The 138,367-nt window shown below is 43.9% G+C and overlaps 3 protein-coding genes across 12 annotated transcripts; all 3 read left to right on the forward strand.

Annotated features, from left to right (window-relative positions):
* Positions 1–526: 526 nt before the first annotated feature.
* On the forward strand, positions 527–70,287 carry LOC115171727 (trinucleotide repeat-containing gene 6C protein-like). Of its 10 annotated transcripts, none has more exons than XM_029728802.1 (21): positions 527–836; positions 11,547–11,649; positions 14,551–14,572; positions 32,045–32,350; positions 51,450–54,137; positions 56,394–56,594; positions 57,396–57,631; positions 57,939–57,996; positions 58,153–58,304; positions 58,668–58,841; positions 59,271–59,411; positions 59,810–59,929; positions 60,217–60,300; positions 60,696–60,936; positions 61,568–61,732; positions 62,109–62,285; positions 62,565–62,714; positions 63,481–63,591; positions 64,385–64,609; positions 69,182–69,395; positions 69,681–70,287. In XM_029728802.1, exons 2-21 carry the CDS (start codon positions 11,587–11,589, stop codon positions 70,054–70,056), a joined length of 5,904 nt encoding a protein of 1,967 aa, XP_029584662.1. In that variant the 5' UTR covers positions 527–836; positions 11,547–11,586; the 3' UTR covers positions 70,057–70,287. The 10 variants fall into 10 exon arrangements, with proteins under 10 accessions (XP_029584662.1, XP_029584663.1, XP_029584666.1 ...); XM_029728803.1 differs by having other exon boundaries at positions 527–661; XM_029728806.1 differs by having other exon boundaries at positions 69,185–69,395; positions 69,681–70,056.
* Positions 70,288–83,050: 12,763 nt separating this feature from the next.
* Positions 83,051–94,194, forward strand: LOC115171728 (sterile alpha motif domain-containing protein 9-like). The gene is made up of 3 exons (XM_029728813.1): positions 83,051–83,141; positions 84,748–84,785; positions 89,169–94,194. Exons 2-3 carry the CDS (start codon positions 84,761–84,763, stop codon positions 93,755–93,757), a joined length of 4,614 nt encoding a protein of 1,537 aa, XP_029584673.1. The 5' UTR covers positions 83,051–83,141; positions 84,748–84,760; the 3' UTR covers positions 93,758–94,194.
* An 11,668-nt stretch (positions 94,195–105,862) lies between these two features.
* Positions 105,863–115,667, forward strand: LOC115171729 (protein Njmu-R1). The gene is made up of 10 exons (XM_029728815.1): positions 105,863–106,221; positions 106,924–107,007; positions 107,603–107,728; positions 108,111–108,239; positions 108,379–108,439; positions 108,806–108,925; positions 109,758–109,822; positions 109,998–110,131; positions 113,541–113,644; positions 113,797–115,667. The coding sequence occupies exons 1-10, from the start codon at positions 106,067–106,069 to the stop codon at positions 114,007–114,009; spliced, it is 1,191 nt and encodes a 396-aa protein (XP_029584675.1). The 5' UTR covers positions 105,863–106,066; the 3' UTR covers positions 114,010–115,667.
* Positions 115,668–138,367: the final 22,700 nt, after the last annotated feature.

The raw sequence follows: 138,367 nt of genomic DNA on the forward strand, positions 1-138,367 counted from the left end.
TTTGAATTGGCCCAGTTGGAATCATCACCTTAAGCTGCTAGAGAACCCTGTGGAGTCCACTTAAACATGTATTTCATTCTTTGTTTGCAACAACAACAACAAATAATATAGAAAAAGAAGGCATGGTGTGGGGTACTGCTGGTGTGTATGTGTGTGTGTTATGCAAATAGGAATGGAATGCTGGGCTGGCACAGAGAGCACTAACATGTTTGTAAGTGCTGGTGTATGATCAACATAAGATGTGTTGAAATTGTGCCCTCTGTAGGTGAAAAGTACATATCCAGCGAAGCATAAACATTGTACTTGCTCACATAACACATTAGGAACTAAACATTCTAAATCTTCAAAAGCTACAGAACTGTGAGCTCAAACACTGTATAGCTATAACAAATGCATTGCTTTCTTAATAAGCAAGTCAGAAAGGGAGAGGAAGGAAACAAGGAGGTAGAGAGAGGTTGGCCACTGTAGTTGTCATGGAAACGGCGAGGCGGAGCATGGGGAGCCTTTTTGAGTGGGACCCGTTTGTTATTGGAGGTCACGTGGCCAGTGGCTAGGGACAGAGGCACGTCCTGTACCTCGGATTGAAGCGTCGCGAGCTGCTGCTATCACTAGTTTGAACAAAATGGCTGCAGTGGCACCACTAACGAAAGCCCACTGAACGGTAGGAATTATCATCGACGATGTTTTAATGGATATCTTGGAAATACACCCTCTCCAAATATTGGATTTTGCAAGAATTTGCTCTCTTGGATTCCTCTATTTGCGAGCATTTCACAGTCGCGTGCTGTAAAACATATTTTTTTGCACTTTAAAAATGTCAGCTCATCAAAGACAAGGTAGGTTACTGAAATTGCATATGGTGTTAATTTTTATATTTAGCTGAAAAGTTACACAAGTTGCACCGATATACTTTATCTTGCTTGACATTAGCTAGCTTGTTTGCTTAAATATCGCACTTTGCTGCCATTTTTTCCTCTTTCTGACACTTGCTCTATTTCACGTTGTTTCCGAGATAATCAACATTTGCTTTGGTTGTTTGCAAATAAATTCGAGACTAGAAAACACGTTTTGAACCTAAAACTTTGCCAAATGGTTAGGACTACAGAGAGCTAACGTTAACTGTGTTGCTTTGCTACTGTAGCTTCTTGCTGCGACCGAATTCTTGGTCTGTGATACGAGTATCAAGGACAGAACATCGATTGTCATGCAAATTACACCTCAAATTGAATTCAAATTCACTAAAGCCCACAGTAGGAAATAAGGTAAGACGTATTGTATTTTCTAATCTTTTAACATGATTTATTTAGAGAAATATTTAGAGGGGCCGGGATTCGCATCCAAGCAACCTGATATGTGGCTGCAGCTTCCGATTGATAAACAGCATCCATTTATCAAAACAGTGCCTAATGCCTTCATGTTTGAGCATTGCAACATTGTTGGCAATTTTATAAATTTGACTACCAAGGGCTTTTTATTAAGTAACTTCATTGTAATAACCATTTAAAATAAAAAAGTGTATTCATAAAATGAAACAAAACTGATCTGAAATGCAAACATATATAATGCACACTGGGAGGAAAATTATCAGTATAGTTAGAAAGATGGAACTTTGACCGTGACATTTGCATTGACCAATGAAATTCATAATGGGCTTCAACAACATCCCACATGGCATGCCGACTGGCATATGTGTTTGAAATGCTAAGCATATAGATCTGTTCTAGAGTAAGCAGGTAGGCATTCGGTACTACTGTGGTGATAAAATATACAATGTAGTCAAATACAGAAACAAAATTAGCTGGTTGGGGTCACAAGCAGGACTACTATCCAATGACCGGTACAGTAATGGGGGTGGTTAAACAAAGAGCCCGCAATTGCTTGGCTAATATCTGTGAGGTTCTACACATTTGAGATTGGTGGTTTGGAAGTCCATCTTGGATCCTTTCCCATTCTTATGGCACTTCTGGTTAACTGCTTTGGCCCTGGTCTTGTCTAGAAGGGATACAGTTTTTGTCAAAATTGACTTTTTGTTGCAGGTTAGGAGAATTAGGTTAGGAAAACAACTTTTGGTGTCAAATTTGACAAGCTGCATCCCATCTAGACACAACCTTTGGCCCTTGTGTGGTCGGAATACAGCCAATCAAATCTCTCTAGTCTAACCAAACAGACATGGCTGAAGCTGGGTCCACACTTCCAAGCTTGGTTCTCTGCTTCAGCCTGCCAGGTTTCTGTTGGTTGCTGATTTTTAAAAGGTAACGACTAGCAAGCGTTTTCTTCCTCTTGCGTCCTCTGACATGAATACACATTTATTGTTGGTGGTAACTGCCTCCTGCTCTGGGCATGCAGTCATAATGGCAGTGCTGGGCTGCCCTGGCATGAGTCTGTCTGTCTCCCAGAGAGGATGGGGCTTGCCTGGCTGGAAGATGGGCCATGTTGCCGGAGTTGGATGTGCTCCAGAGGAAGGTTGCTTTATTGTTCACAAGGCTTTGTTTATTTGGCCTGTTTATTTGAATAGAGACATACAAGCACAGGGTTATTTGAGAAAATGGATAGACCCATCAGATGTTGTAGCAGTTTAGCTTATGCTAGTCAACACCCGGCCCTAGATGTGTTTATAGGAAGAGGTCCCGTACCATTATTTCAGCGAGAGGGACTCCATGGCACAATGAGCTGTTCTTCTACAGTTGGAATCCTTTGAACTGTCAAGATGTCATAATCTCTTTTAATTGAAACACATTTTCTCTTCTTGTATCCCTGTGACATCTGTCATTACACTGTCTTCACGGTCACTTGACATCGACCACCCCACACACACACTCTTAATGCTCTGATTACTATACAGATCAGGTCTTAGGCCTGCATTCAGTTACTCTCCTCAGCTGGGCATAGACACAGTGGCTTGATAGCTAGGTTAGGTTTCTGTGGCAGCTCTGGCAGTTTGGCTTACAGGGTAGTTGTTTGCCTTTGAAATGACTAACCTTGCTCTTTGTGAAATGCTCTGATGTCAAACTGTTTCTTAGAGATAGGTTTACATGTTTTGACTTTGCATGCCACACTATTGGCTAACCAGGACAGGATCTCTGAGGTAATGGTTTTGATTGGCTCTATTTGTTACAAGTTAGCATTGTTGATAGTCCCAAATTATTCCCTGATCTGCCCCTCAGAGATTTGCCAGGCAAGGCCTAGAAGAAGAACACGCGAATATCAACAACTCAAAAACTGTCAGAAGAATCCAAAGTTGTTATTAGTCAGGTCTGAATAAGTACAAAGCGATCGAAGCACAGATCAGCATAACTAAAGCGTATCACTCTCCTAGTCCCGACTCAGCAGTTTGGTCCTCAGGCGTTCTCCAAGCAGCCAGAAAGGCAAATTCATTCTTGATAATTGAGTGCCATACAAGTGGATGTAGTAGGCTGAATATGAAATATAGTTTACGCCCAAGTGAGAAAAAGCCTTGATCCACAGCATCTTCACATGAATAATTTAATCTGATTCTGAATACCGCCAACACCCAGCAGGTTCTGTCGCTAACTAGTCATTAGCTCAATTCTATTAAACATCTTTTTGTTGATGATCTAAAGAGTGGACCTTTTCATTCTTTGTCACGTGGGTTTCATATGCTAGTGTAACTAAGCACTCAACAGCCAGTCTGTTTGATTTGACAGATATTCTTGCACTAGATTATGTCGTTTGCATTCAGCTCACACAGTGAACTGCAAATTCTAAAAGTTGTGCAGACTTGCAAGGGAAATATCACAGTTTGGGAAGGAACCACACTTGAAGATATTCTACCCACTATTAGAATCTCTGTTCTAGATTAAACATCGATCTCAGTGGGAGATATGCTAGTGATTTTATAACTGCAAATTCAAAGAGTTGTACAAGCTGGCAATGGAAATATCACAGTCTGCAAACCCCACTTTGAGATATTGTCCAAGATATCCTAGTGAATTCATAAATGGATATGGACGTCCATCCTCCTAACTAGGCTACCAGACTTGAAACGGAATGGACGCCATCTCTTTTGATAAGATGTAGACTAGACCTAGCATACCTCTGAAGCACAATCCTTCTGTTTCCTTATAAACAACTCATTCCCCTTATAATGTCATCATTGACTTTTCCCTATTACGGGCAGCACTCATTCAATGGCACCATGTTGGTAAACGTTAGGCCAGGTTTAACGAGCCATGAAGCTGGTGCTGGGGCTTTTCTCTCTGCTAAACGCATGTTCACTCCCAGAGGGGCCGAGCTCTGGGGCAGAACACTTGTCATTCTCCAAGTAGACCTAAATGAGGCAAAAGGGAGATTATTGAAAGGCCCTTGAAGTGAACAGTAGGGTTTGTCCCCCTGAGGTCTGACTGAAGGCTTGGCTTTTTTCTTCGTAGACTTCTGAAGAGAGGCCCACTTGAGGTGACCAATTTGTGAGTCATCCACTGATTCCACTCTCTATCTAACGGCCTCTCAAGCCCAGTGTCAGTACTTCAATAGACTTTATATCCTTTAGCGTTGTATGTAAAAATATTTTGTATAATATTCTTTTTTTAAATTACACTAAGAAATGCAGACTAGGCTACTTGGCCAAAGAGGGCCATTGAACATGTTAATGGGAGTTAGCTCATCAGTTGAACATTCAGCAAGTCTAGCAAGTTGTTTTATTGAATTCACACAAAGTTCTGGAGTTCTTCTTCACCCGCTTCAGTAAAAATTGTTCCTGACTCCCCAGCCCTGCACAAAGACAGCATTTATTACGTTGATCGGTCTTAATTTAGTCTTCTTGCTACGTGAGTTTCCCTTCACATACAGCCCTTTCACTATTCAGACCTGCTGGATAATGGCTTTTTATGAAGATGAATGTGGAAACGGAGCAAGTGCTACGTGATTGGAGTCTAATAAGTTATTTTGTTGGTGACGTTCTGTGATCTATTGGAGCAATAAATAGTTTGACCGGGCTGGTGAAACGGCTGCTCCGGTTACTGACGGAGAGGATGAAAGTCATCGGGAACTTCAACTGCTGGAGCCGATCCATAGATTTTATTTCTGGAGGCCTGCTAAGAGTGCCAGGAGGAGTGGAGCATCTGACAAATCTCCTGTCCTTGTGGATCAGCCCTGGCCAGAGCATTAACATGACTTCATAGAGAATAGCTTGCAGTTGTTGGAAGAGGGAGATCCTCTTCACTATGTTAGAGGAATAACTATTGCCCAGTTGTTGTTTTTTCTCTTTCCTTATACAGTACCACTCAAACGTTTGGACACCTACTCAATGCTGTTATGTAGGCAAAGAGTGGCTACTTTGAAGAATCTCAAATATAAAATATATTTTAATTTTTTATTTATTTTTTGGTTACTACATGATTCCATATATGTTATTTCATCGTTTTTATGTCTTCACTATTATTCTACAATGTAAAAAATAAAGAAAAACCCTTGAATGAGTAGGTGTGTCCAGACTTTTGACTGGTACTCTGTGTGTGTGTGTGTGTGTAGATATATTTCTCACACACACGTGTTTGTTTCATGAGCTAAAATTAAAGATCCCGGAAATGTTCCATACGCACAAAAAGCGTATTTCTCTCCAATTTTGTTTAAATCCCTGTTAGTGAGCATTTCTCCTTTGCCAAGATAATACATCATTTTTACATTTTAGTAATTTAGCAGACGCTCTTATCCAGAGCGACTTACAGTAGTGAATGCATACATTTCATACATTTAATTTCATGCATTTTTTTGTACTGGCCCCCCGTGGGAATTGAACCCACAACCCTGGCGTTGCACACACCATGCTGGCGTTGCAAACACCATGCTCTACCAACTGAGCCACAGGGAAGACCCTGTGGCTCACATGTGTGGCATATCAAGAAACTGATTTATCAGCATGATCATTACACAGGTGCACCTTGTGCTGGGTACAATAAGGCCACTCTAAAAAGTGCAATTTTGTGTCACAACAATGCCACAGATGTCTTAAGTTTAGGGAGCTTGCAATTGGCATGCTGACTGCAGGAATGTCCACCAGAGTTGTTGCCTCCAAAGTCGTTTTAGAGAATTTGTCATTATGTCCAACCGGCCTCACAACCGCAGACCACGTGTAACCGCCCAGGACCTCCACACCCGGCTTCTTCACCTGTGGGATCGTCTGAGAACAGTCACATTTAGTAATTTTAAGTCCCACCCTTCAGCTACCATCAATACCTACCATCTATCTCTGAACACCATCCAGTTTTGATTTCTATTTGCCACATTTTTCAGCTGTGATGTTTCACAATAGTTCTGAACCTTTATATTCTCATAGTTTCTACAGATTGTAAATTAAAGAAACATTTTTGTTCAGAGTATTATTATATTATTGGTGAATTGACTATGACTTTTCAAATCACCCAGCAGTGCTATTTGCAGAGTTGGCTCCAGGTAAATTCTTCAGCCGTTCCTGAACCTGCGACCAAAAACAATCTACATATTTGACAGTACCAAAACAAGTGATCTAATGATTGTCTCTTCGCAGCAAAATCTGCAGTGTTGGGATGGTTTTATCACCCATTAATATAACATTTAATTGGTTGCAAGAATTTTGTATAATTTAAATTGAAAAACGAAGTTTTGAATCTGGCGTCGTTTTGTGTATCAGTTCATAAACCATGTGCCGTGGAATCGGTACATCAAAAATCTCTTCTCAACTATTTTGCAATCTATATGGCACAGCTGTCACTTTTTTGTTGTTGTCCTGAAATGAAACTGGTATACTTTTTATCACAATTATTTTAACCAATTTTGGTTTAATGCAGGGCCGACAGAGAAGTTCCTTAAAATGGAAGTGCTTCTTCCATTTTTGTGGTAATGCTGCAATTAGTTGGTTTTAATTTTAGATTGAGCAGACATTTATGTTAGCTGCATGTGTGACAACTCAACCAGTCCTATAATTTACAAAGTAATTTATTTTCAAATTATATTTTTTTGATCAATTAGTATATTTGAGTTTAACCATTAGTATTTGTTCTGTCTTTTCTGATGGATTAAACTGAAATTGCAACCAACTTTCATATGGATTGTTTTAAAAATAGCGATGTTCATTTTCAAAGAACAGGAAGAGAGCGGTTGTAATCGGGGGAAAAAGGCCATTCTTGAACATGGGGTGAGCCATTCTTACTAAGCTGCTAGAGAACCAGTTCAAATGTAAGTGTAGTTGGATGATTGAAGCCTTTAGTGAGATGATTTAATATTCAATTGTTTATGTCCTGCAAATTAATATTCATTATAATTTTGTCTGGCTTGTCATTCCAAATTAAATATAATTAACCCATTTGTATAAGAGATTCTCCAAAATTTAAATATTCCAGGCATTTATGTATAAATTCAAGTTGTATTTTATCAAAAGCCTTTTTCAAATTCCGCTGTGAATATCAGGTCTGTTTCCCAGATTTTTAAAATGTAACTGTCTTTGTTTTGGCGGATGGATGGTGTTTTGGGATACCCGAAGGGCTCCAATATGGCACATCAGATCTCGTTTTCCAGAGCGTTTTGGGAAGTGCGGTCTGTCTTCCTAATGTATGAGCGTGCCGAGCAGAGGGGCTGCAGTCTGATTCCGCCATTGCGGCTGCTGCAGTTGCTAGCGAGCAAGCAATCCTTCTCCCGGGGGCTCAGCAGCCTCGCTCTTATTTGTCTTGCAGTGCTGGCATTCCTGGCTCTGTGCCCAGTGACTATCCTCTCGCAAGCCCCCTTCCCCCCCACCGCCACACACACACACACACACACAGCCCCTCGGTCTCATTGCGCGCGCACACACCCACCACCTCCCCCCTTCCTTTTATGTGTTCTCACATACACCAGAGTGTCTGGATATCAAAAGCAACCTGCACCACCCACCTCCCCACCCCATCATACCATTACTCTCCTTATTGTACGGTCCTTCCTCTACCCTCTCTAATTGCCTTTTGTCCGCCTTTGTTCCCAGAAGCAGTCTGGTTTAATAGACATCACCTCTCTAATCCTCTTGTTGTGTTTTAGTGGTTCTATCCTCCAGCACCATTGTTGTAAGGGGTTTACCTCACCAGCAGCATCCAGCTCAAGGCTGTACGTTTAGCTTATCAATCACTGTCTTCCTGCTCCAAACTGACTGCTGGCTGGCACTGCCTCAATGTCCATGTCAGTCATTCAACCCTCTGACAGTCAAAACAACTCATTTGTTCAATGTCTCTCTCATTTAGGTACCTTATTTGGCATTGCTTGGGGATCCATCTCCCTAGACCACGCTCGCTCTCTGGCTCGCTCTCTGGCTCGCTCTCTGGCTCGCTCTCTGGCTCGCTCTCTCTCTGGCTCGCTCTCTCTCTGGCTCGCTCTCTCTCTGGCTCGCTCTCTCTCTGGCTCGCTCTCTCTCTGTCTCGCTCTCTCTGTCTCGCTCTCTCTCTGTCTCGCTCTCTCTCTGTCTCGCTCTCTCTCTGTCTCGCTCTCTCTCGCTCTCTCTCTGTCTCGCTCTCTCTCTGTCTCGCTCTCTCTCTGTCTCGCGCTCTCTCTGTCTCGCGCTCTCTCTGTCTCGCGCTCTCTCTGTCTCGCGCTCTCTCTGTCTCGCGCTCTCTCTGTCTCGCGCTCTCTCTGTCTCGCGCTCTCTCTGTCTCGCGCTCTCTCTGTCTCGCGCTCTCTCTGTCTCGCGCTCTCTCTGTCTCGCGCTCTCTCTGTCTCTCACACACTAGGGCTGCACAATTAATCGGATTCACATTGAAATCGCAATATTGGTAAGAACAGGCAGTTAACCCACTGTTCCTAGGCCGTCATTGTAAATAATAATTTGTTCTTAACTGACTTGCCTAGTTAAATTAAGGTTAAAAAAAATGATCCGTGTCACGTGATATTTTGAAAGGCATCTCAGCCCAGTGTAACGGACGTTTTTATAGTTAGTTTTCCTCTTGCAGCGGCGCAAGCAGCACCGTTCCTCCTCCTCGCTGTTAGTTACTATATGTTTGCTGTTCTGTTGGGTCAAATGCAGTCAACTGATTTTTTTTTTTCCCAAACAAGAATGATGCTGCTTTCTACTTTCATTATTAATATAAGTCATTCTCTTTCTATGATTCCAACAGTTCATCCAAGTGATTTGATCTTTGTTCCACGTCAAATTGCAATCGTAATATTTGGTTAAAAAAAACGAAAGTCCTTGTTTCACAGTCCTTTTACCAGAGTCGTCGTCTTACACAAGGACCAACTGATCCCGAACAGAAATGATTCTGGACAGTTTCCAGTATGTGTAGCCTAGGTCTATGTTCTCCGGCTCAGCCTGTGCCTAGACAGACAGCAGTTTAGATCAGCTGGGCCATCACTCCATTCCTCTGATACTGTGTGACACTAGCACAGTGCATCAATGTTGAATGGAGACGGTGGCTATATTTAGCCAGCAGCTGTAGCTAGGCTTTATAGCTGGGCTGTGGGCCCCACAAAAATAAATATTTATGGATCTAATGGGTTAGCTGTGGTATGGAAGCACATCGGAGTTCTGAGGCAAATTTCCATCCACATAATCTCAGGTCTTCAACCCTAAAAACAGCCAGACGATAGGAGTTGCCTATTAATAGCTCTGTTCTTTCCTACTGCTGCTCTTTGGAACCAAATAGGCCAACATGGAGAACACTGCAGCGGCTTATGGCTAGTCAACAGTTTTTCACTTAATACATGGAGCTACATGCACTCAGCTCTGTTCCAAGCTAGTCTGTGGCCCATACTGTGAGGTAACTCCCGGTGAAGTGTTAAGAGGACCAAAGCCAAGATTAGCCCCCGAGATTGGCCAACCGACTGGCTGATTAGCCTATCAGTGCATGGCTACGTGGATATGTGAAATACGGCGTGTTTTGTGTGTAATTTCTTTGAGACATTCGCCAGCCTACACACATTACTATTATCAGGTCAGTTGTTTTAGCTTAGTCACTAATTGTCTGCGTGAGCAACTGAGCCTCCTTCTGTTGTATTGAAGTCTGTGGTAGACTTTCCTTATTGTGCTTCAGCCTGCTTCTTTGCCTTCTGTTTATATTGTATCCTAATGGAAGAAGGGGAGCAGACTGTTGGTTATGGTAGTTGTGTTTTTATAGGCTAGTCATGTTTCTCAAACCTTTCCCCCAGACATGTTGAATTCCAACAAAGACACACCTGATTTGGGCTCCCGAGTGGGGCGGTGGTCTAAGGCACTGCATCTCAGTGCTAGACGCGTCACTACAGACCCTGGTTCGATTCCAGGCTGCATCACAACCGTCTGTGATTGGGAGTCCCGTAGGGCGGCGCACAATTGGCCCAGTGTCGGCCCAGTGTCATCCGGGGTAGGCCGTCATTGTAAATAAGAATTTGTTCTTAACTGACTTGCCTAGTTTAAATAAATTCAACTAATCAAATTTGGTATTTCTAGAGACACTGTCAACCCTGATGCCCCGAAGACCGGTGACTAATATACAGTGCACTGTGCAGTGGTCTAAAAACCTAACTGACTCTGGATCAGTGCTTATTAAGGGCCAACATCCACCACCACCTCTCCACCTGGCTGCACACTCATCAGGCCTCGGGAGCTCTTGTTGCCAGGCGATGGCACGGCATTGCAGCACATGCTTGGCTTACATTTTTAGGTGCAATTTCTCATCTCCGGTTCAAGGAAACCGGATTCCAATTTATGTATTTTTCCATGCAGTTATAATTCTCCCATCTCTGTCCTTAAATGCCGGAGCTTTTTAAGTGAAAAGAGAAAAGGCCTAGGCTTATTAAGGCTAAATATAGGATCGGGATGCATCCCAAATGGCACCCTATTCCCTAATATAGTGCTCTGGTCTAAAGTAGTGGACAATGTAGGGAATAGTGTGCCATTTGGGACGCTGAATACCCAACTCTCCTCTGGAACAGCTTGCTGCTCGTGAAAGGATGTGGAAATGTCAGGTCGTTTATTTTTTTATTTTATGGCTTTGGGGCATGTGTGTGGAGTGGAGGCCTGGCAGGCCTTTGTCTCTGAGAGCTGGGTACCTACCAGGTAAGATGCAGGACTCTGAGGGATCTGGGGAGTGGCAGTTAGTACTGAGTGTGGCTGTGCCTCACTTTACCAGGGCCATTCAATACTGGTCATAGAGATGTCAGGCAGCCGGTCAAAAGCAATGCACTGTATTGTGAATAACGGTATCTTTTTGAGACGCAGCCTTACTCAGCCTACTGAATCTGGATTGTCTTGGTGGTGGTAGGTACTGGCTGGATGTCTGGTGATTGAAGAATGGGGCCTCATATCAAGGGTTTCAGTAACACTAAGAGGACCACAGCTCTGGCCTCCACCAGCACCACAATGCCTCCTAATAGTTTCCAGACCACACAAGTCATCCACACAAGCCAGCCTGAGCCAATACAACCCACGCCACACACACACGCAGGTCAATCTGTACATTCCCTCAGTAAAGAGCTGGAGTGAGTAGTTATAACTCTCTACATCAGAATGGAATTCATGGGACGGGGAGATTCCAGGTGTTCACGTGCAGACAGAGTCCTCACCTCGCTAGCGACCGCGTTGTAAAACATGTCTGTCTTTTGATCCTCTGTTCCAGCCGAGAGAAGAAGCAGGGAACACGAGACCAGAACCATTTGATGGAAGAAAAGAAAAAGAGAAAGCAAGAAGAAAAGAAAAAGAAGGAAGCTGCTCAGAAAAAGGTGTGACGTCATATGTTTCTTGTTGTTTGGACACACTTCTATCATACTACCTTATACAAGCACCAACTAGAGGTAGGTTCAATTAGGGCCGATTCCAAGTTTTCATAACAATCGGTAATCGGCATTTTTGGACACCGATTATGACTGATTACATTGCACTCCACGAGGGGACTGCGTGGCAGGCTGACTACCTGTTATGCGAGTGCAGCAAAGAGCCACGGTAAGGTGCTAGCTAGCATTAAACGTATCTTATAAAAAACAATCAATCTTAACATAATCACTAGTTAACTACACATGGTTGATGATATTACTAGTTTATCTAGCTTGTCCTGCGTTGCATATAATCGATGCGGTGCCTGTTAATTTATCACCGCCAAACGGGTGATTTAACAAGAGCATTCGCGAAGAAAGCACTGTCGTTGCACCAATGTGTACCTAACCATAAACATCAATGCCTTTCTTAAAGTCAATACAAGTATATATTTTTAAACCTGCATATTTAGTTAATATTGCCTGCTAACATGAATTTATTTTCACTAGGGAAATTGTGTCACTTCCCTTGTGTTCTGTGCAAGCAGAGTCGGGGTATAAGCAGCAGTTTGGGCCACCTGGCTCGTTGCGAACTGTGTGAAGACCATTTCTTCCTAACAAAGATCGTAATTAATTTGCCAGAATTGTACATAATTATGACATAACATTGAAGGTTGTGCAATGCAACAGCAATATTTAGACTAAGGGATGCCACCCGTTAGATAAAATATGGAACAGTTCCGTATTTCACTGAAAGAATAAATAGTTTCCGGATTAGACCACATTAATGACCCAAGGCTCGTATTTCTGTGTGTTTATATTATAATTAAGTCTATGATTTGATAGAGCAGTCTGTCTGAGTGGTGGTAGGCAGCAGCAGCAGGCTCGTAAGCATTCATTCAAACAGAACTTTCCTGCATTTGCCAGCAGCTCTTCGCTGTGCTTCAAGCATTGTGCTGTTTATAACTATAAGCCTATCAACTCCCGAGATTAGGCTGGCAATACTAAAGTACCTATTAGAACATACAATAGTCAAAGGTATATGAAATACAAATGGTATAGAGAGAAATAGTCCTATAATAACTACAACCTAAAACTTCTTACCTGGGAATATTGAAGACTCAGGTTAAAAGGAACCATCAGCTTTCATATGTTCTGAGCAAGGAACTTAAACGTTAGCTTTTTTTACATGGCACATATTGCACTTTTACTTCTCCAACACTTTGTTTTTGCATTATTTAAACCAAATAGAACATGTTTCATTATTTATTTGAGACTAAATTTATTTTATTGATCTATTATATTAAGTTAAAATAAGTGTTCATTCAGTATTGTTGTAATTGTCATTATTACAAATGTATAGACTTTTTTTTGGTCCTCCAATCGGTATCGGCATGAGAAATTATGATCGGTCGACCTCTAGCACCAACCCCTATTTGTATCTTACTACCTCATACAAGCACCAACCCCTGTTTTTATCTTACTACCTCATACAAGCACCAACCCCTGTTTTTATCTTATTACCTCATACAAGCACCAACCCCTGTTTTTATCTTACTACCTCATACAAGCACCAACCCCTGTTTTTATCTTACTACCTCATACAAGCACCAACCCCTGTTTTTATCTTATTACCTCATACAAGCACCAACCCCTGTTTTTATCTTACTACCTCATACAAGCACCAACCCCTGTTTTTATCTTACTACCTCATACAAGCACCAACCCCTGTTTTTATCTTACTACCTCATACAAGCACCAACCCCTGTTTTTATCTTATTACCTCATACAAGCACCAACCCCTGTTTTTATCTTACTACCTCATACAAGCACCAACCCCTGTTTTTATCTTATTACCTCATACAAGCACCAACCCCTGTTTTTATCTTACTACCTCATACAAGCACCAACCCCTGTTTTTATCTTACTACCTCATACAAGCACCAACCCCTGTTTTTATCTTACTACCTCATACAAGCACCAACCCCTGTTTTTATCTTACTACCTCATACAAGCACCAACCCCTGTTTGTATCTTATTACCTCATACAAGCACCAACCCCTGTTTTTATCTTATTACCTCATACAAGCACCAACCCCTGTTTTTAATGGTGTAGCTTTACACAAAGCAAGATGATGATATCAGCCTCTACCCTGTGCCCTGCTCTCTTCCTCTCCTCTTTCACCCTCCCTCGCTCCCTCTCTCCCTCTGCTCTGAACCGTGTCAGTAAGTGATCCCTTTCCACTCCGTTGGCTAAACAGGCTAACGTGTCATGCTGCTTCTCTTTATCACATGCAGCCTCCTGTGAGGCTGAGGAAAGCAGAGCTGAAGGGAAGAGCTGGCTAGCGTGTGTGTGTGTTCCTGCATACGCCACTGTACCTGTGTGTGTTGTCTGCCTCTTATTTCACTTTCTGGCTAACTTAACCACATGACCCACCAGGCAATAGCCCTTAAGCTCAGCCGGTGGAGGGATGAACATAAAACATGTAGCATTATAATAGGGTAATAAGAACATTCCCCTGAACATTCTGTTCCAATGGAATGGGCTGGCTTCAGTCAGAGCAAGGCTGAAGTGCAGGCAGCCAACCCAGTAGCATGCTAACGCTAGCAGGCTAACTCCGAGAGAGACCTATTGATTGTCTGTTGCTTTAAAGATTGACATAAAACACATACTTCAGTTAGGACTCCTTTCTTTATTATGTGTATTTGACAGGGACAATAGGCCTACACATCAACATTCAATAAATGTGGCAGTTTTATCCAGCCAGCTCAATTTCATCTTTAGTCCCTTGTACTTGTGTTTTTTTGCGTGAACTCTTAAAAAAAAAAAAAAAAATATTTTGCTAATATGTTCTTCCTCTTTCTTTCCAGGTCACTGAACAGAAAACCAAAGGTGCGTTCTCATCTTTTCCAACATTCTGCAACCACTCCTACCTCCTATTACCTTAGACTGACTGACTGATTGAAAAGCGAGGGGGATGGAGGGAGAACAACAGTCGGAGCAACAGAGAAAGTGAGAGTATGCACAGTGTGCGCTTAGCTGGCAGGGTTTTGAAGTGAATTGAATCCAGAGCACTGTAGATAGAACACATCCTCTCACTTCCCTCTGTGCCAAAGCTCTTAATGAGCGAGAGAGAAGGACTGGAGAGAGGGAGAGGACCTGTTATGTGGTGTGACTGGCCAGATGGGGCCGGGAGGGGCTTATGTTTTGAGGGATAGTCGCTAGGAAAGCTCATTAGGGCATCTGTTAATGGTCCTGTAACGGCCATCTAGCACTTAACAGGAGGTTGGGGAAGTGGGGAGTTTAAAGGTCAAGATGAGGAAGGGACATCTGAGTGTAATAACCCTACAGGGTATAGTAGGCTGCAGGACTGTATCTACTGGAGCCTGTCTGTGCTGCTGAGCTGCAATAATGAGCAGTAATCTGGGTTAGTTAGCTTTGTTAGCCTGTTTCCATCCAGTTAGCTTTGTTAGCCTGTTTCCGTCCTGTTAGCCTGTTTCCGTCCAGTTAGCCTGTTTCCGCCCTGTTAGCCTGTTTCCGTCCTGTTAGCCTGTTTCCGTCCTGTTAGCCTGTTTCCGCCCTGTTAGCCTGTTTCCGCCCTGTTAGCCTGTTTCCGCCCTGTTAGCCTGTTTCCGCCCTGTTAGCCTGTTTCCGCCCTGTTAGCCTGTTTCCGCCCTGTTAGCCTGTTTCCGCCCTGTTAGCCGTAATCTGGGTTACGTAGTTTTCTTGGTTAGCATGTTTCCACCAAGCCATTTTGTATGGCTGAAAAGTCCCCTGAAAGCTGGCTGTGACACATTAGAATGTGGTGTTGAGAGCAGGGTTAGTGTGAAGGTGCAGGAATACTGGTAACAACAGGCAGGGAGAGGCCACCAGCGTAATACTGCACTTTTCTACTGTGGTTGGAATGGGGAGGTCCAACCTGGTCTGATGGAGAATATATATATATATACATTTTAGTCATTTAGCAGACGCTCTTATCCAGAGCGACTTACAGTAGTGAATGCATACATTTCATATTTTTTTCTTCCCCATACTGGTCCCCCGTGGGAATCGAACCCACAACCCTGGCGTTGCAAACACCATGCTCTACCAACTGAGCCACATATGGGGGGGTGGATGGAGGAATAGAGAGATTGGGGTGAAAAAGGCAAAGGAAATTCACCTGGCTTGTCACAAACATATATTCCTGAGAAGGAAATGGCAGAAGTGAAAGTAAGGGTCTGAAGGAAAGAGACTGCAGGAACAAAGTACATGAAAGAAACAGAGGGAGTAGAGTGACAAAGTGAGCGAGAACACACTAGTTTCCTGTCTACAGTTTACACATACAGTAAGCAGTGCGCATCATCTAGATCAACATAAAAGGCACATGTGTGCACACAGTACATTCATATAAATAAGTTCCCTCTGCCTCACCGACCTCCACGGGGACTGTGTAGTATAGGCACTCATACAAACACAATTATATCAATGCATAGGTCAACAGACTTTTATGAATAAATTAGTACAATCACATGTGCATCTGTATAAACTAGGGATATTCAACAATTACCCTACGAGGTCTGTCGCCTGCTGGTTTTCTGTTCTACCTGATAATTCATTGCCCACACCTGGTGTCCCGGGTCTAAATCAGTCCCTGATTAGAGGGAAACAATGAAAAAAACGCAGTGGACCTGGCTTTGAAGTCCAGAGGTTAGTTTGAAGGGGTCTAGACTGTCACATAAAAAAGTTGACAAGTACACACACAGACCCACGTGTCCTTATGTATGGTTTCCATCAGCCAGTCCCTAGCGTGAAAGCAGCACGTATTGCCTTTGGTGATCGTCTCCTACCTCTCTACAGTGTCTTCCTGACTGTGGCCTAGTTACAGCTCATCAGCCTCTCTCCATGCAGTTCTGGTTCATAGCCATTTCTCTGTCTCTATAGAGCGAGAGGTATTCTACCACTACCATCTGGTGTTACAACACAGCCGTGTCTTAGTTTCTACCACCACTACCATCTGGTGTTACAACACAGCCGTGTCTTAGTTTCTACCACCACTACCATCTGGTGTTACAACACAGCTGTGTCTTAGTTTCTACCACCACTACCATCTGGTGTTACAACACAGCCGTGCCTTAGTTTCTACCACCACTACCATCTGGTGTTACAACACAGCCGTGTCTTAGTTTCTACCACCACTACCATCTGGTGTTACAACACAGCCGTGCCTTAGTTTCTACCACCACTACCATCTGGTGTTACAACACAGCCGTGTCTTAGTTTCTACCACCACTACCATCTGGTGTTACAACACAGCCGTGCCTAAATCTCTCCTGTCTATGGCAGGTAGCATGCCCCACCCCATCAGACACCAGTCCTCCCTGTCTACTGGACCATCACCCATGTGGAGGCATGTTCTCCCTGGCGCTGCACGATGAGGGGATAGTGTAACATAGGGATACATACCCGGTAACTCTGTTAGCATGGAGAGGTCTGCGGTAGACCTTGAAGGATGAGAGCGATGGATGGATTAAGGAGGAGTAGGAGGGAGCATACACACAGCATCCATTCCAGACGGAGCTGCAGCCACCACATTTACATAGCGGCATAAGATCACATTGTTATTCCAAATCTGCGGCGACACAACGCTGTCATTTCATAAGATTAATTTGATGTTTCACATTGACTTAATTACACCCAGCGCTTTGTGTTGCAGCAGAGCCATAAATTGCAGTGTATTCTGGAGGGAATTTATTTATTCCACGCGCTGCCATCACTGTCATGTCTCTTTAGTGGCTAAACGCTATGAGAATGAATACAGTGGAGATGGATATTAGCCAATCACTGTACAGAGGCAAGGGGGGGATTCATTCAGTTGTTTATGCTGTTTTGTCTAGGAGTATGTTTAGGTTAGAGCTGATATGTTTTGTTGGGATTGTATATAGCAGAGGAGGCTGGTGGGAGGAGCTGTAGGAGGATGGGCTCATTGTAATGGCTGGAATGGAATATTGGAACGGTATCAAACATGGAAACCATGTGTTTGACTCATTCCATTTATTCCATTCCAACCATTACAATAAGCCTGTCCTCCTACAGCTCCTCCCACCAGCCTCCTCTGGTATGTAGCTGTGTCAGATCAAAGTTTATTGGTTGCGTACACAGATTAGCAGGTGCATTTAAATGCTTATGTTACTAGCTCCAACAGTAGAGCAGAATGGCTCGCAAATCACATATGTGATGTGAATTATACAAATGACTGAGATAGGACAGTGGCTGTTTATTTTAGTCTCTATCTCTCACACACACACACTCGGGGTAGGGATTCCTATTTTCCCGTAAATATGCCAAGTTTCAATACCAGGAATAATTCCAGTTCCCACTTTAAAGCGTTTAAAACCAAGATATGGTCACTATGCCAGGGTTCTCCCCCAAAAAGAGGGGCGCTGTGCCACCTTGTCGGCTTGGCTGCGCCACTATGTAAAGATTTCAGAGCAAATGAAACTGGTTTTTATTGATGATAGTTACTCGATCTTTGATCGCCATGACATTGTTGTGAATTGCTGAACAAGTTGTTCATAAATTTTGACTGTTATGTTCCTCAATTATTTGAGCGCATTTCAGCACATCTTGACACACAGCACACCCGGATAATAGCGTTGTCCAATCATACAGACTTTGTAACGGCAGTCAAACAAGTAAAATTACCAACGTTGCTAAGCTTGCTAGATAACCTCCAACGAATGACAGAATATCTCCTGTATTTGGCTAAATGGAGTTGCTGATTTTACAGACAGCAGATCAGCTCATCAGTAACTGGGAGATGAAGAGTGGAAATAACTTGATATTTAATCTATTTTAACGGGGACCAACTCTGTTTAAAAAATATCCGCATCTACGTTTGTTGATTCTCTACAGACGCTCTCATATGGACAGCAAGTACGAGACAGCACGGAGGAGATGGGCTAGTAGTATTTTCACATGCATCGGCCACAGACTTGATTTGATAATGTAACCTATGGATTACAGAATGAAGTTAGGAATGTTCATGCTGGACAAGAGTTAGGATTTTAGGTTTCAGTGGGATTGGGACTGGATAGGAAAATAGGATAGGCTCTAGGACAGGAGAAGATATAATTTTCTCTCATGCCTCTCTGAATTGGTAAGACTTAATTTCTGTGACAGATACACCTATTTAGTGAATTGTGCATAGGCCTGTGAAATGTGTGACTGTCGAAATGACAGCACAAAGAGGCCCGTGTTATTTTGTAGGCCTACTGTAGCCTGCTGTAGAGGTTTCCTGTAGGGTTTATTAACTGTGTGCGGGCAGCGTGTGCAGCCCCCCAGTGTCAATGATGTGTGTGCTTTGAATTCATGGTGACTGTGTGTGAAGTAAATCCACTAGGCTAATGGCTTCCAGGCGACAACCTGTTTGGATAATGTGCTGTTATATGTTGTGCTAACCTGCTGCGCATGTTGTGTATTTTGGGGAATTGCATTACTGCAACGTTGGGGGGGGGAAATGTTGTAGGCTAATCTCCCAGGTCTTGTCATTTTATTTTGGGGGGAAATGTGACAGTCCCGGGATCCAGTTATTCATGTTAATACCTACTCCTGGGGTGTCCAAGCCGACACTTCCAGCGACCACTCCACAACCCACACTACCTTCAGGAAGACATGAATCTATAGCTGTGTACGTTGAGGCGAGCAGGCTGGGTGTAAGGCTTGCGCTGGCTGCTGAGGGAGTTGTGGTGGGATGATGTATGGGGTGGACAGGCAGGGTTGAGTGGGCAGGTAAAGTAGCAGTGGAGTGTAGGAAACTGGGCAGTCAGGTAGAGGAGTTGGACTAAAATGGGTTACTGGAATAGGGGACGCAGTGGGCCAGTTGGATCTCTCTCATTAGGTCAGTTATATAACATTGACACTTTGTCTCACACACTCCTACTTGTGTGTGTGACTGAGAGTTCCACCTCTGAACAGGTCTCTCTCTCCCAGCCACCAGCTGCAGCTACTCCCCAGTACATTCCACCAATGCTTTATGATGGGGAAGTGGTGTGTGTGAAAGTCTCCTGTCCTGCTAACCTGAACCAGCTCCAGTCCTTGTGCCCTCATCCTGTCTGTCTGGCCTCCATCTTGGGTGCACACAAACACTCAAAGCCTTAAAGCTGCAATATGTAACGTTTTGGGCGACCTGACCAAATTTACATAGTAATGTGTGTTATAGACATTTTTTTGACATTTTAGTCATTTAGCAGACGCTCTTATCCAGAGCGACTTACATTTCATACATTTCTTTTCTGGCCTGGATCAGTCATTCTCATTTAAATCAAGTCTAAGAAGCGGTATACTGTATCTGTTTAATGTGTGCTATTTCTATGGTTCCCGTTCTTAAGTTTTGTTTTTGCATATTTTGGTTTTGTACACCAGCTGAAAATACAATATTTTGGGTTATGGAAACTATATTTCATAGCGGTTGAATTCTGTACATTATACCTGCTTGTTTTGTCACAAACTGAAATTAGGCAAACTATTAGAATTTTAGCAACCAGGAAATGGTGAGGTGATAGCTGCATAAAATGTTTTAAGTTGTTGAATAAAAGTATAGTGCCATTTCAATATACAGTAGTCAGACCAAAGTGTTAAACACAGTTAAGTCCTCCTGCCTTTTATACCTCTATGAGTTATCAGGAGCCCTCTGAGAGCGTTCCCTCTAAACTACAGTCCTCCTGCCTCTCAGACCTCTGAGGGATCAGGAGACCTGGGAGAGAGCTGTTCCTCTAAACTACAGTCCTCCTGCCTCAGACCTCTGAGGGATCAGGAGACCTGGGAGAGAGCTGTTCCTCTAAACTACAGTCCTCCTGCCTCTCAGACCTCTGAGGGATCAGGAGACCTGGGAGAGAGCTGTTCCTCTAAACTACAGTCCTCCTGCCTCTCAGACCTCTGAGGGATCAGGAGACCTGGGAGAGAGCTGTTCCTCTAAACTACAGTCCTCCTGCCTCTCAGACCTCTGAGGGATCAGGAGACCTGGGAGAGAGCTGTTCCTCTAAACTACAGTCCTCCTGCCTCTCAGACCTCTGAGGGATCAGGAGACCTGGGAGAGAGCTGTTCCTTGAAATTACAGCCCCATATTTAAACAGGATTAATTAAGCCCTATCATCTCCACCTCCCCTCTGAGACCCTCTGCTCAGTATGGCAGCTCAGCTCATCACGCTGAGGAGGGGGAGACAGACGAGCCCCTCTGAGACCCTCTGCTCAGTATGGCAGCTCAGCTCATCACGCTGAGGAGGGGGAGACAGACGAGCCCCTCTGAGACCCTCTGCTCAGTATGGCAGCTCAGCTCATCACGCTGAGGAGGGGGAGACAGACGAGCCCCTCTGAGACCCTCTGCTCAGTATGGCAGCTCAGCTCAACATGCTGAGGAGGAGACAGACGAGCCCCTCTGAGACCCTCTGCTCAGTATGGCAGCTCAGCTCAACATGCTGAGGGGGAGACAGACGAGCCCCTCTGAGACCCTCTGCTCAGTATGGCAGCTCAGCTCATCACGCTGAGGAGGGGGAGACAGACGAGCCCCTCTGAGACCCTCTGCTCAGTATGGCAGCTCAGCTCAACACGCTGAGGAGGGGGAGACAGACGAGCCCCTCTGAGAACCTAAGGGAGACACACTCCCACACACAAACATGGACGGATACATGCGTGTAAATGCACACACAATCTCGTTCATATATGATTGGTCCATTAACCTCTCTCGGGTATGTGGGACGAAATCGTCCCACCTAGTCAACAGCCAGTGGAATCGCGTGGCGCGAAATACAAATACCTCAAAAATGCTATAACTTCAATTTCTCAAACATATGACTATTTTACACCATTTTAAAGACAAGACTCTCGTTAATCTAACCACATTGTCCGATTTCAAAAAGGCTTTACAGCGAAAGCAAAACCTTAGATTATGTTAGGAGATGACCCAGCCAGAAATAATCACACAGCCAGCTAGAATATATGTCACAAAAACCAAAACCACAGCTAAATGCAGCACTAATCTTTGATGATCTTCATCAGATGACACTCCTAGGACATTATGTTATACAATACATGCATGTTTTGTTCAATCAAGTTCATATTTATCAAAAAACAGCCTTTTACATTAGCATGTGACGTTCAGAACTAGCATACACACCGAAAACTTGCGGCGAATTTACTAAATTACTGTTGATAAACGCTTACAAAATACATAACAATTATTTAAAGAATTATAGATACAGAACTCCTTTTATGCAATCGCTATGTCCGATTTTAAAATAGCTTTTCGGCAAAAGCACATTTTGCAATATTCTGAGTAGATAGCTCGGCCATCAAGGCTAGTTAAACTCGCCAACATCGAGGCTCAGTAAACTCAGAATTACTAGTAGAAAAATTGGATTACCTTTGCTGTTCTTCGTAAGAATGCACTCCCAGGACTTCTACGTCAACCACAAATGTTGTTTTGGTTCAAAATAATCCATAGTTATGTTCAAATATCCTCCGTTTTGTTCGTGCGTTCAGGTCCCTATCCGAAGGGTGACGCGCGGACGCATGTCGTGAATTTTTTTTCAAAATATTCCATTGCCGTACTTAGAAGCATGTCAAACGCTGTTTAAAATCAATTTTTATGCAATTTTTCTTGTAAAATAGCGATAATATTCCAACCCGGCGGCGTTGTTTTCGTTCAAAGGCTGAAAGAAAAACATGGCCACTTCTCGGGGCCGCGTATCTCCTGTCTCTAAGCCACCAGCCTGACCACTCACAAACAGCGCTCCTGTACCTAGCCCAGAGACAGCAGAGATCTCATTCCACTTTCTGGCGCCTTCAGAGAGCCTATGGGAGCCTTAGAAATTGTCACGTTACAGCAGAGATGCTGTATTTTCGACAGAGATGCCACAGAAGTACAAGAAATGGTCAGAGGGCACTTCCTATATGGAATCTTCTCAGGTTTTGGCCTGCCATTTGAGTTCTGTTATACTCACAGACACCATTCAAACAGTTTTATAAACTTTAGGGTGTTTTCTATCCAAATCTACCAATTATATGCATATTCTCGTTTCTGGAAAAGAGTAGTAACTAGTTTAAATCGGGTACGTTTTTTTTTTATCCGGCCGTGAAAATACTGCCCCCTAGCCCTAAGAAGTTAACCTCAGTCTCTCATCTGATCTTATTTTCAGATCAGTATCTATATACAGTATTCTTCTGTGATTAATCGACTAGCTGATCTGGTTCTGATTAGGCCTGGTATCTATATGACTGAAGTTACCTGTAAGCAACAGATGTTTTTTGTTGTTGCCGACATTGACTGTCATTCATTGATCTGCATTGTGAAGCTATTCAATGTATTCAGCTCTATTGCACGCTGCCATCTTGGTAAGGCCATGACACATCCCATCCTTTTCTTGGCTGCATTCTATTTTTACATCCATAGCTTCCCTGAACCCAATATGCCACAGTATTAAAGTCAACACTTGTAGTGACTTGCTTTCCAAGACCCGCCACTGCTGTGAAATGGAGTTGAACACTTTCCCTCCTGAACGCAGCCCATTATAACAGAGAAGACCTAGTAATTCATCTCCCCGATCTACCCATGTGTTTCCCCCCCAAACATTGGGCAATAGTAGCCTGTTTAGAGCAGTGTGAGCTGTTGTCGAGGCCCCGGGTATGAAAGCTCTCCATTAAATTCCTCTCTCTGGCCCGATTTTAAAGACGTAAGCTATGGAAAAGCCTATAATTGTGTGTGTGTGGCCCGATTTGATGAGTGGAGAGCAGTCTGCATGGTGCGAACACACGCAGACACTGAGACAGACAGATTAAAGGCACCTCAAACTTCAGACATTTGCCCTCCTTTTTTTACTTGTGTGGCTACGAGCCAAATAGCTTTGCACTTCTGTCATCTGATGAAGGTGAAGCTACTTTCTGCTGAATGTGTTGCACTAATGTCTTTTCCGTGAAGGAAAACTATAGCTGCACCCCCGATCACTATTGAAGCAAAAAACACTGACTTTCAAAATAAAATGCAGGTGAAATGGTTTGAAACACAGAATGTTTCTTTCTTTATATTTTTTTGATTGTTTTGAAAATGCAGATTTTTGAACTCTAACGTGACCCCTGGTGTGTGTGTGTGTGAGATCGTCAGAAAATTAAGGGCTCTTTTAAAGTGTAAAATGGGATCCCATTGTCTTCCTTTGCGTGAGGCTGTAGGGTCTCAGGGCCGTAGTTTGATGTGCATCTTTGATGAACTGGGAATCCACACAACGCTCTCCAGCTGAGAATAGTGCTCTAATTGTAAGTGGATTAGAGGGAGGGCTGGATTCAGAGAGACACAGACAGACACGGGGGTGGTGGGACTGTGACGCACACTATTCTCTGCACCATGTTGTGATTGGTGTAGCCAGAGAACAGACCGCTTGCCCCGCCTCTTCGCTCCCTCCATCCGTCCCCAGTACTTCTAGAAGCCTCTACGTCAGAGAGACCGCCATCACTCTAATACTGTTCTATTTAAAGGCGGGATGTAGAATACTCCGTTTTAACAGGAAAATCCCCTCTGAATCAGCAGCAGGGAGAATAAGCCAGCGTAATTTATATGCCTTCCATCTGCTTGGCCTAATGTAGCCATCTTTGGCGAAAACAATGGGGAGGGGTAGGGAGTAGAGTAGAGGTAGAGGGCGAGAAGTCTGAAGCGAGGCGCGCTCGAGCTTTCCTGCCTGGTTCCTATGCTGCAGGCAGGCTGAGGTAGAGCTGGAGCTGGTCAGGGGGCTGGTGGCAACAGCTGTAGCCCACAATGAGGCTCTGCTGCTGGGGCAGAGGGAGAACCAGGGGGGAAATCAAATAAAAAAAATCTAATCAAATATTATTAGTCACATGCGTCAAATACAACAGGTATTTCACCTTACAGTGAAATGCTCTCTTACAAGCCCCGAACCAACAATGCAGTACAAATATGAATAAGAAATAAAAGTAACAGGTAATTAAAGAGCAGCAGTAAAATAATAGCACGACTATATACAGGGGGTACCGGTAGATAGTCAATGTGCACCGGTTAGTTGAGGTAATATGTACATGTATGTAGAGTTATTAAAGTGACTATGCATACATAACTACAGAGAGTAGCAACGGTGTAAAGAGGGGAGGGGCAATGCAAATAGTCTGTGAAGCCATTTGATTAGATGTTCAGGAGTCTTATGACTTGGGGATAGAAGCTGTTTAGAAGCCTCTTGGACCTAGATTTGGGGCTCCGGTACCGCTTGCCGTGCGGTAGCAGAGAGAACAGTCTATGACTAGGGTGGCTGGAGTCTTTGACAATTTTTAGGGCCTTCCTCTGACACAGCCTGGATGGCAGGAAGCTTTGCCCCAGTTGATGTACTGGGCCGTACGCACTACCCTCTGTAGTGTCTTGCTGTAGGAGGCCGAGCTGTTGCCGTACCAGGCAGTGATGCAACCAGTCAGGATGCTCTCGATGGTGCAGCTGTAGAACCTTGTGAGGATCTGACCCACTACAGCCCTGTCGATGAGAATGGCGGGTGTGCTCGGTCCTCTTTTTCCTTTAGTCCACAATCATCTCCTTTTGTCTTGATCATGTTGAGGGAGAGGTTGTTTTCCTGGCCATGTCTCTGACCTCCTTCCTCTAGGCTGTCTCATCGTTGTTGGTGATCAGGCCTACCACTGTTGTCATCGGAAAACTTAATGATGGTGTTGGAGTCGTGCCTGGCCATGCAGTCATGAGTGAACAGGGAGTATAGGAGTGGACTGAGCACGCACCCCTGAGGGGCCCCTGTGTTGAGGATCAGCGTGGTGGATGTGCTGCTACCTGCCCTTACCACCTGGGGTTGGCCCGTCAGGAAGTCCAGGATCCAGTTGCAGAGGGATATGTTTAGTCCCAGGGTCCTTAGCTTATTGATGAGCTTTGAGGCTACTATGGTGTTAAACGCTGAGCTGAAGTCAATGAACAACATTCTCACATGGGTGTTCCTTTTGTCCAGGTGGGAAAGGGCAGTGTGGAGTGCAATAGAGATTGCATCTTCTGTGGATCTGTTAGGGCGGTATGCAAATTGGAGTGGGTCTAGGGTTTCTGGGATACTGGTGTTGATGTGAGCAGCCTTTCGAAGCACTTCATGGCTACAGACATGAGTGCTACGGGTTGGTAGTCCTTTAGGCAGGTTACCTTAGTCCCTGTGCCCAAGAACACTATGGTGGTCTGTTTGAAACATGTTGGTATTGGACTCGGACAGGGAGACATTGAAAATATCATTGAAGGCACTTGCCAGTTGGTCAGTGCATGCTCGCAGCAAACATCCTGGTAATCCGTTTGGCTAAGTGACCTTGTGAATGTTTACCTATTTAAAGGTCTTACTCAGGTCGACTGCGGAGAGTGTGATCACACAGTCGTCCGGAACAGCTGGTGCTCTCATCCATGTTTCTGTGTTATTTGCCTCGAAGCAAGCATAGAAGTAATTTGGCTCATCTGGTAGGCTTGTGTAACTGGGCAGCTCTCGGCTGTGCTTCGTTTTGTGGTCTGTAATGGTTTGCATGCCCTGCCACATCCGTCGATGTTCGGAGCCTGTGTGGTACGATTCGATCTTAGTCCTGTATTTACCCTTTGCCTGTTTGATGGTTCATCAGAGGGTATAGCGGGATTTCTTCTAAGCTTCCTGGTTAGAGTCCCGCTCCTTGAAAGTGGCAGCTCTAGCCTTTAGCTCAGGGAGGATGTTGCCTGTAATCCATGGCTTCTGGTTGGGGTATGTACGTACGGTCACTGTGGGGATGACGTCATCGATGCACTTATTGATGAAGTCAATGACTGTGGTGTACTCCTCAATGAAATCGGAGGAATCCAGGAACATATTCCAGTCTGCTAGGAAAACAGTCCTGTAGCTTAGGATCTGCTTTGTCTGACCACTTTTTTTTTCTTTTTTTTTCTTTTTTTAATTGATCGAGTCACTGGTGCTCCCTGCTTTAATTTTTGCTTGTATGCAGGAATTGGGAGGATAGAATTATGGTCAGATTTTCCAAATGGAGGGAGAGCTTTGTATGCGTCTCTGTGTGTGGAGTAAAGGTGGTCCAGAGTGTATGTATTTTATTGAATTTTTTTTATTTATTTTTTTCCTCTGGTTGCACATTTAACATGCCGATTAAAAATGAGGTAAAACTGATTTAAGTTTCCTTGCATTAAAGTCCCCGGCCACTAGAAGCGCCTTCTCTGGGTAAGCGTTTTCCTGTTTGCTTATGGCGGAATACACCTCATTGAGTGCGGTCTTAGTGCCAGCCTCAGTCTGGGGTGGTATGTAGACAGCTATGAAAAATACAGATAAACTCTCTAGGTAGATGGTGTGCTCTACAGCTTATCATGAGATACTCTACCTCAGGCGAGGAAAAACCTCAAGACTTCCTTAGATATCGTGCACCAGCTGTTATTTAGAGAAATAAACTCAGCAAAAAAATTCAAAATATTCCATTACCGTATGTCAAACGCTGTTTAAATCAATTTTTATGCTATTTTTCTCGTAAAATAGCGATAATATTCCAACCGGGCGACGTTGTATTCATTCAAAGGCTGAAAGAAAAAAATGGGGTAGTCTCGGACGCGCATCTCCAGTGTCACTGTTCTCAGCCTGACCACTCACAAACAGAGCTGCTGTACTTAGCCCAAAGACTGCAGACACCCCATTACACTTTCTGGCGCCTTCTGAGAGCCAATGGAAACCTTAGAAAATGTCACGTTACAGCACAGATGCTGTATTTTTGATAGAGATGCTACAGAAGGACAATAAATTGTCAGACAGGGCACATCCTGTATGGAATCTTCTCAGGTTTTGGCCTGCCATATGAGTTCTTTTATACTCACAGACACCATTCAAACAGTTTTAGAAACTTAAGGGTGTTTTCTATCCAAATCTACTAATTATATGCATATTCTAGTTTCTGGGCAGGAGTAGTAACCAGATTAAATCGGGTACGTTTTTTATCCGGCCGTGAAAATACTGCCCCCTATCCCAAAGAAGTTAAACACTTTACAATGAAGATCTGTGAAGTTATTTGGATTTGAATGAATTATCTTTGAAAGACAGTGTCCTGATAAAGTGACGTTTCTTTTTTTTTGCTGAGTTTACATAGTCCGCCACCCCTTGTCTTACCAGACGCCGCTGTTCTATCCTGCCATTACAGCATATAACCAGCCAGCTGTATGTTGATACATTTAAGCATCTGTACCTCGGATGGTGTCCACATTGATTGTGTCCATGTTTATAAGTATCTGGGCATCTTGATAGCTCTCTTTAATAAACACACAGAAGGCCTCCTGAGTGGCACAGTGGTCTAAGGCACTGCATCGCAGTGCTTGTGGCGTCACTACAGACCCGGATTCGATCCTAGGATGTCACAACCGTCTGCGACCTGGAGTCCCATAGGGCTGCGCACAATTGGCCCAGTGTTGTCCGGGTTAGGGGAGGGTTTGGGCAGGGGGGTTGGCTTTACTTGGCTCATTGCGCTCTAGCGACTCCTTGTGGCAGGCTGGGTGCCTGCAGGTTGACTGCGGTTGTCAGTTGAACAGTGTTTCCTCCAACACTGGTGAAGCTGGCTTCCAGGTTAAGCAGGCGGATATCAATAAGTGTGGTTTGGCGGGTCATGTTTCGGAGGATGCATGACTCGACCTTCGCTTCTCCCGAGCGATGAGACAAGATCATAATAGGATTGCAATTGGGGGTAAAATATTAAGAAGTTGCGAATAAAAATGGGCTTCTACTGAAATTAGATCATGCCTAATAGTATCACCGTGCACTACACTTTATTACACGGCTACAGGTTCAGTACACATCACTGCATTCTTAATCAGAAATTAGGCCTAGTTTGGCCCTCCGAAGTCTCCTAGATCAGTGGTATTCGGAGTCGCTAGTGCTGTCACGTGGGAGTTTCAGTGGGGTCACCCCAAAAAAACTGTGTTTGGGGGTGGGGGTGATAACTAATTAAGAGTGGAGATTATTGTATGGGACAAATATAAAAAGGTTGCAAATTTCGGTTAATTTTGCTGCCGCCTAACTGACCCTCCATTAACCGGTCAACAAATGGTTAATTTTTTTCCAAACCATACAATTGACGTGACCAACAGAAAATACTATCAGAGATCTGTATATAATGATGAAATGCTTATGTTTCCACCCTAACAATGGGAGTTGTCCCAAGACAGAAAGGCAGGCGACAAGTTTAGGTCCAAAACAAGCCCATAAAAACGCAGTGGACTTATTTTGGACAGATTTTGGCGAGAGTGAAACGTCTCGCTTTGCCTCTTCCTCTGATACCATGCATGCATACAAGGACCGGACATTTTTCATTAAGAGCTTAATGGAAACATGCAACAATAGCAAGCCTATCGTCTTACAGTCAAAAGGCTATAGCCTGTTATTAAACATGCAACTCATATAATGAAGCAGCTAATAAAACGTCATTTTCAAACATTTACCCAAATGCAATTAGCGGGAAACGCCGTTCTCAACAGAGCACCTAATGTGAGCAGTTCCAGTTCCAGAGATGAACATCTCTTTTAGAAACGTAGAAAGAGGGGGAATCTAATAGCAGCTACTATGATGGGTTGCTAATGACTAGGATAATGCATCTGGCTTCTGGACAACAAAAGAAAGTTGATATGAAAACCAATAAAATAATTGCCTCCACGTTTCTATGGATGGATTTTCGCAAGGCTACTTTGACGCAAGGTAAGACATGCCTGATTTATTTGACGTAAAGTGAAAATGTTCAGGTTTCAAGCTCACATTGCAAAGTGGTGGGAGATGTGCTGATAGTCAACGGTAGACAGCCTATAAGCCTATGCAGCTGAATTCACTCCAGTAGCCTACACAGGCTTTTTGAGGAGCTACTCTTGTGCTGTCTGACAGATGGTAGGCTATTCCGCTCTTCAAACTAGGCTGTGTATGCTGTGCGCGTGTGATAAATTAAAATGCATGAAGACTAACAAATACACACGAGCCAATTTTTAATTCCACAAAGTTATGCAAATGTACTCTATAGACCGATAAGCAAGACCGGTGAAATGTGTTTTTGGGGGCTAACTGATTAACCGGTAACATCCCTAATGCAAACCTATTTGAGAAAGATAATTAGAAAAATACAATATCATTGAGTAAATGTATTTATTGGTGCTTTGATAAGATATTTCAATTGAAGGTTATTTGTGGATGTGAATCGAAATGTACTTACTTCTTTATTTTAAGGTTGTTTTGATTTGGGGTGGGGTGGGGTCACCAGAAATTCTGGCCAACAAAATGGGGTTACACCGGTCTCAGGGATGGCTAACTCTGGAACTTCCTTTGTCTCTACAGAGTTAGGTAAATCTGCTTTTAGTTTTTTTGCACCTTACTTGTGAACAAAATGTCTGTTTGTTTTCTATGACTGTTTTGTATCTCTGCTTCTCATGTTGTATTAATGTGTATATTTTTGTAATTACAGGCCTCTTCTTTATAAGAGATCTTGGTCTCAGTATGACTCCCTGCTAAAATAAAGGTTAAATAACTGTTTTTGTATGACACCATTCTGTCCTCTTCCCCCTTACTGTGGGCCTCCCGGTTACATAACAGTGTGTGTGAGCTGTTCACCGTTCACTGCACAAACATTGGGCTGCGGTCAATGGAGCAGCACCGTTCCCATACAGCGTCGTACCCAGAACCCACACATGATTTTCTGTGGGTTACTTAATCAATAAGGCCTGGGGGGGGGTGTGGTATATGGGCAATATACCACGGCTAAGGGCTGTTCTTGGGCACGACGCAATACCACAACCCCCCGAGGTGCCTTATTGCTATTATAAACTGGTTACCAATGTAATTACAGCAGTAAAAAAGTGTCATACCGTGGTACTCTATACGTTCTGATATACCACTGCTGTCAGCCAATCAGCATTCAGGGCTCAAACCACCCAGTTTATAATGAGCTTTTTACTATGAGAATATTTAGCCACAGGATTGTTGCCTGTCTCGCACATTGATTCTCTCATACTGTAAAACACATCACAATCTCATGCTGGTTTGTTTAGCTTCTGGTCTGTGTTGCTGGATCCTGCTGATGTTTTTACTAGTGTTGCCATGCCAGATCTTTCTCTCTTGCTCCCTCTGGCTGTGTGATTTAGCAGGCATGTCTTTGTTTAGACTGCATCCCACTACTGTCTGTGTCTGTGAGCATTCATCTGTTCCCAAGTTATTTAAATCACAATTTTGTTGAATTCTTTTTGGGGGAAGCGGAACAAAAAACAATGAATCAATAAGCTGTTTCTAAGGAATTTGTCAGAGCGGTATAGTCAGCTTCTTTTGCTGTGTTTTTAATCCTTTGTCTTTTACCCTCACCATGTTTTTTACTCAATACACTTACACATACATTAACATATTGGTAATTGAGCAGATGCTCTTATCCAGAGCGACTTACAAGCCTCTCTTTTACTTGGTATAATAGGTTAGCGCTCTGCCCCATGCTTGTGTCCATTTCCGGTGGACCTTTGTAGTGCCCGAAAATAAAATTATGATAATTTACTAGCATGGTAAAAATGATCATGCATTTAATGTATTAAATTGCAGAGTGGCAGTAGGCTCTTTGCTGACTATCACATTTATTATGTAAGCACCAGTACAGAGATCATGACCAGAATACATCTCTTTTCCATAATGCACCTGATGCCTGTCGTTCCAATCTGATCCTCTTGCTACTTGGCCTCTCCTCATACGGATTGAGCACTTCCCCTCTGTTGCTAATACTTAAGGTGCTAGCAAACTGCTAATATTGAGCCCGGAAATTAATGAGTACAGTACTTAGCATGCTAGGCTGCTAAGAAGCTAAAACAGTTGCGGCAATACATGAATATAGTACTTAGCTAGCATGCTTAATGGTGCTTGCTAGCTATTACTGAGCTGAGGAAATGAATGAGTTGAGTAATTAGCTAGCATACCATGCTAAACAGTGTTAGCTGGCTTATGCTAGACTGAGGAAGTGGGTGAGTGGAGCTTGTCATAGGGGCTGGAAGCGTAGACATAATAGACGGTCAGGGTGGAATGTGAGAAGAAGTCACGGCTAGGTCAGTAGGATGGGTGGGGGGGTTACAGAGGGAAGAGTAGCTCTAAAACTAGCCTCTTTTTCCAGGGTTAGGATGTGATTGTCCTTATAAACACTGATCTAAGATCAGTTAGTTGGCTTTGCCTTAAGCCTACTAATGCTTAAGATTGAGGGATGGTGAACTGATGATGCCTCGGTATCATCAATAGACTGCTAAGTGTGTGTGTGTGTGTGTGTGTGTGTGTGTGTGTTGAACAAATCAAAATCAGCTTCTGCCTGGTGCCCTAACCTCCTGCCTCCTCTCTCTTCCCTCCACAGTGCCAGACTCAGCCAAGCCCGGCCCCACCCCTCCTCCTCCCCCCGCCAACCCCAGTGCAACCCCGTCTGTGCCCCCCACCAGTGGAAGTAATGGCAAGCGCGCCCCCTCCAGTGCCCAGCAGCAGTCCCAGCCCTCGCCCGCCCAACAGCGTTACCCGCCAAGAGAGATCCCTCCGCGCTTCCGCCAGCAGGAGCACAAGCAGCTGCTGAAGAGGGGTCAGCCGCTGCCCCCTGGGACCCTTCCAACTGTACCAGGACGCCCCGAACCTGACTCGAGTCAGAAATCCTCTGGTGCATCGCACACAGGTTAGCACTTTACTTTGAGCTTTTTCCTTTGTGACATTTTTGACCTCTGGGAATGTTCCACAACCCTGAACTTGACCACAGTCGACAGTCCAACTTGTTTTCTCTGTGATTATGTGTTGTACATTTATTTAGTGGAGCTTTTCCGGGATTCCTATCTTATATTGATGATAGTTCAAGTGTTTTCCTTGTATTTTGTTTAGTTTGCCACTTTAAAAGGAGAATGCAGATATGTATAGTGTATGCCGTTGTTGTTTCCTTGCCTGTTTCCTTGGGTCTGCTGTGTACCACACTGTGCTTCAGACTGCAGTCTAGTTCACCTGCAGGGCTGTGTGCACCGCTGTGTGGGAGGATCTGTTGTTGTGATCCTTGTTTGTTTTGAATGTGGTCTACCTGGCCTGGGATTCTAAATAGAGTAAATTACAGCAGGCAGCCACTGTGGAGGGGCGGAGAGTAAACACAGCTGGCGTGTGTGTGAGAGATTTGATCTGATTTAAACAACCTGAAGACCAGTCTAAAGATTTCAACTCAGTCATTCTTAGTTTCTATAAGTAAAATTTGTCTGCAGGGTTTTTTTCTGCATAGAAAAGTATTGGGCGGGCTGCCTAATAGTGTTGGATGGTATACCGACCCTTCTGTACTTTTTCAATACTAGAACATGAAAAATGGTTTGGTACTGAAATGTATTTTACTTCGGGTACTTCTGTCAAATGTGTCTCATTGATCAAGTCTGTCTACCAGCGCAGCCAATGTCCACCTTATAGTGCGAGTGCACCGTGCCTTCTCCACTTAGCCTGTACTGGGCGTCTGGGCCGCATCATGTTAGCTCCACTTAGCCTGTACTGGGCGTCTGGGCCGCATCATGTTAGCTCCACTTAGCCTGTACTGGGTGTCTGGGCTGCATCATGTTAGCTCCACTTAGCCTGTACTGGGTGTCTGGGCCGCATCATGTTAGCTCCACTTAGCCTGTACTGGGTGTCTGGGCCGCATCATGTTAGCTCCACTTAGCCTGTACTGGGCGTCTGGGCCGCATCATGTTAGCTCCACTTAGCCTGTACTGGGTGTCTGGGCTGCATCATGTTAGCTCCCCACTCATGTTGTACAGGGAGTCTGGGCTGCATCATGTTAGCTCCCCACTCATGCTGTACAGGGAGTCTGGGCTGCATCATGTTAGCTCCCCACTCATGTTGTACAGGGAGTCTGGGCCGCATCATGTTAGCTCCCCACTCATGTTGTACAGGGAGTCTGGGCTGCATCATGTTAGCTCCCCACTCATGTTGTAGTGGGAGTCTGGGCTGCATCATGTTAGCTCCCCACTCATGTTGTACAGGGAGTCTGGGCTGCATCATGTCAGCTCCCCACTCATGCTGTACAGGGAGTCTGGGCTGCATCATGTCAGCTCCCCACTCATGTTGAACAGGGAGTCTGGGCTGCATCATGTCAGCTCCCCACTCATGTTGTACAGGGAGTCTGGGCTGCATCATGTTAGCTCCCCACTCATGCTGTACAGGGAGTCTGGGCTGCATCATGTTAGCTCCCCACTCATGCTGTACAGGGAGTCTGGGCTGCATCATGTTAGCTCCCCACTCATGTTGTACAGGGAGTCTGGGCTGCATCATGTTAGCTCCCCACTCATGTTGTAGTGGGAGTCTGGGCTGCATCATGTTAGCTCCCCACTCATGTTGTACAGGGAGTCTGGGCTGCATCATGTTAGCTCCCCACTCATGTTGTACAGGGAGTGTGGGCTGCATCATGTTAGCTCCCCACTCATGCTGTACAGGGAGTCTGGGCTGCATCATGTTAGCTCCCCACTCATGTTGTACAGGGAGTCTGGGCTGCATCATGTTAGCTCCCCACTCATGTTGTAGTGGGAGTCTGGGCTGCATCATGTCAGCTCCCCACTCATGTTGTACAGGGAGTCTGGGCTGCATCATGTTAGCTCCCCACTCATGTTGTAGTGGGAGTCTGGGCTGCATCATGTTAGCTCCCCACTCATGCTGTACAGGGAGTCTGGGCTGCATCATGTCAGCTCCCCACTCATGCTGTACAGGGAGTCTGAGCTGCATCATGTCAGCTCCCCACTCATGCTGTAGTGGGAGTCTGGGCTGCATCATGTCAGCTCCCCACTCATGCTGTAGTGGGAGTCTGGGCTGCATCATGTTAGCTCCCCACTCATGCTGTACAGGGAGTCTGGGCTGCATCATGTTAGCTCTTCATGCTGCACAGAAGTTAACACACTTGAATGATGCAGCACTTTACAATGAAAGTAGATACCAGTTGCTTCCAGCTTTGTAGGCTAACGTTTCTTGCTAGCTTACATCTGAAGCTACAGTGGTTCCTGCTTTAAAAGTTGTGTCAGACTGCAGCATATCTTGCAGGCTGATGCAGAATTCTATGCCAAGTTATTTAATTGTCAGCCAGTTTTACCATTAATGCAAGTTAGTGCTAGTTTGACCACCAGATGGCATCTTTGAGAAGCATTTGATAGTCTTCAATATTGGCATTACTAGAGAATTTAAAACCTTTTCCTTAAGAGCATAGTATATGGGATTGATTTTAAGAAATTTAGCATAATTAATTTGATTAATATTACGGTGTTTCTATTCCAAGAAAAATGGAACCCTCAGGGTTTCCGTGAGGATGGAAAGGAAAATATGGCGCTGTACAACATGACAGTCAGGAGAAGGCTACAGTAATAAAAGGATTGAAGGGTTTTACATTAACTTTTTGAGGCTAGTGGGACGCAGCGTCCCACCCACCGTGCACACTATTCAACAGCCAGTGAAATATCAGAGCGCCAAATTAAAAAAAAAAAGAGTCATAATTCAAATTTCTCAAACATACAACTATTTTACACCATTTTATAGATAAACATGTCCTTAATCCAACCACGTTGTCCTATTTCAAAAAGGCTTTACGGCGAAAGCATAAAGTTAGATTATGTTGGGACAGTACATAGACAAAAAATTACACAGCCATTTTCAATGCAAGGACAAGCGTCACCAAAAGCAGAAAACCAGCTAAAATTATGCTCTAACCTTTGACAATCTTCATCAGATGACACTCCTAGGACATTATGTTAGACAATACGTTAATTTTTTGTTCTATCAAGTTCATATTTATATCCAAAAACCCATTTCTTTACATTGGCGCGTGACGTTCAGAAAATGTATTTCCCCCAAAACTGTCGGTGAATCAGCACAACAATTTACAAAAATACTAATTATAAACGGTAATAAAATATTAAACTGTTATTCAAATAATTATAGATTAACATCTCCTGAATGCAACCGCATTGACAGATTTCAAAATAACTTTATTGCAAAGTGTGCTTTCCCAGTAATCTGAGTACTGCGCTCAGAAAAATACATCAGGCAATTACAGATACCCGCCATTTTGGAGTCATCTAAATGCATAAATAGCATTAGAAATATTCACTTACCTTTAATAATCTTCATCAGAAGGCACTTCTAGGCATCCCAGGTCCACAATAAATGTTGTTTTGTTCGATAAAGTTCATCATTTATGTCCAAATAACTCCATGTTCTTTGCGCGTTGAGTAAGCTACTCAAAATGTAGGAAAATTACGCGCGAGGAAAATGTCAGGACGAAAAGTTTTAAAAAAAGTGTATTTACGTTCGTTCAAACATGTCAAACGTTGTATAGCATCAATCTTTAGAGCCATTTTAACGTGAAACTTCAGTAACATTGTCCGATTTCAAAAAGGCTTTACAGCGAAAACAAAACATTAGATTGTCAGGAGAGTACCCTGCCAAAAATAAGCACACAGCCATTTTCAAAGCAAGCATATATGTCACAAAAACCCAAACCACAGCTAAATGCAGCACTAACCTTTGAAGATCTTCAAAGCACATTTTGCAATATTCTGAGTATATAGCCCGGCCATCATGGCTAGCTAATTTGACACCCACCAAGTTTGGCCCTCACCAAACTCTGATTTACTATAAGAAAAATTGGATTACCTTTGCTGTTCTTTGTCAGAATGCACTCCCAGGACTTCTACTTCAACAACAAATGTTGTTTTGGTTCCAAATAATCCATAGTTATATTGAAATAGCTCCGTTTTGTTCGTGCGTTGAGGTCACTATCCGAAGGGTGACGCGCGAGCGCATTTCGTGACAAATTTAAAAAATATATTTCATTACCGTACTTCGAAGCATGTCAAACGCTGTTTAAAATCAATTTTTATGCTATTTTTCTCGTAAAATAGCGATAATATTCCAACCGGGCGACGTTGTATTCATTCAAAGGCTGAAAGAAAAAAATGGAGTAGTCTCGTGACTGCGCATCTCCAGTCTCACTGTCCCCCAGGCTGACCACTTACAAATTCTGCTGCTGTTCTTTGCCCAGAGACAGCAGACACCCCTTCCACTTTCTGGCGGTTTTAGAGAGCCAATGGGAGCCTTAGAAAATGTCACGTTACAGCACAGATGCTGTATTTTCGATAGAGATGCAACAGAAGGACAAGAAATTGTCAGACAGGGCACTTCCTGTATGGAATCTTCTCCGGTTTTGGCCTGCCATATGAGTTTTGTGATACACAGACACCATTCAAACAGTTTTAGAAACTTTAGAGTGTTTTCTATCCAAATCTACTAATTATATGCATATTCTAGTTTCTGGGCAGGAGTAGTAACCAGATTAATCGGGTACGTTTTTTATCCGGCCGTGAAAATACTGCCAAATACTTATTTTCCACCATAATTTGCAAATAATTCATAAAAAATCCTACAATGTGATCTTCTGGATTTTTTTTTCTCATTTTGTCTGTCATAGTTGAAGTGTACCTATGATGAAAATTACAGGCCTCTCATCTTTTTAAGTGGGAGAACTTGCCCAATTGGTGGCTGACTAAATACTTTTTTGCCCCACTGTATCTGTGAGAATATCCAAGGGGCTTTTATATCATTCTAAATGAATCATAATAATCATTATCGCTTTGTTTTAAAGAAAATATTTTGTTTTAAAATAATGTAAAATGAGGGGGGGCGGGGGCCATTCTTGAAAATTGGGTGAGACATTGTTACCTATTTGTAAATAAAGCCAGTTTGTTATTTAGAGTTATTTATTTATGTTTTTAGAGGGAGAGAAACCAAAAACCTACAGTCATCTCAAGGATCTCCCAGTCGAGGCTGGCACGGGTATTGAACCAGCAGCCATAGCAACACAGCTTGCACTGCGCTGCAGTGTCTTGTACAACATGACTGGTCGGGAGTAAGCTACAGTACTACAGAGACACAGTAGCGCCTTGGGACCCAAACACGTAATCAGTGCTCTAACTTCCCCTTGCGCTGGTCTGGAGCAATGAAGTAGTGATGTAGGGTACCGTACTAAACCACAAATAACCTCTAAGTCCCACAGCATAATCACAAAACTTTTAGTGGAGCAACTACTGTAACATCTATTCACTACCCTAGTTCTTTGTTTGTGATAATATGCAAACTATAACGCAAAATATGCTGATTGCGAAGATGATTGCCAACAAAACTTTATTAATTCACTTAATCGGTCTCTCCAAAAGATTCTTTTGCCTCTGCGAACTGACTGTGTATGTGAATATGGCTTCGACTGCCCCCCCCCTGCGCCTCATGGATGATGTCATTACTGGTTAAAAAGAGAGCGCACACTTTTATAAAATAACTTACTTCTATGCAAATGTTGTTGCTCAGTACAAGAAAATAAGGCCCAAATAGAAGTGAAACTGATAATTTGTCTTCTGTAGCCCCATGAAAATCAGCCAACATGCTAAATAGTGCATGCAAACACTCCTATTGAATATGCATTCCCTTTTATTGTGAATAGGACTGGGCCACATCATGATTTACCCAGATTATCAATAGAGATACAAAAATAAAAACTTGCACCCCTTGGGGTACCGAGGACCGCGTTTGGGAAACGCTGGATTATGCATACATGGCTGTCTCTGAAAAATATTGACCTCAAAAGATGCCCAACAGAGCAGTAGCTGAGTTTATCTGTCTGGATCAAGTGTCATTCTGGGACTTTGGCTAACATGCCTTCTTTTTTTGATGTGGTATTGTGATGGAATTGAGTATTGTCATACTAAACCTGGTATCGGTATTAAAGTCAAAATTCTGGTATCGTGACAACACTACCGCCTAAGTTTTTCTTCTTCGTACCGCCTGTGTCCAAACGAGAAAAAAATTATAATGTTCGGAATGGAAAAACCTTTTCAGTGTGAACTAAAACAAAATCGAAGGTATACCCAAAAGATAATGGACCTATGGAGAAAATAAATGCTACTCAGTCAGGGAGAATCTAAAATGTAAAAATGAGTATTTTTGTTATGGCATGAGGCCCACCATTGATTTAGTTATAATGTTGAGTCACTCCGATTAGCGTAAACCATGGCAAAATGTGTAGAATTGCAGGAAATGTGCTTTAAAATTGCACATTTGTCTCTCAGCGTCATGGCTAAATGTGTAGAATTGCAGAAGATTAGCGTTAACTGCTAAATCGTATCTCCGACACCTGGCTAAATGTTTAGAATTGCAGGAAATTGGCATTAAAACGGTTACATTTTGTCACTGCGGCCAACAGGAGGGCCTCTAAATGTTTTCTTTGGCCACGCCCACCACCTATGCCCCATTTTTGATCCGGAAAAAACTGGTCTATTTGTAGTGTTTCAAACGTTCAGTGATTCAGCAGGTCAGATATTTGATAGTTTGTAGTCTAGATACATTTCCTGTTAAGATTTCATGTTTGTCCTTCATTTCCTTTTTCTGAAATGTAACATTTTTGCCACTTGTTTGTCTTGTTTGCTGGTTAGAGGGAGTCTCTGAAAGAGTTCTGTTGTGTGTTAGTACTGTCTGAAGAGCTTTGAGTTGTGCTGACCAGAGCTATTTCCTGTAATGGTGGAGCTATGAAGACCTGGCAGGGCCTGAGTGGGACTGATCTGGCACAGATAAAGAGGGGGAGAAGGAAAGAGGGAGAGAAGGGGAAATAATTGGTGAGAGGGAAGAATAGAGGGAGAGAGTGCAGGTCAGAGAGGTGTTTTTATTTATTTTTAGTGGTATTGTGTGTTGTCCTGTAAACTCTTGCAACGTTATGCCTCTCGGCCAGGTCGTTATTGTAATTGACAATTGTTTCTCAATTGACTTATCTGGTTAAATAAAGAAGTAATAGAGAGCGAAGTGGGGGGGAGGGGGTGGCGAGCAAGGAAATCTGAGTGAAATGAGAGGGCGAGAGGCCCAGGTCTGTGAGCTGGGTGACTCATGACTTATGGTAAAAGCTCATGATTCACTTCACTCCTTTGGCAGACTTCTCTGCTCACTCGCACTCTGTCTCTCTTTCTCAGGGCTGCTGGGATAGGCCAGGGAGACACTGTAGGCCGCAAGATGGTGCTGGACCAGCATACAGCTCTACATTTAACATTACATTTAAGTCATTTAGCAGACGCTCTTATCCAGAGCGACTTACAACTAGCTCCTCTGACACACTACAGTACAGACACGTAGCATACAGAGTCGTACAGCTCATACGCATGCTCCCTCCCACCCGCTCTCTCTTTAACCTTTCTGGCGCAGGCGTTCGGCTAGCGACCCACCTCGACAACATCCGGTGAAATTGCAGAGCGCCAAATTCAAAATACAGAAATAGTCATAATAAACATTCATAAAAAATACAAGTGTTATACATCGGCTTAAAGATGAACTTCTTGTTAATCCAACCACTTTGTCAGATTTCAAAAAGGCTTTACGGCAAAAGCATACCATGCGATTATCTGAGGACAGCGCCTCGCTTACAAAAGCATACAAACAAGTATTTTACAATCAAGTAAAGGAATTACAAAAGTCAGAAATGGCGATAAAATGAATAACTTACCTTTGAAGATCTTCATATGGTTGCAGTCACAAGAGTCCCAGCTACACAATAAATGTTTGTTTTGTTCGATAAAGTCCCTCTTTATATCCCAAAAACTCTGTTTTTGTTGGCGCGTTTTGTTCAGTAATCCACTGGCTCCAAGGCGGTCAAAACATGCAGACGAATACATCCTAATATTACCGGTAAAGTTCGTCGAAACATGTCAAACGATGTTTCTAATTAATCCTCAGGTTGTCAATTGTCTAAATAATCGATAATATTTCAACCGGACAATAGCGTATTTAATAGAAATGAAAAACAACGAAGGGGGGGCGCAATCGGTCACGCCTTGCATTCTTCCTCAGTCCACTGACAAAAAGGTCTCATTCTTCTTCATTTTTCAGAAAACAAGCCTGAAACAATGTCTAAAGACTGTTGACATCTAGTGGAAGCCATAGGAACTGCAATCTGGGTCCTAACCCATTAGACACTGTTTAGGCATTCAATTGAAAATACCCCATCAAAAAAATCCCACTTCCTGGATGGATTTTCGTCAGGTTTTCACCTGCCATATCAGTTCTGTTATACTCAGAGACGTTATTGTAACGGTTTTGGAAACTTTCTATCCAAATTTCTACTTTCTATCCAAATCTACCAATTATATGCATATCCTAGCTTCTGGGCCTGAGTAACAGGCAGTTTACTTTGGGCACGCTTCTCATCCAGACGTCGTAATACTGCCCCCAAGCCATAAGTTAACACATACATACATATAGCCATGCATATTGTCACCTGTTGCATGTGTTTATGATGGTACTGAGGATGACCACTGGCTACTGGCCTTCTACTGAGGTCCCCTATTTCCCATGTCTCTCTGTCTGCCGTAGCCCTTTACACTCATAGACATTGGAATGCAGTGGCATGTACAGTAACATGCTATACATGGTTGTTCCACTGGATATCATAAGGTGAATGCACCAATTTGTAAGTCGCTCTGAATAAGAGCGTCTGCTAAATGACTTAAATGTAAATGACGTCAGACCTCAGGGTCTCCGCTTCACAGTTCTAGGGGATTTCACTGACAGACGTTCTGAACTTGAGCACCGCGCATGACAAGAAGTTTCCCCCATCCCTCCCGCATTTTTTATTGTCTGAGTAAATTAAGAGGACTCGATGTACAGTATTTTTGAAACATGAGACATTAAGGATTATAATAAATACCGCTTTGATGTCATACAAGCAGCCAAACACCCGGGAGTCCAAATGTGCACTTCACATTTCCATATCATAAAAGGAATGGAATATACAGTGTCAACACATTTCCATGTCCTACAACTAACGGTATACAGTGTCAACATTTATGATCGCTGTATTTGATGTACAGTTAGTTACAAGATGACATGGCGTTATACCCTGGGTTGTCCTGAACACAATGAGCCTGTTTGTTGTATTGTGGAGAACATTTGCCACAGACCACGCATCTGAATGCACTTATGTTCACCAACATTACGATCTGCTTCTCTGAACTGCCTTGGATCACGTAAACAACAACTGTAATTGTGTGATGGCGGGGATGCAGGCCTGTATTCCAAACAAAACACCAAGTGTGCTTGTCCTAGTTCCTCAACAGCACAGCTAGGAGAGCTAAAAAAATGCACCTTTTTGTTGAAGACTCTTCTTTCAGTCATAAAAGTGCATTGAAATGACTTACTGTGCAGACCTTGGAGATGTGTGGGCTCTTGGAGACACTAGTTTGACCTCTCACTCAAACCTTGTCATTTTTTTGTCTTATGTTGCACTTACCCCAAATTATCAACAAATGCAGCAAAAAGAACAGTCAATGTAAAGTACACATAAATAGGGCTGTGAGGGTAATTGATTAACCCTGTAACTGACCGTTATGGATGAAGCCCGTCATGAAAATCAATTAACCATCAGAACCATTTAAATAGGCCTACAATAAGTTTTGGGGAAAAACTATTTCAGAATAACTTTAAGGTAGATCAACTTGGCTTAATAGTGGGAGTAGTTACTAATGACTATAAACAATTGTTTTGCTAACTTAGTCTTTAAACTGTCTAGGTCTCCTCTTTCCAACGGTTGTTTTTAGCTCCAGCAGCTAAACCTCTAGATGCACAGGGGTGTAGAAGCGCTAGTGTTCTTCTAGCCTACACTGCACGTTTTCATTCCTTGCTAGTAGATAAATAAATCTGTTTTCTTTTTAAAAAGGTTGGGTGTGTCTGACCTATTTATTCATTATTCAACAGCAGTCGACAAGGTTGTTCTGGCTCTGAGGCCTATAATGCGCTAGTGTTGTGTCAAATGGACAATGTGCCAGTCCTCTCCAACCTGGCATGGTATAATTTGATACGGAATCATTTCTTCATTTTCTAGACTAATCAACGCTGATAAATAGGCTATGGACATGTTGCGTGTATTTGTTTCTATTTTAATGATAGTATGACATTGACAATCACAGCTGTTTCTCCTCTTCATACTTTCCTTGCCAATTCATTATCTTATAGCCTACTTTCAGAAAGCCTATGGTAGGCCTAGGTTTTTAATGTGTTTTAAGGAAGGGAGAAATATTTGCTCTTGACTGACATACTGGTGGCTTTGATTGATGGGTCCTTTTACAGGGTGTGTGTGTGAGTTCGCTGATTCTCTCTGCTGGCCTATATGTCCATTCAGAAAGTTTGCTGAAGTAGCCTGTCTGGAATCCATCTAATAATAATCAAATGCTCCTGTCATGATGTACTCTTGTAAAAGGCCTATTTTCAGTAGCTTAGGCTACATTATTTCTCTCATTGTGGGAGTCTTCTCTTAATATTTATAAGTAATAACCTAATTAATAATAATGAAATGCCATGATAATAATGAAGTGTATTGGCTTGTTCCAAATATGTTTATTAATTAAGAAGCATATCCATGGACAAACAGAATTGTGACCTCCCCTTTTTACATAGGGCTTTTAAGGCCTAAGACAACAATAACATTGGAACAAAATGGACACACAAACCAGTAACGTGGTGTATCAAAACACTGAAATTGCACATTTCTTTTGAGTCTGATTGCCTGCGTGTTAAATTGTCACATTTTGGTATTGACAATCTGACATTTCTTAATTGGAATACTAGACTTATATTTAGAGGTAATAATAACGTGATTAATAATAAAGGAAATGCTATTGATGATAGTGTAATAGTGAAGTTGCAGAGAAAATTGTTTTTTTAAATTTAAATATTTTTTTTGCCCTATCCATACAGGCCAATTCCCACAAGTGTACAGGGTTAAAGATCCCCTCTTGAGGCAGTGTGTCACCCACTCGATGTATTGATTTGACAGTATTACCCCTCACCCTATAGGGCAGCACATGCGCCAGGCTGTGTGTGTGCAGGATGTTACTTAACGACCCATACGGAGTGCTACGCGGTCCCGTAACCAGATCCCATCCAGCTTCTGTTACTCTCTCTCACACGCTCTCTACCTATCGCTCTTTCACGCTACCTACTGTGGGGATGTTTTTCAGCGGTTCACCTTCCAACAGGACAACAACCCTAAGCACACAACCAAGACAATGCAGGAGTGGCTTTCGGACAAGTCTCTGAATGTCCTTGAGTGGCCCAGCCACAGCCTGGACTTGAACCCAATCGAACATCTCGGGAGAGACCTAAAAATAGCTGTGCAGCAACACTCCCCATCCAACCTGACAGAGCTCTGCAGAGAAGAATGGGAGAAACTCACCAAATACCTGTGTGCCAAGCTTGTAGCGTCTTACCCAAGAAGACTCAAGGCTGTAATCGCTGCCAAAGGTGCTTCAACAAAGTACTGAGTAAAGGGTCTGAATACTTACAGTACCGTTCAAAAGTTTGGGGTCACTTAGAAATATCCTTGTTTTCCATGAATACATACATACATGAATAGGAAATATAGTCAAGCCGTTGACAAGGTTATAAATAATGATTTTTAATTGATGTAATAATTGTGTCCTTCAAACTTTGCTTTCGTCAAAGAATCCTCCATTTGTAGAAATTACAGCCTTGTATTCTAGTTGTAAATTTGTGAAGGTATTCTGAAGAGATTTCACCCCATGCTTCCTGAAGCACCTCCCAGAAGTTGGATTGGCTTGATGGGCACTTCTACATACCATACGGTCAAGCTGCTCCCACAACAGCTCAATAGGGTTGAGATCCGGTGACTGTGCTGGCCACTCCATTATAAACAGAATACCAGCTGAATGCTTCTTCCCTAAATAGTACTTGCATAGTTTGGAGCTGTGCTTTGGGTCATTGTCCTGTTGTGGGAGGAAATTGTCTCCAATGAAGCGCTGTCCACAGGGTATGGCACGGCGTTGCAAAATGAAGTGATAGCCTTCCTTCTTCAAGATCCCTTTTACCCTGTACAAATCTCCCACTTTATCACCACCAAAGCACCCCCAGACCATCACATTGCCTCCACCACATGCTTGACGGATGGCGTCAAGAACTCCTCCAGCATCTTTACATTTTTTCCTCCTCTCACGAATGTTCTCCTTTGTGATCCAAACACTTCAAACTTAGATTTGTCTGTCCATAACTTTTTCCCCCAATCTTCCTCTGTCCAGTGTCTGTGTTCTTTTGCACATCTTAATCTTTTCTTTTTATGGCTTTTTCTTTTCATCTCTGCCTAGAAGGCCAGCATCCCAGCGTCCCCTCTTCACTGACGTTGAGACTGGTGTTTTGCGGGTACTATTTAATGAAGCTGACAGTTGAGGACATGTGAGGCATCTGTTTCTCAAACTAGACACTCTAATCTACTTGTCCTCTTGCTCAGTTGTGGACCATGGCCTCCCACTCCTCTTTCTATTCTGGTTAGAGCCAGTTTGCGCTGTTCTGTGAAGGGAGTAGTACACAGCGTTGTACGAGATCTTCAGTTTCTTGGCAATTTCTCGCATGGAATAGCCTTCATTTTTCAGAACAAGTTTCAGAAGAAAGGTCTTTGTTTCTAGCCATTTTGAGCCTGTAATCGAACCCACAAATTCTGATGCTCCAGATTCTCAACTAGTCTAAAGAAGGCCAGTTGTATTGCTTCTTTAATCAGCACAACAGTTTTCAGCAGTGCTAACTTAATTTCAAAAATGTTTTCTAATGATCAATTAGCCTTTTAAACTGATAAACTTGGATTAGCTAACACAACGTGCCATTGGAACATAGGAGTGATGTTTGCTGATAATGGGCCTCTGTATGCCCATGTGGATATTCCATTAAAAATCAGTTTCCGGCAACAATGGTCATTTACAACTTTAACAATGTCTGCACTGTATTTCTGATCAATTTGATGTGATTTTAATTGACAAATTAGATTTTCTTTCAAAAACAAGGACATTTCTAAGTGACCCCAAACTTTTGAACAGTAGTGTATGTGAATGTGATATTTCAGTTTTGAACTTTTTTATAAATTAGCAAAAAAATTTAAATAAAATACGTTTTTGCTTGGTCATTATGGGGTATTGTCTGTAGATTGATGAGGAAAAAAACTATTTATTCAATTTTAGAATAAGGCTGAATGTAATAAAATCGGGATCTTAATTTGAGCATGTTTGTTACAGCAGGAAAATAGTCCTGCGTTAACAGAAAATGTGGATTATAATTAATGCACATTTTCGTAGAGGTTGATCCATTTTTCGTAAGGGAAATTTCTGTGGAAATTACAAACTTCTGAAGCCTTTTTAAACCTCAAACAATACACGTTTGAAATTTCACAGGGTGATCGAATTAAGATCCTACATCTGTAGATGGCTTTTATGACGGCGTTTTGCATTGCTTTTTAAAGTATGGCTGTGTCCTCATAACAGCACTCATAGAAGTGTTACCTTTACATATTTTAGCTGTAGGGTTGTTGTGCATTAACGCCTCTGCACTAAGCTCCATCCCAATGATACTAGATACAATTCTACAGTGTAGGAGTCATCTACCAGAATCTTATTTTATCCAGAGCAAGCTGAAAGCACTGCATAACACTGGAAGCTGTAGGACCCCAGCGATAGACTGCAATCCTAGTGTCTGTCTGTCTGTCTGTTGTCTCCCTCTCTCGTTGAGCTGAGGACCCAGCCTGTCTTCTCTGTGGCCCATTGCCCGCCAGTGGTGTCGCCAGATTGTGTCCTGTCGCATTTACGTCACGTCGTCACACGCAGCAGGAGAACAGGGACACAGTGGAGGTTGTTGTGTAAGACCTTCTCTGTCTACCCTCACACTGCCCCCTCCCCTCTGCCCGTCTAAACGTTTTGTAACCGTACAGTGACGGGCTCCACACACACACACACACACACACACACACACACTACTTGCACGGCGGGTACTGTATTATTAGACGACCTGTGCCACCTGGGGCTTAGTCAATAGAAATCTGAAGTTCTGAGACAAATGACTATCTATAAATTGCACTCCACTGAATCTATTAGAACATGTATGGTCAATAATACAAGACTCGGTGGCCTTGAACAAGCTGAGACAAACATCCAGCTATCTCTACTTCATAGTAGTCAAAGCAATACAAGGACGTCCCTGCTGTATGTAATGCTACCTTTTTCTGCAATCAGTTGTTTACCCAAATTACAGTTTGTTGTTATGGTAATCTCCGTGTTTGCATGGCCTGCTTTGCTTTGTTTTCGTCTCAGACCCAATGTTTGTTGCTCTTCTATAATCAAGATGATGTTGAATAAAGTCTGCCACTCGAAGTTGCAGCTTTTCTGGGTATCATCTGCTAGTAGCATACTGGGCTTGTGCCTTACTCAGGGTGAGTGTGTCGACAGGACAGCACACAATTGAGTTGAGCATATTTTCATCTAATATTGTTTCTCTATGGGCCAATAGTCATGAGACTGTAGGCTAGACTAATCATGGAAATGGTAGAGGAGGTTTGATGGTGGGGGTGCAGCAGTGTGTGTGTGTGTGTGTGTGTGTGTGTGTGTGTGTGTGTGTGTGTGTGTGTGGTAAGTAATAGTGCGTGTCGTTTGTCTTGTTGGAAGGATTGAAAGAGCAGCGGGGCTTTCTCTCTACAAGCCTCTCCTCTCCTGCCCCCGGGGGACTTCATTATGCCTGGACCAACCCAGCTGAGACCTGACAAACACATCCATCTCTTCCTCACTCTCTTCCTCTCCTTCACTTTTTCTCATTCTCTGTGCTGACTGGGACTAGCCAGCGCTCCTCCTGCTCTCACTCTCCCTCTCCTTATCTCCCTCACTTTCACACGCTCTCCCTCTCCTTATCTCCCTCACTTTCACACTCTCACCCAACAAATCCAACTTGTTGAAACAAAACGAAAGGAAAAAAATACTAAACAAAAACCTTAACAGCAATGTCTTGGCTGAGATTGCAATTCACCATCCGTCCGCGTTTCTGGGAAACAGCAGCGAGGTAGTGGATTGGAGGTTTGGGTAAGTGCCATCCAGACAGTTTGTATGAAGGGCATTATTTATACACAAAGCACCAATCAGTGGGGCTTTGATGACCTCACTGCACGTTGACACACACATCACACACACGGTGGAAAAGGCTGGGGCCTGGGTTTCCACATAAGGAACCTCTGTTCTTCTGGTGGGACTTTGATGTATTGTGTGTTGGAGCAGTAGAGGCTCGTTTGTAAACAATACCCACCTTCAGTTAGCTTAGGAGCTGCTGCTGTTACTGCTTCTCTTTTGCAAGCCTCTAGCTAGCGCCCGATAGCAGTCTGCCTCTAGCTAGCGCCCGATAGCGGCCTGCCTCTAGCTAGCGCCCGATAGCGGCCTGCCTCTAGCTAGCGCCCGATAGCGGCCTGCCTCTAGCTAGCGCCCGATAGCGGCCTGCCTCTAGCTAGCGCCCGATAGCGGCCTGCCTCTAGCTAGCGCCCGATAGCGGCCTGCCTCTAGCTAGCGCCCGATAGCGGCCTGCCTCTAGCTAGCGCCCGATAGCGGCCTGCCCCTCCTCCTCTGTTTAGCTCTCTTTTTCTCTAACCCCTCCTCTCTGCTGTCTCCACCTAATTTTCTCTCTTCTTCTCCTTGTCTTTGCCACGCTTTCCCTTTCCTCCCCTCCCTCCCTCACTCTCTCTCTCCCTCGCTCCGTCACTCCAGACCACACTGTGTAAAGACAGACGTTTAGCTCTTCTTGGCCTCCTGCCCACAGCCATGTGAGCTTCATTTCATGTGTTTATGCTGTTTTCCATGCAGCCAGTGAAGTGGTGGTGTTTCTCCTGGCCAAACTGGGGCTGTTTTGTGTTCCAGGGAGCTGCTCTGGTATGTGCTGTGTAGTCCCGCTGCAGACTAGTCTGTCTCTGCTTGGAACGTCACACAACAGCAGTTTTTGTGTCAACTGCCAGCATACTATAGGAAATCATTTTGAAGCAGGAGGGGGAGGGTTGTGTGTGTGTGTGTACGTGCATATGATATGTGCACATGCATCTGGATGAATATGTGCATAGAATGTGTCTGCTTACCTGCACGTGTCTGGATGCGTGTTTATTGTCTGAGTGTGCGGGTGAACGTGTGTATGTGAGTGCACATTTGAGTGTCATTCCTAAACACTCAACGATGCAGCAAAAGCTCTGCTTTTGTCCATGTCCTGCTGCTGTTCTGCTTTTGCAGAGGCTCTCATTGTGGCCAGGCTGTGCTCAATGTAAATGGAGTGGTCCTGGCTAAATATTTAGTGACGACTCCAAAAGAATGAAAGCGGGAGGGAGGGAGCAAAAAGGAATCTCCCTTTTGTTTAGTGCACAATGAAATGCTCTCGGCTTTAAGCATAACCCTCTACGTCTGCCCCTACTGTCTCTGATAGAGAGGATATCCTCTCTCCATGGATAGGAATAGAGCCGAGTTATAAATAAAGCCAGAGAGAAAGAGAGAGAGGCAGGATGGCTCTAGCCAGGCCAAAGCAGGCTGGAACAGAGCAGAGGGGGGAGGGTGTGTGTATCTCTCATGCCGCGAGAGCTCGCAGCTTCTTGGCAGTATTTCAAAAATGAGCCTCTGAAAGCCCTGGCGAGCCGAGCAGACATATTGAGACTAGAGACAAACGGGGATGGCTGCCTCCGCCGCCACCGCTTCGCTCCAAACGTAGCGCTCGCTCACCATGGTCGGAAGGTACCTCTCCTCAGGTATTGTTCCTGCTTTTCGCCCGTGATCCCCCCCCTCTTTCTCTTTATTCGCTGGGCGTCTTTCACTGCGTTGTGCATTGTAGTGCACGATTGCCTTTTAAATGCATGCAAGTACTAAGATAAGTGCGATTTTGCAACGGAAAACATCCAGCAGCGACAGATGGCATTCTGATGAATATCTTCATGAGGATAGTTTGTGTGTTTTTTCAGAGGAGCGAGCGTGCTGCAGGAAGCGAGAGAGAGAGAAACAGACTGTAGCTCTGAGCCTTTTTGGCTCTGGTTCAGATTTGATAAAATGGCGTCCTGTACTACACCACAGAAACCACACCGCTGTGTCTGAGACACTGCCCGTTTCTCCCTCCCCCTCTCTCTCTCCGTTTCTCCCTCCCCCTCTCTCTCCCCGTTTCTCCTATTCTTTTAGAATCATTGGAAGAAGCCTAAGCTCTGCAGAGAGAGAGTGAGAGACAGCCAAAGCTTGCACACACACGACACCTCTCCCCATTTAAAGATCAGAAAAAAGCAGATGCTGTGTCTGTGCAGAGATCCGCTCCGCTCACACATGCATGTGGAGGCACACCAAAAACAACGAGAGGAAACTGCCGCGGCGGCAGAGTGATTACCACGGCAGCGCATCTAGAGCAGCTGCTGCTTTTGGACTGACTCACTTCTTATGCACCAAGCTGCTTCAGGGGATAGTTCTAGAACTGTTGTTAACCAAGCCTCTCTCAGCAGTGGGGTTTCTTTATTGGAAGAGAGAAATCCTACTGTTTGGGTTTGAGGAGTAGAGGCAGTAGCGATTTGAGGGGACTGGGAGGCAATCTTCTGTACAGCAGGGGTGCAACGTTACAAAACATTCAGATATAAATGTTGTATTGTTGTAGATTAGGTACTTGTGTTTGTCATGTAGAACTGTGAGTCATGTCAGCTGTACACATTACATTTGTACCGGCATCATTGTGAAGTGTTTCACCTAATTGAATACACTCCAGGGCAGAGTGGTTATCAGTCAAGCCAAATGTTTGTGAACCTGGTGTCAGGACCAGACTGAGGCTGAACTGCAGGATTCAGGGGTCAAGGGTTAGGACTGAGGATGGGCGTCTTCGGATCTGCCAGTGGACTCCACCTAGGCTCCCACTTTATTCCAAGATGGCTGCAACTAGGGTAAAGCTGTTGTGATTACTAGGCTTGGGCGATATACCGGGGTATTTCGAAATATACAGAATAAACAAAACTCCAACGGCAGTCAATTTCAACTAGGGTTGGATGGTAGACAGATTATCATACGTCATACTGTACCATACCGGGGTTTACTGTATTACCGGAAGTGCACACAAGGGGGAGCTATTTAGTTATCAAAATAATTTAGGCAACAGGGTTCTTCATCCAGGAGGGGTTTGAATGTCTCTGCTGTAACCAAGAAGCTTGATCTTAACATCGAGCCACTTAGCTAGCAAGTTAGCAAACCAAATGACATCTTCTAGTTAGTTATAAGCAGTGGCGTATTCGTACCACTGTGAACCTGAAATGAATACAGAAAACCAATAAAAACACTAGCCTATGCCTACACTGAGTTGTATGCCATCGCCTCGTGAGTAAATTTGAGCTGAATAAACATTGTTGGCTATTAAAACAAGTACAGCCTATGTGCACGTTGTAATCACAATTCTAATCTTAACTGTCTGATTTCAAGCTATCCTTTTGTGAGGCGCAGCCGGGAACTGTGTAGACGGGGACTGGTGGGATCCATAAGCCAGAATTAAAGGATCCTCCATCATCGGTTAAATCTCCAGTTTGGGAACATTTTGGCATGTACACTACCGGTCAAACGTTTTCGAACACTTACTCATTCAAGGGTTTTTCTTTATTTTGACTAATTTCTACATTGTAAAATAATAGTGAAGACATCAAAACTATGAAATAACACATATGGAATCATGTAGCAACCAAAAAAGTGTTAAACAAATATATGTTAAATTTGAGATTCTTCAAAGTAGCCACCCTTTGCCTTGATGACAGCTTTGCACACTCTTGGCATATGTTTAGATGCCAACTGTTGTCATGTTATCTTCTAGGTATGATGACATGGTAACCGTTTCCCTTTCTCCCTTTCTCTCCCTCCATCCTCTCTTTCTCTCCATCCTCTCTCATCCAACAGAGCTGCCCCCACAGAGTGGCCCGGGAGCCCATTATGAGAATCCCCACTGGGGACACCAGCCAGCCAATCGGAGTGCCACTTCCGCCTCAACGTCGGCCAATCACAGTGGCTGGGATACAGTGATCATCGACGAGAGCGACACCGAGGCCTGGCCCTCCATTTCCCGCAGCAGCCAGAGCCAGGGCCCTGCAGGAGGATGCCCCTCGGACACTGACCCTGTTGGTCCGGCCAGCAGCAGCAGCAGTATGAGCATGGCCACGGGGGCCAACGGCCAGACAGGCCACTTTCCTGCCAACTACCCCAGCAGCAAAGGAGCCAGCTCTGGGCCCGGCAGCTCAGCCAATCACCCCGGGGCTGGCATGGTCGGCATGGCCTCCAGCCAAGGAGCAGCCAATCGGGGCTGGGGATCTGGTCCCGGTCCTTCCCCCCACGGCCCTCCTCAGTCCTCCTCTGTCGTGGGTGGGGAGGGGAAGAGTGATGGCACAATGGGAGGAGGAGGAGGCAGGGGTTGGGGCTCCTCTTCCTCCACCAACTTTAACTTGAACCTGAACCCCAATGCCAACCCCTCGGCCTGGCCCGTTCTGGGGCACGACGGGGGCGGAGGAGCGGGGGGAAGCAGCTCAGGGGGAGCCAACCCCAATCAACCCCCTTCTTCTCAACCCCCTCCAAACCTCTGCAACCCGCCAGGCACCTCTCCCGCCCAGGGGAACAGCAACAGAGGAGGAACCATGGTGGGCGGCACCAACGGCAACCTCCCGGTAGGGGGAGGCAACACCTGGGGAGAATCATCTGAGCCCCACCCATCCTCGTCCACGAATGTGTCTTTTAGCTCAGAACCTCAGAACCTTAACACTGACGGACCAAATCATACTAGCAAGCAACAGGAGCCCCCTATCCACAGCGTGTCCGGCTGGAGTGGCCCCTCCGGAGGCATGGGCTCCCAGGGCCAGCCTCCTCCTGGAGCTTCCCAGCTGGTCAACGGAGAGGATGGCAGCTCCGTCTGGGGCAACAATGGAGATTCCAAGTCAGTCGCCTCCTCCGCGGAGCCTTCGGGCTGGGACTCTGGGGCTGGGGGCTGGGGGAGCCATGGAAGCAGTGGTGGTGGAACCTCTGGAGGCTGGGGAGGTCAGAGCAGCGGAGATGCCTGGGGGAAGCAGCATTCTGGCGAGGGCCAGGGAGGCTGGGACGCCCCCAGCTCTACTCCCCAGCAGGCCAGCTCCTGGAGCACCCGAGCCCCTAGCACCACGGCGGCCAGCGAGGGCAGCAGCGAGGGCATGGAGGGAGCGGGACACTCCCGCCGACAGGACCGGTCGTCCAGGGATGAGCCTGCCCCCCTGCTCCCAGCCCCTGACCTGGACCCCAGGGTGCTGTGCAACACAGGCTGGGGCCAAACCCCCGTCCGCCAGCACACGTCCTGGGACATGGAGGAGGCGGCACGCACCCAACGAAAGGCAGATGCTGCCGGGGCGGACTCTTGGGGAGGCTCCGGCCCCAACACTCCCACCGAGCCAGCCCAAGGGCCCTCCAACCCCAGCCATGGCCCCCCTCATCGGGCTGACCTTAAGAGCGAGGGTCCCGGGCCTGGTCCTCAGGCTGCCCCTGGCTGGGGTGGTTCCATGCCTCCAGCCAGCCAACCCGGCTCTGGCTGGGGCGAGCCACCGAGCAGCAAGAATCCCCCCAACGGTCCCGGGGGCTGGGGGAACCCCCCACCGGGAGGCCCCGGGCCAGGCCCCAACATGCCCAAAGCTGGGAACCAGTCCTGGGGAGCTCCAGAGGAGAAGTCCCCAAGCTGGGATGATCCCCACGGCAAGGCCCCCAAGCCCCAGGGCTGGGGAGATGGGCCCAAGCTGCCCCACAGCGGCTGGGGCAACAGCGCTGGAGGAGGGGGCAATGGAGGAGGAGGAGGAGACTGGAGAGAGCCTGCAGATGGCAAGAAGAACAGTCCCACCACCAACCCTCCCTGGGAGGGAGAAGGGGCAGGAGGCTGGAAAGAGAGCAACCGAGGCTGGGGAAAACCTGGTCCGGGGATGGGGGGAAATGTTGGAGGAGGTGGAGGCTGGGGAGAGCCAGCGATGGCCCAACAGCGCCCAAGTGGCCCTGCCCAAGGATGGGGCGGCAAGCCCCAGGAGAGCTCCAACGGCAACAGCGGAGGAGTTAGAGGAGGGAGCATGGGCGGGGCAGGAGGTGGAGAAGGGAGCATGGGATCCTGGGGAGGCCCTGGCCCCGTGAAGCCCAGTGTATCAGGCCGGGAGGGCAATGGGGGAGGAGGAGGGAGCAAGCAGGACCCCTCAGGAGGAGAGCCCACAGGGTGGGAGGAGCCTTCCCCACCCTCCATCCGACGCAAGATGGAGATTGACGACGGCACCTCGGCTTGGGGCGACCCGGGCGCCTACAACAAGACGGTCAACCTCTGGGACAAGAACAACCCTGGGGGAGGAGGGCCACCCCAAGGTAGACCCCCAGGGAACGTTCCAGGGAGCGCCCCCGCATGCCCCCCTGGAAACAACAACAACCACCCCCACCCACCACATCACCATCCTCACACCTACCACGGCCCCCCACCACCCCTCCAGAGCCATGGGGGCCACAACCCCCAGGGCCCAGGCCAGAACAGTGGGCCCATGGACCCAGCCATGCCACACCAGACTGCGCCTCCACCACACAGCAGACCACCCCTCATGGGTCCAGGTGAGAAGACATACTCTATGAATGGATGGCTTATAGTGTTACTGTGATTGTGTTTTGACAATGCCATCTAGCTTTTAGATCAGGAGTCTTATGAAGTTGTGAAGCGTCTTGCAATGTTGGGTTTATGTTTTGTACATGTAGTCATGGGAGGAGAACAGTGTTGGGTTTACGTTTTGTACATGTAGTCATGGGAGGAGAACAGTGTTGTGTTTACGTTTTGTACATGCAGTCATGGGAGGAGAACAGTGTTGGGTTTACGTTTTGTACATGCAGTCATGGGAGGAGAACAATGTTGGGTTTACGTTTTGTACATGTAGTCATGGGAGGAGAACAGTGTTGTGTTTACGTTTTGTACATGCAGTCATGGGAGGAGAACAGTGTTGGGTTTACGTTTTGTACATGCAGTCATGGGAGGAGAACAATGTTGGGTTTACGTTTTGTACATGTAGTCATGGGAGGAGAACAGTGTTGGGTTTACGTTTTGTACATGCAGTCATGGGAGGAGAACAGTGTTGTGGGTTTTACTCAAACCTAACAGGCAGAATGAATTCACTGTGCCAGGCCTGATAAAGATTAGTCGTCTTGTTAAAAAGCGGCAGCTTAAAACCGTTGTCGCAGTTCAATCAACTGTTATTATACTGTGAACACACAAGAACAAGGAAATAGTTGTGTGTTCTACCTATGACTTATCACAAGATCCTGTTAGGTGGCGCACAGCGAGCACATGCTTGCCTCCAAAACGTTGATCCGTTTAAAGGTAAAATCTCGCCTCTTAGATTTCCATCTAAATGAAGAACCAAATTGGCGAAGGCGATGTCAGCCCACCCTGGCTCCACCCCCTTTACTTCTCTGAATCTCGCTCTTCTCTGGTTTCACAACAACAACACGGGTGCCCCCATCTGTGTGCGTAACTGTGGCAACCTCACGTGGGCACACGTGGCGGAGGAAGCCCAAGAATGCTGTTTACTAACCCGGCTTGTGAAAATAGCAATTGGAGCCACAAAACGTTTGAGCTGTGGAGGAAGTGTGTGATTATAGGAGTAACCACCATCTGTTAGTAGTTAGAGGAGGAGAGAGAGAGCGTGAGGAGGAGGAGGAGGAGGAGGAGGAGGAGGAGGAGGGGGGAGAGAGGGAGAGTTTAGACCCCCTGCTGGTTCTGGCTAGTCACTGCCCCATATGCTGCTCTTTTATGCACCACAATCAACCATGCAACACGAAATAATACAGTACAAGTTTTGTGTCCATACAGTATACACTGAAATATGTCTTTAGTTTCCTTCACTCCTTTCCCACATAACCCTGATACTTAAAATGACAAGCTATTGATTTCTTTAACGTCAGTGGTCATGAAGGAAAGGAAATGAGGAGATAATCATAACTCATAGAGTGAAATCTGATCCAGGAAGTAGACCTCTTGGCGCGATAGACAAACTGGCACAGGCAGAGATGGGGCTGCCTGACTCTCAGCCAGGCCAACTGGTTACTACAGAGAGGGCCAAGAGTTAAACTGCCGCCTCTGTCCTAGCCTGGCCAAGGTCTAACCTGTCCTGCTTAAAGGGGCATTGTAGAAACCAGGAAAGAAAGGTTAGGAATGGTACATTTTAGCAATATGATTTTCTTCGATTTGTTTTGTTACATTGTGACTGTTTAAACTTAGATTTAGAACAAGGATGCACACAATGTTGACATTGACAATACATGCATTTTGTTGTGTATGAATGGCAGTGCAGGGGTTTCTCCTGTAGGATAAAATATTTTTCACATGAACACATGTGTAGGTAGACCTTACCATGAAATGCTTACTTACAAGCCCTTAACCAACAATGCAGTTTTAAGAAAATAAGTTTAGTTAATTTAGTAAATATTTTCTTAAGAAAAATAAAAAAGTAACAATAACAAGGCTATATACAGCGGGTACCGATACCGAGTCACTGTGTGGGAGTACGGGGTAATTTAGGTAATATGTACATGTAGGTAGGGGCAATTGAGGTAATATGTACATGTAGGTAGGGCCAATTGAGGTAATATGCACATGTAGGTAGGGGTAAAGTGACTATGCATAGATAATCAACAGGGGGATGAATTGTTCAGCTGTCTTGTGGCTTGTGGGTAGAAGCTGATAAGGAAACTTTTGGACCTATAGCATGTGAACAGAGTTGACCTAAGGTTCCAGAGCAAGAGTTTGTTTTGGGCCCGTTGTTCTCTGTACTGTTATCCAATCCATGTGTGCCCTTATCAAAGTCATCCTGTTCCTAGGCTGGGGGGAGCCTTCTAGTACCCACCCCAAACTAGAGCCCTCCTGGGGGGAGCCTGCTCCCCCTCCGGTCAGCGTGGACAACGGGACCTCCGCCTGGGGGAAACCCACCGGGAGCCATGGGGGCTGGGGTGTGGGTGACAACAGCCCCGAACCCTACAGACGGGGCAATCCACCCCTTGGATCTGCACCTTGCAAACCAGGTGAGAAGAACTCTAGTACTTTTTAGAGATTAGATCAGATTTTTCCTGATTAATCGGAATTGCTGATGTTTTTACTAGGGCTGGGACCTCATGATATTACAATGTTTTACATTTTAGTCATTTAGCAGACGCTCTTATCCAGAGCAACTTACAGTAACAATTAGGTTTAAGTGCCTTGATCAAGGGCACATCAACAGATTTTGCACCTAGTCGGCTCAAGGATTCAAGCCAACGACCTTTCGTTTACTTGGCCCAACGCTCTTAACCGCTACGCTACCTGCTGGCTACCTTGCGTGCTGATAGATTCATGAGAATCGCAATACATATCCTATGTGTAATACGATTTGATACTGTGATTTTTATTGCGTTTCGATGTTCCAAACATATTGCTCATCATATGTCTGCTGCAGAGGGACAAGAAAGCCATGAGAACACGTTTTGAGAAGTCATGGAAATATAATTGCTGAAAACAAATTGACTCCCTATTTAGTATGCAGCTACACTGACCTCTGGTGGCAGACTGAATACACAATGTATTCTCCAATAGTCTTTCTATACCGAACTCTGTAATTTACCAGTGCATGGCTGTGCTATACTAAAATAAGTCTAAATCAACTGACAATTCAAATGCCCCACGGTCAGAACCAACACAAATGCCCCACGGTCAGAACCAACACAAATCAGAAATACAAATATATTATGTCATAATCAGTGGCAGCTGGTGACTTAAAACGTTGCGGAGGATGATGGATAGAAATGAATTTGAAAAGATGGTAACACAACACTTCTCTCCCTCTGCAGCCCCCAAATCTATGCAAGACGGCTGGGGTGGCGGTGGGGGGGAGGACATGGGTTTGTCTGGGGGCCAGTGGGACCCTGACGACGGGGACATGTGGAGCAGCCAGGCCTCCCAGGAGAGCAACTCCTGGGGCAACAGACCCAGGAAGGGCCCACCTAAGGGGAAGATTCTGGGCAAGCAGGAGGAAGCCTGGATCATGAATCGCCTGATCAAGCAGCTGACAGACATGGGCTTCCCTGTGAGTGCTGCTACCTGCTACTACCTCTGGGGTCAAACTGATGTAATCTGTATACATAGAAATCTGATAATAATATCACATGCCATTTAGCAGACACTTTAATGCAACAGTGAATGCATACATGTTGGTAGCCCCCGTGGGAATCAAACCCACCTTCCTGGTGTAGCTAGCTCCATGTTCCTACCAACTGAGCCACACATGACCACACATACACATGCATGTTTGTGAGATATTTCTGCTGACAGCCGTTCCTTTGTGTGTGTGTGTGTGTGTGTGTGTGTGTGTGTGTGTGTGTGTGTGTGTCCAGAGAGATCCAGCCGAGGAGGCTCTGAAGAGGAACAACATGAACCTGGACCAGGCCATGAGTAAGTCTCTTCTCCCAGTCCTCAATACACTCTGTTAACTCCTTGTTCTTGATGCACTCCATATCACTGTCACTGACTGTATCAGTGTTGGTAATATCCCTGTGTTCTCTCGCTGCTCTCTTTTTCTCACTACTCTCGCTACTCTGTCTCTCTCAGGTGCTCTGTTGGAGAAGAAGACAGAGCTGGACAGGCGGGGGATGGGCATGTCCGACTACAACAACTGTCTGATCAACAAGGGGCCAATGGGCTGCCGGCCTCCCCTCCACTCCAAAGAGTCCTCCTCAGATCGCTCCCCTTTCCTCGACAAGGTAATGACCCCTGACCCCCTCCCCAACATCACACACTCCTATATTGTCCATGGGTTCTTCAATGAGAAGATGCTGTATAGCCAGGGCAGACAGTGTTCTGGGGAACCATGGAAAATAACTTATCAAGGAATCAGGAAAAAAAATAAAGATTTTTAAAAAGCCTAAAATATTTAAAAAATGAACAGTATAATACTGTACATCACACTGTTCTGTAACTCACTCAATAGTGTGTTTGTTCCATTCTTCGCTAGTTATGAGGGGACAGTTTCTGTTCTGTACAGGGCAAGGTTCAGTTTCTATGTATCTACCCATTGAGAGTGTGATGGTGACGCTCTCCCTCTGTGGCTGTCTGTGTGGGCGCAGGACGGTGTTGGTAGCCTGGTGGAGGACGTCCACACCTCCTCACCGTTTATGCCTTGTTCCCCCGGCCCCCTCGGCCTGAAACTCCCCTCCCTGCCCAGCACTGCCCTGCCTCTATCCAGCCAGGGCCTGGGCGGCCCACAGGGCCTAGCCATGCAAAACTTGAACAACAGACAGGTAGGCAGCACACTGTCTACGGCTATGTGGGGTTTAGACAGCAGAAAGGCAACAGACAGGTGCCATAAGCAGAATTGGGGGTAATGTGGAGTTGAATGACAGACCGCTAGGAAAGATAGGAGTCTGAGAAGAGAAAGGACTGGTTGGCATACTGATAGGCAGAGATGGAGATGGACGGACGGACTGGCAGGGGACAGACAGAGCTAGAGGGAGCCTGTATTTAGGTTTGGATTTTTCACTGGGGTTTTGTCTAGCCTGTTAAATCTTGTTGGACTTTTTATGAATCTAAATCAAAGTTTATTCGTCACGTGCAATGGCTGTAAACGGTTCAGAGACATGCAGACTTGCAGTTCTTCCTCAACAGTGCAGAATAGTGGGTCCCCATCATCATGCTGTTCCACACTCGTTTCCACCTCTCCTCCCTCCCAGATGCAGAGTGGAATGTTGGGTAGTAGCGGTGCAGCACAAGCCCGGGCCATGCAGCAGCCTCCTCCTCAGCCGTCAGTGCCGCCTCTCGGCTCCTCCCAGCCTAGTCTACGCGCTCAAGTGCCTCAGTTTCTCTCCCCTCAGGTACACACACACACACACACAACATGGACCAGGGTTGTATTCATTATGGGAAAACTGTGTAAAACGGTTTTCAACGGACAGCGAAAGTGAGAGGTTGTTATTAGACAAGTCCAGGTAGGGAGGGATCCTTGTTTGGATTCATTGTCTTGTATTTAGTGCCTAATGAATACGACCTGGGGAATACCACACACCTCTCAGCCCCCTCCAAGTATCTCCCCTCACTCATTCACACACACACAAACACACTTGCACTCATATATAGAATCATACACACACATTTTTCAGCGACCCTCAGCATAGTTTACGTGCATAAGCGCCTCAGTCCTGTCCACCGTTTTTTTCTCGTACTTTAGTTTATGGTTTCTAAAACCGTATCTTTTGGTCTCTCTCTTGTCTAGGTTCAAGCACAGCTCTTACAGTTTGCAGCAAAAAACATTGGTCTGAATCCTGCACTTTTAACCTCACCAATAAACCCTCAACATATGACCCTTTTGAACCAACTATACCAGCTGCAACTGGTGAGTCCTCTTCTGGTCTCCTCTCAGTTTACTTTAGGACTCCTCCATATAAACACTATGCAGATACACTCTGTACACGCTTATATCATACACTTCTCCACTGCCTCGTTGCCTTAGAGATGTGAAAAACCCTTGGGTTTTGACTGATCGCATTCTGTAGCAACTAGAAAATGGTGTGTGTGCAGTTGTGTGTGTGTGTGTGTGCAGTTGTGTGTGTGTGTGTGTGCACGTGTATATTTATGTACATGTGTCTGTGGATTTGTGTGTAAACATGTATTCCTCTGCAGGCGTACCAGCGTTTACAAATTCAGCAGCAGATGTTGCAGGCGCAGCGTAACGTTTCAGCTCCCATCCGACAGCAAGAGCAGCATGTGAGTGTCCCTCTGTCCCCCTCTGTGTCCCTCTGTGTCCCTCCCTCTCAAATACAGCCCACTAGTTTCACCCATCTCTGCCTTTCATATCTACTGATCCTGAACCCGGCCAGGCCTCATACTGGGGTAAAACCCTAATGTTTTACACCCCCTCTGCTGTAGTAGAATGGTATGTGCTTTGCAGACATACCTGGGTTCCTAGTCTGGTGAATGTGAGAGAACCTGGGTGGTTAATCCTTAGTAGAAGCAGATGTTATATGTATAAGGGGCTATACTTGCCATTCTCTCCAGCAACTGTCCCATTGAAAATGTCCCTGTGGTCTTCTGCTGGCTCACAGAGAAACTTACCACCAGCTTTGTGTCTCTCTCTCTGATGTCACTTCCTCTTCCTGCAGGTTGCACGTACAATCAATAACATGCAGCAGCAGATCCAACAGCACCAGAGACAGCTGGCCCAGGCCCTGCTGATGAAGCAGCAGCAGACCCTCGGCTCCCTCTCCTCCTCCGGCCTGCACCACGGCCAAGGCAAATCAGCCCTGGACTTGTTCCCAGGCCACCCCCAGGCTCCGGGCCTACCCGACCTGCAGACCAAAGAGCAGCAGTCGTCCCCCAACTCCTACAGCCCCTACCCTCTCTGTGAGTGGGAACTCTGTTCCACAATGTGCACAACACATTGTAGTTCCACTGTGCTTCTGTTTGCTCTTTGGGCTCTTGTCAATTTGGGACAGTTGTTGACGTCACAGGGGCTTTATAAATACATTTGATTGATTGATAGCAGGACTGGGAATGTCATCATTGTTACAGGTCCCAGACCTGTGTGTGTCCTTTCTGTGCTAAACAGATCGTCTTTCTGGTCAATATCTGTCTGTGTTCAAGTACAGCTGTTGGGACTTGCTCAGTGTCTAACAGATAGGCATTACGATTGATTGGATTTATATAAAGAACCATATCAACAAAGTGCAAAACAAGAAACGAGTGATTCATCCTTAATGCTTTATTGACTTGTCTTGTCTGGTGTTACATCCCTCCCTCCCTGCCTGTCTCCCTCCCTCTCTGCCTGTCTCCCTCCCTCTCTGCCTGTCTCCCTCCCTCTCTGCCTGTCTCCCTCCCTCTCTGCCTGTCTCCCTCCCTCTCTGCCTGACTCCCTCCCCCGCTGCCTCTCCCCCCGCTTCACTCTCTGCCTGACTCCCTCTCCCCCCACTTCACTCTCTGCCTGACTCCCTCCCCCGCTGCCACTCCCCCCCGCCTCTCTCTCCCCATCTCCCAGCTGGACTGAATCCTAACATGAATGTAACCGGCATGGAGGTGGGAGGCCTGTCCATGAAGGAGCTTCCCCAGCCCCAGTCTCGCCTCTCCCAGTGGACACACCCCAACTCCATGGACAGCCTCTCTGGAGGCTCATCCTCTCTGGAGCCCAACCTGAACAAGCACGGTACAAACTGTTGACACCATTGTCCAATGTTGGGACAATAAAGATTTATTGAACTCTACTGAGCTGGACTGAGTAGAACTGGGGAATATGGAAGGACCATGGTGTATGACACTCAGTTGGCAGCTTCAGAACGTAGTTTTGGGTTTTTCAAGTGGAACCTTGTAATTTCCATCTCAATGCTACTATATGTTCCAGTAAAGGGAAAGGGGGATACCTGGTCAGTTGTACAACTGAATACATTCAACTGAAATGTGTCTTCCGCATTTAACCCAACCCCTCTATTGGTTTCTATTAAACTTGACTAAATATTCCATTCTCTAGTTCTAATTTCTATTGTACTTAACCAACTTCCTGGTTCCCCTATTGTCTCTGCCAGGTTCCAACCTGGGCCCCCCCGGGAAGCCCCCCCAAATGGAGGATGGGTACAGCCCCTACGGCATGATGCCTGGCTCCGAGTCCCCCACTAACCCCCTGGTGACCCCAGACAGCTGGAGCCAGGGCAAGAGCCCCAACGACAAGATGGTCAACGGCACCAACATCACCTGGCCTCCAGGTCAGTTAGATGGCTAGTTAGACTGGGATGGTGGAAAACACTCCTGGACAGCTACAGTGACTGCTTACTGTCCAGCCAAAAACCAATTCACCTAATATGATGATCATGGGACTGATGTGGCCAAATTAGTTCTGTTTTCAAGTGAATTTATCAGAAGGGTTTAGTTTCATTGCAAGCACCACATTTTGTATTTTGTACATTACTAAACCGGGTAATCATGTAAATGAATGAGAGGAATGACAACTGTAATACTTCCTGTACCATCACTTCCTCCTCCAGAGTTCTGCCCGGGCGTGCCCTGGAAGGGCCTGCAGAACATCGACCCGGAGAACGACCCCAACATGACCCCGGGGAGCGTTCCCAGCGGCCCCACCATCAACACCAACATCCAGGACGTCAACCGCTACCTGCAGAGAGACCGCAGCGGAGGTGAGGACGAGGGAAGCAGAAAGGGAGGGTGAGGGAGATGAGGGGGGAGAAGGGAGGGAGAGAGGAACAGGGGAGAGACGGGTGGAGAGGGACAGGGGTGGAGAGGGGACAGGGGTGGAGAGGGGACAGGGGTGGAGAGGGGACAGGGGTGGAGAGGGGACAGGGGTGGAGAGGGACAGGGGAGGTGAGGTGAGGACAGGGACAGGGAAGGTGAGGGAGGGAGGGGAGAAGGACAGGTGAGAGAGGGACAGGGGAGCTATGGGTGGAGAGGGACAGGGGAGGAGAGGAGAGGGAGGGAGGGGAGTGTTCATGTTGTAAGTAGTCCTATACATACATAATGATGGTGCTCTCTCTCTGGTAGACTTGGTCTTGAGAGAGGAGAGGAGAGCTGGGGGTCTGAGATGACCTGAATCATTCAAAGAAAACTGCTGCAGGCCAAATCAGATACTGTGCCTGCAATGTATCCCAGTGGGTTGGGGAGACTGAATATCTGTAACAGTTAGGTCACTGGAGGGAGCCTGCTTTTTTTCCTTCTGGTCCTGCTGCTTCTTCACTTAACTGCATGTACAATCCGACACTCGTATATCTACACTACTAGATCATCTTATTCCCAACACTTTGAACTCTCCCATATCACACAGCCACAGAGCACCACAGCTATTCAGTCATCCACTTTCATTTATTCTGTTTCTTTATTAGATTTTCTCTCTCTCTTCCATTCCCTTCTTCTTCTGTTTTTGTTTTGCTGGATGCGATGCCCCCATAGGCTCCTCCCCCACCTCATCTCAGAACGAGGCCCTGCCCCCCTCCACCGATTGGCCAGTCAGTGCCTACTCTAGTTCGTTCAGTCTGTCGTCCCCGGAAACGGACGACCCAGGTACACAGTTTGTCGGAGTGGGCGGAAGTCGCCTCTAACCACTGATACAGGGTCAAATCTTATATCCTACCATATTCCCAGTGGTTATGTTTAGGATCAGGTGATATGATAATCTGGTCCTAGATCTGTGGGTAGGGGTGACTTCCGCTTTGAGCTAGTTTGTCCCCCTGCCCCCCATCAGTGTTGCTGCTTGTCCCAACCCTACCCTTTCCTCCTCCCTGCCCGGTCTCTGGTGGCTCAGTATCTGGTCCAGAGGAGGACCCCATCCTTACCATCGCATCCGTTTTGTGTGCCCTTCCCTCTTTAGTTGCACCCCTCATACATCTTCCCTCTGGTGTTGATGTATCCACACCCCTGTGTGTAGCATGGGGGGAGAGAAGAGAATAGGGGGGAGGAGGGTATATATACTATATCTTACTATAGTTCTAGTAAAAGGTCTATCTGTGTTCCTGGCCTGATCTGTCCCATACTGTGAGGCATGGACTGAGACTGACCCTGTGCTGTACTCCTTACTGTGCGGTCTGGGACTGTGTGTGTTATTCTGACTAGTGTTTTGGGTTGTTTAGTTGTGTGTGTGAAGTCTAGCTGTGTTTAGTCTGTTTTTGGTTCAACACATACAGGAAAAGCAGAATGAATGCTCTGCTCTACCGTCAACAACCCCTCTACCAGGGTATTATTCTGACTAGTGTTTTGGGTTGTTTAGTTCCCTATGTGTTGTTGATAGAAGAATGCCAAGTATCTCCAATTGTTGCCAAGCAATCAATGTGTTTTTTTTCTCTTATCTCTCTTTCAGGTAAATTGTCAGACATGAAGTCCACCTGGTCCCCGGGGCCCATCTCCCACCCCTCCCAGGTCTCTCTGTCCCATGAGTTGTGGAAGGTCCCCCAGGGGCCCCGCAGTAACACAGCCGCCCCCACACGGCCCCCTCCGGGCCTCACCAACCCCACCAAGCACTCCTCCACCTGGGGAGGCAACTCCCTGGGCCTGGCCCAAGGCTGGAGCAGCTCCTACTCCTCAGGTACATCAAATTGTATTTGTCAAATGCGCCGAATACAACAGGGCTGTATACAAATAGAGCTGACCTTACTGTGAAATGCTTAACCAACAATGCAGTTTTAAGAAAATGGAGTTAAGAAAATATTTTCTAAATAAACTAAAGTAAAAAATATACTTTAAAAGTAACACAATAAAATAACAATAATGAGGCTATGTACAGGGGGAACCGGTACCGAGTCAAGATAATTTGTACATGTAGGTAGGGGTAGAGTGACTATGCATGATAATAAACAGCGAGTAGCAGCAGTGTAAAAACAAAGGGGGGTCTATTTGATTAGCTGTTAAGTAACTGGATGGGGACTGACTGGATAAATGATAAATGAATACTCTGAATGGGTTTGGTCCAACCAGTGCATCTGCAGTTGATGAGTTATGAAGTTCATGTAACATCTGTCTTACTCTCCAAAAAATGTAGTGTATTTGTTGTGCTTGTCATAAAAACTGTAGCCCTCATAAATGTTCAGTTAGAGTAGAAGATGACTGAAGGCCAGGTTCTAGAGGTGATACAGACTAAAGGCCAGGTTCTAGAGGTGATACAGACTAAAGGCCAGGTTCTAGAGGTGTTGTGATACGATAGACTGAAGGTCAGGTTCTAGAGGTGTTGCGATACGATAGACTGAAGGCCAGGTTCTAGAGGTGTTGCGATACGATAGACTGAAGGCCAGGTTCTAGAGGTGTTGCGATACGATAGACTGAAGGCCAGATTCTAGAGGTGTTGCGATACGATAGACTGAAGGCCAGGTTCTAGAGGTGATGTGATACGATAGACTGAAGGCCAGGTTCTAGAGGTGATGTGATACGATAGACTGAAGGCCAGGTTCTAGAGGTGTTGAGATACAGACTGAAGGCCAGGTTCTAGAGGTGATACGATAGACTGAAGGCCAGGTTCTAGAGGTGTTGTGATACGATAGACTGAAGGTCAGGTTCTAGAGGTGTTGCGATACGATAGACTGAAGGCCAGGTTCTAGAGGTGTTGTGATACGATAGACTGAAGGCCAGGTTCTAGAGGTGTTGTGATACGATAGACTGAAGGCCAGGTTCTAGCGGTGTTGCGATACGATAGACTGAAGGCCAGGTTCTAGAGGTGTTGCGATACGATAGACTGAAGGCCAGGTTCTAGAGGTGATGTGATACGATAGACTGAAGGCCAGGTTCTAGAGGTGTTGTGATACGATAGACTAAAGGCCAGGTTCTAGAGGTCTTGAGACACAGACTAAAGGCCAGGTTCTAGAGGTGTTGAGATACAGACTGAAGGCCAGGTTCTAGAGGTGTTGTGATACGATAGACTGAAGGCCAGGTTCTAGAGGTGTTGCGATACGATAGACTGAAGGCCAGGTTCTAGAGGTGTTGAGATACAGACTAAAGGCCAGGTTCTAGAGGTGTTGTGATACGATAGACTGAAGGTCAGGTTCTAGAGGTGTTGCGATACGATAGACTGAAGGCCAGGTTCTAGAGGTGTTGCGATACGATAGACTGAAGGCCAGATTCTAGAGGTGTTGCGATACGATAGACTGAAGGCCAGGTTCTAGAGGTGATGTGATACGATAGACTGAAGGCCAGGTTCTAGAGGTGATGTGATACGATAGACTGAAGGCCAGGTTCTAGAGGTGTTGAGATACAGACTGAAGGCCAGGTTCTAGAGGTGATACGATAGACTGAAGGCCAGGTTCTAGAGGTGTTGTGATACGATAGACTGAAGGTCAGGTTCTAGAGGTGTTGCGATACGATAGACTGAAGGCCAGGTTCTAGAGGTGTTGTGATACGATAGACTGAAGGCCAGGTTCTAGAGGTGTTGTGATACGATAGACTGAAGGCCAGGTTCTAGCGGTGTTGCGATACGATAGACTGAAGGCCAGGTTCTAGAGGTGTTGCGATACGATAGACTGAAGGCCAGGTTCTAGAGGTGATGTGATACGATAGACTGAAGGCCAGGTTCTAGAGGTGTTGTGATACGATAGACTAAAGGCCAGGTTCTAGAGGTCTTGAGACACAGACTAAAGGCCAGGTTCTAGAGGTGTTGAGATACAGACTGAAGGCCAGGTTCTAGAGGTGTTGTGATACGATAGACTGAAGGCCAGGTTCTAGAGGTGTTGCGATACGATAGACTGAAGGCCAGGTTCTAGAGGTGTTGAGATACAGACTAAAGGCCAGGTTCTAGAGGTGTTGAGATACAGACTGAAGGCCAGGTTCTAGAGGTGTTGAGATACAGACTGAAGGCCAGGTTCTAGAGGTGTTGTGATACGATAGACTGAAGGCCAGGTTCTAGAGGTGTTGCGATACGATAGACTGAAGGCCAGGTTCTAGAGGTGATGCGATAGACTGAAGGCCAGGTTCTAGAGGTGTTGTGATACGATAGACTGAAGGCCAGGTTCTAGAGGTGTTGTGATACGATAGACTGAAGGCCAGGTTCTAGAGGTGTTGAGACACAGACTAAAGGCCAGGTTCTAGAGGTGATGTGATACAGACTAAAGGCCAGGTTCTAGAGGTGTTGAGACACAGACTAAAGGCCAGGTTCTAGAGGTGTTGAGACACAGACTAAAGGCCAGGTTCTAGAGGTGATGTGATACAGACTAAAGGCCAGGTTCTAGAGGTGTTGAGATACAGACTGAAGGCCAGGTTCTAGAGGTGTTGTGATACTATAGACTGAAGGCCAGGTTCTAGAGGTGTTGCGATACGATAGACTGAAGGCCAGGTTCTAGAGGTGTTGCGATACGATAGACTGAAGGCCAGGTTCTAGAGGTGTTGCGATACGATAGACTGAAGGCCAGGTTCTAGAGGTGATGTGATACGATAGACTAAAGGCCAGGTTCTAGAGGTCTTGAGACACAGACTAAAGGCCAGGTTCTAGAGGTGTTGAGATACAGACTGAAGGCCAGGTTCTAGAGGTGTTGTGATACGATAGACTGAAGGCCAGGTTCTAGAGGTGTTGCGATACGATAGACTGAAGGCCAGGTTCTAGAGGTGATGCGATAGACTGAAGGCCAGGTTCTAGAGGTGTTGTGATACGATAGACTGAAGGTCAGGTTCTAGAGGTGTTGCGATACGATAGACTGAAGGCCAGGTTCTAGAGGTGTTGTGATACGATAGACTGAAGGCCAGGTTCTAGAGGTGTTGTGATACGATAGACTGAAGGCCAGGTTCTAGAGGTGTTGAGACACAGACTAAAGGCCAGGTTCTAGAGGTGATGTGATACAGACTAAAGGCCAGGTTCTAGAGGTGTTGAGATACAGACTGAAGGCCAGGTTCTAGAGGTGTTGTGATACTATAGACTGAAGGCCAGGTTCTAGAGGTGTTGCGATACGATAGACTGAAGGCCAGGTTCTAGAGGTGTTGCGATACGATAGACTGAAGGCCAGGTTCTAGAGGTGTTGTGATACGATAGACTGAAGGCCAGGTTCTAGAGGTGTTGAGATACAGACTGAAGGCCAGGTTCTAGAGGTGATACGATAGACTGAAGGCCAGGTTCTAGAGGTGTTGCGATACGATAGACTGAAGGCCAGGTTCTAGAGGTGTTGTGATACGATAGACTGAAGGCCAGGTTCTAGAGGTGTTGTGATACGATAGACTGAAGGCCAGGTTCTAGAGGTGTTGTGATACGATAGACTGAAGGCCAGGTTCTAGAGGTGATGTGATACAGACTAAAGGCCAGGTTCTAGAGGTGTTGAGATACAGACTGAAGGCCAGGTTCTAGAGGTGTTGTGATACTATAGACTGAAGGCCAGGTTCTAGAGGTGTTGCGATACGATAGACTGAAGGCCAGGTTCTAGAGGTGTTGCGATACGATAGACTGAAGGCCAGGTTCTAGAGGTGTTGTGATACGATAGACTGAAGGCCAGGTTCTAGAGGTGTTGTGATACGATAGACTGAAGGCCAGGTTCTAGAGGTGTTGTGATACGATAGACTGAAGGCCAGGTTCTAGAGGTGTTGTGATACGATAGACTGAAGGCCAGGTTCTAGAGGTGTTGTAATACGATAGACTGAAGGCCAGGTTCTAGAGGTGTTGTAATACGATAGACTGAAGGCCAGGTTCTAGAGGTGTTGTGATACGATAGACTGAAGGCCAGGTTCTAGAGGTGTTGAGATACAGACTGAAGGCCAGGTTCTAGAGGTGATACGATAGACTGAAGGCCAGGTTCTAGAGGTGTTGTGATACGATAGACTGAAGGCCAGGTTCTCGAGGTGATACAGACTAAAGGCCAGGTTCTAGAGGTGTATGTTGTAGCCTGGCAGGCAGACACTTGGTGCCCTTTTGGTGCAGCCAAGGCGGTCTAGACAACGCCCAGAGAATGCCTTGTTGTGGTTGAACGCACCTCTCTTGATCAACTGACACTGTGGTTTACCTAAACTACAGAGCTTGCTGCTTAGAATACACCACCCATCTTACTGACTTTCCTAGCTCCTTGGAGAATCCACTTCTGACATTGTGACATCATGGTGTTAGATATAGCGCAATTCTGCATTTTAGATTTATTTAGCTCTTTCCGCCCTCTTTATCCCCCTCTTCTCTCCTCCTCCTCCCCCTCTATCCTTATAGCAGCTACCACATGGAGTACAGACAGTTCCAACAGGACCAGTAGCTGGTTGGTCCTGAGGAACCTCACTCCCCAGATAGACGGGTCCACCCTGCGGACGCTATGCATGCAGCATGGCCCCCTCATCACATTCCACCTCAACCTGACCCAGGGCAACGCATTGGTGCGCTACAGCTCCAAGGAGGAGGCCGCCAAGGCCCAGAAGTCCCTGCACATGTACGGAGATGTTGTTGGCAGTTTTCCTGCCCCTCTCACTGCTCGTAGGCAGAAGCACTTATGTCATGTCAACTGTCAGGTGTGAAAGAACTTAGAACTGGGAGAACTTGGAAAGCTTAGAATTTGGAAAAATGTGAACTTAGAGAGATCTTTTAGTGTGTGCCCGGCCTGCTTCCACAAAGGGTAAAATACAGTATCTATAGCATCACACGTGGTGTATGAGAATGGCCACTTCAACGAGGCTAACTAAATAACACACCTCTATTTGTCTCTCTTCCTGTCCAGGTGCGTTCTGGGTAACACCACCATCCTGGCAGAGTTTGCTGGGGAGGAAGAGGTCCAGCGCTTCTTTGCACAGGGCCAGCAGCTAGCCTCAACCACCAGCTGGCAGGCTGACCCAGGCGTCAATCAGATGCGGATGGGCAGTTCCGGGCCCAGATCCTCGCACCCCATTGGCCACCCCCACTGGAATTCTGGCGGCAGCAGTGGTGGCATGGGAGGAGGTGGAGCCAAGACGGGCGGAGACCTGCTGTGGGGGGGCGTGCCCCAGTACTCCAGCCTATGGGGACCGCCCAGCGGAGAGGAGGGGCGGGTCATGGGGAGTCCTACTCCAATCAACACGCTGCTTCCTGGGGACCTGCTGAGCGGGGAGTCCATGTAGGACCACGTCACAGAGCTCCATGCTAGAAAAAGGAGGAATGGAATACTACACAGGAATACTACACAGTACTACACATATACAGACAGAAGAGCAAAAACCAAGCAAATCAATGTGGTGATAATCAGTGTGGGTGGGATGATCGAGGGACAGACTTGAGGAGTACAAGGTGGCTCTTCTGTGTCCACGCTGCTCACCCTCTTCCAATTTTTCTGTTTAAAAAAAAATAAAAAATCCTTTTAGATTTGTTCGGCGAGAGGCTCAGTGTTTTAAGTTTGGACTTTCGGAAAAGCACGAGTATGCCTTTGACTCAACCAACAAAGGAAGAGAAACATTTGAACTTTACTCTGAGAACTTTTTGTCATGTGAAATGTGTATTTTAGACTAACTGCTTCAAACAACGAGCTGCCATCTTCAAAACTCCCATAATCCCTTGCTGCCTGGCAGCAGTCAATCCACACCTCAGAGAAACCATAGATGCACGTCATTCCCAAAGCCCATCCCCTTCCTGTTGGGAAGGTTCCAGAACTTTCTACCAGTCCAGAATTTCTCTTGTTTGTTTTTTCTCAGCACTAATTACTAGCCTTAACCTCCCTCCTGGCCTGGTTCCCCTCCTTTATTCACTGATTCTCACTCACTCTGTACTTACTGAAGAAAACGTACTGAGAATTGCACACTCATTTCTGAGCCAGCGAAACCCGAGGGGAGAGGATGTGCTTGTAAGAGACTGAGGCCACAGCAGCTCTCAACTGGAAGCCTCGGCGGTCACAAGCATATTATTCAGTCTCCACCACTCTTAAAGGGATTGATGATGCAAACGCAAAAGATCTTCGCCTTGTTCATTTTAAAGCCATTTTTGTCATGGAGTTTTGTTTCCCCGAAACATTCGCAAAATAAGCGAAGAGAAATATAACTCCAGTGTGTCAATATTTCCGGGGGCGTGTGTTTACATGTGTGTATGACCGTCTTGTTGAAGTCTAGTAACCACTGCTCTATGGAACTGTAAGAAAACACTTCTTTTGAAATGCACCTCAACTCGTTTAAGGACGAACTTGTGGTCTGGTTCCCCCCTTTCTGTGACTGCGGAAGACCTCAGTCTTTTCCATGGTCTCCTTTACACCAACACACCATTTCAAGTGACGTGCAATATAAGCCACAGACTACTCTCTACTACCGTCCACCCCAAGTACTCAAAGGGTTTCTCTCACAAACCTCTTTCAAGAGCAGAGACAAAATCAAAAACAGCAAGGACTCTCTGTATCCACACCCCCCGGGTGTGTGAGCTGGCTGGACCCACTTATCCGTGAAACACAAGGATATACAACAAGCACTTGTTATTCAGTCTCGGACTAGGTCTTTTCTAATCCAGCCTCACACAACAGTGACAGACTAGAGGGGGTACAGGGGTAAGGAAGGGGGTGTATGGGGCATTATACCAAAACGAGACTTGTTCCTTATCTACCCACAAGACGAAACAATGCATTTTTTTCTTTCCATTGTTGTATTTGGTACAAAAAAGTATGGGACAAATATATAACTGGTTTATAAGAAGAGGTGGTTTATCATAGCACTTAGCAAAGAGCGTCAAGCTCCTTCACTTCAATGCCAACGAATCAGAAGAGGAGAAGCGTGTGACACTGAAACTCGAGAAAAAAAGAAAAAAACAAGCAATCTACTACAACGTGGCTTCTCCGTAACTCTTTATGAACTGTAACACAGATGTGAAACTATTTTCAGTTTTCATATTGTTTTTTTATTTTAAACCTTCCCTTTCTCGCGGTCTGTGTGTGGTACCAGGAAAGTTTCTGACATGGTAGCAAAATGAAGGAAAGGAAAGAATGAAAGACTGGGCACTATCGGGTGTGAGACCCCGAAGCACTCGCCCGTTTTCCCTTTCACTCTATAAATATCACTGTTACATGACTGAAAATCTTTAGCCTTGTTCTCTGGAGACGCAACTAGATGCTGCGGCAATGTTCTGTGGATGGATTCTGCAGGGGGATCGTCATTTACTCTCTATCTCTCAACCTTTTTCACAAGCCCTGCCAACCTGTATGATCGTGTGGCCATTGAGTGCCTGCCTGCTGCGGAGGGGGAGGACTTCATAGAAGCTCCACACCAGGCCTCTGCAGCAGCTCTCACCCCACCTTCCCCTCTCCCTCCCTGGGGAGCCTCACAGACTGGTTCCCCCAGGGACCTCCGGGGCCTCTGGTGCCCAAGAGCAGCTGTCAGAACTGTCCGATTCGTATTAATTACTACTACTGCGCCAGCTTCTGTTGTTCATCACCTCCACTCTATCCCTCTCTCCATCCCTCTCTTCTGTTGTTCATCACCTCCACTCTATCCCTCTCTCCATCCCTCTCTCTTCTGTTGTTCATCACCTCCACTCTATCCCTCTCTCTCTATCCCTCTCTCTTCTGTTGTTCATCACCTCCACTCTATCCCTCTCTCTCTATCCCTCTCTCTTCTGTTGTTCATCACCTCCACTCTATCCCTCTCTCTCCATCCCTCTCTCTTCTGTTGTTCATCACCTCCACTCTATCCCTCTCTCTCTATCCCTCTCTCTTCTGTTGTTCATCACCTCCACTCTATCCCTCTCTCTCTATCCCTCTCTCTTCTGTTGTTCATCACCTCCACTCTATCCCTCTCTCCATCCCTCTCTCTTCTGTTGTTCATCACCTCCACTCTATCCCTCTCTCTCTATCCCTCTCTCTTCTGTTGTTCATCACCTCCACTCTATCCCTCTCTCTTCTGTTGTTCATCACCTCCACTCTATCCCTCTCTCTCTATCCCTCTTTCTTCTGTTGTTCATCACCTCCACTCTATCCCGCTCTCTATCCCTCTCTCTTCTGTTGTTCATCACCTCCACTCTATCCCTCCCTCTATCTCTGTCTCTCATGCAAGGATCACTTTAGCCAGAGATGAAGAGGTTTTTGAATTGTGTTAAGTTTTCTTTGGTTTAATTTTTTTGGTTTATTATTTTCATTTCTGGAAAAATCGCCAGAGTTGTTGTTTTAGTTTTTGTCAAACTTGCTGTTGTTTGTTTTATGATGATTTTTACGGATGTTTTTTCGACAGCTCCATGCCGTGTTCAGCTGCTCTCTTGTCCCCTGCTCTTACTGCTCGTAAGCAGAAACTAAAATACTCCTGGTTCGACGCGCACCTCAGCAAACGCAGCCCACCACAGGAATGTTATGGATACGGACACTGCAGTTCTCAGTGGGGGTGGTTCATTTGGTGTGGTTGTTAGACAGTCAGTGTTTTGGTTCAGGAGCGGGCCTGATGGTTCTAATGTATAGTCAGATCAGGTGTGAGATTCAGAGGCTGCTCCCCCTCTCTCACAGCCTCTACTGCCCAGCCCAGCCCACCCTCTCTCCCATCCCCATGTTGTCCTCTCCACACACACATCCTCCACTCCATCAGGCCTCACTCACACTGGTGCTTTATTTTCCATAGGCTGTCGAGGAGCTTTCTGGCAGAATGAAAAGACAGACTCCTATACCACTATCCCTCTCCGTCAGCCTGAATACCATATAAACTGACGCAGTACTCGATTTCTATGCAAAGACAGAGGTTCGCGCTCAGAACCATCAACCATCAGTCCACCAACCATCTGCCAATTGTCTAGCCCCCTCCTTTCCAGCCCCCTGGCATTTTTCATACCTGCCAGCACTAGGCAGACTCCAAACTACCCTTCCCACTGCCCCATCACTGTGGTGTCTTTGTAATTCAGTCTCACTGATATCCCTCATACATACACAGCTCAGGAGGAGGACCACTGAGTAGACTCTGCTTTCCCCTGTTGGCGCTCTAGCTTTGTGTAAGGTACATCTGTAAAGTACAGTTGTTCATTGTGATGATTTCAAGAGCTTTTAGATAACACTAATAACCTGCTGAGTGGTGGGGATGGGGGTTTCTGGGAGTCCTTCCTCATGTGTCATGTGCCAACTGGACTAAAATATATACTTCAGCCCTGCCATTTACCATTGAGTTGTCTCTGCTGTCAAATGAGCCTTCAATTCCCATGATTCAGTAGTTTTGAGACTACATTTCCTCCTGAATCCTAGACTTAAAGGCACATGGTCATGGAGGAATGTTGGCTGGGAGGAGGGGGTAATATTTGGGCCAGGACATATGAGGCAGTACCTTGTCCCAGCTATCAAAAGAAAACAGGCAGTCTGGGTGTACTGTTGATGGGTCACATCGGGTACCCCTTTTATAAAACCAAAAACATGGTTTCTTTTTTTGGGGGGGGGGGGGGGGGGGGGGGGGTTGGGGAGGTTTGACAAAAAGTAGAAACTAAAGTACAAAAAAAAGTGTTTAAAAAAAGTTCTAAAGTATGTTTTTTGCTGTGCACTCCTTGGCTGAGAGGCCTCGTTCTGTCTCTGCAAGCCTTTTTCCCCCAACTGTGGCACTCTGACTGGGGCTACCTTCTGGAACGCTGTATCGCTGGTGTTCATTTCTGACTTTCAGCCTCGAGTGCACCACCCACAGAACAGAACATTGCCACAGATCTGGGATTTTAAGGTTAGGGTCCAGGTGGGGACCACCGCATCAGCAGGGCCAGGACACACCTCACAGTTTTGTTGTTCGGTACCAAGTCTTAAAAGGGGGAAGGCCCTCTAGCAAGAGTTGTTTTTCGTACTCGTGTGACATTAGCAACAATCACTAATTGCCTGTTTCTGAAAAACCTGAATTGTTTTGCTCCACGCTGGGCTCCCGAGGCTACAGACTGGAATAGGGTCACAAAAAAGGGATTGGGGGGTCAAGCCTCAGAGGCGTCCCAGGATTCTCTGTGCAGCACCAGCACTGAGAGACCCCCTGTCACTCTACCCCCCCCACCCCTACCCCACCTTATTGACACACCAATATACACCATGGATGACTGGTGTAGGAAGTCAAGAGAATCTCCCTTTTTCAATCACTCAAAGGCAACTGGAGTTTAAGCAAAGTTTGCTTCTCTATCATGGACCAGAGTAGGTTCTGGGGTAGGGACCCCATTTTCAAGAGGAAAACAAAAAAGCAAATATTTCTCAAGGGCCTGGGTTGAATATGCACATGCTAGTTTATATACATATATACATCCAAGTGTGTGTGTGTGTGTGTGTATATATGTATACAGCTAGGTTTCTCTTTCCACTTTACCCTAAGCCCGCTCTCTCTGCCCCAGGTCCAACCTTGCCCCTATGTATTCTCCTTCTCTGTATATTTCCCAGAAGATAAATATAATATTAACATATCAGAGTAATACAAAAATAAAGAATACAAATACTTGAATCAAAAGAAGCGCCAATATTGTAATGTGAACACTTTGTAATAATTTTGTCTCATTCATACACTTCCTAGATATTTGAGAACATCTGTTCCGAGTGAACTACATTTGAAAAATGAGGATTGTTAAAAACAAAGATTGGTAAGAAAAAAAAAGGCTAAATGACATCTGTTGTATCTGAGTGTTTGCACAAGGTTGCCTGTACTGTATGGTTCATGGATGGATGGATGTGTCTGTTTGACAGACAGTATGTATGAGGTTTCAAACGATTGTGAGCCTGTGATTTACAGCGGGATTGTCTCCGCTTTTTCATTTTATTTCTATTCAGTATATTAGTTTTACGTTTTATTTTTGGCTTATCAAAAGTATATTCTGATGTTTATTGTTATTAGACTCTAGCGTTGCACTGAGTGTCAGCCCTCCCCTCAAGCTAATCGAACAACGCCAGATAAAGTACTGGGGGCAGACGGCGACTTCACGTGTAAATGTTTACTCAAGGACTTAAGAAAATAAGTGTGTTTAATCTGTAATATGTTTATCTACCTTGTAGTGGCTTTCATTGTGGAATAATCCAAGAAAAAAATATGGATTATTAATTATAATTATTGCACCATTTTTTTCAGATTATAAACATAAAGTATAGAAAAGCAACAAAAAAAATCTAATATTGAAAAAAGTTACAAAAAAAGTATTTTTGAAGACCTGTGGCCATAGAGTTTGGGTAGAGAGACTTGTAGCTCTCCCTGTCTATTCAGGGAGAAACCGAAAGACAAGACATCAGAAGGAGGGTTGGTTACAAGGCTCACTTCAGAGGTGCCTACCTTTTTGGTTTGTTAGCTTTCGTTCAGTTTCATTTTTGTTCAAATCTCATGTGTTATGTTTGCTTGTTTTCTGCAAGGCCACTGACGGTTTACAACCTTTTTTGTTCTTCTGAAGTTCGAGGAAAAGGAATTACCTGTATGAAAATGTTGGAAAAACAAAAGAAAAGGACAAATACTTCCATTTTAAAAAGAATAACAAAAACACTTTACAGAATGAAGATTTTAATATTGTGCTACTTTCAGAACTCTGGGATCCAACAGTGTTGTCGTGTTATATTTGACCTTTGGCATCTTTGTTCTATGTTGATTTCATGGACTATCTAAAGCCTGTGCGTTTTTATTGATTACATTTTTCCTTTTGTAAAAAAAAATACATAATTGCTCACTATCTTGCACACATAAAGTGGATCTTGTCTCAGGAAGGCCAGGGTTCCAGAGTTCCAACTCCACTCCATTTTAATGTACGGGGGGAAAAAATGATTAAAAAAATGAAGCACTGAAATTTATGGATTTCAGAAAGAGAGAAAATATCCTTTGTTTCTAAATCCGTAGCAGTTTACAGTGCCTTCAGAAAGTATTCACACCCCTTGACTTTTACCAAATTTTGTTGTTACAGCCTGAATTTAAAATGTATTAAAGTATTAGATTTTTTTGGTCACTGGCCTACACACAATACCCCATAATGTCAAAGTGGAATTATGATTTTCTAAATTTGACAAATTTTATAAAAAATGAAAAGCTGAAATGTCTTGAGTCAATAAGTATTCAACCCCTTTGTTATGGTAAACCTAAATATGTTCAGGAGTAAACATGTACTTAACAAGTCACATAAGTTGCATGGACTCTGTGTGCAGTAATAGTGTTTAACATGATTTTTGAATGACTACCTCATTGTTCCCCATACATACAATTATCTTTAAGGACTCTTTGTCGAGCAGTGAATTTCAAACAGATTCAACTATAAAGACCAGGGAGGTTTTCCAATTCCTCGCAAAGAAGGCCACCTTTTGGTAGATGGGTAAAAAAAAAAAAAAACAGGCATTGAATATCCCTTTGAGCATGGTGGTTATTAATTACAATTTGGATGGTGTATCAATGCACCCAGTCACTACAGAGATACAGGCCTCCTTCCTAACTCTGTTGCCGGAGAGAAAGGAAACTGCTCAGGGATTTCACCATGAGGCCAATGGAGACTTTAAAACAGTTACAGAGTTTAATGGCTGTGATAGGAGAAAACTGAGGATGGATCAACAACATTGTAGTTACTTCACAATACTAACCTAATTGACAGAGTGAAAAGAAGGAAGCCTGTACAGAATAAAAATATTCTGAAACATGTATCCTGTTTGCCACAAGGCACTAAAGTAATACTTCAAAAATGTGGCAAAGCAATTAACTTTTTGTCCTGAATACAAAGTGTTATGGTTGAGAGTACCACCCTCCATATTTTCAAGCATAGTGGTGGCTACATCTTGTTATGGGTATGCTTGTAATTGTTAAAATCCTATAGGAAAACCTTGTTCAGTCTGCTTTCCACTAACTAGACACTGGAAGAGTAATTCACCTTTCAGCAGGGCAATAACCTAAAACACAAGGCCGAATCTATGCTGGAGTTGCTTACCAAGAAGGCCGTGAATGTTCCAGAGTGGCCGAGTTAGTTTTTACTTAAATCTGCTTGAATGGCAAGACCTAAAAATGGTTGTCTAACATTGATCAACAAACAATTTGACAGAGCTTGAAGGATTCTGAAAAGAATAAATGGACAAATGTTGCACAATCCAGGTGTGGAAAGAGACTTGGACTCTCATGCGATTCTAACATGTATTGACTCGGGGGTTGAATACTTATCTATCTTATCTGATCAAGATATATTCGTATTTTATTTTTCATGAATTTTGTACAAATATTATTCTTTTTCTTACACTTTGAGATTAGACAATTGTGTGTAGATCATTGCTAAAAAAATTACAATTAAATCCATTTGAATCCCATTAAGTAACAACAAAATGTGGAAAAAGTCAAGGTGTGAATACTTTATGAAGGAACTGTACGTATTAACCAAATAATGGACTTTAAATGAACTTTAAAAAAAAGAGTGCTTTATATACATCTTATTAAAATTACTTTACATTTAAAAACAAAATTATTTGATTTTGATTGTTACAAAAAATGACCGTGAAAGAACATGCAAATTCTGTATGTTTTGAATCTTTATTGTATTTTCTTAGAGGTCCTGTCCTGACTGAATAAGGACCATTGTGCATTACTCTGTCTTTCCTCTGTCATTCTCTCTTATGGCGGGTATTAAAGAACAGGGGAAAAAACTGACGTCGCATTTATTTGGGGGATGTTTTTAAAACTAGCTGGTTGTAAAGGATCATGATCTATGCACAAGTTTGGGGGGTGGTGGGGGGGACTTTGATGGGTACAAGGCACATTTTATGCAGGGGTTTTGGGATCCACTGTTTTTATTTGGTTGGGTAGGCCTACCCCCCCACCCCAAGACTCCAACATCCGGCTTCCTTAATTCAGATTGACATTGCACTACATGGCTACGCTGTTTTCAGATTGACCTCGCGCTACATGGCTATGCTGTGTATTCAGATTGACCTTGTGCTACATGGCTACGCTGTGTATTCAGATTGACCTACCGCTACATGGCTATGTTGTGTATTCAGATTGACCTTGTGCTACATGGCTACGCTGTGTATTCAGATTGACCTACCGCTACATGGCTATACTGTGTATTCAGATTGACCTCGCGCTACATGGCTATACTGTGTATTCCTAAACCAATGAGCGTCTTACTCTTTAGCACTGTGCCCGTCACCCCCAAGGCTAAGTATGTTCTGTCGTTTCATTCAGTTAGTTATTTAGTTTTTGTTGGGATGATGGGTGGGACGGGGATTTGGGGTTAGGGCTGCTTTTTGACTTTTTTGTTTTTGAAATATTAAGAAAAAATGTCTGTACTGAGATTTAAAGAAAAGTCAGTGGCTTGTAATGATTTATTTTCTCAATGTATCTCTTTCTCCTCATAGAATGTGATTGTTAAATGACATGCACCGAAAACAATGTTTTCATGAACTATGGAGCTTCTTTCAAACTATTAATAAAATTGCAGTTTTTTCTTGGCTGTTAAAGAGTGTTGGGGTCAGTTCTTGATGTTAGTGTTTGTCAATTAGTTTACAGATTGGAGTTTTCCCTATTAGATCCTGTTCTGAGGGCAGCTGTGCGTTAAGGGCATCACCACTAGTACACCTATACAGGCACAGTGACCTATGTACTAGCTCTGTAAGTCTTCCATTCTCATCCTGTAGGTGGGTTTGTTGAGCAACCATAGTTGGGTGACTCCTTGACACTGTTGAAAAGAGAGGTGAGGTGGGACCAATAGTTGACCATTGCTTACGATCTTGCACACACTTGAAAAAGCAATGACATCAGATCCGGTAGAGTCAGAAACTCTTTCCCACCACCTGTCAGAGTGGGTTAGAACATATCTCCATCTGAAACTCCTGTACTCTTATTTTTGCCATCAGTGTCCACTCCCCTTTTAAAAAACATTAGGGGGGCATGTCACGCACCCTCAGCGTGGTTCGCTCAGGGCTTCAGAGTGATCTGTCGGTGGCTGGCGTAGTGGTTCTCCTGTGCTTGTCTGGCCTGGGGGTTGGCGTACACAGGGGACTCTGTTTCTTCCAGGGGTGTAGGCACAGGATGGTTATTTTGAGCACTTCCAGCTCCTTGACACCCACTGTGCATTTCCTCATAGATGGGGGCTTGTGTTATGACGTTTTCTCAGCTTAGCTTGAAACGGATATGAGGCATACTTTTATACTGACAAATGTACTCATGACTTTATACCTGACTAAAATTAGATGTGGAAACAATGTTCATCATGTGTCTGGAAATAAACTGAAGTAATTCCGAGAGTGACAGTGAGGACTGCCCCTTCCTTTAGATTTCGACATTAACATGTAAGTCGCTCTGGATAAGAGCGTCTGCTAAATGACTTAAATGTAATGTAAATGTAAACATGCTTGGTTGTGGTATGGTGGTAAGGTTCAGGTTGATTAGGCTACTTACACACTCCGCTGCACACAGCCAGATGAGGACGAGGAGAAGCAGGCCAGCTGCTGCAGAGATGGCGTAGATCAGTGGGGGGTAGCTGGAGCACTGACACACACACTGCACAATCAATACACACACACTTTTATCCAAATACATAGTAAACGTAAATCTGGGACACTCCAATCAGTATGATATGTTTGGTATGGTATGTAATCATTTGTGGATGTCCATTATCCATTTCGTATGTTACGAATTACAATTTGGTGTGGCTAACGTTAGCTAGGCTATGGTTTAGGGGTTAAGGTTAGCTGACATGGGTTAGCTAACATGCTAAGTAGTTGCAAAGTAGTAAGTAGTTGTAAAGTTGCTAATTAGCTAAACAAATGTAAGTTGTCCGTGAAGGGATTCGAGACTGCATTCACGGTAAACGCTGCATATGTCGGCTCAATCGGAAATGACTTTTACCTTTATTTCGCGGAATCTGTAACACTTCAGCTTTACACATTGAATAAAGCCCTAAATCAAGGTCAGAATACGGAGTATCTGTAGACACATCTTCGCCACACCTTCATTTCATTGATCTCCACCCCAACGAAAAGCGGGGTGAATAGCATTCTTTTCTCATGCTTGAATTTAAGGTCAGAATACGTGGAGATAACAGTGCATAAAAAGGGAATTACATTCCATTTACTTGCGTTTAACTCGGGTCGGAATTCCCCCCAATGAGAATGAGGACACAGGATGAACAGGGCTTAAAGCCTGCACCCTCAGTAACTCTCCAGGTCCATGGTTGGTGACCACTGATAGTTCCTGCTCAGTGGTACAGCCAAGTCATGATCACGTACCTGTCCCTTCAACAAACAGGAAGAATTCCAGACTGCCGGAGACTGTTCGGTCAGAGGGGTCAGCTGTGTAGACAAACTCACATATGTACAGGCCTGTGTCTGTGCGCTGTAGATGGGCTATGGTCACGTTGAGCAGGTCAGAGTTCAATCCGCCTGTGACCTTCAGGCGATCTTTGTACAGCCGGTTAACCCTCACCGTCCCGGGATTCCGGTCCTTGGCCATGAACAGCACCTCCCTCTCAGGCCGGACACACCTGTGGGTCAGGTAGAGACTGACAGGGGTTCTACCTGTCTGTTCAGGTGTACAGGAGAGATCCACTGACTGCCCCTCTGACCTCTTTATGTACATCACCTCCTGACGGTCTGGAGAGATGGTTGTGGGTTAGTGAGGGTAATGGATTAAAACTCATGCAAGTTACTCATAACCTCCATTGTGTATTAATGATAACCTTTTGGTATTTGCAGACGATATGATTGAATGGATAAATGAACAATATATTTTCTTTTCCAACAAAGCCAAGCACAACTTTTATTCTGTTCCTAAAAAACGTAGTTTTAATCTCAGTCCCCGGAGGAAAACCCTCAATGGAAGTGCTGCAGCAGAAATTCACCACTTACCAATGCTGATCATCAGTGTGAGAATGAATATCCAAATCAAATACGAGCTGGTCCTCATGATCCACTTTACCTGCTCTAGCATATCATCCTAATGTTGAAGCATGTGAGGAGGACTGTTTCCTGTAGGGTACTAAACTGTGAAGCTCTGCAGTCATGCATTGTGTACATGTATAGTTCTCCCACTTGAAAGCCCCAACTATCAACAATCTAAATGAATACATTCTGAAAGTGCAGTGTGGTATAACTTTTATGTGCAAATTGAATTCCAGCCTAAATATTGATATTTGGGTAACACTTTACACTTTAAATAACACCCACTCATAACACCTTTATGACAGTTTCAATATCATGCATAACAACCTTTATAACACATGTATTCAACATCATTTATAAGGAGTTTTCAAAATGAAACTCCCTTTAAATAAAATTGTATTAATCCGTTGTAAAATTGAAATGTGTATCTTTACTGTCACAGTACCAAAACTCCTTACACACTATTCAAGCAACAGGCTGGGAGCAGCACAGAGCCACAATGGCAGTAGGGGAGGGCAGCAGCCCCGGATTTAGCATATTTCAAATACAAGACATAGCTGTGCTTGATTGAGCTTGCCTGGCGCGCTCTAGTCTTGTTTATATTGTGGGGGGCAACCCGTCTGCCTAGGGAGACTAGGCGAGCTCCATTGACTAATCAAATGGAATAGCCCCAAAAGTGCAGACCCCACATGCCCAAGATTTGAAATACTATCTGATCCCAGGTCTGGAAGGCACCTGAGTAATTGTTTACCATTGTAATGTGTTACCATTGTAATCTATAGCTGCGACCTGAAGACTAGCTCCACAAATTAATGCCTATCTCAGCAGGCTAACACAATGTTGTGGTGTGCAGGAGACCTGGGCTTCAACCCATCCTCTTAGTAACACCAGTAACCATCTGGTTACTGCCACCAGATTTTTCTACTAAAATAACCTTTTGTACTTTAATGAAAAGGGACTTCTTTTGAAGAGCCCTTATAGGCCTAATGCAATTGAAGAATGACCCAATTGTTTCTTTAAGTTTCTATTTCCTGAAGTTTCGATTTCCTGCTCAGCACAACCCCCATAGTTTCAGTGTTGTAACATTTAGCTGTTGAAACAGAATTAACTCATTAAGTACCATATCTGATTGGAGAAAAATACTTTATGACAATATGTATCAAACAGTTAAATATGTGTATGCACCAAGGATAAGATAGTTATGTTCATTATTATTCAATACATTGTCAGCCCCATAACATCACACTTACTCTTTAAAAGTTAAAAAGGATGGACTTTATTCAAACGCGTGGGGGGCATTAGGACAAAGTGCATGCCTGTGTGGACTGCCCTTGCAGAAGACACACCTTGTTGCTATGCCCAGAAAATAAAAGCAACCACACTGTCAGGTAGTCACTTCATATGGTGAATACCACTTCAGCCGTCAGTTTCAAGGTGAGCAGTATGAAATGTACTTAAACATTGTGGAACATTTGTATTTTGTAAGAAGCTAATTGAATTCCATAATAATCATAAAGGCTTTTAAAAGTGCAATGTGTGTATGTTTAGTTGTGGATTCAAAAGTGTATAATTACTAAGGGCATAAGATTATCACAATCTACGAAGTTACCATTAAACATTGCCATTTCATCTCTAGAATCTCTGTATAAATTATTCAGCTATTAAGTATGATATCTACATGAACTTTTAGTGAATAACATTTTATTACGATTGCACAGAATTTAAGGTATTTATATATAAAATTTAGAAACAAGAACTGGAATTGAATTGTTTATGTTTTGGAATCTGGACTCCCTGCAGGAATTATAGGGTGAGAAACACATGCAGTTACATGTGTTTCAAACTTTTAAATTAAGTTCATATACTTCCAACTAATGAAAGTTAAACATAGAAAATTGTATTTTAAAGAGGAAGATCTGAGGTCTATAGGTGTAGTAGACCTTACAGTGAAATGCTTACTTACAAGTTCATGTATGAGGGTGGATAAACACCCATCTGAATCCCCGTTTACACCTTGTGCTAACATGTGGTTGTTGTGTTCCTATCAAGGTGACCCAATCACTTTCTGATCAAGGTTTCTTGTTTCTACACATGTATTTTATATGTTTATTAACCAGCCACCTTGTTTACAGTGTGACTTGATTTCCTGATCCCTCCCTATATGCAAATTATTTAAAACAAATTGTTTCAAAATAATGATTATTTTATGTTAATACAAATAATGATGCCTTAGGTCAAAGGTGCCACCTGTCAATGATTTTAGAGGGGGGTATAATGAAATGTATTTATATAGCCCTTCTTACATCAGCTGATATCTCAAAGTGCTGTACAGAAACCCAGCCTAAAACCCCAAACAGCAAGCAATGCAGGTGTAGAAGCACGGTGGCTAGGAAAAACTCCCTAGAAAGGCCAAAACCTAGGAAGAAACCTAGAGAGGAACCAGGCTATGAGGGGTGGCCAGTCCTCTTCTGGCTGTGCCGGGTGGAGATTATAACAGCACATGGCCAAGATGTTCAAATGTTCATAAATGACCAGCATGGTCAAATAATAATAATCATAGTAGTTGTCGAGGGTGCAACAAGTCAGTAACACAAGAGTAAGTGTCAGTTGGCTTTTTCATAGCCGATCTTTGAGAGTATCTCTACCGCTCCTGCTGTCTCTAGAGAGTTGAAAACAGCAGGTCTGGGACAGGTAGCACGTCCGGTGAACAGGTCAGGGTTCCAGCAGGTCTGGGACAGCAGGATGATCAAATGGTTTGATCATCCAGTAAGATATCCAGATACAATACCTCTAACTACCTCCTAAGGAGGACAGGAAGATCAGATCACAATCAGTTATTTTAACCATCTACACCTGTCTAAAAATCTAAATGCAGACAAGATCAGGACACACGATGCATGTTAGCACCAGGTATAAACAGGGCTTGAATGATTTCATTGTAGGTCATTTGTCAAGGTAAAAAAATAAGGCATATTGAGATCAACGATTCATTTTTCACTTTTGCCTTGATAACCCTTCCTTTTATTTTCATCTCTCAAAGATGCCGAAATGAAATGACATGCAGTGTCTACAATATGGGTAAGTCAGATAAATCAAACTGTCAAATACTTTTATACTGTGTAGTTTTACAGAACATTGAATGAATATCTATCAGTGAAATTTGGATTCTGTTTCTGATCAATTCTATACTATAAGTAGAGATTGCCTAGATATGTTTAGCTCCAAGTTTCATCCATTTTAAATAATTGGCCAAAGTTTTATAATGACCTGGAATAAGAAAATAAAAAATGTGATGTGTCACAGTTCTTAAGCCTAGTCATAACATGTAATCAGAGAGGAATGGCTATTATCCATCATCTGATGAATGTTTAAATATAAATATGGTCATTCTTGAAATGAGGTGGCTTTTGCATCCCTCACTTTTGCCACCATGAAAAACACGTACACATTTCAAATAGATGCACATCGTATATGTTTTTGTTTATATTGAACAGTTTATCAGTGATAAAACATAATGCAAGTGCTTGTATGCATTGTTTAAAGTACTATAGGGCAAGCAAATTAGCTTGAGCCAGCAGTGATGAGTAGAGTTGTAGTGACATGGTTTGGGGATTTAGAGATATCTATTGATTTTGGATATACATTACCAGTCAAAAGTTTGGACACACCTACTCATTCAAGGGTTTTTCTTTATTTTTACTATTTTCTATATTGTAGAATAATAGTGAAGACATCAAAACTATGAAATAACACATATGGAATCATGTAGTAACCAAAACAGTGTTAAACAAATCAACGTATATTTTAGATTTTAGATTCTTCAAAGTAGCCACCCTTTGCCTTGATTACAGCTTTGCACACGCTTGGCATTCTCTCAACCAGCTTCATGAGGAATGCTTTTCCAACGGTCTTGAAGGAGTTCCCACATATGCTGAGCACTTGTTGGGTGCTTTTCCTTCACTCTGCGGTCCAACTCATCCCAAACCATCACAATTGGATTAATGTCGGGTGGTTGTGGAGGCCAGGTCATCTGATGCAGCAAACCATCACTCTCCTTCTTGGTCAAATAGCCCTTAAAACAGCCTGGAGGTGTGATTTGGGTCATTGTCCTGTTGAAAAACAAATGATAGTCCCACAAAGAGCAAACCAGATGGGATGGTGTATCGCTGCAGAATGCTGTGGTAGCCATGCTGGTTAAGTGTGCCTTGAATTCTAAATAAATCACTGACAAATCAGTGTCATGACGTTGCCCTCTTTGGGTACAGCGAGCACTATTCCCTCTCCCTCTGCACCATCCCCCTCTCTCTGTTACACTCAGGCTGCTGTGGTCAGAAAGGTCGTAAATCCCTGGAGGAGAATCCTGCCTCAGGGCCAGACAGTATAGAGAGAGTGAGTTTTCATAGAGAGAACAAAGGAATTTCTTCCACCTCACAGAACTGGAGGTCCAAACAATATTTATGTTCTGGAGAATGTATAAAAGATCAGTGAAAAATCCAGCTACGAACTGGTCCCTTTGGTACAATTTTGTGAAACTCATGAGAGACAATACATTACCATAACGCTGTTTATACAATAGCCTCAGTTATGAGGCTTACATCTAATTGTTGTATAAAATGAATGAGTAAAGATGATACTATTTGTGAAATGATGTGATGCTATGTAATGATGTTAATGTGAGAGAATTGTATTTCTGTTTAAAGTTTCACTAAGTCATTGGCACGCCCCCAGGGGCACAGACAGGACCTGGCATCATGAGACAGCCCTTTTCTATGTTCCGAATAAAACCCCCACCTGGGTTTTCTATCACCAGACCAGCTTACCTCAATTTCGAGGGGGTTAAGGGTTGAGACGAGACCAGTACCTCTATCATAGAGGGAAATAAGGTTTAAGTAGATTGCTGAATCTTTTAACCATACCACGTGTTTAAACTCTTAGACTATTGATACCGACAGAATAAGAACAAGTCTTTGATATTAATTACTAGTCTGCAGCTAGGAATTCGGTATCATTGAACGCGAAGACCGACAACCGCCGAAACATCTATTCTATAACGACATGAATAAATGTCACTCTAAACTATCCATTCTAACCACGACACACAGACAGAGAGACAGAGAGACAGAGAGAGAGACAGAGAGACAGAGCGAGAGAGAGAGAGAGAGAGCGGACAAACTCTCCAACAGAAACAAACTTTTCAACAGAGATCCCGACGACACACTGAGCGTAAATATATATATTGATTGCAATTATTCCCAAATGAGTGAGCGTTCATGTGCAAAGGATTATCATTTCAATTGTTATAATTATCAACTTTGTAGTGTCTCTTATCTTTTGCGCACTTATCAGTCCCTTTGTCTAACAAGCCGGTTTAGCCCACTAGGGCACATTCCCCTATCATTTCTTTGTAACCATATCTACTTTGTTTGTTTGTGTTATGCATTTCTGTGAATTACTTAGTTAGTAAATAAATGATTTTAAGACAATTGATGTATGGATGACTCATAGTGAAGACTGGGTTCGTGCAGATAACCAACAATTTACGACGTTTGGAATGAGACTACCGTGAGGTAAAGAATAATTCATTAATCAGAAGACTAAGTGATCAGATATTAAAATATCTGAAAGTTATATTAGGAAAATTATAACTTTGTAATCTGAATATTTTCCTTGGTGCCCCGACTTCCTAGTTAATTACAGTTACATGATTAAGTAGTTTAATCACGTAATAATAATTACAGAGGATTTTTGATAAAGATTAATCTTCAGTTTAATGATGCCAAAGACACGACACCAGCAAAGCACCCTCACACCATCACACCTCCTCCTTCATGCTTCACAGTGGGAACCACACATGCGGAGATCACCTACTCTGCGTCTCACAAAGACACGGTGGTTGGAACCAAAAATCTCAAATTTGGACTCATCAGACCAAAGGACAGATTTCTACCGGTCTAATGTCAATTTCTCTTGTTTCTTGGCTCTAGCAAATCTCTTTTAGTAGTGGTTTCTTTGCAGCAATTTGACCATGAAGGCCTGATTCACGCAGTCTCCTCTGAACACTTGATGTTGAGATGTGTCTGTTACTTGAACTCTGTGAAGCATTTATTTGGGCTGCAATTTCTGAGGTACAGTTAACTTTAATGAACTTATCCTCTGCAGCAGAGGTAACTCTGCGTCTTCCTTTCCTGTGGCGGTCCTCATGAGAGTCAGTTTCATCATAGTGCTTTATGGTTTTTGAAATTTTCCTGATTGACTGACCATCATGTCTTACAGTAATGATGGACTGTCGTTTCTCTTTGCTTATTTGAGCTGTTCTTGCCATAATATGGACTTGGTCTTTTACCAAATAGGGCCATCTTCTGTATACCACCCCTACCTTGTCACAACACAACTGATTGGCTCAAACGCACTAAGAAGGAAAGAAATTCCACAAATTAACTTTTAACAAGACACACCTGTTAATTGAAATGCATTCCAGGTGACTACCTCATGAAGCTGTTTGAGAGAATGCCAAGTGTGTGCAAAGCTGTCATCAAGGCAAAGGGTGGCTACTTTGAAGAATCTCAAGTATAAAATATATTTTGATTTGTTTAACACTTTTTTGGTGTTATGATTCCATATGTGTATTTCAATAGTTTAGATGTCTTCACTATTATTCTACAATATAGAAAATAGTCAAAATAAAGAAAAACCCTTGAATGAGTAGGTGTGTCCAAACTTTTGACCAGTACTTTACACTACCGGTCAAAAGTTTTAGAACACCTACTCATTCAAGGGTTGGAACCAAATATTTGGACTCCAGACCAAAAGACACATTTCCAACAGTCCAGTGTCCAAGGAAAATGATTAGCTAATCACACCATTTGAGAATGATTTAGTCTGTCTGAAAATAAGTGTTATTGGTTAATCATATCACTATAACAAATTATTAAGTTAATGACCTTAGATTTGAGCATCTCTGGCCTCCATTTAAGAAAATCCTCAGTTACCTAAAATGTGTCATTGGTGTTACCGTCATGGGTGTTACGACTCCTACTGATGGTATAATGTTATCATAATGGTAAAAAAAATCATTTTAAAGGCATCAAGCTGCCATATTAGTTGATTTAGAATGGGAAGATGTGCCCAAACACATTTAAACACATGTTTCCAAAATTCCATGTCCAAAGCCACCACAATTCTAGAATGACCCATGTACAATATGTACAACATTCCTTGGATAAAATGAATGCCTGATGGGAAATCTCAATCGAAAATGGTTATTAGTCTATGCTCAGGGTTGGGGTACATTCTAAAATCAGACATTAGGCAGTGAATTGAAATTCAATTAATTATTTTCAATTAATTTATTGGATTTTAACTTCCTGAAATGACAAAATTTTCAATATGATTCACTCCAACCCAGGTGCAAATATTGATATACCATGAAGTCTTACATGGGGAGTATTCTTTTTTTTACAGAGTGGAACGAATTGCCATGTGGCAAATGGACAGAATCCCATGTGAGCTCCTGGTTAAAATCCATTGGAGTAAAAGAGAAGTACATTCTGAAACTGTACGAAGAGGAGGTAACAGGACCTTCACTAATGAGGCTGCAAAGAGAATATCTACGTGACACAATTGAAATGAAAGGTGGCCAAATTGAACTTCTGCTATCTAATCGTAATGATCTATTGAAGCCAAGACCACAGAAACTAAAAGCAGGCAGTAGCACACAGAGAGATACCAGAAATGATGAATCCAGTGCTGCATCCTCACAAGAGTCAAAAGACAAAGTTGAGAGGACCAGTGAAACAAGTGAAATAGGACCCATTTCCACAAGTGAAAATGAACAATCAGATGGCTCATCTTCTTCTCTAAGTAACTTCCGTGCATTTGATGAACATGACAAAGACTTCCGATATGTCAAGCACAGAGTTCTTCCACCAGAGACTGGAATTGAAAACATGATTGTTCCATGCCATGAATACAAGTCACTGGAAATTGCCCACAAATTAGAACCACTGAAGCTTAGAGTCAAAGTCGCAAGTGAGGTAATCAGATTTGCTTGTGGGTGCATGAACATGCGAACCAATGGCACAATACACTTTGGGGTCATGGATAAGATTAAAGGCAGCTACAAGCATGGTGAAATCATCGGAATACCAGTTGAAAACCAAAGTGACTTTGTGGATGCATTGGACTACATTGAAAACTGCTTCAAGGATTTAAACCACCATTCTGATGCCAGGAAATGCATAAAGAATCCAAAGTTTATTGAGGTAATTGACAAGGGGAGCAGTGGAGGAAACTGGATCATTGAATTTGACATTGTCCCAAAGGCAAGAGTGGTGAAAAACCAACTCTATAGTGTTACCATTCCAAAGTTCAGCGAGAAAACCAACAGAGTAATCTATGAGGAGAAAGCACCATACCACAGAGTAGGGGCCAATACACCCCGCATACCTGGTGAAGACTTAGTTAATTTCATTCAAGGACTGAAAGAGAAAGATCTACAGAGGGAAGAGGCAGAGTCTTCTACCAGTCAAACAGCTGCAGACACTAGAGAGGATCTTGGGAGAAAATTGTCAATTCTCTTGACCTGTGGAAAAAAGTACATGGATGACACCTTGTCATTCATCATTGTGACAAATAAGTTTCAAGAAGAACATCTGAAGACTATCAACTTCTTAGTGCACATGAAAATCTTCTGTGTTTTTGACTTTGATCCGGACTCCAAAACATCTGGACTTTGTGGACAATATCGTGAGCACCATGCTGCTAACCTCCACTTTTTGCATGACTTTGCTATTGATCCTGGTCTAAGCACCACTGACTTCAAGAAGAGCTTACAGCTATTTGATAGGACAAGCTGGATATTCTGCAATGGGCGGAATGATTACCTTGGTGGAGAAGATCCTTGTGATGAAAAGACCTGGATCAGAACAAAGAAAAAACAACTGAAAAGGACTGTCTCTGTCATCTGCAATGAAATCCTTCCTAAAGGTTCATTTGTGGTGCTTTTCTTGCTCATGTCTCAGGTTGAACAGCCACTTGTTGATACATTTCACGAATTCTATGCAGAAATGAATGGCCATGAGGATTTGGCTATCATTTCAGAGTCCATAGAGAACTACAACAAGTGGTCAAGTCACGCTCAAACATCTTGTGATTTGGAATCACTGGAACGAATCAGCATTGTTGGCATGCCAATGAGTCATGTAGATGCTACAATTCAAAGCATTCAGCTTTCCAATAAACAACTGATTCGATGCTTACCTGTGTTCAACAAAGGTCTGTGCTTCCTGAAGCCTATAGATGAAGACACAATGCTTTCTCTGGACATAGTCAGTGCTGATCAGTGTGAAGAAACAAACTTGGATGTAATGGGCAATGACCAAGTTAGTAACATTGAGAAGTATTTCTATCAAGGAGGGAAGATCAGCTGGATGCACTTGTGGCTTGCAGAAAATGTGAAGTGTGAAGAGGTCATTCAGAGAGACGCATACAAAGAAACAACCAAGATTTTAGAGGCCATTTTACAGGGTGATACAACAAATAGGTCCATTCAGAGTGTCAACATATGTCACCAACCTGGCAGTGGTGGAAGTACAGTCGCACAGCAGATCCTCTGGAACTGTAGAACCAAACTCCGGTGTGCAGTGGTTAAGCAATCATACCTAATTGAAACTGTTTGTCAGCATTCAGTACGCCTCCGAGAATATGAAGAGAAAGACAAAAACAGTTGTCTCCCGGTGCTCTTGCTGCTGGATGACTGTAATGCAGAGTATGTAGATGAGCTCAGGCGAGAATTAGGTAATGCAATTGCAACCATGAAGATCAATGCTTCGGCATTATGTTTCATCCTTCTTATCTGCAAAAGATGCCACAACCCAGAAAAGATGACCAGAAATTCCCAGACAGTATCAGTGACACACAATCTGTCTAAACAGGAGAAGATTCTATTCAAAAAGAAACGGCAAGAACTGATGTCTGAACCTATTGAGTCCATTCTAGCTTTTGTACTCATGAGTGAGGGATTTCAGAAGAGTTACATTGAGGGCTTTGTGAAGAACCTACTGGAGGATATTGACCACTCATCTCTCACCACTCGCCTTATCCGATTTGTGGCCTTGCTGAACTGTCATGTTCAGAACTCCTACATATCTGTGTCACACTGTGAGGCCTCCCTGGGCTTAGGCATCCAAATAGATCGCTTCCGTTACCATACATTTGTGAATTCTCTAAGTGAACAGGCCAGACTTGTTTTCATACAACTGAGAGAAAGTACAACACACATTTCATCCATTAAAATGCACCCTCTCGTAGCAAGGGAAATTCTGGAACAGCTGTCTGCCATTCAGCCTCAAAGCTCCATCGCAAAGGATCTTCTCCTTGACAAGGTTCTGATGGATCATAGGTTTGGCAGGGATGAATTTCTGAAGTTCCTCCGAGATCTGCTCATCAGACGCAACAAAATAAGCAGAGGTGATCCTGATGACAGTTCGTTCTCTCCTTTGATTGAGCATGTCTGTAGAGAGAAGCCTGATGGCCTTCAAAAAGCAACTGGACTTTTAGAAGCAGCATATACCTGCTTTGGAAAGGATGCATTTGTTGCCCAGCAGCTAGCACGACTGCTTTATACGAACAAAAGTTTCATTGAGGCCCAGCGTTGGGCAGAGGAAGCAAAAGCGCGCTGTCCACATGATACTTTCATCCTTGACACGGAGGGGCAGGTATACAAAAAGTGGTTTTATGAACAACATGATGCTCTGGGGAAAGCTGAGAAACCACCTGAAGAGGTATGTGAAATCATTGGTACAGCTCTGAAAGGAATTGCTGCCTTTCGTGCCTCTGAAAAAGCTCCCAAATCAGAGACAGTCAGTCTGAACAGCTCCTACTTTGGGGAAGTAGATGTTGGATGTCGGCTCCTTCAGCTCATATCCTCAGTGAATGTTTTTTCTACAAAAGATGGAAAATCTGAGCTTATGAGATACTTACTGACTGACGATATACCAGAAGCTGTTAGTAAACCCTGGAAGAAGTTTCATGGCCAGTTAAAAGGACTGCAAAAGAGTATTGAAAATGCTCTCGAGTGCATTTCTGAAGACCTAAGTTACTTTCGCACTGACATAAGTGAGGAAGAAGAGGAACTTGACACACGAGAACCTGAACAGGTAAACAATCCAAGGAAATGGCTTACAAGGAAAAGCGCTGTGTACGCTGGCTTTTTCTGTAATGTTGTTTCGCATGTAGACAGTCCAATGCCTGACTGTGCTGAAGATGTAATGGTCACTCCGTTCAAAAAACAAATGAAAATTTACGAGTTAGGAGGTGGGAATGTCACAACCATCCTCTCCCTGCTCTCTGACCACAAGACTGGGAGATGTGGCAAGAAGCTAGAGGAAATCATTTCCATGTATCCAGAGAACCCCAAAATGAAAGAACTTGACCAGACAGACCTGGTCAACTACATTTTCTCTCAGATAGCTCTTGCTTGTGCTATACCAGGTTCTCCAAAGCTAGTTGCGCTTACAAAACTTCAAGATCTCAGCATGAGATTTTACAGGGAAGGCAGCAAGTCAGCAAGTGCCTTCTTTTTGCTTTCAATCTTATTCTGGCCAGAGGACAATGAACCTAGCTCTGCAAAAAACAAAAAAGTCTTTATGTCAGCCATTGAGGACCTTCAAAGACTACGTCGGCTTAAAATTAAACCAAAAAAGAGCAGAATAGTGACTCACTTCTTTCTTGGAAAGGCAAGGGGTCTGAACAGGATTGTTCATAGGAGTGCTATTGAAAAGCAGATTAAGGGAAATCTCACGGAGAGAAGGCTCAAGTGGCTCGGTGGGGAAGTGTGGAAAACCCCACAGGTTGTCCAAATGCTGAAACGTGTTGAAGGATGGACAGAAAACGAGCATCTGTTTGTTCAAGGCAAAACCAAGGGAAGCAAGATCCGAGTCATCCCCTTGTATTCTGCCTCGTTACCAAATGCAAATGAAAACGTCACTTTTTACCTAGGATTCTCGTTCGATGGGGTGGTTGCTTTTGACATTAAAGTTCAGGAAGAGTAAGATATACTTCAACTTCATGTCCATATAAGCACAAAATGTGCTCCCAAAAGGTTTCTACTACATAGCGAAATGAGAGTAACCAAATTAATGTGATTTACATTTTCACTACTGTGATTGGTTAGCAGCTGATTAGGAACACTTCAGTAAATAATGTATTTGCAACATTTGAGAACTTGACAAGAAATACAAAGAGCAACATGTAAATACAATGGGAACCCTGGAACACAAACAGAGGGTAGATGGTCCTGTTAGAATAAGCTGCATTATGTAAATAGTGAATAACGTTGTATGTATAATGATGATGTCGTAAATAAATACCTTTTAATTGTCTTCTTGTCCATATACATATATAAATGATGTCTTAAAATCCAGTATTCAATGCATAATACCCATATGTATTGTAATTGAAGTTAGTCAAATAAAACTATGTAATTTGTTAAAAGCCTGTCAGGTGAAGTATTTTTGTTACCAGTGCAAAGGACTTGTTGATCCTAAAACCTACTCATTTAGTCAAATGCAGTATGTTCGTTTCGCACACCTAATATAATGCTGAATAAACTAAAAGTAAAAGATACATATTATATTTTATGTAAAAGACACTGCAGATTAACAAAATGGACGCACCATGTTTGATAAAATCGGATTTGTCCCAACAAAATCTACATTTGTCATAAAGTACTATACAGTAGTCTTTCTTTGACTTAGTTGTGTATTCTAGGTAGGTCTGTGAACAATTAGGCCTACTATGCTAATTAACAAATAACATAAATATTGTGGCTAATAATGAGTGCCAATAACTTAAAACAACAGGCTCAGGGGTAATTAAATCAATAATTCACTGTACAGTACTGTAGCATCTTCTTGTTGCTATTTGACTAACACAACTACAAAAGTATACTTAAGAAAATATCATGCTAGCTAACATTTGTAAGGCTGCGTTTACACAGGCAGCCCAATTCTGATATTGTTTTTCACTTATTGGTCTTTTGACCAATCACATCAGATCTTTTCATACCAGATCTTTTTCAGAGCTGATCTGATTGGTCAAAAGACCAATAAGTGAAAAAAAATATCAGAGTTGGGCTGCCTGTGTAGCCAAACTAGGTATGGAATTTAAATGATGTATAATTACCGTAAAACTTCAATGAATAGCCTGGGCGTTAATTTGTTTCAATCACTGACCACAACCAACACTTAGTAGAGAATGGCTTCTATTTGAACTAGGCATCTATTTTCTTCCTAACCTTTTTCCTCCCCCAACCTTGCAGTCTCGCCCTCTTCTGATCCACCTCAGACAAACGTTGAAGTTCGACCCTTTGACTTCGCCATTCTCTCGCTCATTTTGTATCAATTCCAAAATGCCTGGCTGTTGCCACGCCCACATGTTTTGATCTGTGAATTTGATATCCTGTTTTCTTTTTGGTAGCGCTATGTTTAGCAACAATGACAGAATAAAGAAACAATTATAATAATATTCACATGACCGTTGGAATATCAGAGCTGTGTACATTGTAACCTTGAAACAATTCATTTAGACCCATTGTTTTTATTTTCTGAAATGTGTGCCGATGCCCAGATTTGAGACTCTGCGTTTAATTGAAGTTTTACGGTAAGTGAATGTCAGCTGGCTTCTTTTTACCAGAAGCAACTGGTACTACTGCACAACCATATTAAAATCCCCAAGGCCTAAGATTGATATTGCAGTGGCCAAATTGTCCACTATAATTGTCCCAATACAATTTCCATTCTAATCGTTTATCCACAATGAAGAGTAGTGAAATGTTAGTCTTGACACATACAAATCCAATGTCCAGAGTTTGATTCAAGTTGAAAAAGAATAATACATTTATTTGTCGCTCTTCTGGATACAAAAATGTCTACCAAAAATGATTCTGATTATTAAATTAAAAAACAAACAGCATGGTAAATATGGTCTGGTTTGGTCAAAAGACTGTGCTGCCATTCCAGTCACTCCCAGCAGGCCTTGGAGCATGTCTGCCTTTTAACTGTATTCTCCATTGGCCTTTAGAGGGGGAACACACACTTGACAGGGAATTAATGGCAAACACACATACAACAGAAATGCATCATGAATTGGAAACATGCAAGTATACAATATGACCTATTTGGCTCCTACAGATATAATAAAGATTAAAACATAAATAGAGTAATATTTGTAAGCAAGAGTGTACAGATATCCGTTGCACTGGACTGAAAAGTAAAGTTTCGTCAGCTTTAGCTTGAAATAAATAATGAGAATTGTCAGGCCATGCACAGGTTTTATCAATAGCACCACACTGACCAGACTTCAGCTAATGCTTATCATGGATGTGTTTACCAGTCCTTTTTCATTCATTGTATTAAATGTGAACAGACACTGAAGTCTTTCACTCCCTGCTAATGCTGCAGGGGGAGTAGTGGCTCCTTTGATGTCTCCTTGATAACAGCTTCGTCATGAAGCTAATCAAACCATGTTATAAACTTTAGCTGAAAAACAACAATATCCCCTAGTGTAAAATAGAGGGGAGAAATGTTCAGGGAAGAGTCTGCACTCAAGGAGGAGCTATGGCGCTTGAAGCTATAGTGGATTTCTGCAGTCTTGTACAGGTGTGTCTTAACCTGACAGCCCTTAACGGGTGGCATTCCTGGCATCAACAGGGGCGTCCCTGGTCCTGGCGGCATCATCAGGGGTGTCGTGACGTTGTATTAGTTAATGTGACGACTGTTGCTCATCGAATGATTAACGGTTTATAATTGCGTGATTAAATGAATCAAGCAATTATTAACTCATTAACCTGGGGCACCATGGGAAAATTAGTTTTATTGAGTTTCTATTTCCCTAATTAATTCAAAGAATATCAGAATATCGATTTTACAACAGTCGCTAATTAATCAAATTCCTCTACAGTCTCATTCTGAACGTCGCATAATCCGGGAATCTGCACGGACCCGGGTCCCACCAATGAATTCGTACCACACCAATCTTAGTTGATTATTTATTTACTAGAAAGCTAAAATGATGATAAAAGATACACATACACAAAAACACAGTCTAGGCTATTGATTAGAACTTAGTATAACGGCCAACACACTATGGCGCGTGTTACCCAAAATGGGGATTTAAAAGAGAGAGAAAAAGAGTAAGTACACGAGAGAAATATACATTTGGGTGCATTTGTCAGCTATGCTTATTTTAACCCTAGCCTTGCCCCGAACTGCCGCTCTTATGGGTCAGAATATAATGATGTAATTACGTGTTGGTCTCAGATGGGAAGCTCCGCGTGGGTCGTTTAGGCTTCTCAATGACGCACTTCTCCGGCGCAACTCTCTGGTTGTCCTCACGATGTCAGTGTCCTTTTTGGCTTAGTGGTCTGATACCTCGCCCTTGCTCTGAAAGGGGTCTTCTGAGGACAGACAGCTCTGTAGCTCAGAGCTCACAGCGTAGGAATGAAACAGTGTAGATACCACGATTCAATGGAGAGTGGAGGCTAGGTGGTTCGGCTTGAATTCACCCGCTTAGACTCAGCTACTCATCCGTAGCTTGGGTAGAAAAAGATTTCTTTGTCTTCAACCTTGTGTTGTGTTTTGGGGTTCGTTGACCTTTTAGACCTCGGCTGCAGCTTGGGTCACTTAGTCTGATCAGTTCATTCTTAACCCCCATGTCTTATACCCTCGGGTCAGAAGTGGGCGTAACCGCCTTTAGGGCAATTCTCTGGGCGTACCAAGTTAAGAGGCAAGGTCTAGATTTAACTCCAATCCAATTTTAGACAACTAACTTCACATTTCATCTTTACCAAAACATTCTCTTTGATTTGGATATTTCCCACACAACGTACAATGTATAAACATCAGGCATATACTGGGAAAACTCTTAAAGGTACAATGTTTTCATAATAACGTCATCTCTTAACCTTTAATAACAACACAAAAATTACATTCATTTTCACATTCCATCTATCGTCATGACCACCATTGTGGCTGACGGAAACCATTGTTCCAAAGTCCCTTTATTGCATGTTTAATGTTCTGAGGCTGGTTTTCCATAGTGAGAGGAATTTTGTCTGTGGCCTAAGATTTATCATGGGCGTGAGGGGTCATAAAACCCCCACATCTTCAGACCCCTAGATCTCTCCTCCTCTGTTGGGGGTGAGAGATACTCTGTAGGGTTGTGGTCTCCTGTAACCTGACCTGATCAGGACAGTCATGACAGGGGCATCCCTGGTCCTGGAGGCATCATCCCACCCATGGGCGTCATACTGAAGACCGAATGGAGAGAAAACACATAAAAACAAGAGTTCCTAGTAAAATGACTATTACATGACTGTTTATTAGACCTAAAGAACGTCCAAATAAACTTACCAGGTGCTGTATTGAGCAAACAAAAGTAGTCATACAATCAGCAATTATCAGTCATTGTCTCTTTATAAGCTTTATAAATAATGAAGTAATTAATCTAGATAAGTCCTAGTAATAACCCGTGTCAGCTCCCCTGGAAGCATCCCCAGTGCTGTGGGGAAAGGGGGCATCCCTGGCTGGGTCATTGGGGGAATGTAGCCTGCAGCCTGGGGCTGGGCAGCTGGTGTCAGGAAGGACAATCGGGGCTCCTTGTCCTCCTCATACTCATCAGAGTTATCCTGGTTGTTCAGCTTCATCTGCTGACTCTCTGTCAACTAACAAACAACTAACTAAAAGGCACAATCAACCCCTTAGACTGGTCAAGAAAAATATCATGATCGTTGACAGAAAATGTGTTGCATAAGGTAGAAGAATGAATAATTCTGGTTCATGTTAATGGTTAGTTAATAGTCCCTCACAACTGTATGCAAGTGTCATGACGTGGCCCTTTCTGGGTGTAGATCATGGCTTCCCCCTCTCTCACTCTCTCCTACACCCACGTTCTGTTATCTCAGGTCGTAAATTCCTGGCGGATACTCTCTTCCCCTTTTCATGCAGAGAGAGAGACCACAGAGTGAACAAAGGATTTCACGTGGCCGAACTCCTAAATCCCCAAAATGGGAAAATTAAACTATATGTCCACTTGTGAGAATGTGGGAAGGGTCCGTGGACACTTAAGAGACAGTTATGTTGAGTGTGTTTCATTTGGTGACCTCACGAAGGACAGGAAACACACATAACTATATCTCTGAATGTGTACATTCCTCAACTATGATGTTTGCATCTAATTATTGTATAAAATTAATGAAACTATTTGTGAAATGATGTAATGTGATGTTAACCTTTAATTTTGAGAGAATTGTATTCCCTGTAAAGTTAAACTAGTCAGCGGCCACGTCCCCGTGAGCACAGACATGATCTGGTGTCATGGAACCACCTTTTCTATTGTTACGAATAAAACCCCCTCCTGAGGAAATCCTTTTCAGACCACACATACCTCAGTGTAAGCTGAGGTGGCACAGGTTTGAGTACCAAAACTAGAAAACTATACCACGTGGAGCATTGGCTACACGGCTGGAAATGGTTCAACTCAGACTATCGATCCCTACAGAATAAGAGTAAATCTTAGATACTAATTACTAGTCTGCAGCTAGAAATTATGTAAACCTGGGATGCGAATACCGACAACTGCCGAAACATCTACTCTAAGAACAATGCACGCCTGACATATCCATTACAACAGACACTATCAGGAGCTGCCGATAGAGCAACCACCATGAGTAACCAGAGACTCTCTGATGAATTGACTCTCCCGCAGACGGACCGACGATTCCAACAGAGAAGACAACAACTACATAATGGCGTAAATGTATTGATTGCAGTTATTCCCGAATGAGCGAGCGTTCATATACAAAGGATTAGCATTTCAATGAATATAATTATCCAATGTTTGTAATGATCCATTTTGTCTTTCCCGCTCTCTCAGTCCACACCCCCTTCCCTTTGTCCACCAAGCCATCATATCAGTTTAGCCCACTAGGGGATCTTCCCTAGCATTGTTAGTAACCAATATCTACTGTTTGTTTGTTTATGCATTTCTGTCATTATTTAGTTAGTTAGTAAATAAATGATTAAGCCAATTGGTGTATGAATGACTTATAGTAAAGTTGGGTTCGTGCAGATAACCAACAATTTACGACGTTCAGATGAGACTGACATGAGGTAAAGAATAATTCATTAATAGAAGACTAATTGATCAGATATTTACATTTACATTTACATTTAAGTCATTTAGCAGACGCTCTTATCCAGAGCGACTTACAAATCGGTGCATTCACCTTATGATATCCAGTGGAACAACCACTTTACAATAGGCATCTAAATCTTTTGGGGGGGGGGTTAGAAGGATTACTTTATCCTATCCCAGGTATTCCTTAAAGAGGTGGGGTTTCAGGTGTCTCCGGAAGGTGGTGATTGACTCCGCTGTCCTGGCGTCGTGAGGGAGCTTGTTCCACCATTGGGGTGCCAGAGCAGCGAACAGTTTTGACTGGGCTGAGCGGGAACTGTGCTTCCTCAGAGGTAGGGAGGCGAGCAGGCCAGAGGTGGATGAACGCAGTGCCCTTGTTTGGGTGTAGGGCCTGATCAGAGCCTGAAGGTACAGAGGTGCCGTTCCCCTCACAGCTCCGTAGGCAAGCACCATGGACTTGTAGCGGATGCGAGCTTCAACTGGAAGCCAGTGGAGAGAGCGGAGGAGCGGGGTGACGTGAGAGAACTTGGGAAGGTTGAACACCAGACGGGCTGTGGCGTTCTGGATGAGTTGTAGGGGTTTAATGGCACAGGCAGGGAGCCCAGCCAACAGCGAGTTGCAGTAATCCAGACGGGAGATGACAAGTGCCTGGACTAGGACCTGCGCCGCTTCCTGTGTGAGGCAGGGTCGTACTCTGTGAATGTTATAGAGCATGAACCTACAGGATCGGGTCACCGCCTTGATGTTAGTGGAGAACGACAGGGTGTTGTCCAGGGTCACGCCAAGGTTCTTAGCACTCTGGGAGGAGGACACAAGGGAGTTGTCAACCGTGATGGTGAGATCATGGAACGGCAGTCCTTCCCCGGGAGGAAGAGCAGCTCCGTCTTGCCGAGGTTCAGCTTGAGGTGGTGAGCCGTCATCCACACTGATATGTCTGCCAGACATGCAGAGATGCGATTCGCCACCTGGTTATCAGAAGGGGGAAAGGAGAAGATGAATTGTGTGTCGTCTGCGTAGCAATGATAGGAGAGACCATGTGAGGATATGACCGAGCCAAGTGACTTGGTGTATAGTGAGAATAGGAGAGGGCCTAGAACAGAGTCCTGGGGGACACCAGTGGTGAGAGCACGTGGTGCGGAGACAGATTCTCGCCACGCCACTTGGTAGGAGCGACCTGTCAGGTAGGACGCAATCCAAGCGTGGGCCGCGCCGGAGATGCCCAGCTCGGAGAGGGTGGAGAGGAGGATCTGATGGTTCACAGTATCAAAGGCAGCAGATAGGTCTAGAAGGATGAGAGCAGAGGAGAGAGAGTTAGCTTTAGCAGTGCGGAGAGCCTCCGTGACACAGAGAAGAGCAGTCTCAGTTGAATGCCCAGTCTTGAAACCTGACTGATTAGGATCAAGAAGGTCATTCTGAGAGAGATAGCAGGAGAGCTGGCCAAGGACGGCACGTTCAAGAGTTTTGGAGAGAAAAGAAAGAAGGGATACTGGTCTGTAGTTGTTGACATCGGAGGGATCGAGTGTAGGTTTTTTCAGAAGGGGTGCAACTCTCGCTCTCTTGAAGACGGAAGGGACATAGCCAGCGGTCAAGGATGAGTTGATGAGCGAGGTGAGGTAGGGGAGAAGGTCTCCGGAAATGGTCTGGAGAAGAGAGGAGGGGATAGGGTCAAGTGGGCAGGTTGTTGGGCGGCCGGCCATCACGAGACGCGAGATTTCATCTGGAGAGAGAGGGGAGAAAGAGGTCAAAGCACAGGGTAGGGCAGTGTGAGCAGGACCAGCGGTGTCGTTTGGCTTAGCAAACGAGGATCGGATGTCATCAGCCTTCTTTTCAAAATGGTTGACGAAGTCATCCGCAGAGAGAGAGGAGGGGGGGAGGGGGAGGAGGATTCAGGAGGGAGGAGAAGGTAGCAAAGAGCTTCCTAGGGTTAGAGGCAGATGCTTGGAATTTAGAGTGGTAGAAAGTGGCTTTAGCAGCAGAGACAGAAGAGGAAAATGTAGAGAGGAGGGCGTGAAAGGATGCCAGGTCCGCAGGGAGGCGAGTTTTCCTCCATTTCCGCTCGGCTGCCCGGAGCCCTGTTCTATTAAATTATCTGAAGAGTTATATTCTGAAAATTATAACTTTGAAATCTGAAGATTTTTCGTGGTGCCCCGACTTCCTAGTTAATTAAATGTACATGATTAGTTTAATCACGTAATAATAATTACAGAGAATTTATTTGATAAAATAACAGTCTTCACCTTTAATGATACCAAAGACACAACACAAGCATTCCAGCTGCTGTCATCATACCTGCTTGCGGATGAGAATTTTTTTACATGGTAAGCAAGTTGAGAACAAGTTCTCATTTACAATTGCGACCTGGCCAAGATAAAGCAAAGCAGTTCGACAACATACAACAACACAGAGTTACACATGGAGTAAAACAAACATACAGTCAATAATACAGTAGAAAAATAAGTCTATATACAATGTGAGCAAATGAGGTGAGATAAGGGAGGTAAAGGCAAAAAAGGCCATGGTGGCAAAGTAAATACAATATAGCAAGTAAAAACAGGTTTTTACTTGGTAGATTGTAGATTTGGTAGATTTCTAGTAGAAGAAAGTGAAAAGTAGAAATAGAAATAATGGTGTGCAAAGGAGCAAAATAAATAAATAAATAAATACAGTAGGGGAAGAGGTAGTTGTTTGGGCTAAATTATAGATGGGCTATGTACAGGTGCAGTGATCTGTGAGCTGCTCTGACAGCTGGTGCTTAAAGCTAGTGAGGGAGATAAGTGTTTGTAGTTTCAGAGATTTTTGTAGTTCGTTCCAGTCATGGGCAGCAGAGAACTGGAAGGAGAGACGGCCAAAGGAGGAATTGGCTTTGGGGGTGACCAGAGAGATATACCTGCTGGAGCGCGTGCTACAGGTGGGTGGCTGCTATGGTGACCAGTGAGCGGAGATAAGGGGGGACTTTACCTAGCAGGGTCTTGTAGATGACCTGGAGCCAGTGGGTTTGGTGACGATTATGAATCGAAGGCCAGCCAGAATGATCGTGTCACAATTATTAAAAAACATTAATCATACCTTGTGTTTTCTGTTTAAGCACTCTTCTTCTCTTCTCTATGTCTCCTTCCAGGTATTGCATTTGGGATCCCATCAATGGTTTCTTTGTCTATGTAAATGCTGGATATACGCAGCACTGTGGGATACTGCATTTAATGAGCATTGGATATACTGAATATAATTCAGTGTATTTGCTACTTCTAGTTAGGTTGTAACGAAAGCATGCCTACAATTACAAAAGTGAAAACACTGCATATCTTTCTGAAAGCAAAATCAGTCACTTCAACAAACTAGTGCTGTGACCCCATGTCCTTACCTGCATACAGTGGATGGTCAATCCCGGCCCCGTGTACAGTTTATTGTGACATATGTGACTTTTGAAGTATTTGACCTTCTGGTGCTGAATGACAATTTTTTGTATCGTCTAAATCTCTGCAGCAGGTACCTGGTCGTCACTAGCTTCCACATCCACAAAGTCAAAATGATGGTTAAACCCTGTCCATTTGTAAAATGTATATTTTTTTATTTGTATTTAATGACAGACTCAATAGCCTTGGTTTCTCAAACGGAGGGCCTGTTGTCCGGACCTCTGGCAGTCTCTATGGGGGTGCCACAGGGTTCAATTCTCAGGCCAATGCTTTTCTCTGTATAAATCAATGATGTCGCTCTTGCTGCTGGTGATTCTCTGATCCACCTCTACGCAGACAACACCATTCTGTATACATCTGGCCCTTCTTTGGACACTGTGTTAACAAACCTCCAAACGAGCTTCAATGCCATACAACACTCCTTCCGTGGCTTCCAACTGCTTTTAAATGCTAGTAAAACTAAATGCATGCTCTTCAAACGATCGCTGCCCGCATCTGCCCGCCTGCCTAGTATCACTACTCTGGACGGTTCTGACTTAGAATATGTGGACAACTACAAATACCTAGGTGTCTGGTTAGACTGTAAACTCTCCTTCCAGACTCACATTAAGCATCTCCAATCCAAAATGAAATCTAGAATCGGCTTCCATTTTCGCAACAAAGCATCCTTCACTCATGCTGCCAAACACACCCTCGTAAAACTGACCATCCTACCGATCCTCGACTTCGGTGATGTCATTTACAAAATAGCCTCCAATACTCTACTCAGCAAACGGGATGTAGTCTATCACAGTGCCATCCGTTGTGTCACCAAAGCCCAATATACTACCCACCACTGCGACCTGTACGCTCTCGTTGGCTGGCCCTCGCTTCATACTCGTCTCCAAACCCACTGGCTCCAGGTCATCTACGAGACCATGCTAGGTAAAGTCCCCCCTTATCTCCGCTCACTGGTCACCATAGCATCCACCCACCTGTAGCACGCGCTCCAGCAGGTATATCTCTCTGGTCACCCCCAAAGCCAATTCCTCCTTTGGCCGTCTCTCCTTCCACTTCTCTGCTGCCAATGACTGGAACGAACTTCAAAAATCTCTGAAACTGGAAACACTTATCTCCCTCACTAGCTTTAAGTACCAGCTGTCAGAGCATGCCACAGATCACTGCACCTGTATGTAACCGATGTGAAATGGCTAGTTAGTTAGCGGTGGTGCGCGCTAATAGCGTTTCAGTCGGTGACGTCACTCGCTCTGAGACTTGAAGTAGGGTTTCCCCTTGCGTTGCAAGGGCCGTGGTCTTTGTGGCGCGATGGGTAACGATGCTTCGTGGGGTGTCAGTTGTTGATGTGTGCAAGGGTCCCTGGTTCGAGCCCGGGTTGGGGTGAAGAGAGGGACGGAACCTACACTGTTACATTGATGCTGTTGACCCGGATCATTGGTTGCTGCGGAAAAGGAGGAGGTCAAAGGGGGGGTGAGTGTAACCGATTTGAAATGGCTAGTTAGTTAGCGGTGGTGCGCGCTAATAGCGTTTCAGTCGGTGACGTCACTCGCTCTGAGACTTGAAGTAGGGTTTCCCCTTGCGTTGCAAGGGCCGTGGCTTTTGTGGCGCGATGGGTAACGATGCTTCGTGGGGTGTCAGTTGTTGATGTATGCACGGGTCCCTGGTTCGAGCCCAGGTTGAGGCGAAGAGAGGGACGGAACCTACACTGTTACATGTACATAGCCCATCTATAATTTAGCCCAAACAACTACCTCTTCCCCTACTGTATTTATTTATTTTGCTCCTTTGCACCCCATTATTTCTATTTCTACTTTGCACTTTCTTCCACTGCAAATCTACCATTCCACATTCCAGTGTTTTACTTGCTATATTGTATTTACTTCGCCACCATGGCCTTTTTTGCCTTTACCTCCCTTATCTCACCTCATTTGCTCACACTGTATATAGACTTATTTTTCTACTGTATTATTGACTGTATGTTTGTTTTACTCCATGTGTAACTCTATGTTGTTGTATGTGTCGAACTGCTTTGCTTTTTCTTGGCCAGGTCGCAATTGTAAATGAGAACTTGTTCTCAACTTGCCTAGCTGGTTAAATAAAGGTGAAATAAAAAATAAAAAAATAAAACACCTAACCCCAACTTTAATCCTAATCTTAACCACACAGATAACCTTATGTCTAACCTTAAATTAAGACCAAAACGCATGTTTTCCTTACATACATTTTTACTATATAGACAATTTTGACTTTGTGGCTGTGGAATCTAGATATAAAACAGTCCATATGTCATCGGATAGTAAACCTTCAAAAGACCGGTAAACAGTGACCACTAGCGGCTGTTCAGGCTAATGAACGTCAATATCCCAGAAATTATTATGCCATTGTTTGTATATTCAGAAACATGAACTTAATTTTACCCATTGATACGTGGCTATAAGTGTGCAACGACCTCTGATAATTTCGGCATAATTTAGCTATTTTGATAACTGATCAGTTTATTTCCTGGACCAAATCATGTCATAGCAAATTTTACACGGACCTTAAACAACGACGGAATCATGGAATTACACTCCGCATGCGTGAGTCAGATCGTGGATCTTTAGAAATAATGTTAGACTCGTCTCTTCAGTAAAGGAATTTGTTAGTCTATTCACATGCCTAGTATTGTTATTATGTGTTATCCAGTTCAACCTGCATCCTAAATAACTGAACGTCATTTCTCGGTATCTGTCATCTGTTGTTACGTGCGAAGCAATCATGTTTACCTCGCAAACTTCCATGCAAACGTCCTCCTTCCAAGATTCAATTGACGTGGAAGAAAAGGATACGGATTATGATAACGAAGAGATGGGATATAATCAGAAAATACAGTTGAACTGTTACTATACCATTTATCTCTACCAAGGCACCAGGTAATATTCTCCATCTGAATGTTCTGTTTGAGTCTATCTAACATTACATCAATCAATTTGTTTTGACAGTACACAATGACCGGCATTATCACTACGGCATTATCTGGTATGCAAATATCTGCAGATGACGTGAATGTTTACTTGCCTTAGCTACTAGGCTATAGAGAATCTATGGACCTCGGTCCCTCACCCTTCTCCATAGGGATGAATGGAAATACATTACCAATCACACCAATGTCTGACTTTGTTGATATTATTAGACTCATTGGAGGTTGGAGGTTCTCACAATGTACAGTATTCATGCTCTGACAATCTGTATACATACGCTGTCATTAGAGGAACTATGGGAGGATGGGCTCATTGTAATGGCTGGAATGGAACCAATGGAACGGTATGAAACAACACGTTGGACCCTGTTCCATTTATTCCATCCAGTCATTACAATGAGCCCATCCTCCTATAGATCCACCCACCAGCCTCCACTGACTGTGATAACGTCATCAAGCTAGTCCAGCTGCATATTGAGGCCAATTTCTCTGTCACTGTATAACCACTTTCTCCCAAAATCACTGGTTCTCTGTGGACATCAACTGTGGATCCTGCTGCTGACTTACTGTACTGTCAGTTCAGACTTGCTGTTCTGTTCTCCACTAACTAACCACCACGTCATGAGTATAGTAACTACCTACAGTACCTGTCTAGATCTGAGGCAGCTGCAGAGGGCAACGTGGCATGGAGCCAGAGAAGAACAGATTCCACAGCCAGTACCAGTCAGGAAGACTTTAGGTAACCAAGGTCTCCCCGTGACCCGTCCGTTTCTCTAGTGATTCTATTTCTGTGGCTTTCAGTGTTGTTCTTCTCTGTCGTATCCATGGGCCTGCTGCTGGAAACCTATCAACCTGGAATCAACACTGTTTCTTTCCTGTCATGATGTCATCAGTGTGCTTCCGGCTATCTGGGATATGGAGTCACAAAGCCTAGTACCTATCTACCTCCTTCTGTACACACTGTTCACCCTACTTCTTTTGGGATGTCGTCTTTCTGGGACGTCAAGTTGTTTCAGCCTCAGATTATATAATGATGATGATATGATATTGTTATGTTATTAAAACGTGATATTTCAGTGTCACATCATGCATCTTACATAGTGACCGTAAGGAAAGAGAAGTGGGAAGGAAGGATTTAAATAGGCTCTGTGACTCACATGGAAACTGGAAGATTCTGTTTCACTATATCTGTATCTAGCCTTCATGTTGTGTTGATGTGGCTTTTGTTCGTCGGCTTCCTTCTTCATCTCCTCTTTGGCTGTCCACTTTCTCATCAGATCTGATTGGTTGCCTGTCACTGTTTCCATGGTAACCGACTCTTGCCCCACCAACAGCCTCACCCTAGTGGACAGCAGCCTGCCGGTAGAGGCGGAGCCTGAGCTACGATGCTACATCTCCCGGAGGCTGAGCAAAGGAGCTCTGCTGGGGGGCATGGGAAACATTGCCGCCGTGGAGCTCAGGTGACCTTAACTAACTTAAACTAAGGGCCTCATTCCAAACCAACCCATCTCTCCTTTCCTTAAGAACTTGTTGAACCTAATTTCAAACCAATCCAGCTTTAATATCCTTAGGGACCTGTTGAGCCCATCTCACAGATCTGATTGGATTGCTTAGGTATGGTATCAGCAATATAGTAACTATATACAGGCCTGTGTATATAGGCCTGTGTGTCTCTGGCTCTATCTAGCTAAGCAAGGTATTGATTTGGAATCAGACCTAAGTATTCTCTCCTTATGTATACATCTGAAGCAATGTGGCACCAATTAGCCTGCACACTTCTAAAGCAGTGTAAACCCAGTGTTTTACATTCATAATAAATATGTGTTTGTTGTCCCATCCCAGTGTCCCAGAGGCGGCGGTGGGCTGTTACTGCTGTCTCCTGGAGCAGGAGAGATCCCCAGAGCAGCCCGACGCAGACGGCAATGGCTATGTGATCTGCCTCATGGGAGGCTCTGAGAAAGGCCTCAACCTATATCCTTTACAGGCTAACGCAGCTCTTTCTGAATCATAATTATGTAGAGTCTGTCTAGACTTGTATTGTGTAGATGGGTACTGAAACTCATAAACCATTCATCATTCAACCATAAACCATTTCCTTAATCGACCGTACGTTTAGACTTGAACTGGACAAGTACGTGCAAGGCCTGCAGAGCAGTCTACAGACTCCTGAGGTAAGCTGGAAGTGGAATCACCAAAATAATATAATTGTACTGGATTCTATTATCTCTTGGACAGGGCTCCTTTGTAATAAACACATGTATATCTGAAGGGGACTCATCTAGGTTGTCTTCAGTAGGGGAAAAAAAACGTTTTGAAACAGGGAGGTACTACCTGACGTTGTCAAATGAGAACACAGATTTTTCTTCTCCATTGTGAAATGTTTTGCTATCAGTGTGACCTACTTAACTATAAATATAAAATGACTACACAAATAGGTAGTCCCATGCCCCTGTGTAGGGTTATAACAGTGTTATCTCTCTCTCTGTCCTCCGTGCGTGCGTGCGTGCGTGCGTGCGTGCGTGTGTGTGTGTGTGTAGCTGGTGAACCTAGAGACTGAGATCAGGCCCTACCTGAGCATGTGGTACGAGGAGTCGGTGATGCACATCCACAGAGTGGTGCAGATGGTCCAGGGGAGCATCAGCTTCCTGCTACATGCTGTGAGTCACCTTTGACCCATTATTTGATCGTTACCATAGTGATTAATTCCCCCTGTACCAGTGATTCCCCCTCATTCTTTCAATACATTTACTTCCCCTCCATGCTTCACTATGTCATTTTTTTGCTTGTCCATATACCCACTCACTTTACTTACTTGGGCTGTGTCCACTAGCTAAAGATATAATTTAGTCTTTACTGACTAGTAGCAATCTTGCTTGACAAAACAAATGGGAAGTGGAAACATAAAAATGCAAAATGAGATATTCTCAGCGTATTGTATTGTCACAAAACATCTTCACATTTGTTGGCGTCAGTCACGCAATTGCATAGTTCAAAATGCATAATTTTCTTTGATGGCCATCAATGTTGCCACTTAGAGCAGAAATAAAGTTCCAAGAATAATTTTGACTGGTTGTCATTGTCGGATAATGCTTTAAAAAAAATCTGTAACGCTGATCAGGCCCATGTCATTGTAGAATAAAGTTTTGTTTAAAATGCAGCGCTGATCAGGCCCATGTCATTGTAGAATAAAGCTTTGTTGAAAATGCAGCGCTGATCAGGCCCATGTCATTGTAGAATAAAGTTTTGTTTAAAATGCAGCGCTGATCAGGCCCATGTCATTGTAGAATAAAGTTTTGTTTAAAATGCAGTGCTGATCAGGCCCATGTCATTGTAGAATAAAGTTTTGTTTAAAATGCAGTGCTGATCAGGCCCATGTCATTGTAGAATAAAGTTTTGTTTAAAATGCAGCGCTGATCAGGCCCATGTCATTGTAGAATAAAGTTTTGTTGAAAATGCAGCGCTGATCAGGCCCATGTCATTGTTTTGAAGGCTCTGAGTCACATACATGTGGAGGTCACCAATGCAGATGACAGGACCAAGGCTGATGTTGCTAGGTGAGTTACTTTAAAGGTCCAGTCCAAATTGGGTTTTCGGTCAAATTCTGTTTAATAAATGAGTATCACTTCTGAAAATAATCTGAAAACGCCTAGTCTTTATTTCTGTGGTTAAACTATAAGAATATACAGTATGTGCTGTGAATATGAATGAATATGGTTCATGTGTGTGTAGGTTCATTAAGGCAGCCAGTCTGCAGGGCCTGGTCCAGGAGGACACTACCACAGCCTCTCTGTATAAGGCCTCAGAGGCTCTTACTGACCTGGTCATAGACTGCTCCACCAGCCCTCCTACACTCTCCAACACAGGTCTGTGTGACTGCTCTAATCTGTGGATATATACACACACAGGTCTGTGTGACTGCTCTAATCTGTGGATATATACACACACAGGTCTGTGTGACTGCTCTAACCTGTGGACATACACACACACACAGGTCTGTGTGACTGCTCTAACCTGTGGACATACACACACACAGGTCTGTGTGACTGCTCTAACCTGTGGACATACACACACACAGGTCTATGTGACTGCTCTAACCTGTGGACATACACACACACACACACACACACACACACACAGGTCTGTGTGACTGCTCTAATCTGTGGATATACACACTCACACACACACACACACACACACACACACACACACACACACACACACACACACACACACACACACACACACACACACACACACACACACACACACACAGTTCTGTGTGACTGCTCTAACCTGTGGACATACACACACACAGGTCTGTGTGACTGCTCTAACCTGTGGACATACACACACAGGTCTGTGTGACTGCTCTAACCTGTGGACATACACACACACAGGTCTATGTGACTGCTCTAACCTGTGGACATACACACACACAGGTCTGTGTGACTGCTCTAACCTGTGGACATACACACACACACACATACACACACACACACACACAGGTCTATGTGACTGCTCTAACCTGTGGACACACACACACACACACACACACACACACACACACACACACACACACACAGGTCTGTGTGACTGCTCTAACCTGTGGACATACACACACACAGGTCTGTGTGACTGCTCTAACCTGTGGACATACACACACAGGTCTGTGTGACTGCTCTAACCTGTGGACATATACACACACAGGTCTGTGTGACTGCTCTAACCTGTGGACATACACACACACACAGGTCTGTGTGACTGCTCTAACCTGTGGACATACACACACACACACAGGTCTGTGTGACTGCTCTAACCTGTGGACATACACACACACACACAGGTATATGTGACTGCTCTAACCTGTGGACATACACACACACAGGTCTGTGTGACTGCTCTAACCTGTGGACATACACACACACACACACACATACACACACACACACACAGGTCTATGTGACTGCTCTAACCTGTGGACATACACACACACACACACAGGTCTATGTGACTGCTCTAACCTGTGGACACACACACACACAGGTCTGTGTGACTGCCCTAACCTGTGGACATACACACACAGGTCTGTGTGACTGCTCTAACCTGTGGACATACACACACACACAGGTCTGTGTGACTGCTCTAACCTGTGGACAAACACACACAGGTCTGTGTGACTGCTCTAACCTGTGGACATACACACACACACACACACACACACACACACACACACACAGGTCTGTGTGACTGCTCTAACCTGTGGACATACACACACACAGGTCTGTGTGACTGCTCTAACCTGTGGACATACACACACAGGTCTGTGTGACTGCTCTAACCTGTGGACATACACACACACAGGTCTATGTGACTGCTCTAACCTGTGGACATACACACACACACAGGTCTGTGTGACTGCTCTAACCTGTGGACATACACACACACACACACAGGTCTGTGTGACTGCTCTAACCTGTGGACATACACACACACACAGGTATATGTGACTGCTCTAACCTGTGGACATACACACACACAGGTCTGTGTGACTGCTCTAACCTGTGGACATACACACACACACAGGTCTGTGTGACTGCCCTAACCTGTGGACATACACACACAGGTCTGTGTGACTGCTCTAACCTGTGGACAAACACACACAGGTCTGTGTGACTGCTCTAACCTGTGGACAAACACACACAGGTCTGTGTGACTGCTCTAACCTGTGGACATACACACACAGGTCTGTGTGACTGCTCTAACCTGTGTACATATACACACACAGGTCTATTGGAATGACTCTAACAAACAGACACTTTCCCACAGTCACAAATACAGATCTGTGTTACAGCTGTAGCTACACTACTCTACAAAACAGGTCTTTGTACAGTGCATTTGGAAAGTATTCAGACCCCTTGACTTTTTCCACATTTTGTTACGTTACAACCTTATTCAAAAATGTATTACATCTTTCTTTTTCTCTCATCAATCTACACACAATACTTCTTAATGACAAACCAAAAACTTTTTTTAGAAATTTCTGCAAATCTATAAAGCTGAAATATCACATTTACATAAGTATTCAGATCCTTTACTCAGTACTTTGTTGAAGCATCTTTGGCAGCGATTACAGCCTCAAGTCTTCTTGGGTATGACGCTACAAGCTTGGCACACCTGTATTTGGGGAGTTTCTCCCATTCTTCTCTGCAGATCCTCTCAAGCTTTGTCAGGTTGGATGGAGCACAATGCTGCACAGCTATTTTTAGGTCTCTCCAGAGATTTTCAATCTGGTTCAAGTCCGGTCTCTGGCTGGGCCACTCAAGGACATTCAGAGACTTGTCCTGAAGCCACTCTTGCGTTGTCTTGGCTGTGTGCTTAGGGTCGTGGGTGTCAGTTGTTGATGTGTGCAAGGGTCCCTGGTTCGAGCCCAGGTTGGGGCGAAGAGAGGGACGGAACCTACACTGTTACACAGAGATGGTTGTCCTTCTGGAAGGTTCTCCCATTTCCACAGAGGAACTCTAAAGATCTGTCATCAGGTTCTTGGTCACCTACCTGACCAAGGCTCTTCTCCCGTGATTGCTCAGTTTGGCCATGCGGCCAGCTGTAGGAAGAGTCTTGGTGGTTCCAAATTTCCTCCATTTAAGAATGATGGAGGCCACTGTATTCTTGGAGACCTTCAATGCTGCAGACATTTGTTGGTACCCTTCCCCAGATCTGTGCCTCGACACAATCCTGTCTCGGAGCTCTACAGACAATTCCTTTGACCTCATGGCTTGGTTTTTGCTCTGACATACACTGTCAACTGTGAGACCTTATATAGACAGGTGTGTGCCTTTCCAAATCATGTCCAATCAATTGAATTTACCACAGGTGGACTCCAATTAAGATGTAGAAACATCTCAAGGATAATCAATGGAAACAGGATGCACCTGAGCTCAATTTCGAGTCTCATAGCAAAGAGTATGAATACTTATGTAAATAAGGTATTTCTGTTTTTTATTTTTTATAATACATTTGCAAAAATTTACAAAAACCTGTTTTCACTTCATCATTATGGGCTATTGTGTGTAGATTGCTGAGGTAAAATAATTATTGAATCCATTTTAGAATAAGGCTGTAACGTGGCAAAACGTCAAGGGGTCTGAATACTTTCTGAAGGCACTGTACATGTTCACACAGACATAGAATCACCAATACATTTTCCATGAATGATCGTCACAGACTACACACTGGCTAATCACTCCGTCATCCCTCTCACACCTTTTTCCACAGTTAGTAACCGTTTCTGTGATGACTGGATCCAGGCATTCCTGAACGCAGCAGAGCGCTGTAACCCTTTCCTCCTCAGACAGATCCTGGAGAACTTCAAACTCAAGGTGGGCAAACACACAGCACACAGACAAGTGGATCACTTTAAAACATGATATAAATACTGTATTTCCAGGCCATGTTTAAAATGGCTTACTGTTTTCTCATCCATGCTCTTTCTCTCTCCCCCTCTCTCCTTCTCCTCCCCCTGTCTTTCCAGGCCATCCAGGACATGAACAGTCTGAAGCGGTTCATCCGCCAGGCTGAGTCGAGTCACTACGCTCTGTTCCGCTGCTGCCAGTTCCTGCAGGGCTGTGGGAATGGGGACGTGCTGCTCCAGAACGCCCACGCCGAGCACCGGGACCTTCCTGAGGCCTGCAGCATCATCCGCGTGCTGGACGAGTTCCTCAGCGAACAGCAGGCCCAGGGATAAGGATAGGGATGAGGGACACACCGCAGCCACCAGGTCGGCGATAGTTCAACTCAAATTGACAGTGACACCTCGAGGGCGGCGATAGTTCAACACTAACCCACCCAGTCTCAACACCATGGCCTGTATTTATAAATTATCCTTTATAAGTCAGAACTCCTATTCTGAGATGTGGATTTGTGAAAACAGGCCCAGACCTGTGTGAAATAGGGGTGCGCTTGATTTGAGTTGGCCACTTTTGGGTCCATTTCTTTTGTTAAATTGTTGTACCAGACTAACTAAATCAAGCACAGCACAAGGATTTGGAAGTATTTGACCCAGGTCTCCTCACACTGGAACTCTTCCATGCTAGATGTCAGTGTGTATCTGTTTTTGGCACTTTTCCTTTACCGTTGGTGCTTTACAGTGGTCACTGTCTTCCATTTGCGGTGTGATTGAATAGCATTTACCCAGAAGAAACAGACCAAGTATGTTGTATCTGGATCAGAATTAACTCTAAAAACAAAAATATCCAAAGTCATGTTAACACTATTGCTTTCTTTGCTGGTATTAAAACACGCAGTACTATAAACTAATGGAAACACTATCAGTATGTTTAACACATCCTATAAATCGAAATAATTTGTTTCGCTTGTCTTACATCATGTCCAGATGTTGTATTTCTTTTAAATGATTAGTCTTGCTTGCCTTTTGTCTGCATGTCAGTATGCTATCTACATACTACAGTACAATCTTGCTTTTCTGCATAGTGGAACAATGCACAAATCACTTTAATCAGCTTTTGTTACTTACTCGATTTCACCAGTAAAAAAATAGCTACACACTGATATTCCCATGTAGCTCAGTTGGTAGAGCACGGCGCTTGCAACGCCAGGGTTGTGGGTTCGATTCCCACAGGGGACCAGTACGAAAATGTATGCACTCGCTACTGTAAGTCACTCTGGATAAGAGCTTCTGCTAAATGACTAAATTCATGTGCTGCTTGTTTTTGTATTTCTGTTGCTGACTGCAGTCTTCGTCTTATCTAAAGATACTCGTTAATGTGGTTAATCCTTACATTCCTCAGTAGGGAATATTAGTGTTGTAGAGGCCAACATGTTGTATATCTACTTCACAGGAGGCTGCTGAGGGGAGGACGGCTCATCATAATAGCCAGAACGGAGTGAATGGAATCAAACGCATGGAAACCATGTGTTTGATACCATTCCACCCTTTCCTCTCCAGCCATTACCATGAGCCCATCCTCCCAAATTAAGGCGCCACCAACCTCCTGTGATCTACCGTCACTGTGTGTTAAGTTACAAAAATGACCTTCACAACTCTTCACCAGCCCTGTTGTAATGATGGTATGTTCAGGGCTAAATAACCCACATGATTTATTGTGCCTGTATGACAGCAACTACGTAGGTTCTGTTTTCCTATCAATGTGTCTACGTCTCTAAAAGTATATCATGGTGAAAATGAAGCAATATTGTCTGTGAAGGTGTGTCCTTTAAACTGTGAACCAAGTGACATGTTAGTCGGTGAGCTATTGTAGTGGACAATGACTGATCATACAACCTTTTAACTGTGCATTTAAAGCTCCTGTACAATTTAATGTCTATTAATGTGGAGTCTATCATGTTGATCTGTGGTTTGACTTGTATAAATAGTCATGTGAATCCTCTGTGTGGACTGAATCATGAATATGTGATCTGATTTGACCATATGAAACAATAGGGTGTCACGACTGTTTGAAGAAGCGGACCAAGATGCAGCGTGTTCGTAGTTCCACATATTTATTAAGTGAAACTGAATGCAAAACAAACTATGACGCAGAGGACAACACACTACTCAAAAGACAATAACCCACAAACAATGAGAAAAACCCCTACATAAATATGATCTCTAATCAGAGGCAATGAGGATCAGCTGCCTCCAATTAGAGATCAACCCCAAACAATCCCAACATAGAAATAGACAAACTAGAACCTAAAATAGAAAACAGATTAGCCCAAAACACCCCCTGTCAAACTCTAGAAAATGACATCTTACTAGGGTTCGGATCAGGACGTGACAGTACCCCCCCCCCCCCCAAAAGGTGCAGACTCCGAATGCACACAGACAAAAGCAATAAAAAAACACAAAACACAAAGGGAGGGTAGGGTGGGTGACTAATGTCTGTGGAGGCTCCGGGCTATGGAGGTGCACTGGAGGGAGAGTGCGAGGAGCAGGAATCGGTCTCACCGGACTGGGGAGATGCACTAAGGGCCGAGTGCTCACAGCAGGCACTGGCTGTACCGGGTTATGGATGCGCACTGGAGGAAGAGTGCGAGGAGCAGGAACAGGACACCCCGGACTGGACAGGCGCACTGGAGGCCGGGTACGTGGCGCAGGCACAGGATATACTGGGCCGTGGAGGCTCACTGGAGATCTCGAGTGTAGAGCTGGCATAACCAGTTCTGGCTGGATGCTCAACCTAGCTCGACTAATGCAGGGCGCGGGCACAGATTGCACCGGCCTGTGAATGCTCACTGGCGATACAGTGCGCATCACCGCATAGCTCGGTGCTTGCCTCGTCACCCGCTCCCCACGGTAAGCACGGGGAGTTGGCTCAGGTCTCCACACTGACTCTGCCAAACTTCCAATGTGCCCCCCCCAAAACAATTTGGGGAATGCCTCTCGCACTTGCCTCGTGGCTTGTACAGCGCCTCATAGTAACGCCGCTCTGCCTTCGCTGCCTCCAGTTCCTCCTCCGGTCGGCGATACTCCCCAGCCTGACTCCAGGGTCCTTCCCCATCCAAAATCTCCTCCCAAGTCCATTTCACCTGCTGCGCCATTCCACGCTGCTTGGTCCTTTTATGGTGGGTTATTCTGTCACGGCTGTTTGAAGGAGCGGACCAAGATGCAGCATGTTCGTAGTTACACATATTTATTAAAAGTGAAACTGAATGTAAAACAAACTATGACGCAGAGGACAACACACTACTCAAAAGACAATAACCCACAAACAATGAGAAAAACCCCTACTTAAATATGATCTCTAATCAGAGGCAATGAGGATCAGCTGCCTCCAATTAGAGATCAACCCCAAACAATCCCAACATAGAAATAGACAAACTAGAACCTAAACATAGAAATAGAAAACATAGATTGGCCCAAAACACCCCATGTCACGCCCTGCCCTACTCTACTATAGAAAATGACATCTTACTAGGGTCAGGACGTGACACAGGGTCCCAGTTTACCTATGTAATTATGGGACTGCCTACACCTAACGATTTTTGTTTTTTAAATCATATGAGCAAAACATATTCCACTTTATTTGGAGTGTCTAGCCAGACAAAGTTAAACCAGTCTATTTATATAATGAATATGAATTTGGACGGGCAAAAGTGATTAAATATTAAAGCATTAGACCTCACTAAAGGCTTCAATCGTACAACAACTATACTTAAATCCGAACTGGTTCTATAGTACAGTGGTTCCCAAGCTTTTTATAGTCCCGTACCCCTTCACACATTCAACCTCCAGCTGCGTACCCCCTCCAGGGTCAGCACACTTTTTTGCCATCATTGTAAGCCTGCCACACACACACACTATACAATACATTTATTAAGGATAAGAATGAGTGTGAGTTTTTGTCACAACCCGGCTCATGGGAAGTGACAAATCACTCTTATAGGACCAGGGAACAAATAATAATAATCAATCATTTTGCTCTTTATTTAGCCATCTTACATATAAAACCTTATTTGTTCATCGAAATTTGTGAATAACTCACCACAGGTTAATGAGAAGGGTGTGCTTGAAGGGATGCACATAACTCTGCAATGTTGGTTTGTGGAGAAAGTCTCAGTCTTAAATCATTTTCCACACACAGTCTGTTCCTGTATTTAGTTTTCATGCTTGTGAGGGCCGAGAATCCACTCTCACATAGGTACGTGGTTGAAAAGGGCTTCAGTGTCTTAACAGCTTGATTTGCCAAGGCAGGATACTCTGAGCGCAACCCAATCCAGAAATCTGGCAGTGGCTTCTGATTAAACTACATTTTCACAGAACCGCTTGTTGCAATTTTGATGAGGCTCTCTTGTTCAGATATCGGTAAGTGGACTGGAGGCAGGGCAATGAAAGGGATAACGAATCCAGTTGTTTGAGTCATCCGTTTCGGGAAAGTACCAACGTAATTGTGCACCCAACTCACTCAGGTGCTTTGCAATTTCACATTTGACATTGCCAGTAAGCTTGAGTTCATTTGCACACAAAAAAATCATACAATGATGGAAAGACCTGTGTGTTGTCCTTGTTAATGCAGACAGAGAAGAGCTCCAACTTCTTAATAATAGCCTCACACATTGATTATAGTTGTGGAGAGTCCCTGTAATCCTAGATTCAGATCATTCAGGTGAGAAAAAACATCACCCAGATAGGCCAGTCGTGTGAGAAACTTGTCATTATGCAAGCAGTCAGACAAGTGAAACTTATGGTTAGTAAAGAAAACTTTAAGCTCGTCTCTCAATTCAAAAAAACATGTCAATACTTTGCCCCTTGATAAACAGCAGACTTCTGTATGTTGTAAAAACGTTACATGGTCGCTGCCCATATCATTGCATAGTGCAGAAAATACACAAGAGTTCAGGGGCCTTGCTTTTAACAAAGTTAACCAGTTTCACTGTAGTGTCCAAAACGTCTTTCAAGCTGTCAGGCATTCCCTTGGCAGCAAGAGCCTCTCGGTGGATGCTGCAGTGTACCCAAGTGGCGTCGGGAGCAACTCCTTGCACACGCGTTATCACTCCACTATGTCTCCCTGTGATGGCTTTTGCACCATCAGTACAGATACCAACACATCTTGACCACCAAAGTCCATTTGATGTCACAAAGCTGTCCAATACCTTAAAAATATCCTCTCCGGTTGTCCTGGTTTCCAGAAGAGGATGTCTTCCTTAGTTGACCCCCCATAAATGTAACAGACATATACCAGGAGCTGTGCCAGGCCTGCCACGTCTGTTGACTCATCCAGCTGTAACGCATAGAATTCACTGGCTTGTATGCGAAACAGTAATTGTTTCAAAACATCTCCTGCCATGTCACTGATGCATCGTGAAACATTGTTGTTTGATGAAGATATTGTATGTATAGTTTTTCCACCCAGCATTGTCCCATTAAGTCCTCCACAATAGCTTTTATACATGTCTTACTACTCAAAAGTCATCTTAATTCTCAGACAAAAAACTCCTGTGGCTTATTTTTCAAATTGGCATGTTTTGTTTCTAAATGTCTGTGCAAGAGTGAAGGTTTCATTGAGTTGTTAGATAGTACTTTTGTACATATAACACACTGTGGCTAAGGAAAGGCACTACTCCCAATTTAAGTGAACCCCAAAACAACATAGTTCTCATCATATTTTCACCTCTTCGATGATCCAACATCCCTGTCTGTTGTTCTGTGCTTTCCCGGGTAAGGGGCAGTAGCTCTTCGGCTGCATCAGATTCACAACTGTCAGTGTCCATGCTAGCTGGGCTAACCACAAACGTAGAATTACTGATGCTAGCATTGGATGTGCTCGTGGAAGCAGAACAACTTGTGTCGTCGACAGGTGTAGTACTGCTGGTAGTAACTGGTGGTATGTGTCTCTATGGACGCGGGCCTTACTAAATGGACTGTTTGAAAATGTGAATAAAAAATTTAATAAAAAATAGTAATTATAATAAAAAAATGTTTTACAAAATGATGTGAATCACATTTTTATTTGGCGTACCCCCGACGGCATTGCGCGTTGTACCCCAGTTTGAGAATACCTGGTCTAGTAGATTAGTAAGAGTGAATCACCCCGTCTTCAAGAATGGCCTTTTTCCCTTCATTCAGATTACAACCTCTCACTTTCGGTTATTTGAAAAGGAAATAATCTCCAAAATATCGCTATTTTTAAAACAAGCAATAGAAAGCTGGTTGCAATTTCAGTTTAATCCACCAGAAAAAATATTATGGTTGAAATCAAATATACTAATTGATTAAAAAAAAAGACAATATAATCTTTGTAAATTATATCAGAAATAGGACTGGTGGAGTTATTTCATACATGCAGTTATCAAAAATATATGGAAATGTCTGCTCTATCCAAAATTACAACCAACTGATTGCAGCATTACTGCAAAAATGGAGGAGGCAAGTGGAAAGGGGAGAAGGTAAGGAACTTGTCTGTCGGCCTTGCATTAAATACCACCATTTTTCTAAAGAAAATTTTGAAAAATAACAAAGTATACCAGTTTCATTTAAGGACCAAAAAACGACGCCGGAGTTTTTCCATTTAAAATATTCTATAACATTCTTGCAACCAACAGAATGTTATATATATGGGGCTACAACCATCCCAGCTTTGCAGATTTTGCTGCAAAGAGACAGAATAATTGGATCATTTGTTTTGGTGCTGTCCATATGTAGCTTGTTTTTGGTTGCAGGTTCAGAAATGGCAGAAAAATTGCTACATTTACTTGGAGCGAACTCTGCAAATAGCTCTGCTGGGTGATTTGAAAAGTCATAGTCGATCGATCAATAGTATAATAATACTCTTAGCAAAGGTGTTTATCTTTAATTTACAATCTGTAGAAACTATGAGAATAGAAAGGTTCAGAACTTCTGTGAAACATCACAGCACAGTTGAAAAATATATGGCAGCCAGAAATGTATTGTATTACTGTATTATTGATTGTATGTTTGTTTATTACATGCATAACTCTGTGTTGTTGTTTGCTTTATCTTGACCAGGTCACAGTTGCAAATGAGAACTTGTTCTCAACTAGCCTACCTGGTTAAATATACATATATATTTTTTAAATCGGTCGGTCTTTGGATGGTCTTCAGAGATAGATGGGAGGGGTTGAGGGTAGCTAAAGGCTGGGACTAAAAACAAACAGAAGATAACTAATGTAAAATATATTTTCCGCTAAAATGTATGTAGTATGTATAACCTGGAAGTGGAAGCCTAAGAATTGTTGGGTAAGGGGAAAATAATAAAGAAGGAAAATATATTTAATTTGTTTACTCCAAGTAAGGAAGGGGTGGTAGGGTTAGGGGAAAATAATAAAGAAGCAAAATATATTTAAAAAATATATATATTTAAAATAATATATTGTATATATTTACAAAAAAAATACATGGGGGATTGGAAATGATGCAGACAATTACTGTCACGGTAGTCGAAGGGTTGAGACCAAAACGCAGCGGGTATATGTACACTCATCTTTTATTAGGACAAAGAAGGGAAACCAAAACAAACACGTATACAAAAATGCAACGACGATAAACAGTCCTGTAAGGCATAAAGCTAAACATGGAAATAACCTCCCACAAAGTGACAGGTGAAAACAGGCTCCCTAAGTATGACTCTCAATCAACAACAACGATGTACAGCTATTCCTGATTGAGAGTCATACCAGGCCAAACCAGAAATACAAAACTAGAACAGCCCCTTAGAAATACAAACACAAGAACATACCCAACACCCCGGAACACATAAATCGTTTCCGGACTGTAGGCCGTCTCACTCGGTTCCGGACTGCACACTGTTGCCGGATATTCTGGACGGGGTACCGTTGCCGGATACTCTGGACGGGGTACCGTCGTCGGACACTCTGGACGGGGCACTGTCGTCGGACACTCTGGACGGGGCACTGTCGTCGGACACTCTGGACGGGGCACTGTCGTCGGACACTCTGGACGGGGCACTGTCGTCGGACACTCTGGACGGGGCACTGTCGTCGGACACTCTGGACGGGGCACTGTCTTCAGAAGCTCGAGACTGGGCTGACGCACTGGAAGCCTGATGCGTGGGGCTGGTAGTGGAGGTACCAGCCTGGAGACACGCACCTCAGGGCTAATGCGGGGAGCAGGAACAGGCCGAGTTGGACTGGGCTGACGCGCTGGAGGCCTGGTGCGTGGTGTGGGTACTGGACGTGCCAGACTAGGGATTCGCACCTCAGGGCCAGCACGAGAAGCAGGAACTGGATACATTGGGCCATGGGTAAGCAATGGAGGTCTGGAGCGCACCTCTTGCACAACCCGTCCTGGCTGGATGGTAATAGCAGCCCTGCACGAGCAGAGTGCTGGTACAGGGCGAACTGGGCTGTGCAGAGGCCTGATGGTTGCCGTGCGTAGAGCAGGCGTAGGGTAGCCTGGGCCTAGGAGGCGCACTGGTGGCCAGATGCGCTGTGCAGGCATCCTCCTTCCAGGCTGGATGCCTACTCTAGCATGGCACTTGCGAGGGGCTGGGATCGCTCGCACCGGACTGTGCGTGCGCATGGGCGAGATCGTGTGCACTACAGCATACTCCGGCGCTCTCCGCTCCAAATGCTTCCCGTAATAAGCACGGGAGCTGGCTTAGGGCTCACCCTTGGCCCAGCCAAACTACCCGTGTGCCCCCCCCCAAAAAAAAATGATTGGGGGTGCCTCTCGTGCTTCCCCATCGGCGCGTACAAGGCCTCATATCGGCGCCGCTCCGCCTTGGCTGCCTCTATCTCCTCCAGTGGGCGGCGGTATTCCCCAGCCTGATGCCAAGGTCCAGCCCCGTCCAGAATTTCCTCCCATGTCCACGATTCTACTGAGTACTGCTGCTGCTCCATCCTCCGCTGCTTGGTCCGTTTTTGGTGGGAGGTTCTGTCACAATAGTCGAAGGGATTAGACCAAGGCGCAGCGGGTATATGTACACTCATCTTCTTTTATTAGGACAAAGAAGGGAAACCAAAACAAACACATATACAAAAACACGACGACGATAAACAGTCCTGTAAGGCATAAAGCTAAACACGGAAATAACCTCCCACAAAGTGGCAGGTGAAAACAGGCTCCCTAAGTATGACTCTCAATCAACAACAACGATGTACAGCTATTCCTGATTGAGAGTCATACCAGGCCAAACCAGAAATACAAAACTAGAACAGCCCCTTAGAAATACAAACACAAGAACATACCCAACACCCCGGAACACATAAATCAAATACCCCTCTACAATACACACACACCCCGAACCACCTAAATCAACTACCCCCTCTACATCGACACTTAAACCAATAAACCCCAGAAACACTCTACACAAAATATCCCTCTATCTAAACACATACACAAAACCATGAAAACAAATACCCTCTGCCACGTCCTGACCAAACTACAATAACAAATAGACCCCTTTACTGGTCAGGACGTGACAATTACATTGATAGAAGCCACAATCTATCTGCAATATTAAAGCTGATCTACCTCCTAAAAAAGAAGTATAGGGTCTGCCTGAATACTATAGTACCTCTCTCCTGACATTATATACTAAGTGGAACACTTTGACAGTATAAAGTTAGTTATTTAATATGGTATTTCATTGACAGTAGATTGTATTAAAAGAGAAGTCAATAGAATAGAATATCATGACAAATTAGATTTTTTTCAATAAATGTAAACATATTTAAATCTCTAACAGAATGTGTCAAGCTTTATAGAACAATTTGAATGAGGAAAACTCATTCAGTCTCTATTCTCCAGAGTCTATACTATATGCCAGTCCTAAGAGCCATGATGAGCCAGCCCGTAGGGCTCCACAGAGCCAGTAGTGGCACCTGTTATCCAGCCCACCGTCCCTCCACCCAGACTGGCCATCATGTCATCCAGGAGGCCCCTGTCCTCCACCAGTATCTCACCTCCAGGGTAAGGCTCTGCTATGAGAGTGAGGGATAAAGATGTGCGTGTTTTTGTTACTACTGATGATGTGTCTGGTTAGGATTTGCTTGGGGTAGATAGGGGGGAAATAGTGTCTACTTTGCTTCTGGTTCTACACATTCCTTTAAATAAAAGTATACCATTCTCAGGATATGTTAGGGCTCTATTCAATCCGTATCGCGGAAGTTCAGCCTTACAGCGTGATTTACATTTAAAGACAATGTTTCTTTCTTAGCGGAGACTGCATTCACGGTAAACGCTGCATATGTCTGCTCAATTGTCTAAGGCACTGCATCTCAGTGCAAGAGGCGTCACTGAAGTCCTTGGTTCGAATCCAGGCTGCATCACATCCGGCTGTGATTGGGAGTCCCATAGGGCGGCGTACAATTGGCCCAGTGTCGTCTAGGTTTGGCCGGGGTAGGCCGTCATGGTAAATAAGAATTTGTTCTTAACTGACTTGCCTAGTTAAATAAAGAATAAATGAAAAATAAATAAAATCGTAAATGACCTTTACATCGTGCTATTCAAGGATATAGATTGAAAGGGCCCTTACATTTGTGTGTCTATAAAATTAGCAGCAAACAGAAATGTATGAAAAGGGAATTAGAACTAGAACACTGCTGTCACACTCACCAAGTGTGTGTTCAGACATTTTCCTCATTAGGGAACTGGGGACGTCATAGATGCTCTCTGTCATCTAACTATAATCTGAGATAGAACATGAAAATAAACCAAAATACACTTTAATTTGTGGATAAACAAATGAAAAATATTGAATTAATTTAAAATCCAATACATTGAAAAATAAACATTTTCATAATCTCACCTTGGCGGTCACTTGCCCTCCTATTGGACAGTGGGAAGTTGTTAAAGGAATTTTATATCTTGATGATAATAATCAATAATCAATTCGCCTTGACTAATGCCCAAGGTTTGTAAGACCATGGGTTAAAATAATTAGGCAAGGACTCAGCTTTCTGCAAAAGGTTTCTGTAGCTTTATTCATGAGAACGTTCTGGCGTCAGGATAACAAAACAGTCATTATATAGTTCTTGCTTACTTACGCACATGCATTTACACACAAACTGTTGGTGACCTGCATCCCCCATTCCCACACTTTATCACTACCTAGCTCGGTCTGTTCCTTTTCCTCAAGGTTAGGAACCCTTTGAAGTTTTACTCCCTTTCCCATCTGTCCCCTGCTCTCTATGCTAATTGCATACACACATTTCTTTCCCTCTCCAGTGGTTCCTGGACTTTCTGGAACTAATCAGACCAATCGATCACTACAATAATCATTACATTGATTATTCATTAACCATGCTGTATGACTAATAATTCATCATGGTTTATTGATTCATTTACCTTTAATAGATAATTCTCTTATAAATTCCACCCTTAAATGATTAAATAATTCACCATGATGATCAGATGCTATATGAGAACCCTACTAATCACCTGTTATATGTAATCACACATAATCATACGCTATATGGAATTACACCTAATCACACGCTATATGGAAACACAAATAATCACACGCTATATGGAATTACACCTAATCACACGCTATATGGAATTACACCTAATCACACGCTATATGGAATTACACCTAATCACACGCTATATGGAATTACACCTAATCACACGCTATATGGAATTACACCTAATCCCACGCTATATGGAAACACAGATAATCACACGCTATATGGAAACACAGATAATCATACGCTATATGGAAACACAGATAATCACACGCTGTATGGAATTACACCTAATCACACGCTATATGGAAACACAGATAATCACACGCTATATGGAAACACAGATAATCACACGCTATATGGAAACACAGATAATCACACGCTATATGGAAACACAAATAATCACACGCTATATGGAAACACAGATAATCACACGCTATATGCAATTACACCTAAACACACGCTATATGGAAACACAAATAATCACACGCTATATGTAATCACACGCTATATGGAATTACACCTAATCACATGCTATATGGAAACACAAATAATCACACGCTATATGTAATCACACATAATCACACGCTATATGGAAACACAAATAATCACACACTATAAGTAAACACAATTGTGATATAAGGATTAAACAAAACTAATACATAATTATTCCTCCTATACCCATCAATGACAGTCCTAGGCCTCTTTCCAATTATGACACTTCGATTCAGGCTTTTCATCATCATTTTCATTAAAGGAACAGTCTATCAAAACGTTAAAATTCAATCAAAACGTTGAAAATTGTTTCATCAAACATTGGCTCCTCGTGATTAAAAGAAATGGAGCCATCTTCCTGGCCTGGAAGCCCGCATTCGCCATCCCACTGATCGGAGCTCGGAATCGGTCCATATCTCACCAACTGCTGCGTCATCGATCTCTCTAGAGTCCTGGTGATTAAACCTCTCACACATGGGACGAGACAACATCCACACAACACAAACACACTCATACAGGTGAAAGCAGCCCATAATACAGTTCTTTCAACACTTTTTCATTTCCCAAACATGGGCTGTGTTATCAGGAATGTACGTGTAGCGCTGAACCTAATCATTCTACCTACACTGCCCTCTTCTGCCAATAACATATCGAGTCAGTCTATTTTACCAGGTCATGAGGGAGGTGGCGGATAATTGGTCAGAGAACCTCTTTACCGCATCCCCGTTTTCATTCATGAATCTCTGTTGATTATAAAAGATGTCATTAATCCCATCCATATTTTTATTTATTGTCAACCACCAAAATAATGTAGTGTTAAAGCCTTCACATATTTGATTCATAGCTTTGTATTCATCTGGAACTTCCCTGAGGATGCCAATAGCATCCATCTTGTAAAGCTACTCCCATCCTGGTCAAAACTCCTCCTGTGCCTACTTTAGCCTCCTATAACTGGCCTCTGATGACTAACTCGAACTGGTTGGACCAATAACCCCAGGGCGCAAGTTCCTAACAACCCTTTGTGGTAATTTCTGTCGTATGCGTCCTTTACTGGTACTGGCCCACCCTACATCAGTTATAGGTGCTATGAGGTTAAACATTTTCTCCTGTGCTTTCAAACCTAAGTCAGTCACATTAAGGATTACCTTTCAGCCATTAAAATCATCTAAGTTCTCGGTGAAATTCTTGTATCTATAACACTGGTATTCATCCGGAATTTAGGTGAACCGAGGTGGGTTGGCTAAGTACTTCAATCTGGCCAACCCCAATTCCTGTACAGTTGTCTGCTTCCCCAGGAAATTGTTTAATGTTTACCTTAAATTCTACCTCTTGATCTTCTTTGATTCCTTATTCTGTATGTCACTCATCAGTGTATTATATAGTTTATCTTCTACTTCTTCTCAATGACAACGGTATCCTATGATTAGTACCGGAAGATGGTGGATCTGAATGTATCAGAAAGGTTACCAAAACTATGATGCAGCTCAGAGTCTCTACTCTTCCCAAAAACCGCCAACCCTCTCCTGCCCTTAGTCGTTCTGCTAGGTACCACCCCATACTCACACCTCTAGGAGCACACACAGTGATGAACGGTCGGGATAGGAAATCTTTGTTAAGGAGGTAACCCCCGGACCCTGTTGGTACTCGGTTCTTCTCCTAACTTTGTGTGTGATCAGCAGTGCTCATATGTGTACATACCTTCTTGCAGTGGATAACGTGGACCCAAGTGACTCTCAGCTTTTCTAATGGCAAAGGCAATGGTTTAACAGAACCTGGTATGGGCCTTCCCCATGGGGCTGCTTCCAGTTTTTCTCCTCAGGGACTGGATCCACAACCAGTCTCCTGGTTGGATTGAGTGAATCACCTTCTCCTGTAATTCACCTGTTGGACACAAAATCTTGTACATACGGGTTTGGTTAACAAACAGTCTTCTCATGTGTTCTGCTAGTATTTCTTCAATTTCTATGTCTACCTGTTCTGGTGTCTCTAACTCTGGCATTCTATTTATTCAACCCGATTAGCTAAACTGTCATCCATCATTTAAAGAGATAGCTCCTAGTAAATCAACTCTAGGGATAATATCTTGACTTAATATTTTAGCTACCGTAATCATGTCCACCAAGTAAGTTGGGAACGCTTCTACCCATTTGCTATACTTATCTATTCTTGTTAAACACCCCTTCTTCCCCTCATTTCGGAATATCTCAATAAGGTAAATTTCCAACTGTTGGAATGGATATCTTACAAAAACATTTGTTTAAGTAATTATCCTCTAGGCCATCACTCTTTCCTAACTACTCTACTATACTTCCCTCCCCTTGATACATTGCTTAGCCTATGTATCAATATTGCTGCGCATCCATACAATGTCTTTGGTAGGATAAGTAAATTATCCTTATGTCAGACCTTCTCTTGTAGGATGCCCCATTTCATTTTCCACATGTCCAATTCTCCCTGGGGCCTTCATCCTCGGCTATTCTGTAACAATTCTCTGTCAAGTGTTTTATCTTCTTTAAGATTTATCTGTGCTGTTTTGTATGGTTTTAAATGTCTATGTGCTTGTCTGTGTAAATAGTAACTTTTCTCTCCTTTCTTATTTCACCGGTTCTAGTCAATGCTACTATTTCGGCCTACTGTGCAGAATAGTGTCTGGGCAATGGTTCAGTGTCTAACACCTGAAACCAACTAAGCTTTCATTGCCCTTTTAGTTAGGGTAACAATTACTTTTAACAAAATTATCATATCTCCTCCTAGCGAATTTACCAAACATAAACTTAAAATCAAAACTAAAATACATGCCTTTCAACGGAGCCGATAGTCTCTCCATGAATTAATATCTTAAAGCTAAGTGAACCAAATTCTCTTCCTATCTACTCCTGCTGGCCCCCTTCCTTTCTTCCTGCTACTCCCCAACCCTCAAGGTTTCAGCAGTGCAGGGGAGGATCTCTCCGTCTGCCCTTCTATCTGTCTCCAGCTTTTTGTCATAACAGAAAGTATCAAATCTGGGTTGTTTTCAAATATTGACTAAATGTCTCATTGTCTCCTTGGTTGCACTCCTGAACTTTAGAAAAATCAACCTGTCTAGTTATTGCATATCTACTTAAATTTATCTCGATACCCTCAATAATCCTGGATCACCTACAGATGTCATATATCCCTGTCCTGTTGACATAAGTCTACCATTATTAAACGTATTCACAACAAAATATAGTAATACTATTATATCAATTCCACAGCCTTGTTGTGTTAAATCTCTTACACTGAATTCAACAACAGCTGACTTCCTAAGGGAAAATAAACTTATCTAGATCATGTAAAAAATACCCCTGCTACTGGTCAAAATATTTTCAAATCACATAATCAGATCAAAATGACTAATCTGATTTAATCCACCAAGAAAAATTATTTTACCCTTATTGTTCTAGGAAAATAGACAACCTGTTGAGGCCAGGGGGCAGGATCTTATCCCGGTATTGGGATTCATTGTCATGTGACCATGGCGGGGAATTCAAAACTGCAAGAGTAATCATTTCAAATAATCAAATAATCAACTATTTTCCTCCATTTGAAAGATATATCTCCTAAATCTAACCACGCTGTCCGATTTTCAGAGGCTTTACGGAGAATGCATAAAGTTAGGTTATGTGAGGAGAGTACATTGACAATAGCTGCGTGTAATGTTTAGCCAATTCAAAGAAGGGCATCAACAGACAGAAAACTAGCTAGAATTATGCACTTACCTTTGACAATCTGCATCAGATGACACTCATAGGACATTATGTTAGACAATACATGCATTTTTAGTTCCATCAAGTTCATATTTATATCCAAAAACAGCATTTACAGTCACGGTGAAATTCAGAATTTTTTTCGGCTCGAATGCTCCCAGTGAATCCAGCATTACAAATCACGGAATTACTATTCGAAAACATTGGTAAATTATAATATTGTCATTCAAAGAATAATATATTATCATCTCGTAATTGCTACCGAATGGCCAGATCTCAAAATAACTTTACTGGGAAATCACATTTTGCTATAAACTGGGTACTATGCTAACAACATAAGCTAAGCTATAAGCTAAGCTAAGCTATACCGTTAGCATTAGCATAATCTATTATCGATAATAACATTCTAAATATCCCCTTACCTTTGATTATCTCCATCAGAAGGCGCTGCCAGCGATCCCAGGTCCAGAACAAATGTGGTTTCTTTTGACAAAGTTCATAATTTATGTCGAAATAGTTAGCGTTCAGTAGGCTCCCACAAAATGAGGTGGGCAGTGTAAAGTCACGCCGAAAAGCTAAAAAAAACCTAGTAAATAATCTATTTATGTTTGTTCAAACATGTCAAACGTTGTTTAGCATTAATCTTTTGGTCCATTTTTAACGTGAAACATCAGTAAACATCGGTAATATTTTCACACAACCTATCAAGTGTCTAGAATAAACGATTATGACAAAGACACTCTTCTCAGATTCATGCGCAGGCACAAAAAATGAAGTGATGACGTGTCAACTTGTAAGCATTCTAATTCGGTCTGTATTCATGACAGATGCTTCCAACAACTTTCTAAAGATCGTTGACATCTAGTGGAAGCAGTAGGAGTTGCGAACTGAATCCTTTCTCACTGTGGTATCTATAAAACAATGACACTAAATAGTACAGTCACAAAATTCTCATTTTTTTAAATCTATTTTTCACAGGTTTTTGCCTGCAATATGAGTTTTGTTATACTTACAGACACCATTCAAACTGTTTTAGAAAATTCAGAGTGTTTTCTATCCAAACCTGAACAATAATATGCATATTCTAGCTTCTGAGTTGGTGTAGGAGGCAGTTAAAAATGCGCACATATTTTTTTCCAAAATTCTCAATACTGCCCCCTGGCCTCTTAAAGAAGCCTACCCTTAGTCTAAGGCTTTGCCCTTTTAGTCTTCTCATTGGTTCAAATTATCAATTGTGTCTAAGAACTTTAACTCCATCATAATTATCAGTTCTCCAAATTCCCTTAAAATCAATATCACCAATGACCTTAAATTCACCATCCAAATGGCTTTTCAATGTGGCTGATCAGACCACACAGGAAAAGTCACCAGAGGGGTCAAAAGTCATACCACCCTTTCAGAACCGTGTTTCTTACTACATTAAACAAATTAAAGCTAATAACTTTATCTACATTTTGTATCCCAGGTTCCCAGAACATTCCCTATCAAAAGAATTTCATGTGTTTATTAAAACTCAGAAAACAAGACACACCCCAGTATCACACAGAAATGTGATTCTCTCTCCCATTACTGTTAGTGTCAAATAGGGTTTCTGTTCTTGTTGTAATGCCAAATCAATTGTAGCCAATTCAAAAACTTCACAATCGCTGTTTATAACTAAATTCTGAAAATCGTCCTTCCCCTCACTAGTGTCTGCTCCCCCGCTCTCCATAGTTAGTCATGCCCCATCCTCCTCCTCCTCTGAGTCTGGCTGTGGGCGCCTGACCTTCTTCTCTTTGTATCTGTCTCTACTCCCTCTCTGGCCTTGCTTGTCTCTGTTTTTGTTACAATCTTTACGAGAATGGTTTCCCTCCTTGCAGTGGTTACACAGTGCTTTACACTGTCTAGCAAGGTGTCCTAGCTTGTGACAATTGAAACACTGCTTCTCTCCTTTCCTGCTATTCTGTTCTCTTTTGTCACCTCTACCATTCCCTGCAATCTCTCCTAGAGTGGCCATCAAATACTCTGCTCCTTTCCTTTCCTTCTTCTCTTTCTCACATTTGCCATGCTGCTCATAGTGTACTGCATATCTCTTTATATTGCAGTTGTAGCACTTTCTGTCCTCGGGTTCTATCCACTTTCTACATAAGTTTGTTAAAACCTGTTCTCCTTTCTGTGTCTCTTCCTCTCTACCTCCCTCGGCTCCCTGAGGACCAGCATATGGGGGAGGGGGTATCGGTACGGGCGGCACTTGATGTGGTTGCATCCGTCTCACTACCACCACCTCGCTATCTGGGTTCTCTCGCCACCCCTGGTCAGCCAGGGAGGGGTATAATTTGGGTTTAGATGGTGTCTCTGTGGGAGCCGTGGGAGTCCTCTCTGTCTGCTCCTGGCTACCCAAATCATTGTTAGTAATGCCCTTATCCCTGGCCCCCTCCGCTCTCTTTCTAGCTTCTGCCAACCAAACACGAGCGGTGTCAAGGCCTTCTGTGCGCTGCTTTTCTGTCTTATCCCCACAGACCCTATGTATTTGTTTTACCATTAATTCCAATCTTTCAACATTTAAACATCCATCAAAATCGTATTTCTTTCTCCATTTCAGTCCAAAATAAATGTTCCTCTTATCTTTTCCCAGCATAAAACGTTCATCTCCCGTCAATACCGGGATCTCCTTAGAGGATTTACTACCCATGTTGTTAAAGTACACTCGTATTTATTCTGCTTCTTCTCCCAATCTAGAATTTTAGAAGGATTATTCGTAAGAACCTTAAACTATCTTTTATTCTATGTGCTTTAATTTATAAAACTCTGATTCAATTACAATCTGTGTACTTGCTATTGATCTCTATGTGTGTGCTGTATTTTCCTTTGTCCATGTCCTACTTGTAATTTCCTCTAGGATCCCAGAATAATTTCTTTCATGACTTTTGATAGATCCATTATCCATCTCACACGCAATTATCCTCTTACCCCTGTGGAAACTTCCCAATGTGTCTATGTGTTGTACAATCTATGTGTATCTCTTTCTTGAAACTTTATCTATAGCGGTGACTTTTGATCGGACATTAGGTCGCATACGTATGCAACTATAAACTATTTTCCAGGGGTCGTAAAGCCCTAGTTAACAGGCTATTTATCTGTTGCTTCATGTAACTTTTGACAATAATATCTGTATCTCACTCCTCCATATTAGGTTTCCCTTCTTCAATGGATAATCAGACCTAGGTTGCGCCTCCGGAACATCTGACCATTCCCTCCTAGACGTATTTAGACAGGCGACCTATATTAATGTAATCATGTCTCTGTCCTCCTCCCTCATAATTATATTACTATATTTCGCCTTCCAATTTACGTTTCCGGCCAATGTCTTTCCACCAATTTTGCGTTTTAGGTACTCAACATTTAGCTAGTTTATATTGGTAGTGGCCACAGATACCATGGAGTCATTTCGGACCCCTCCTCCTCCTGTTTGAACTTATACCCGATTCCTATCTTCCATTTGCACAGAATACTTGGTTCCCTTTAAAACCAATTTTTCTCCACGCAAACTTATAAAGACAGGTCACCAGATACAAACTCCCTTCCGGATAGTTCCAGCGTCTAACACCCAGAGTACATTAAAATCCTCTACTTGCTCCCGCCTTTCACTCTCACATCAATCGCTTTTGACTTTCACTCTCACATCAATCGCTTTTGCCTTTCACTCTCACATCAATCGTTTCCTCATTTAATGCCAACACCCAATTGTGTCCCTTATTCCATCACGCAATGCAGACATACCGGTGTATTCCTCATTTCATCATGTAATGCAGACTTACAGGTGTATCACTCATCATGCAACGCAGACACACAGGTGTACCACTCATTCCTTATTTAATGTAATCATACAGGTGCTATTCCCCAAAACAATGAATAAAGCTTACTAACCTTGTTATTTGTAGCTGAGTTTTTCAATGTTCGTTGAATCTCGTCACCACCTCTGTCGCGTACCAGTTTGCCACCGGCCTGTAAAGAACCCACAGTAAAGGGCCAGGTCTTTGATTTACGGATTTTTCATCCGCCCGTGCACGGTTTCGGTGTCTCCTTGGAACGACAGCGGCAGTTTTTGAGATCCCGGTCGAAGGACCAATTGTTAAAGGAATTTTATATCTTGATGATAATAATCAATAATCAATTCGCCTTGACTAATGCCCAAGGTTTGTAAGACAATGGGTTAAAATAATTAGGCAAGGACTCAGCTTTCTGCAAAAGGTTTCTGTAGCTTTATTCATGAGAACGTTCTGGCGTCAGGATAACAAAACAGTCATTATATAGTTCTTGCTTACTTACGCACATGCATTTGCACACAAACTGTTGGTGACCTGCATCCCCCATTCCCACACTTTATCACTACCTAGCTCGGTCTGTTCCTTTCCCTCAAGGTTAGGAACCCTTTGAAGTTTTACTCCCTTTCCCATCTGTCCCCTGCTCTCTATACTAATTGCATACACACATTTCTTTCCCTCTCCAGTGGTTCCTGGACTTTCTGGAACTAATCAGACCAATCGATCACTACAATAATAATTACATTGATTATTCATTCACCATGCTGTATGACTAATAATTCATCATGGTTTATTGATTAATTTACCTTTAATAAATAATTATCTTATCAGAAGTCATAGAGGTCCTCTCCATCAGTCAAGTCTTCATCTTTTTTTATTTATTTTATTTTATTTTATTTCACCTTTATTTAACCAGGTAGGCTAGTTGAGAACAAGTTCTCATTTACAATTGCGACCTGGCCAAGATAAAGCAAAGCAGTTCGACAACATACAAAAACACAGAGTTACACATGGAGTAAAACAACATACAATCAATGATGCAGTAGAAAAAAATAAGACTATATACAATGTGAGCAAATGATGTGAGATAATGGAGGTAAAGGCAAAAAAATGCCATGGTGGCAAAGTAAATAAAGTATGGCAAGAAAAACACTGGAATGGTAGATTTGTAGTTTGAAGAAAGTTAAAAGTTAAAATATAAATAATATGGTGCAAAGGAGCAAAATAAATAAAATAAATAAATACAGTAGGGGAAGAGGTAGTAGTTTGGGCTAAATTAAAGATGGGCTATGTACAGGTGCAGAGATCTGTGAGCTGCTCTGACAGCTGGTGCTTAAAGCTAGTGAGGGAGATAAGAGTTTCCAGTTTTAGAGATTTTTGTAGTTCGTTCCAGTCATTGGCAGCTGAGAACTGGAAGGAGAGACGACCAAAGGAGGAGTTGGCTTTAGGGGTGACCAGAGAGATATACCTGCTGGAGCGCGTGCTACAGGTGGGTGCTGCTATGGTGACCAGTGAGCGGAGATAAGGGGGGACTTTACCTAGCAGGGTCTTGTAGATGACCTGGAGCCAATGTGTTTGGCGACGATTATGAAGTGAGGGCCAGCCAACGAGAGCATACAGGTCGCAGTGGTGGGTTGTATATGGGGCTTTGGTGACAAAACGGATGGCACTGTGATAGACTGCATCCAGCTTGTTGAGTAGGGTATTGGAGGCTATTTTGTAAATGACATCGTCGAAGTCGAGGATTGGTAGGATGGTCAGTTTTACGAGGGTATGTTTGGCAGCATGAGTGAAGGATGCTTTGTTGCGAAATAGGAAGCCAATTCTAGATTTCACTTTGGATTGGAGATGATTGATGTGAGTCTGGAAGGAGAGTTTACAGTCTAACCAGACACCTAGGTATTTGTAGTTGTCCACAAATTCTAAGTTAGAACCGTCCAGAGAAGTTATGCTGGATGGGCGGGCAGGTGCAGGCAGCGAGCGGTTGAAGAGCATGCATTTAGTTTTACTTGTGTTTAGGAGCAGTTGGAGACCACGGAAGGAGAGTTGAATGGCATTGAAGCTCGTCTGGAGGGTTGTTAACACAGTGTCCAAAGAAGGGCCAGAAGTATACAGAATGGTGTCGTCTGCGTAGAGGTGGATCAGAGATTCACCAGCAGCAAGAGCGACATCATTTATGTATACAGAGAAAAGAGTTGGCCCAAGAATTGAACCCTGTGGTACCCCCATAGAGACTGCCAGAGGTCCAGACAGTAGGCCCTCCGATTTGACACACTGAACTCTGTCAGAGAAGTAGTTGGTGAACCAGGCGACGCAATCGTTTGAGAAACCAAGGCTACTAAGTCTGCCGATGAGGATGTGGTGATTAACAGAGTCAAAAGCTTTGGCCAGGTCAATGAATACGGCAGCACAGTATTGTTTCTTATCGATGGCGGTTACGATGTCGTTTAGGACCTTGAGCGTGGCTGAGGTGCACCCATGACCAGCTCTGAAACCAGATTGCATAGCGGAGAGGGTGCGGTGGGATTCGAAATAGTCGGTAATCTGTTTGTTGACTTGGCTTTCGAAGACCTTAGAAAGGCAGGGTAGGATGGATATAGGTCTGTAACAATTTGGGTCAAGAGTGTCACCTCCTTTGAAGAGGGGGATGACAGCAGCTGCTTTCCAATCTATGGGAATCTCAGACGACACGAAAGAGAGGTTGAACAGGCTAGTAATAGGGGTTGCAATAATTTCGGCAGATAATTTTAGAAAGAAAGGGTCCAGATTGTCAAGCCCAGCTGATTTGTAGGGGTCCAGATTTTGCAGCTCTTTCAGAACATCAGCTGAATGGATTTGGGAGAAGGAGAAATGGGGGAGGCTTGGGCGAGTAGCTGTGGGGGGTGCAGTGCTGTTGAATGCAGTAGGGGTAGTTAGGTGGAAAGCATGGCCAGCCGTAGAAAAATGCTTATTGAAATTCTCAATTATAGTGGGCTTATCGGTGGTGACAGAGTTTCCTATCCTCAGTGCAGTGGGCAGTTGGGAGGAGGTGTTCTTATTCTCCATGGACTTTACAATGTCCCAGAACTTTTTAGAGTTGGTTGGTTGATGTGATACTCAGCTACAGAGGAAATAGCAGGTAGGTTTTTGGTCATTTATCAAACAGACAATTAACATAAGTCATTAACATGTAATATGATATCTACTGGTATTTTGTATCATATACAGTGGTCTCCATAATGGAAGAATTTATGACATTTATGATTGGTAATTTATTGATTTATGACATATAATGACACACTGATGTGACCATGAGGGTAGTACTCACAGTTCCGGGGAGCTGGTAGAATGTCATACAGATCCTCTTCCTCCTTACACTCTTCCTCCTCTTCTTCATCTCTCTCCTCCTCACATTTCCTTCTAAATCTATGGACACTGTCCTCATCCTGCTCTCCAGCTGAAATTACAGTGAAAAGATGTTGCCGTATTTCAGAGCTGAAGATACAGCTTGGCTCCCCACCTCACCACCAAAGCATTAAATGCCACAAGGTGCCCATTTCCTCTTTCCACTAGACAACTAAACCGTTGATCCCCTCCAACTGCTTGGCACAGCAAATGTGAATGAAAAAACAAACATATTTCCACACTTAAGTTTTGCTGAGTTTACAGAGGATTTAGCACCCCATTGATGCTCGACTTACAATGTGAGATGGTGTTCTGGCATATGGCTTCCTCACTACTGAGCTCGTCAGTGAGGGAGAGAGAGAGGGTAGCCCTGACCAGATTTTGGTCAGGGGTGAGGGGGCCTGAGAAGCAGTGGGTACTCCTGTCCCCCTGGTCTAGGTCTTGGTCAGGGGTGAGGGGGCCAGAGAGGCAGTGGGTACTCCTGTCCCCCTGGTCTAGGTCTTGGTCAGGGGTGAGGGGGCCAGAGAGGCAGTGGGTACTCCTGTCCCCCTGGTCTAGGTCTTGGTCAGGGGTGAGGGGGCCAGAGAGGTAGTGGGTACTCCTGTCCCCCTGGTCTAATGCCCTTCAAAGCACTAAAATTCTCACCAGGGATACATAAAGCATTATCTTAGACAGCTGTTGCTTAGGCTCTGTCTGCCACTGGAGGCTGCTGAGGGGAGGACGGCTCATAATAATGGCTGGAACGGCGCTCATGGAATGGCATCAAACACATAGAAACAATGTGTTTGATACCATTCCACTCCGGCCATTACCACAAGCCCGTCCTCCACAATGAAGGTGGCACCAACCTCCTGTGCTGTCTGCATAGCCAATCCTCCCATATCTATATAGTAGTTTCAGGCTTCAAATACACCTGCACAGATTTCATCTATTCTAGCACTGTGATTGTTACAAACAGTTATTTTTGGAGGTTTATCTTACGATGCTCATAGGTTATTTAGCCTCATTTGAATTAACTTTTTGGAAGTCATTCTAGATATGAGCTCCTGATAAATGACTACAGTGTAATGTAATGACAAACAGTGCAGTAGTGTTTCAATAATCCTGAGCTTCCTGTTACCGTATGCAGCCTGGGTCTGTGCCCCCTGGGCCTGAGAGATGCATGGCCCTCCACAGCTGGCCAATCCACTCCCTCCTCAGATCAGCTGTCTCTGCAGCCTACAGACACATGGTCAGGGGGTAGCAGGGATGCATTTAGTACATTGTTACAGTCTGAGTTAAAAAGATCATCCATAGTTGTTGGAGGAAGTGTTAAATTACTTTAAGCAATCCAAGTACTGTAGCACACAGCTGGGCAGCAGTTAGCCTAGTGGTTAAGAGCGTTGGGTCAATAACCAAAAGGTCTCTGGTTCTATTCCCCAAGCTGACTAGGTGCAAAACCTAGGTGCAAAGCACCAAACCCTAATGGCTCTGGATAAGAATGTCTGCTAAATGACTAAAATGTAAACAGCTGATAAAAGATTTGAATACAGTTGAATTGATCTTTCTGAACAATAGACAGCTTCTTCACCTGGTACTTTCACTTGGGAAATTCCCATCAGTCAGTATGAAGTGACAGTGACAGACCACATCCTGAAACCACATGTTAAACCTACACAGGCATCGGCGCCCACACGGTTCTGTAGTGACACTGGTAACAGACCACATCCTGAAACAACAGGGCAGCCTGCACAGCCCACACCACACTGTTCTGTACACCTGAAGTGGGAGTAGAGCTGTCTGTGTG

This window comes from Salmo trutta, chromosome 32 (assembly GCF_901001165.1).
Source record: "Salmo trutta chromosome 32, fSalTru1.1, whole genome shotgun sequence".
In the NCBI taxonomy this organism is placed as follows: domain Eukaryota; kingdom Metazoa; phylum Chordata; class Actinopteri; order Salmoniformes; family Salmonidae; genus Salmo; species Salmo trutta.

Excerpts from the sequence above, each read along its gene's own strand:
- LOC115171727 (XM_029728802.1), top strand. The coding sequence starts at position 11,587 with ATGGAAGAAAAGAAAAAGAGAAAGCAAGAAGAAAAGAAAAAGAAGGAA. Across the intron at positions 59,930-60,216 it reads AACTATACCAGCTGCAACTG|GCGTACCAGCGTTTACAAAT; the intron begins GTGAGTCCTCTT and ends ATTCCTCTGCAG. Across the intron at positions 61,733-62,108 it reads GCCCAACCTGAACAAGCACG|GTTCCAACCTGGGCCCCCCC; the intron begins GTACAAACTGTT and ends TGTCTCTGCCAG.
- LOC115171728 (XM_029728813.1), top strand. The coding sequence starts at position 84,761 with ATGACATGCAGTGTCTACAATATGG. Across the intron at positions 84,786-89,168 it reads ATGCAGTGTCTACAATATGG|AGTGGAACGAATTGCCATGT; the intron begins GTAAGTCAGATA and ends TTTTTTTTACAG.
- LOC115171729 (XM_029728815.1), top strand. The coding sequence starts at position 106,067 with ATGTTTACCTCGCAAACTTCCATGCAAACGTCCTCCTTCCAAGATTCA. Across the intron at positions 107,729-108,110 it reads ATTGCCGCCGTGGAGCTCAG|TGTCCCAGAGGCGGCGGTGG; the intron begins GTGACCTTAACT and ends GTCCCATCCCAG. Across the intron at positions 108,440-108,805 it reads GCAGTCTACAGACTCCTGAG|CTGGTGAACCTAGAGACTGA; the intron begins GTAAGCTGGAAG and ends GTGTGTGTGTAG.